Source organism: Mesocricetus auratus, unplaced genomic scaffold (assembly GCF_017639785.1).
Source record: "Mesocricetus auratus isolate SY011 unplaced genomic scaffold, BCM_Maur_2.0 Super-Scaffold_100015, whole genome shotgun sequence".
NCBI classification, from domain to species: Eukaryota; Metazoa; Chordata; class Mammalia; order Rodentia; family Cricetidae; genus Mesocricetus; species Mesocricetus auratus.
The window spans coordinates 14,844,619-14,988,797 of NW_024429198.1; the positions used below are offsets into that span (position 1 = coordinate 14,844,619).

At 35.8% G+C, this 144,179-nt stretch overlaps 2 long non-coding RNA genes across 3 annotated transcripts; one reads left to right on the plus strand and one right to left on the minus strand.

The window, feature by feature from the left end:
- Positions 1-15,746: 15,746 nt before the first annotated feature.
- LOC121144251 lies at positions 15,747-38,396 on the minus strand. The gene is made up of 2 exons (XR_005881567.1): positions 38,209-38,396; positions 15,747-15,963 (listed from the first exon to the last, which is right to left on the minus strand). It is a non-coding gene; the product is annotated as an uncharacterized LOC121144251 (long non-coding RNA).
- Positions 38,397-38,505: 109 nt separating this feature from the next.
- LOC121144249 lies at positions 38,506-68,845 on the plus strand. Of its 2 annotated transcripts, XR_005881564.1 has the most exons (4): positions 38,506-38,700; positions 39,696-39,906; positions 62,691-62,803; positions 68,498-68,845. It is a non-coding gene; the product is annotated as an uncharacterized LOC121144249 (long non-coding RNA). The 2 variants fall into 2 exon arrangements; XR_005881565.1 differs by lacking the exon at positions 62,691-62,803.
- The last annotated feature ends 75,334 nt before the right edge of the window (positions 68,846-144,179 follow it).

The window sequence follows — 144,179 nt, forward strand, 5'->3', positions numbered from 1 at the left end:
TATAGGGGGATTAGGCAGACACTCTTAGCAGGTTGCTGGTCAATCTGTCTTCAGGGGATAGTTGAGCTTGCTGCTGTTCACAGTCCAGGAGATACAGAAGAGCAGTAGATAGCTTTTATATTGCTTAACTAAAGCCTTAAAATCTTCAATTCATGTTTCAGATCTATGATGTTTTATATACAAACATTTATTTACTCAAGGTATATCATGTTATATGTATTTTCCTTGTGCCTCATGTTAGCTTTATTTATTTATTTATTCTTTTAGTAATAAATTCTCTTTGAGATTATTCTTTTAATTTTCTGCCTATTTTTCCAGCTCAAAAATCTTACTGAAAGTTCTGTGTTCTAATTTATTGACTTTTTGTTTCAAATATTTTTTAACAACTCAATATTGCTGGTATTTTCCTTGTCTCCTTGTTTTATTACATTTGGCTGTCTATTCTCCTGTCAAAATCGGTTTCTTGGATTCTGTAATAATATTTTGTACATTTTCCTGACAAAATTGGTTTCTTGGATTCTGTAATCGTATTTTGTACATGACTTGCTTTCTGTTGGTCAGTTCCTAATACAGCTTTTGTTCTCCTTGAGAAACCACTGAGAAAAATCCTTCATACCCACATTACTATTGACATTCTGATCTTCTAATCTTATACTAGACACTCCCACTGAATTCTCAATACAGCAGGCTTTTCCAAATTCTTTTCACAAGTCACCTCTAATATATCTAAATAGTGTGACCAGGCTGGATGATAGCAATAATTGCTACAGGGCTGGTTTGTGTCTGCTTTGTTATGTTTTTCCCTCATTTCCCATGATGAGATGCTGGAAAGAAACAAGTTAAGAAAGGAGATATTTGTTATCTGCACCTTTCAAGAACTCACCTATCCTGGTGGCACTGTGTGTAAGAGCAAAGCTTTCTATCAGTGGTACCCCAAAACCTAAAAATAGATAAAAAACCTCTAACAGTGTATCCATTCTTCTTACATCAAAAACACAAATGGAAGTCCAGATGAATTGGACTTCTGCCCCTAGTTAATTCTCCCTGGAATATCTTTGTAGCTATATCAAAACCATGCTACAATTTTCTCAGGAAATTTATTTTAAAAAACAATTTTTTAATTTTAATTTTAAATAGCTTGTTTTACATGTCAATCCCAGTTCCCTCTCCCTCCCCTCCTCCCGCACCCCCCATCCCCCCCCATCCTCCCACCCTATTGCCAATTCCTTCCACATAGGGGATATCTAGAGTCTATCATTTCACTCAGGGTAGGTAGGGTCCAGGCACTTCCCTAAAAGTCGGCAGAGAGAGCAACCCTCTTTGCGTTATGGACACACGATGTCTGTTAGTATTCGAGGGATAAACACTGATCCACTGCTCAGGACCCCATAAGGCAACCCAGGCCTCCTCGCTGACACTCACATTCAGGGGTTCTGGATCGGTCCCATGCTGGCCTCCCAGCTGTCGGTCTGGGGGCCAAGAGCTCTCCCCTGTTTGGATCAGTTGTCTCTGCTGGTTTTGCCAGCCCATTCTTTGCCAATTTGCTCATCGCTCCTTGGTTGCTGGGTTCCTAGGGTTCTGTTCAGTGTTTAACTGTGGGTGTTTGCCACTGCTTCCATCAGTCACTGGATGAAGGCTCCAGGATGGTTATAGACATCAAGTTCATTATCAGGAATGGATATTCAAGGTGGTCTCTACACTATTGTTTAGCTTGCCAATTGGTGTCATCCCTTTAGAAAACTAGAGGTCACAATGGTGCCTGATCTGTCTTCTAACCTATGATTCCCTCTTCCCCCATCCTACCCCCCAGTCAACCTGCCTGTTCCTCCACGACCTACTCTCTCTTCCACTTCTCCCCCTCTCTGTTTCCCAGGTCCCCCTCTCCCCCACCCCATCTGTTCAGAGGATCTTGCCTCATGTCTCTTCTCTTGGATACCATGCATATCTTTTAGGTTCTTTCCTGTTTATCAGACTCTGTCAGTGGAAGTGTAGACTGGCACCATCCTGATCCATGTCTAAAATCCATATATGAGTGAGTACATACCATGTTTGTCTTTTTGTGACTGGGTTACCTCACTCAGGATGGTTTCTTCCAGTGCTATCCATTTACCTGTGAATTTCAAGATTCCATTTTTTTTCTGCTGAGTAATACTCCATCGTGTAAATGTACCACATTTTCTCTATCCACTCTTCAGTTGAGGGGCATCTAGGTTGCTTTCAGATTCTGGCTATTACAAATAATGCTGCTATAAACATAGTGGAGCAGATGCCCTTGTAGTATGAATTTGCCTCCTTTGGATATATGCCTAAGAGTGGAATTGCTGGGTCTTGTGGTAGATTGATTCCTCTTTTCCTGCGGAATCTCCATACTGCTTTCCAAAGTGGCTGTAGGAGTTGGCACTCCCACCAGCAGTGGAGGAGTGTTCCCCTCTCTCACATCCTCTCCAGCATAAATTGTCTTTGGTGTTTTTGATTTTAGCCATTCTGACAGGAGTAAGATGGTAGCTCAAAGTTGTTTTGATTTGCATTTCCCTAGATTCCACCAGAATCTAGGAACCAATGCCAGCAAGACCTGAAAACCAATACATAGATGAAGCAGAGGAGACAGACCTTAAAAAACAATTTAACATAAAAAATCTTCTATAGTACACAAGATATGTCAGTGTGTTAGTACATATCGTGTCCTCCATAAGGAAAGTAAAGTGTACCCAGAAACAGATATTATTATGTAGTAGGGCAGATTCCTACAAAATTACAGAAGATTCAGGTTGTAGGTCAATGTTTTGTGTCTGGGTTACTGTTTTAAGTTTCCTTTTCCAAATCCTTCAGAGTATCCTCTGCACCAAAACGAGAACTTAGTAGCAAAGTCTCCATGTAGACACAAGCTGAAATTCTCTATGTTCATTGGGTTCTGAGAGTATTATCCATAGCAGTGGAGCCCTGCTGACAGTTTTTAAAAAGTAACTTCATTGTCTTATCAAAACTCGAGGTTGTTCCAGGGTTTTTATGTGACACCCTTGGTCAGCATACTCATTTTGAATGCAACCCAGTCCTGGTACTAGAAGCCTCAATGGGTAACAATAGATGGTCAGTCAGGACTCTAGGAGACCCAAGACCCTCATGCATAATACTTTCATTATTTTTGGAAGTCTCCACTGCACTAAGTCTTCTGGATTAATACTTTCTAACATGCTTTATCACTGTAGAAGTAGGTTAAAGAATAAAATCTAGGCTAGGAAATTTGATGCATAAACAGAGGAAGGAAATGAATCTGGGTTACAGTGTTAATTTTATCTTATGATGCTAGTTAAACAAATGTAAAATTAAACAAGCTCTTATGCATTTAATGTAGGCGAGGGGACTATATTCAGCTGTTTTCCACACTAAATAAAATGTTTGCTTTATATTGAGTTATCAATTCTGCTAAATAAAACTTTTGAGGAATCCAGTTGTCCAATAATAACAACAATTTGCATTTAAATAGTGTATCTGGCATTAACATTTATTTTCTGCATTTTAAAACATATAAAATCTCCTCTTCTTTAAAGAACAAGGGTTTTGTTTCACTAATTGAGATAGCCTTTGGTAGTCCATTCCCTATGGCTGATTGCCGTGCTCAGCCTCAATGCAGGGGGAGGGGATTGGTCCTGCCTCAACTTAATGATTCAGGCTTTGATGACTTCCCATCTGAGCCCTTACCCTTTGGGAGGAATGAATGTTGGGGCAAGGGTGTGTGAAGGGGGTCAGAAGGAGGGGTAGGAGTGAGAAATGTGATTACAATAAAATGAAATCAAAATGAAAAAATAAAAATAATTAATTTTACTGATTTGTCTTAGGGGAGCAAGCACACCAGGAGAACACAGCCCATATAATCAATTAAGTAGGGCTCACATGGGCTCACAGATACTGAAGAAGCACTTATTTAGAGTGGGGAGTGTGTCTCTCTTTGCCTGGTCATGGGACCCTTTTCTCTAATTGAGTTTACATTCCAATTCCTGATATGAGAGTTTCGGTCTAGTCTTATTGTAATCTTTTTTGTCTTGCTGGGTAGATAACGGAGGTCTGCTATTTTGTGAAGAGAATCTTAGGAGGTATAGATCTTGGGGAGTGGGAGATGGTGAGTAGGACTGCGAGTAGTGGAGGGAGGAGAGGCTGTAGTTGGAATGTATTGCCATAGATAAGAATAGATGAAAAAGTATTGATTTTACATTATCTACAATGTTAGGTCTATTTTGCAATAATACTCCCTAATAATTATAAGGCTGACATATAAGAAGAATTTTTTCAGAAAAACACCTGTTTCACAGTGATGTCCAAGGTGATTTGTACATGTTTTAATACATGTTGCCATTGATAATCTTTTCCAAATATATTCATATTCATAAAACAATTTCATCATATAAAAAGTATATTAATATCTAAAATATAGTAAACAAGTAGATATAAAGTAAATGTGATAGAATCTAAATGTATGTGAACATGTTATTTATAGAGAGAGGAATTGTTACATTAAATCTACAGCCACTGCAAACATGACCTCATATCATCTACAGTTGTCCTCATTGTGTCTACACAACACTGGGCTTCTCAACAGCTAAATAGGATTGAAATGGGACTCATGTGGCCCTACTTATTTCTATTGGTAGTTTATGGATTCTAAGAGTGGATTTCTCATTGCTTTTGTTTGAATAAAAGTAAGTAATGAATCCAAATGCCCACAGCTAAACACTGAACTGAACTCCTGGAACCCAGTGAGGAGCAAAGGGATCAAGACCAGGCTGGTGAAACCCACAGAGACTGCCGACCTAAACAAGGGGGAGCTCATGGAACCCAGATTGATGACTGAGAGGACAGCATGGGACTGACCCAGAACCCCTGAATGTGGGTGTCAGTGAGGAGAACTATGTAATCTATGGGATCTAGGGTAGTATTTATCCCTGCCATACAAATGGACTTTAGGTGCCTATCCGACATCGTGGGATGCTCTCTCAGCTTGGACACATGGAGTAAGGGCCTAGGCCCTGACATGGACAAAAAGAAAAACTCTGGAGATCCCTCATGGAGGCCCTCACCCTCCCTGGGGAACTTAGTTGGGATGGTGGCCTGAGATTGATAGGGGTGTGGGAGGAGGGGAGGCAGAGTGAGCTGGGATTGACATGTGAAGCAAGCTTGTTTCTAATTTAAATTTTAAAAACTGTCAGAAAATAAATAATCCTGTGAGCTGCAAAGTTGTATGTAGGGAGAGATCATAGATCTCTGTGCTGCTGACGACCCTGCTTTTGGTGTGGGTACAGGCACCTAGAGACATGGGAATAAAAGTCTGTGCAGGGAAGATGCACACTCCCTTTTGGTACAGTCTCTGAAGGCTGCTTAGTCATCTGGGTTGCCATTTTCTCATGTAAGTACCTTCCACAATAAACAATTACCTATACCCTCATCAAGGGTGTGATTTAGTTTACAGTGACAATTGTATATACTTCCAAAGTTTTGGCCACACTGGTGACCAAAATTAAAATAATAAGTAAACAAAATTTAATTAAAAGGCAGGAAAAGGACACAGAATGAGTAAGTAGTGATGACAGAGGTGGGAGAGTGTTAAAGGCAGTAGAGAATAAGAGAAACAAAATGTACTGTATAAATATATGAAATTGGAAAAGAAAAATTTTAATCATTTAAAAAATAAAACTAACAAAACATATTTTATCTTATGTATTAATGTAGAATTTAATAATCTATGTACACTATTATTATACTAGATAAAATAGTCACAAGTACATTAGCATCATACAGATTATATAGATATATTTTCTCTATAATAAGCATTAAACAAAGATAAACTACATGATGTTTATTGTGTTCAATAAAAACTTAAGACAGTCAACAAGTGACTAAGAACTAAGGAAGCAAATGTGACAGTTTTATTGTAATCTCATGTATTAAGAAAGTATGAAATGCCAAGGATGTTCACTTAGAGAATAGTTTAACGTGATTCTCAATGCACATTGAAACTGTTCACACAGTTGAAGTTGGACTGTGATTATGCATGATTTGTCCTGCTGTATATCTGATCAAACAATAATTAAAATAAAATACATAACTAGAATGTACCTGCATGGCTTCTACTAAGAACATATGGGAAGAATTATTTCATGTAAATGGGAAGACAGGCATCCTTCTGACTTTGAATTCTGTTTAATCTGTTAACCTAGTACTAAATAAGTGGACAGATACTCTTCTTTTTTTGCCTTTCAGAAATGAATGTAATGAATTATGATTGTTACCACCTCCTTCATTTCAACTGTTTACATGTCCATCCACTTTCCTAACCATCTAATTTGCTTGTACATATAAAAAAAACAAAAATAAAACAAAGCAAGCAAACATAATACATTAAGTTCAATTATTTCTCTTCATGTATCCTTAGATGTGTAGCTGTCCTCTGTATTGTGGTTTAACCACCAGGGTAAAAAGTAACCAGTCTTTTTGCCAGCAGCTGTTTATAGTCAGCAACTATTCAACTGATCTAGGGATTATTCCAAATGGTTTTCTCCATGTTGTGATTTTTTATGACTTATGCTTGCACATTTTGTGGGCTTGCTGTCACAATCACTGCTAATTCACATGGACAGTGTCTTTGTTGTGCCCTAAATATAGTTTTCTTTCAGTGATATACTGCCTCTGGCTCTTCCCATCTTTGTATACCTCTTTGTAATGTGTATTTTTTGCCACCAGCTGCCTGGGTCCTGCTGCTGTTTCTTCCCCCAAATAACACATGAGACACTGTAGGGGTGATCCCAACAAAACTCTTCACACCCATAAGGGTGGAGATAAGGAAATTAGCACAGGTGAAGATAAAAGGAAGCGAAAGAAGAAGGAAGCTCTCTTTTGGAAGTCTGCCATGTTTCTGATTCCCAGCTTGTGTGATTCTTTCTCTGGTAAATAAATATACTGTATTCCCTATGCATGTCCTTCATCTTTAGGACACTATATTAGTTATGAAGCTGTTGGCCATTTTACTAAATAGCTCTGACTTAATTATTAACCCATAATTACCAATATACATACATATATATATATATATATATATATATATATATATATATATATATATATATATCAAGGTCTTATCTTACCGAGGACGCAGCCTCATGTGTCCTCTCTTCCCGGGATCACATGGCAACTCTCTACTATATTTCCCAGAATCTTCCTCAACTCCTAATCCCACCTATCTTGCTTTCCTATTGGCCAACAGTGCTTTATTCATCAATTGATAGGACAATATATACACAGAAAGTCTTCCCCCATCACCTCTTCAATAATCACCTTGAGCTTTGGGAAAAGGACATGTGATATAGATGTGCAGAGTAGGGCAAAGCCTTGGGTTTATCATCTCTTTTTCCCCGCACTTTCCCTCTGTATACAACATCACATGAAAGAACCCTGTTTTGTGGAATGTAAATGCTTTAAACTCCAGTATGGTTCACACCAATCTAGTCCTGTTTGCCAGTTTCTGTTCTTTGTGTGATGTTTTAAAAGCTTTTAAGAAACACTAACAGAGTGACAACATATGACAAGTTAGGATTAAGCATAAACTATGAAAAAATTTGATCATATTTCTCCCAGACTGAAGGTTTTTCTATACTCCAATGCATTATTAAATCAAAGGGAACTTACCTGTTGCCCCATCCACCTGTGCAGTATAGCCACACACACACACACACACACACACACACACACACACACACACACACACACACATGTACACACCACACACACACACACCCATCATTGTGTATATAACTGATATTTTAATTAGCCTCTGCAAGATGTTTCATCACTAGTAATAACATTTTTGCTTATTACATTGTAGTTATAGATACATAAGTGCTACCTCAGATAGTTGACAGTAATGTTTCATGTGTCTCAATTTAAATTATAATTATTGGATTTGTTGCTTAGGCCAGGCACTATGCCAAATACTTCATAGATTATGGGATGGAATTAAATTTCTATTTCAATGAAATATTGCAATTGATATCTTAATTTTTATGTTAAATCTGAAACTTGGGAAGGTTACCCAGTATAAAAAGGCTTAAAGTAATACATATAGCTTCTAAATAATTCAAGTAGTAATGCTAGTAAACAGTGAAATATTGGAAAAACATTTTAGTTTTCTAGAATTCTCAGTTATTTTCTAGGAAAATGGTTTCTAAAGGAACAAAGTCAGCTATGGATTTTCAGTGCATATTTTGTAACAGTTAGGCATCAAAATGGGAATTTTAAATACAATGTATTCCTAGTGTATTAATCCTTTCAGTTTTGTTTCAGTTTCAATATGGAATAAAAATCACCAAATCAAAAATAATAATACATTAGCTATTACAATATCAACCAGAAAATTAATTTTGCATTCATAAAAATATTAATTTCTAAATAATTTTACTGTTAATCTATTTAATATATCTAGTAATTATGCAGTCAGATTCCTTGCTTTTCATGGTAGCATGAAATTTCTATTAGAATAGTTTGAAAGATGAATTATACTGAAATTATTTTTAGAAGTGTCAACAGTATTTTACTGGTAATGAATCTAACTCCACTCAAACTTTTAATCATTAAAAATGTTTAACTTTTCATTAATCTCCACCTGAGAAGGTGTGGTGTGTGTGTTTGTGTGTGTATGTGATTTATATGTGAGGGTGTACATTCATGTGTCACAGAAAATGTGTGGAGGTCAGAAGCCATCTTCAGTTTTTCTATTTCCCTGTCCATTTTAACATGAGTTTCAGAGGTTGAACACAGGTCATCAGGCCTCTTTACTTAATGAGTTGTCTCACTGGTCTTTTTCATTCAAATTCTAGGGTAGTTATTGTATAATGATATAATATCACAGCATACATTACATATGCATCCTTGTTTTTTTTTCTTTTGTTTCTTGGAACACGATCTTTTGTAATTCAAGTTGGAATCAAACTCACTACCTGACAATAACTTTAACTCCTCCTGCAACTGCCTGTTACAACACTGTGCCAAAATGTCCACATCTGAGGTAATTTCTAGCATTCATAGTATACAATATGTTCTTGCTAAATATTGTTTTTCAGTTTTATGACAAATTTATAAAATTCCCTTCACCTGGCTATTTGTATCTAGTGAGAGCTCATAGCAGGAGACAATAATGGACAATCTTCTGCTATATAGCAACAAATAAGTTCTAATAAAGTTTCAAATTAAATATTTCCAGGATTTTGGGATGCAAATTGGTATCATTTTCTAGGTTTTAATGTTTGAAGGGTTGTTTTCAGTCAGAGTACCTTGTCATGCTCTTGTCATTCTAACTCTCCAAGGCAGGTATCACCAACATCTTTTCATACCTTCTGTAACTGAAGCAAGGAATGAATGGCAAAGTACACAATGAAAAACAGGACAGTAAGGTAGCCCATGCACTTTCCTATAAATACATGTTCTTTTCTCTATTTTCCTTATCATAATTTATGACTCCAGGGAAAGGAATGAATATAAGTGATAGTGATTTAGGGAAAATGTTTAAATCATAAAAATCCTAAACAAAACCAAAAAGAAGGGACAAACAATATATTTCTTATAATAAATGTATTTAAAGGGGAAAATGCTGAGAATATTATAGGGATTCAGATATCACTGAGACAAGATTCCTATAAGAAACTGGACACAGTTCAGAGCATCAGACCATGAAGCTAGCAGTTGACAGATGCCTTCTGAATGAACATTCTCCTCCAATTCCATCACAATATAATGTTTTATCATATCTATGAAATGACAGAAAACTTTTCGTAGGCACAGTGGTTTGTGATTAAATGATGGCTTTATAAATAACCAGTTGTCCTACTTCCATAGGTATCCTAAAGTTCACAAAATCTCAACTTGTTCGTGTTAAAAATGATCACAAATAAAACTTAAGGAGTAGGTCTGCCCATGTTAAATGATGGAGAGGTGTTCCTGTCACCTAAATGAGCCATATGGATGTTAAATGAAGTAGAAGAGCTCCTGTCACATGAGTGCTCAATAAATACCTGCTATTCCTAATATATAACTTATTTTGTCTGTTTTACATTCTTACTCCTCATGTGAGTGATCTATCTAAATCAAACCCAAGCCTCTCTCTTTTCTGCTTCATCTATACTCCTAAATGACAAGAATGATTAGAAGCCCAAGTCCACTGACATGATGGATAGCCTCTTCAGGTTCGTCTGCTTAGTCACTTTCTACTAGAAAGTTTCCTGCAAATCTCACTCCTCTCCTACAGAATAAATCTTTTAAAAGCTCCACAACTTGATACCCATTCTATCAAGGCTACCCTCCTGCACTCTACAGGTCAGAGACCTTCCTGAATAAGCCACCGTTACTATTCCAAATGAATACAGCATGAAGCGAACTCCTAATGAATTCTCATTGTACCCATAGATCTATCAGTACCTCTTTCAACCCTCATTAGGCCAGTTTCTTTGCAATACAAGGTTATTAGTACAGAGGCCCACAGCTGGTCAAAGTTCATAGAATAATAGACTATGGAATGCAAAAGCCTAAATGGGACATTTATATTCCAAGCCCTCTTTGCAATGCTCAGGGATAACACTTACAGAAATGGGAGTGGAATAATTGCAACTGCCAGGGATCACGAGTAAGTTGGCATGAATTTCCTAGACACGGCAAAGAAGATGTACATATGAATTCATTGCAATTACAACAGTATAAATAAGACCTGCTTTGGCCTTGGCAAAATTAAGCACAAAGTGGGGAGATACTTAGGAGTTATTTGCAGTGTATCATTCCTGGGTGAGTGTGGAGATGCAATTTTATAAAAACATCTCTTATATCCTAAGAGACTGGGCCTTTGTATGGACCTCACAGTCATAGTATCACCATTTAAAGTCACTAAGGTCACTTGTCTCACTGTATACTCAGGCTATGTAATAAGCTTTTAAGAGTATAAAGTAAGAATCAACCTTACTTGAGTGAGATTTCCCAATTACCTTTATAATCTAAGAAAATCCATAGCTATAATCTTATGTACTTTTCTATGCACATGACACAAAAATAACTGTATAATTTAGTGAAAGCAGCAAATTATAAATGTTGAAATCACAGCTCTAAACTTCATTAGGAATGTCAAATGCATCACTTATTGATATTGTTTGGTTAGACAATAATGTATATAGTACTGCTTAGTGTCTGAGTCACTTGAAATCAGTTAGTGTTAATAACTTAATCTCTTGGCAAATGCAGTCAAATATTTCTAAATAGTGTCCCATTCCCTCCCCACAGGGTGCTTTTTCTGTTGTTCAGTGAAAATTCCTTTGTTAGGAACAGACACACAAAGGCTATCATAGACTGCTAAACACACACACACACACACATACATACACACTTATAGTAATATCACACACACACACACACACACACACACAGAGATACAGAAACTGATTCACAAAACTGTGTTGAGACAAGCACAGATTCAATCATGGAAAGAGACACGGGGAGAATGAAGTATAAAGCTCCAATCTAAACCTCTTGGCTATTAAAGGTTTCCTTAATTTAACACTGATGCTTTGTAATTGGCTCAGTGTTAGTCACTTATGTGTTTAATCCACACAGGTGAGGGTGTATGGACTTTAAATGGGTGGACCCTGGTGATAGGACCATACTCTGGTGAAGGTCATAAATCCAGTTGAAATCTGTACTTAATAGATGAAAAATAAAGTAGACAAAAAGTTGAATGGTTAAGCAAGGAAGATGTATCTAAAAGATGTCTGGAAAGCCATTGAGTATTATCAAAATACATTATTTTAAATTCTCAAAAAACTAGAAAATCATTATTTTAAAGAGTGCCTTTGCATCTCATTCCATTGTTTTAGCTATCCTGTGCACACAATTTTCTTTTCACTAGAAAACCCCTTTAGGGGTTTCTACCATTCAACACATCAATGTGTATGTATACTATATGAAAATCTCCATGTAAATTAGCTATTGAATTTCAAGAGACAATGAAATCTTTAAAAACTTGAAAACATTACAACATGTTTAATATCTTCCTAATTCGTGCTGTACTCTCTGTGGTTTTCTTTCTCTGTTTCACTCTTAAGATTAATTAGATGTCTTGGGTTTCATTCCTTACAATACTCAACTGAAAAAGATGTGTTTCTAAATTCAGAAAGGCATTTGTAAAATTGCATTTCTTTTGTTTGCTGGGTAGAAAGTCCTAGATGGCACTTATGCAGAGACCTCTTTTAGCTTCCTGCTGTGTAGTAAACATAAACACTGTTTTTTGCAAGTGTTTTCTTAGAATTCATATAACTAAAGACAAATTAACAAGAAAAGAGATGTAGAAGCATGTTTATTTATACATTTCTTGTAAACATTTAGCAGCTTATGGAATTAGTGAAGTAAAATAATGACTTTGAACTGTGAATTAAATAGTATATTCAACAAAGAAAAATACATGTGTTGACATATTATAGGTATCATACACATAAACTCACAATTTCTGTGGTTAAGTACACAGGTTCCACAGAAGATCATGACATACAAAAAAGCTAGCATGGGTTGGGAGATGGTCTACAGACCCTACTACTTACAGAACGGTTATGTTCAGTTGGTACTTGGGGAACAGAGAATCATTCTCTTTTGAGAATATTACAATCACTACACATCTCTTGCCCCAGTGAATGGTACCCCACACACGAACATACAGGCAGTATTAAATATACTTAAAGTAGGAAAGTGAGTATGAATTTGGCAGTGAAGATAGGTTGGGTGGAATACATTGGGTCCTGGAGGAAGGGAATAAGAGTGGATATGTTCATATTTTGTTGAATACTGGTAGAAAATCTCAAAAATAAACACAATTTATACTTAATACAAAAGAGTATGAAAACAAGTAAGATCAAAGAAGTTTAGAAAGTTGTAGAAATGCAGCTATAAAGACCTTTAAGTGTGATTTGTCATGTAGATTCCTGCAGGTTTTTTCCAGGCTGAAGAACTGTGAAAGCATTGTTTGATTAACAGAAGGAACACACAGTTGCATATTTCCTTCTAGGTTAGCTAATATTTAGTAAAAGTAAGCACTTTGTATATTTTGGTAATTTGATTTTATCCTTTAGACCTAAACCCTGTAGAAAAAATTGTAGGCAACTATGAAACACTGAGAGTAGAACTGAGGGAAATTGTGTCCATTGATACTAAAAGATGTTAATCACCAATGTTTGTTAATTCCTGTTATTTTGTTGTTGTTGTTGTTAGTGGTGTGTGTGTGTGTGTGTGTGGGTGTGTGTGTCTGTGTTTCTGTTCATTGAGATTTGTTGATAGGTTATTATTTATCGCCTGTGTCCTAGTGGGTGCAGTTAACTTCCGCTGGTTGGAATTTTCTTACTATTACCCTCTGAGGGGATTGAATTGTGGATAGATATTGTTTAAATTGAACTTTGTCACAAAATATTTCTCCATATTTGATGATTTAAATAATTGCTGTGCTGTCAACCATTATCTCTTAGAGATTGCGAGACCTCTTCCCAGACTCTTCTGGCTACTTCTCTAGTAATAAAGTATAGGAATGATCCCTGATATTATAGCCTTGATGGAATTATATTATAATCTTGAATATCAAAGTAAATAGTTTTTCAGAACTTGTATTTGCTAGATTGAATGATGCAATTAAATTATCTCAAAAATATGAGATAAATTATAAGCAGATTATTCAAAATATAAAATACAAAATCATCATTGCCTGACTTGATTTTAGTTATGAAGCTTATTTTTTTCAGAAAACTCACACCAATCAGTAAAACATACAACATCTGAAATAATTCTTCATCAACTGATACAGTATCACAGCCAGGACTATTCATCATCTCTGAAGGATTAAACAAACTGTGTGAATGTTGTCAGTATTTTTAGCATTGGGCTGAATGTCATATTGTATTTACTCAATACTACAAGCTACATACATATCATTCATAAATAACTAAGCCTCTAGTATAAGTAGTAAATTAATAGCTAAAGCCAGAAAAAATTAAAAGAGTGGAATACAAAAAGGAGTAGAAAGATAGCCACAATGGCTCTGTGCAAAATAATATATACTCAAAAGTTAAACACTAAATCTATTTCTGTTTAAATATATGGAAAAACAAAGACTGAAGTGCAAACACATTCCAGTGTAATTTTATGTGAGCATCAAGATTACCAGATACTCAAATATGGGAAAATGTTTAGAACTAAATTATTAATATAACAAATTATTATTGAAAATTTCTGCAATCATACATACTCCCTCCCTCATTCCCTCCTCTCTATCTCTCTTTCTCTCTCTTGATCTTTCTCTCTTTCTCTCTCTCACTCACTCACTCTCTGGGTGTGTATGAATATCTAGATGAATGTATGTGTCATGTAGGTATGTCATTGATGAAGGATAGGTTAGTTTACACTCTTCTGAAAGCTTTGTGGGCATGAACCCCATGCCAATCCTCATCTCCAGATTGAATATTTCACTATGTAGTCTTAAATTTATCACTTTTTAACAATCTTTGACAATAGGATATTTCTTTCCTATTTCTCTTTATTCATATTTATGGATATACATTTTTGACTCATTCCCTGTCTTCACTTTCCTTTCTTTCTCTCTGTCATACTTTCACAATCTTCCACACAGCATTTAATCAAATGTATCTTCTTTGTAACATTAAAATTATCTTAATATATTTTTAGTTATTATTTTAACTAACAGGCTATATATGTGACAATTTCCATGTATTGTAAATTAATCCCCTTTTAAAATGGGTTTGTTAATTATTCACTCCAAAATAATTTATTTTCTTATTCTGTTGCTTTTCAATTTTAGAACATTAAATCAGTCAATAAAAATATGTGTGTCCCTTCAGATTGCTATCGTAAATAGTTTTTTAATATGTAATTTAAGAATTTTGAAAAATAACAGCAGTCAAAAATAAAAATTAGAAAATGTATGATACAATGTCAAGGCATTTTGATTTATCACTAAATAATCTCTAGATCATCTACTTACTTTCAATGTTCTTTAAAATAGGCACAATACTTAGAAAATAATACGTAAAATTCAGAAATATGATGAGGTAAGAATTTCACAAATTATTTTAGATCTGGTAGTATTTGCATTGATTTTAAATTCCATAGTGTGGAAGACATTTTGTGATTAACATTTTCATGATGTGGTTCTTTGGAGTTGCCTAGTTGCAATTTTAACCTGAAATATGATACTGCTCCACACATCATTTAAAAGAGATTAACTATCCTGGTGTTTGATGAAGTGAACTCAGTTTTAAATTATGCACATTAAAATAATGAAAACAAAATAAAATGAGAACTCTATTTGTCAGAGGCCTGCTATCTGGTATGCAAATCAATCATAGCTCATGTCTTCTTTTCTTCATACTCAGTTCTTTTCATATTCACTTGAGAACACCACATTTAGCTCTTTCATAACCTCTGTTTAAATGCTTAGGGAAATGATATCAATTCAGAACTCAAATAAATAAAACTGTCACATTTTAGATTTTATTCTTATGAATGTTTGGTATGCTTCATCTAAATTCAAAGAGCAATTCAAGCAGTCAAAACTCACTATGATATCATAAGTTAGAGAAAGCCGCAACTTCTAAGTCTGCTTTTTATTTTATTTTTATTTCTTTTAAACCCTGTGGTGGTTTTAATAAAAATGACTTCCTTTGGCTCATATATTTGAATTTAAGTTATCAGGAAGTAGTTTTATTCAGAGTTTTCAGAGGTTCTGGCTTGTTGGTATAGGTGTGTCCTTGTTGGAGAAAATATATCAATGAGAGTATGCTTTAAGGTTGCAGAAGTCCAAGCCAGGTCCAGTGGCTCATCCTTCCAGGTGGATATAGAACACTCAACTTCTTCTCTGGTACCATGTCTGCCTTCACGCTGCCATGCTTCCTGCAATGATGACAATAGACTAAAACTCTGAACTTTAAACAAGCTCCAATTAGATGTTTTATTTTTAAATAATAGCAACTGTAACCATGGTGTCTCTTCACAGCAATAAAACACTGGCTAAGCTAGACCCTAACTTCTAGTGTAGTTTTTGTGAATTTTTCTACAAAGCAAGAATTCTCTTGTTCATGTAAGGTTGAACATCTTCAAAACTCTACATGGAAAATTTCCTAAGCAAATATAAGAATAAATATCATTGCCTAAATTAACACAATGCCTTATATTTACACGAATGACACTGTTCATGTGAGGTACTTAGAACAGATAAACTTAGTGCCATCTTCTGTCTCAGAAGATCAAAGTATGTTATACTCATTGATGTAAACATCTTAATGAAAAACTTTCTTCTGTGTAGTTAACACACACTACGAAAAGCAAAGTGTCCTGATAGAGTACTTCTAAAGAAAGCATGCCCCTTTTGTAATTATAAAATCATTACAAAATCTCAAATTGTTGTTGGTAGAGATTATTTCCTTCTTAAGAACTTCATGATGCCAATGGCAAAGGGATCATTGTTCTGTTTAATGAAGTCACTGTTTTAAGCCTACATTAGCTGGAGTGAATCATTTCCCTGACCAAATATTTTGTTCTTCTGTGCTTGGTTTCTTCCAATATAAAATACTGTGATAACTGTATTTCCCAGTATCTCTCTTGAGAACTTGGTACAGCAAGTTTCAGAAAATTCAATGAGTTTAAATAAGTACCACTTTTGCAAATATTTTCCAGAATCAAAAGCAGAAAAATCGAAGGAAAATTTAAAATGCCTTTTTGAGGACTAGGTTTATTTATAAGATATGTCTAAATAGGTAATATAATTGCTTATGTATGAGAAAATATATGCATCTATATACATGTCAGCATTTTTGAAAGAAAATGGATTAGTGATTTTCTGGTAAGTATGCTGTTTGCTCATGGAAACAGATTGGCTTCTAAGAAACCAGGAAATTCTGGTTTTCATGAAAATATGAATTAATGTCATCTTGCATTTCCAAAATACTGTTTCTTGGATAAAAAGATATGTCTGTGTTATCAAACACTAAATTTAAAGAATACAACATGGTCTTCTGGGATTTTATCACCAAATATCTGCAGTAGTTTATGAATAATCATAATTACACATTACACCACAAGTATACGAGCCATGACAGATGTCCATGTTCCTGGTGGGTGATCTCTCACTGGGATATTTGATAAGACAATACTGTACCACATTTCCAACTACTGAATAAAAACTTAAGATTTGAGTTTTATAGTCCTCTTACGTAGTCACACTGCTGAATAGAATATCACATTTCTTTATGAAGAGATAACAGATACACAAAGATGTGTTAATAACTGCTGCTTACCTATCTGACTATGTTCATCTAGCAATATAAAAGATTTCTAAAATTCTGCAAAATATGCATGCAACATGCTTTGAAAAAATTGTATGTATACCTTTTGCAAAAGCCAATTTTAGGATTTCAGTTGTTCTAAGTTTTACATGTATTTTTAAAAGAATTATTTCTACCAGTTAATTATGTGATATTATTTGCTTTATCTTAATCAGATTCAACTCTCACTCATGTAACATGATGTTTTTGGCCAGGCTAGGTGCCTCAGTCCTTCTCTGGCCCAAATAAACACACAAATGCTTTATTAATTATGGAACTGTTGGCCTTTAGCTACTGTTTTTTATTCTTATTCATTAACTCATTTCAATAAATCTAAGTATTTCCACATGGTCTTATCTTACTCGAGAAAGGTCCAGGGACCTCTTACTCCTCTGGCGTCTTACATCTCAACAGTTCATAGTCTTGGCAAAGAAGAGAAGACAGCAATTTCCTGTTTGTCATTGCTTATATACTGATTCTTCCCAGCTGTGTCACTTCCTACCTGTCTGTAGAGACCACTATAGTTAGCTAGTGGCAGTTTCTGTCCATATATGTCACTTCCTGGAATCTCATAATGACTAATCTTTGCCTACACTTCCCAGAATCCACCACATATCTTAGTACTACCTATCATCCTGCCTGGCCAATCAGTGTTTAATTCATCAACCAATAAGACAAACATGTACACAGAACATTCCCCATCACAATCACAGTATTTGTTACATATTTCCTTGAGAAATATCGACATTTGTGGATTTTGCTAACAACATAGAGTTATCAAGTACAAAAGATTTTTATCCTAAAGAAATTATTCCTTTTTTCTTCTTATGTGATCTAAGTTAAACAAATTCCAAGGAACACAATAAAGTGAGATGAAGTATGCATAGATTTTTATCCTGGAGTACTTTAAAGCACTTATGATTATGCTGAGGTAAAAAGTTTACTTTAGCTTGCAGGTAAGAATGTGCAGTCTTATATGACACACAATTGAGTGACAAATTAAAATCATGGAATTATTAAATGACATTCTGACAGCATTCATTTGCAATCCAAAGGAACCAAAGATTTAAAAGTATTTTCAATTTCACAATGAGAAAAGGTCTTGGAGACTCATCCTCTGTCTTCTCTTTGTAGTTTAAGATTGAAATGTTTAGATCGTTTATTACAAATCATAACAGCTAATTGCTTTCTAAGAATTAAAAATCATTTTCTAAATAACAGTATAAGTGAGCCGGGCGGTGGTGGTGCATGCCTTCAATCCCAGCACTCGGGAGGCAGAGGCAGGCTAATCTCTGTGAGTTCGAGGACAGGATGGACCGATAGTCTCCAAAACAATACAGAGAAACCCTGTCTCGTAAAACCAAAAATGAATAAATAATAAATAAATATAAAGTATAAGTACATGGAGGAGGGGAGGGAAAGGGAGAGGGACCTGGAATTGACATGTGACACAACATTGTTTCTAATTTAAATTTAAATGTAAAAATAAAGATTTTTTTAAAAAGTAACAAGTGTTCTGTGGGGACACCAGACCTTGAGCAGAAACCCACTTCCCCTTCAGCCTGGGAGCAGGCAGCTGTGAGATAATGTTTACTGAAAACAATTCAGTGCTATAAAGCTCTTGATAGGGCTCAGATAAGGGCTCCCTCACTGAAACACCATGACTTTGACACCCCCTATGGCTAGATGTTTCTTCCTGTTCCCCCTGCTGTTTCTCCTCGATTCTGGGGCCAGAGATTAAACCACCAGCCAGGAGGGTGAGAAGTCTGGGAGAGTTGTTGGAGAATTGTATGGATGGCAGAAGACCTTAAAATGGTAAGCGTTTTTTTTTCTTGGAGAGTCTTCTCCTAAGCCGACTTGGGGAGCATAAAGTTTTCTTGAAGCAACCAATCGGTCTCTGTGTCATCTATCCTGACCACCTCGCTACATTCTCAGATGCTGGCTGCACAGCAGGTGTGACAATTGGAGGATCCCACCGAGATTGTGAAAGCAAGGTAAGTGAGCGGGTTCGTCTCTTTTTCTGGCCTGGGACAGATTGGGGAAAAAAGGAAAAAAAAAACATGGGGAATAGTTCTGGGAAGCTTGAGTTACAGTATCAAGTTAAAAAGTTACTTGAAGGACATGGGACTACAGTAAAGTCTAAAACCTTGGAAGGCTTTTTAAAATGGATTGAACGTGCCAGTACATGGTTCATTACTGGGGAGGCTTAAATGTCCCAGATTGGCAGGATGTTCGCTATTATCTTTTGAGTTGGGTGTTGGTGGCATATGCCTTTAATCCCAACACTCGAGAGACAGAGGTAGGTAGGATGGAGGCCATCCTTGTATATAGAGCGAGTTCCAGGACAGCCTCCAAAAGGATAGAGAGAAACCCAGTTTAAAAAAAAAAAGAGGAGGGTAAAATAAGAAATAAAATAAAGAATCTCCAGTCTTTCACCTGATCCACTAAGGTCAGGAAAGTAAAGGAAAACTGAGAGATTTAAAAGACTGGCCAACAAGTAAGGGTATAAGGATGTATTAAAAAGGGGGTACCAAGATAGGGGTACCAGATTAAATGTCTAGGCCTTTGCCTGACAAAGGTCAAAAAAGAAAAGCAGAACCTAAGAAGTTGCCCTCAGTTGGAGGGTGGATTGGAGAATCATCCTCAATGGGAGGATGGATTAAAGATAGATAAATTAAAAAAAATGGTAAAGTTAATAAATAAGGCCAGTCTTTCACCTGATCCACTGAGGTCAGGAAAGTAAAGAGAAACTCAGATATCTAAAAGGATAGCCAACAAGTAAGGATATAAGTATGTATTAAAAAGGGGGTACCAAGCTAGGGTACCAGATTAAATGTCTAGGACCTTGCCTGACAAAGGTCAGGTAAGAAAGGGAACCTAAGAGATCACCCTCAATCGAAGGGTGGATTGGATTAAATGTCTAGGCCCTCACCTAACAAAGGTCAGAAAAGAAAGGGAACCAAAGATAAAAAGTTGCCCTCAGTTGGAGGGTGGATTGGAGGATCATCCTCAATGGGAGGATAGATTAAAGATGGGTAAATTTAAAAAAATTGGTAACAGTTAATAAATGAGGTATTAGTATTCAGTAAAGAAAAAGACAAAGGTATATAAAATAAAAATATTTGGTTACATTTATATGGGGTAGGTTATTGATACAAATTTAAGGTCAATTTTGTGAGTCATCTCTAAAAACTTTTGGCAAAAGCTTGGCCTTTCCACTTTGCATCTACAGAATTACAAGGAGTGGGTATGGCTGTAGCCCCTGAGTGTAGCTCAAAACTTCTCTAATGAAGAAATGATGAGGGACATACAGGACTTTTTCAACCTTTTGTTTTAATTCAAAGATTGACTGGAGTTGTTCTGTTAAAGAAGTTTCAGTTCAAAAAACTAATCATAACCTAGGCAAAAGGAGAGATATGTATGCATGGTCTTTGTGTATGGACGTGGCCACATCAGTATGTATAAAGTGTAAAATGTAAATGCGTGAATGTTTTGGATATGATTAAAGGGATACTTAAATCCCTTCAAACAGTTAAAAACTACCTAAATCGATTTAGATATAGCCAAAAGAAACATCCAGTCAGTCGGTTAATATTTTAACAAAAAATTCAAGTTAAGCCCTCAGAGCCAGTCAATTGAGAGAGAGAGAGAGAGAGAGAGAGAGAGAGAGAGAGAGAGAGAGAGAGAGAGAGAGAGAGAGAGAGAGGTTTTTTTCAGGGAACTGCCCTGCCGCTTTGGCAGGCCCCACCCCCAAAGGTGTCTGTGTAGATGCAAATTAGGCCTTGTCAGCTCAGATGCAAAGGAGGCCTTGTTAGCTAGTGAGAGCTACAGGTTAGGAAAAAAAAAGGGACTATTTGGGACATAGTATAGTTTACAATCCTTAAATGATTCTCAAAGGTACTTAATGGTTATGTCCCTTTTAAAGGACATCTACTAATAATTTAAATAGTGATCCCAATTCACCTAGATAGTTGACTAAGGAGGGTAGAGAAATCCTTCTATTGTTATGGTCCAACTTCAACAGTTCATACAAAATTTAAAAATAAAAAAGGGGGAGTAATGTCCCCAGTCCCCACATGATTCATTGAATAATCCACTCCTCATTTAAAATTTTTTAAAATGTAAATGCCAGTGAGCAATCTACTTCAGACAGATTCTGGCATAATGAAACTTAAACAACTATTACTCAGGTCAAATAGAGACATCCATACACTAGACAGTGGAAAAGACCCTAATTTGGGGTCGAGGGCATGTTTGTGTTTTCTTACAGGAAAAGAATAAAGCTTCAGTAGCTGTCACAACATTTGGTGAGATGCATGGAGCAGAGAAAACTGGACCTGAGACTGTGGGAGCCTGCCCAAGCCAGTTTGAGATCTCCTAAATCGGTGTTCCTGACCCTTGATGTCATCAAATTTACAGCCCGAGAAAGAAATAATACAGTCAGTTTGAGATTTCCAGTTTCTCATCAGGCCTGATACATCAACCTCCTGGACCCGTGAGTTTTCATCCCAAAGCCAACAAAACTGGAAGATTAGCAGTTTGCCGTTGACACACCTTAAAACAACAGAATTCATTTTGCCAGCTTTCCTCTTTGGGGGAAAAAGGACCCATTTAAAACATTTGGACATTGATATAGACTTTGATGAGTGGCAAAAGCCTCTTTTCAGTATTTGAACAGGACATGGTCACTTAAAATATCAGACTTGGTAGTTCCTGTTTCTGGAATCACACCTATGTCAGTGTATTTTTCTGGAGAAATGTAATTTGTCCTAATGTGACAAAAAGACTTTGACTCAAGTTACATATTCAGCTGATACTAATGACATTAAATCAACAAACTACATCAACACAGGAACAAATTGGTACTCTGTAAATAGTACAACAAGCCTCTTGCTCATATTTTTTATAATGCTACATGTGTAACATCAATGATTGTACCTAATGTATCTGTACAAGTGCACTCTCTAATGCTTTCCTAAGTAGATCTTAAAATGATTGTAAACTTTATCACTGTTTTGACCGTCAAATTGTAACTATAAATCACCCTTGTAGCAAAGAAAGGCTGGTGGTAGAATGCTACGGCCCAGATCTGGGGAAGGGCAGATGACAGAGAGGTGCTATGTCAGTGGGGGTCCTAGGAATGGTAACAGTGACAGTAGGCATTCTGGCTTCATGCTGAGTTCAAAGTGCCTTAGCCCATGGCAATCCCATAGCCATAAAGCCTTACTACAGATGATTCTAAGGTTGGGGTGCTCTGTTGACAGACAACCTGTGGGGAAGACCCCTCCCACCTAAGACAGGGGTTCAAGGTCCCCCGAGGACGGGAAAGGGAGGGTGACCCTACTTGACCTAAGCCAGGAGTGCCTCATTTAAAAATAAAAAGGGGTGAATTGTGGGGACACCAGACCTTGAGCAGAAACCCACTTCCCCTTCGGCCTGGGAGCAGGCAGCTGTGAGATAATGTTTACTGAAAACAATTCAGTGCTATAAAGCTCTTGATAGGGCTCAGATAAGGGCTCGCTCACTGAAACACCATGACTTTGGCACCCCCTATGGCTAGATGCTTCTTCCTGTTCCCCCTGCTGTTTCTCCCCGATTCTGGGGCCAGAGATTAAACCACCAGCCAGGAGGGTGAGAAGTCTGGGAGAGTTGTTGGAGAATTGTATGTAGATGGATGGCAGAAGTCCTTAAAAAGGGAAGTGCTTTTTCTTGGAAAGTCTTCTCCTAAGCCGACTTAGGGAGCATAAAGTTTTCTTGAAGCAACCGACCGGTCTCTGTGTCATCTATCCCGACCACCTCACTACATTCTCAGATGCAGGCTGCACAGCAGGTGTGACAGTGTTCTTGATTTTATTTAAAACAGATTGTCAAGATATTTTATAAGTTATAAGAGTTACTTCTTTATTACTATGAAAAAAATTTCTGGTAAAAGCAACTTAGAAGACATGGTGACTAAGTCACAACCACACTTGCTATACAAAGCAAGACCTCAGTTTTTCACCATCTCATAAAGAAAACAAAAACAAAAACAAACAAACAAACAAAAAAAACAACGGTATAGAAGCAAACACCTAAAATGGCAAAGAAAGAGAGGATGAGAAATTGTATCCTAAAGGATTCTGGCCATCTCATTCATGTGACTATGTGAGCTCCAGACTCACATATTTTTTATTACTATCACTTCCTTACCTTGAATCTTCCTTTTGCAATCACTATGTAATGTGTGCAATTGAAAGAAATTTGATATATAATTTCTTCTCTTCCTGAGATCTTTATTTATTCAAAAATATCTGTGTCATTATTTCCTAAAAAACAAATTTTCTGATCACAGAATTGTCATGTTAACATTTTCCATTGTTGTTATTAAACAAATTGTGCCCTGTCTCGCCTGGCGATGGTGGCACACGCCTTTAATCCCAGCACTCGGGAGGCAGAGGCAGGCAGATCTCTGTGAGTTCGAAACCAGGCTGGGCCAACAGCCTCCAAAACAATACAGAGAAACTCTGTCTCGTAAAAATGAAAAAAGAACAATAAAAATTTTTGCCCTGTCTCTAGATTGTTGTGTTTCTTCTGTTGTCAAGTGAATTGGGCATTTTTAAAGGTCATTTCTTTCTTGTAACTTAAGGCACTGAGAATCTTTGTTTTACATATCACTTGTAGCCATTAAGATGGATCTGATATTAGGGTTGTCTAGAGAATTCACACATAGGTAATCCTTAGAATGGAACTCACTGTGATCTCTACAATGTTAGATTTCATAAGCCCAGAATCAAATTCCAGAACAAAATCTTGTGCTTACACTATTTCTTACTTGCAGCTAATGATTTCATACACGCTGGCCTTAGGGTTCTGATAGGGTACACCCTCTACTGCAACCACTAAGAGAACCAACTGTGCACATTCACTGTTCCATTTTAAAAATGCCCTGCCACCTCCTGTCCTCCTCCTCTCTTCTCCTCTCTCTCTCTCTCTCTCTCTCTCTCTCTCTCTCTCTCTCTCTCTCTCTCAATCTCTGTGTCTCATGTTCCTTGCTCTTTCTTTCTCTTTCCCTCCCCATCTGTCCCTCTCTCTGTGTCTCTCTGTGTATCTCTATCTCTGTCTCTTTCTCTCTATCTGTCTGGCTCTCCCCCTCTTTCTTCTCTCCTGTTTCTCCTGCCTCCGGAGGCTGGTCTCCCAATCCCCTTTCCCCATTTTATGATCCCTTTTCCCAATTAAAATAAAACCCTCTGATTAAATCCTGTAGCATGGGATCTTTCTCTCACACTGCTTTTCTTGAATTACATCATTAGGTACATTCTGTTCTAAACTTACTCCTTAGTACTTCTATTGCTGCATGGTGTAGGTTGTATTCTCATTTCTACTTTTCAATAAATTTTAAAATTTTATTTAAAAATTGTTCCTACAGTGTGAATTTTGAAGTGTTAGTTAAACTTTCCAAATTCCACAATGATTTAGCTTATCATAAGAAAATTTACATAACATCTTACATAAATGAGCACTAAATGAGGGTTAATATGATTGTGGTGAAGATGATGTCAAATCAGATGAAGCAAAGAATATAAACAACTTCAGAAATAAAATGAATATTTTCATGGTTTGAGTTTAAGGGTTTTTAGTGTCTGTCTATATATCTCTCTATAGTCCTCTTTTTTGTGCATGTGTGTCATTTTTCTATGTGGTATGCATATGAATACCAGATATGTAATACATACACGACTATGTGCATATAAGCAACCAGAGTGCATACAGAGCCCATAGGATATCCTCTTTTATTTTCCTCTATTGTTCTCTTTCATTTTAGCTTGTCATTTTTTTCTGGCATATCAGGATGAGAACAAACTGGATCTGTCTTTTTATATGAGTTTAGCTTATGGGAATTGAACTTCATTACTTGTGATGGCATAGCAAGAACTTTAGCCACTGAACTATCTCCCCAAAGAGTGACTTCTTTGTTAAAAACAATGGGTTTAATGACCAAACTTTTTTTTCTTATGTATGAATAGAAAACAAATCCAGAATCTTAGAAACTATTGAACAAGCTATTTATATTTTGAAGACTTTCATTTTATTGAATTCTTAAATAAGTCAGTAAAATTGATCTTTTTATTTTCTTTTCACCCATGGGAATAAAAAGAGATTCAGTTATGTTATTCAATGTTTCAATACAAGAAGACTGAGGGTGTGGATGAAGACCAGAACTAAGTATCCCATTCTTAGTGTTTTACTCACTAGCAAAGGCAATTCCTTTTCATCCCTTAAACCCATAGCTTTCTTTTCATTAAAATATATGTGGCCTTATTTCAGCTATGTAAATAGACAAGATAGTCACCTAGACACACATTTGAATGTTTGTTTGTGCATGCCTTCAACGTTTTCAGAGTCTGGGAATCTGGCCATCATTTCAAGATGAGATTTGACATGGCCTACTAGCTAAGGGAATAAGAAGCTTTAACACTATGGAATAATCTCCCACCCTTTGCATGTGCCTGCGGGAGATGCATCTATAATTGACCACTCTAGTTCCAGATGTTCTCAGAATTGTGTCAGTGAAGTTATGAATTATTTGCAGAAACTAATAAGTGAGTTAAATCAACACAGTGAGTAAATTTATTCATCACTTGAATAACATGTTTTAGAAGTATACTGCTTCAAATTGAAGATATGTATTTATTATAGTATTTACTCTACTATTACTGGAAAATCTTGGTACAAAGTAAATGTGCCCAAACACTTTCAGCATGCAAATGATTTTGAAAAGTATTACAGCACTTCCTCATAAAGACTTAGAGACATCCTGTAGAAGGCTACTTTCTTAAGTTGTGTGTTTATGTTTTTATGAATCATTATTTTTATCCACCTTCTCGAATTTTATATGTAGGCCTCCTTCCTTTTAAGACTTAAGATTTGTTAGGTTTATCTGTTCTAATTCCCCTAAGAATTTGTTATAATCCTCTTTTATTAAATTTACTGTCTTTACTGAAGCATGATATTTTCCTATTTTTTCTCCACAAGATTTCACCTGGCCAGGGGTGGTGGTGACATACGCCTTTAATCCAGCATTCGGGAGGCAGAGGCAGGCAGATCTCTGTGAGTTTGTGGCCGGGCTGGACCGACTGCCTCCAAAAAATACAGAGAAACACTGTCTCGTAAAACAAAAAAAAGTTTTCACCTGATGTATTCTATATGTATCATGTCTAGTGGGAATGTGGAGCTGGCTCATTAGTAAAGTGCTTTAAGTGTAAATGGCCTCTGAAGCTGGATACCAAAGAGAGCACGCATGATATTAATGCTAGAGAAATGGAGAAAAATACAAGATACTTGAGACTTTCTATTCAGTCATCTATTTTCATAGATGGAGAATCATTTGTAGAAGATACATGAGGTCTATGCATGTGTGTGCACATATATGTATGCACAAACATATGCATAAAAATCACATGTGTGTATAAACGTACTCAATAAATTAAAGCATGTAGTGGATTTTGTAAGTTTACTATGTAAGCTGGAAGGTTAAATGTGTAATAATGACTGCATAAAAAATAAAATCATTTAGGTACTGAAATAAATAAAATCTATCATCAAAATTAGCATCACTTCTTTCTTTTAACAGCTGCCTAAATAGGAATTTTTCATTATTTTGACTTGAGTTGTATTTTCTGTGAAACAATATTGATCTTATTGAATGTGACAACTAGGATTGCTTTAGTGGCCAGGACTTAGGTCTTTCTAATTCTTTAATTTAGAACCTATGCAAATTAGTTGTACTAATATCACCATTTGCACATATTTACTTACTTCTTGGGTATACAGACCATTAAGCTTTGGATTCTCAGCAATAATGACTATCAAATTTGAGGCTTAATAGATATTTTTTTACTTCTTTCATTTTGATACTATATTTCTATCATTTTATCCCATCACATTATGCCCCCAAATACTCTCCTAAACATATTCTTGTTTTCTTTCAAATCCATGTCCCCCTCTCATTATTGTTAAATGCAGGTATATATATATATATATATATACATATACATATGCATATACATATACATACATACATACATACATTCCTGAATATAACTAACTCTCTCAGTCTACACATTACTCATTGCTATGCTTTTAAGACTGACCATTTGGGCCGGGCGGTGGTGGCACACACCTTTAATCCCAGCACTTGGGAAGCAGAGGCAGGCAGATCTCTGTGAGTTCGAGCCTCCAAAACAATACAGAGAAACCCTGTCTCATAAAACCAAAAAAAAAAAAAAAAGTAGACTGACCATTTGGTAACAAATGACCAGAGAGCATGCTCTTCTATAGAGAAAACTTTTTCTTCAGTTGACAGCATTCCTTACTTGTATGTAGTTTTGGGTAGGGTTGAAGTCATATGATCGCTCTTCTTACTACTTTTGTCATGTCTGTTATTGTTGTCCTTGTTCAGCTCATGTTTCAACAATTATGTTACTCCTTGTCTCTTTGTACAATAATTATGACCCTTTTACTCCAGTGTCTCCTGGAAGTTATCTTGCCGATGTATATCTTGGTACTGAGCTCAAAACTCTGCATTTTGAGATTGGTTTTGGTTTTCTGTATTGGATTTCTACCTGTTGCAAAGAGAACATTCCTCTTTATTTTTTATTTTTTGGTCAATAGAATTGAAGACCACAAGTCAACTTCATGTCTTGCCTGGATATGTCAAAATTAACTATAGGTTGCATTAGAATGTATCATTCTGAAATAAGAAGATATGTACAAGATATTCTTTGGTATAGTGCTAACCCTTACTTCTCATTGAAATAATTGTTCTTGCTGTTGGCCAATGATTCATATTAGGCTGAAGTAGAAAATTCAGTGTTGACCTTTGCTAAGAAACTTCAGCTGTGGTTAAAAAACATGGGACACATGTACACAAACTTGTACTCATGTTGTACTACTTACCTGAGACAAGTAATTGAATCACAATGAAGGCTAGATTTCACTTTATCTTTGATTCCTGCTTCATGTTATTATTTTAGATGTGCAGACATTCTACCATACTAGCTGCTGATACATTCGAAAATAAGGTAAGTCATGTCTGTGTCATCAAGTTCTCATTTGATGCAGACTTCTGGCTATACAGCATTTTGGAAATATAATCATCTTTCAATCATGTTGAAGTCAAAGTATAAGAAAACAATATTTGGGATATTAGAGATAAATGCTACATACAAAGTACTTTGCAAACACCTAACAGCAATCCTTTGTCCTGAATGTTACAGAGGTTGCATGAAATCATGTTATCACCTCTCTTCAAATTTGTGATTATCTTGCCTCAGCCATATAGATGGGTAAAATGAAACTAATGGGAGTTTGTGTAATAGAGTCTTGAAATTTATAAAAAGTTTTATGTGACTTGTGAAAATATGCACAGACACAATCAGTAGACTAATATTATTAAAATATTCTGGGATATTTAAACTTTGTAACTTGTTAATATAATATGTCATTATGATAATACACAAGACATAAATTATGTACTTATGTGAGCAAACATACTTAAAATATAGATTTATAGTAAAATATTAACAGTGCTCCTTTTGTGAGATAAACTGTACTCACATCTTACAAATATTGATCAGTAACATAACATGATTTTTCTAATATATAAAACATTAGAAAACAGAGATCTGTACAAATTTTACAGACACAAAATACCTTTAAAGATTTACTATTAGTATTCTCACTCTTCAGAAAATAATTACCTTTATCTCTCAGAATAAATATGTTGATGTCTCTATATTTTGTGAAACAGTTTATTAAAGTAAGTGTTTGATTTCTGCTATATCTGTTAAAATACGCAAATTTCCAAATAATATCCTTAACTATGGATTGAAGTACAATATTTAATAATCTCAATAAAATCTATACTTGCAAACATTTCAATAATTATGCCTCCATTATTTTTATTTTTTCCAGTGAATAAAAATTTAAGGACAACATATTGTATCATGCTTAAATAGTGACATAGTCATATTTTAGACATTCTTTAGAAATAATACTGTTATTTGAATTTTTTATTTAATTTAAAACAGAAACAAGTTTGCTTCACATGTCAATCCCAACTCCCTCTAATAATTTTGTTTTTAATGTGAAAAGAATTTACTTTTCTCACAGACCAAGACAGGGCACAGAATACCATTTTGCCTAATAAATTTAGAAAGGTCACTTTGCAGGTGAGATCTTTTTTATTAAAGTGTAAAACACAGTTGGAGTTTTGAGGGTTAATTATACATTTTAATGCTTGAGACTGAAGATGGTCATGCTTTATTCATGTGTTTGGTGATAACTCATTTTTTACTATAAAATATGCTCATTTTTATTCACATTTTAGAGCTGTAGAATACAATGCATTCTGATATTTTTTATTTGAATTTGATGAAAATTCCTTTCAGAAGAATGGAGACATGATACAATACTATAAAATATAATGGGTTTCTGAAAGAGGAAAAGATGATCAGATGAAATCTAAAGCATTTCTTGAAATATATTGGCTCTAATTAGTAACACTGAGTCAATATGGTTTCCTTAATTGTCATAAATGTGCATCAGTAATGTGTAACATATTCATTCCCAAAAGGAAAATCAAGGAATGGGATCAGTAAGAATGTTTTAAAAATATTAGAACTTTTATGTCACTCTCAAAGTAATATAAAGTTTATAAACTGCTAAAATATATTTTTTGAGATTTGTGAAATTTCTAATCCTAAAATTATCTTCTTCCTCCACTCTTACACTCAACCTCTTTGCTCTTAATTATCATTAATGAGTTTTTCCTAAGATATCAGAAATAAGAAATCATAGCAGAAAATTACCTTCTTCTTTATAATCTGAGTCTACAACTTTAAAATTAATGAATGATACCTTTTATGAATACACAACTATGTTTTAACTAAAACTCTTATTTGCTTATACACACTAGTATGAAATATTGATGACATTTTAAATATGAAGTACACAAACCCATGCATAAATTCTAAATATTTTGTGAATACTTCTAAGCAAATCCCAATGAAAGATGAATAATGGAGTTTAGATTTATAATAGAAAATAATATCCATTCAATAGTTTCCTTTGTCTTCATTTGTTGCGATCAGTACTCGTCTGAATAAGAATATATCAATGAAAAATTGGTTTCCTAAGTTTTGTGAAAGCTGAGTCATAAAAATTAAAGATTATTTTTATTTTGTTTCATAAATTCACATCATAAATATTGCAAATTTCTCCTGTTTTTCAATTTCTATTAAAACCTATTTATCTGAGATTGTGTGTTACCTGTTGAGTGTTGGATAGAGCAAATGTGTTTGATTGAGAATGAGACAGATCAATTTTGATAACTATATTGATAAATATAACTCTTTTCAAATACCTCAGTTATTTCACATTGTCATCAACATGGACCAAGTGTCTTTAAAGGACACAAGTAAGGAATATCTGAATTTTAAGTAATTTTTGCACTAAATACATGAGGTTCTTCACTCCTACCCCCTCAAACACATGATATCATGAAAATTAAGGTCAGAGTTCATGAATGACTGATCACCTGCTCTTGATTCTCCTGATATGATTGCCATATTTGTTGTTGAATTTCTTGAATATTTTATCCTTTCTAGGAATCATAAAATATAATTTTGGTCTATTAAATCCTAGAAATTCACGTCTCTTTCTTCAGATAGTAATTAATAATAGATAATAAAATAAACAAATAATATAGAAATTAAAGCACATCTATATTGCTGTAGGTATTATATGCCTGTCTACATATATAGAATTTTACTCTTTAAAAATATCTTACTCAGATATGCATGCCACAATAGTTGCACTGTTGCAACAAATTGTATTCTCAAAAAATAACCTAAGCATTTAATAGTAAATTAAATATACCTCACTCACATTGAAGATTTCAATATTTTACTATATTTTAAAAGTGACCTGGAATTGACATGTGAAGCAACCTTGTTTCTAATTTAAATTAAAATTTAAAAATAAAAAAGTGAGAACTATTTTACTTCAATGACTAGAGAGTAAATTACATACTTTAAAGTAGGAGACACTAAGCTCAATTTTCAAGTATCAGTATGTGATCAGATTTCAGAAATTAGTTATTATAAAATTTGAATGCATATTATTTTCACGAGCATGAGCCATGGAATATATATGTAACACAAAAGCATTATATTGTTTCAGTCCAGAGCTTCTGTAAATTTTATTGGCTGCTTCTCTAAGAAATGGAAATCAACATTGGCTTTTAGAAATTAATATTGTGTTCCTGTTACAAGGTATTGCAGACATGTGGCAGAATTTGTGGATGCGAAGGATAAAGAGGGGGATGCGGAGCTGTTATCAGAATACATATTGCATGAAAAGAATCTATTTTAAATAAAAATTTTGGCATTGTGATTTACGGCTTAGTTCACAACAGTCATTCAGTTTGGAGACATTCAGCTCTTCCTTTATTATTCACCCCTACATTGAGGACACTCTGAACATCAGAAGTGCTTGGCTTCCCCTGTGTGGGGACATTCAGCTCTTTTCCCTTTTATCCACTTGTAGAGTCAGAATACACCTAAAATTCAGCAGAGAAATAAGATCTTTGGCAGATTTACTAGAGATTTCTTGGTTTCTTTGTGTATTTATCTTCTGATGTTTTCATTTTGTACTAACTGCTGCAATCAATGTTAGCTGGGACTATTTCCAAAACAAAACCTTAATTCCCCTGTTAACATTTCATTTAAATATTTTTGAGTTAATATAAAGTTTAATGAATCATTAAGAGTATTACTTTATATGTTCCTTCTATTTTTAATTGAAAATAATTTTTCTGTTCTGTGTAGTCAGATCATGGTTTCCACTTCCTCATCACCTCATGGATCTTTACTATCTCTCAAATCATCCAACCTCATGACTTCTGTCTCTGGATCTTTAGACTACAAAAATATCAATTAGAAAAAAAAGAAAATCAGTGGAAACATGCACATACAAAACATATAAAACAAAAAATAAAAGTAGAAAATAAGAAATCGTAACATAAAACCCAAAACCTTTGCTCATCACTCCTCTGTCTCTGCAACTGAGTTCCAGGAGTTCAGATCAGTGTTTAGGTGTGGGTGTCTGCTTCTGCTTTCATCAGTCACTGGTTCTAGGATTGCATATAAGGTAGTCATCAATCTCATTATCAGAGAAGGGGATTTAAGGTAGTCTCTCGATTATTGCTTCAAAAAACCAGTAAGGTCTCTGAGTTATCTCTCTCTGGTTCAAACCACGAACAAATAGTATTCTCTTGAAATTGTATTTTACTGTAATGTTTCCATATGACCACTCAAATGTCCCTTATTAAGTGTCCCAGTTTTCTGTTTCTTACCCTTATCTGTGACTTCCCTTCCCTTCCCTTCTATGTTCAACTATCTCTTCATACATACATATTTCACCATCTTTAAGAAGTCTTCCCCATGTTCCCCCATGCATCTTTCAGTCTCCTTACTCTATATCTAACCTCTGGTTATACAGTTTTAGTATGTCTATTGAAGGCTTAAAGGCTAACATCCACATATGAAAGAATATACACCATATTCATTTGGTGGGGTGCTGGTTTACTAGCTAATTACAGGTTTTATAAAGAGCCACATAACATTCCATTTTGCAAATGTACCATATTTTCATCATCCACTCCTCTGTTGATATATATCTAGGTTGTTTCCATATTCTAGCTTTTATGAATAAAGCAGCAATAAACATGGATGAACAAGTGTGACTTTAGCATGATGTACAGTGCTTTAGGTAGCTGTATCTTCAGTTAGATCTGTTCCCAGCTTCCTGAGGAACTATCACATAATTTCTATATTAGCTGTAAAGGTTTCTACTCCCATTAGTTCTTCTTCCCTAACAGTCCTAGCCAGCATGATTTGCCACTTGCTTTATTGATCTTAGCCATTAGGTCTGGTATAAAATGAAAATTCAAAGTAGTTTTGTTTTTAATTTCAATCATGAATAATTATTTTGAACGTTTCTTTAAGTGACTGTCAGCCATTTATGGTTTATTGTTTTTTCATTATTTAGAGAATACTTTATTAGTTTTTGCAATCAAACCCATGTAGATAAGACCTGTCATACTACAGGGTGTTACCCCAGTACAAATGGAAAAAAATTAAGTTCAACATTTCTGCACCAATATAATTGATAATTTCTGTAGAATGCCAACTCAACGTGGTAAACTGGGACACTTTTCCCAAAGTTAGCAACAAAGCTAAAATTTCCAAAAATTCAGAATATATGTATATAAATATATATATGCATTTATATTTATGCAAAGACCAATAATAGCAGTATGTTGTGCATCAACAGCAGCAACAGCTTTTCCAGGTTCTGCACTCATTTGAACAAAGTTGGAAAGACATCCAGTACACTCCATTAAAAAAAAGGAAAAACCAAAATCCCAGAAAACAGTATAGTTATGTTACACTGGTGGTACCTGGAACCATTTGTTGTTGTTTTTTTTAAATTAGCTTATTGATCATCTTCTGGAAAGAAAACATTCTGAGAAACATCATTAAAAATAGTTCTGATAAAGCACGTTCACTGCTACGTATCATAAAGCAGGTACAAGCATGAGGATGGTCCATCAGGGCTTCTAGAAGTTTCTTTGAATCACTGTCCACTTTCTGGGCTTTGACTTCTCTCTGCTCTGTTTCTGCTCAGAGAAGAATCATTGTGTGGACTGAAAAATCTTTGCTCTCTGCTTTGCCTTCATATCTTGTTCAGCTTTCAACAAAGCCTGGGTCAGATTTTTATATGTTCTTGGCCCTATTTTAATTGGATTATTTGTTTTCATTATGTACAGATTTATTCCTTTGCTTTTTATATAGCTTAAATATTATCCCTCTCTTGGTTATTAAGTTGATGTTGAACATTTCCCATTCTGTATACGATCACTTTGTTTTAAAGAAAGTATCCTTTTCTATAAAGAAAATTTTCAGTTTCATGATGTGCCATTCATTAATATTTTTGTGTCTGTACAATCAGTGCACTCTTTAAAAATGCCTTTTCTTTTGCAAATGAGTCAAATACTACTTCTATTTCTATAAGATTTGGAATATTTGGTCTTATTTTAAGGTCTTTGATCCATTAAGAGTTAAGTTTTGTATGGGGTAATAAGTATGAATCTATGCTCATTCTTTTGCATGTAACCATAAAGTGTGACCAACACTGTTCAAGCCACTGTCTTTTTTTCACACGTGTATTTATGGCTTCTTTGCCTAAAATCATGTGTCCATGGATGTTGTCTGTGTCTTTAGTTAGATGCCATTGAGCAATGTATTTATTTTTCAGGTCAATACTATGCTCTTTCTATGAATTAGCTCTGCAGAACATCAAACTATGGATATTGGTAGCTCTAGTAGTTCTTTTATTATTAGGATTGTTTTAGCAATCCTAGGTCTTTTTGTTTTGGCATTTTCCGTTTAAAATTGTCCCCTGAATTTCAGTGAAATTTGTAGTTTTTTCAACAATAATATATAGTTAGATGTGCTGGGATTAATAGGACACAGTTACCTAATAGTCTTAAACTTGATTAAATATAAAATGAAAGCTGGGCAGTGGTGGCACACGCCTTAAATCCCAGCACTCTGGAGGCAGAGGCAGACAGATCTCTGTGAGTTCGAGGCCGGGCTGGTCTGATAGTTTACGAGAAACTCTGTCTCGTAAAACCAAAACAAAAATATATAAAATGAAAAGCTCAATGTCATTTAGTATGTTTAAATCCTAAATATAGCCTTAAGTATGGTTGTTAAACTTCAGCTACTGCAATGAACTAGAACATTGTTCATAGATAAAACAAATTTCATAGAGAAAACAAAAACAGAAAAAATACAACACTAAGGTGACTCAAGAAAATCAAGAGTATAAATGTGTTCAAAAACATTAAGATAACTAAAACTAAAATCTTGGGATGAACATTTCTGGGTGATTAGTGTGTTGTATAACTCCCATTGACACTCTGGCAATGTTTAGTATATTATCAGTGTTCAAAGTAAAGAGCTGAGTACAAGAAAATATGGGACAAAGTCTTCCTGAGGAACTTTAAATTTTTGGTAATATTATCACAACTAGATGATCCTAATGATAAAAGTTATTAATTTAATCATTGCTATAAGACTATGAATCATTTTGAAACATTCTATAAGAAGGGAGCTTACAATGGAATGATTGGGTTCTACTGGCTTGATTTAAGAGGTTTTATATGTACATTTCAGTGAAGGAAATTTTGCTACACGTTTAACAATGTGTGTGTAATATTAGTTTATGGTTAGGACACATAGTAAGGATAAAGAATAACGTTAGATTTTCTGGCATTTAGCTTCTGTATAAGCAAGCTCTTTTTTCCAGAGAGTATGCTTAGTACAGAGATTTCCAAAAGGGAAGAAAAGTGATTTATTTGATAATAGTCCTATCTTTCAGTACAAGAATTTCCTGGAACAAACACTTAAGTTATATTGTCATAAGAGGTAAAAGTTCTCAGTAGTGAGATACAATTCAAAGAGTAAAAAGCTATTTCACTGTAGGAAGTGCTCTGAGATTCAGCTCACATTAAATCATCCCCAGATACTTGTAGACCATTTGTTATGTGGTCCATACAGAACAAAATTCTGTTTTCTATATACACATTAAACAGGAAGTCTATATGTCCACTGTTCTTATAGTCTGGTATAAGCCACTGTCAGGTGACAAAGCATTTACTGTACCATTCCATTAGTGTTAGATACCTCAGGGCCAGAAGAAGAACAGTGACAGTTACTCAGGGCAAAAACACATAACCCAGATAAGTAGGATACTCAGAGGTAACTTGGGGAAAATAATGAAATGAATCAGAATTGGAATGAATGCAAAGTGACAACTAAGGCATAATTATAAAGACAGTCTGAGGACAGAGTTTTACATAAAGATAACTTGTAGAACAGCATGTTAGTTCAATTATTGTTTTAGAATTAAAAAGAAAAGATAGTTTCTCCTACCTAGAACATTAAAACGATATACTCCTGGGCACCATATATGTATGTTGCTCTAAATTCAAGTTTTGAAGTCCCAGCCTACCATGTGATGATATCAGGATGATGACTGACAGGAAGTGATTAAGTATTGGTAGTGAACCTTACATAATATAGTGCCTTTGTGTAAGCAAACAGTTGCGACAAACAACCCCTCAGACATTCGTATGGAGAAATCAAGAGAACCTAACATTATTTTTACTCTGATCTCCAACATCCTGTGTTCAAAATTGTAAGAAATAAATATTAGCCACTTAGGTAGCCTGTCTTACAGTGTTTTTCTTATCAAAGACTGAATGCATTGTAATTAAAGAGGCAATTTTGTTAGTTTCAATTTTTCAAAATTATTTGTAGTACTTACCTGTAACCAAATGTCTAACTTACCAAATGATTAATTTACCTGACACGAAAATAAATTTACATGGTGTATGTACATGGAAATAAGTTTTGTTTGTTCAAATTTAATATTGAAATAAAGGTTACTGTGTCTGCTTCTGAGTTGACATGGCAATGTTCATATCACTCTTCAGGCCAATTAATTCACCATTTTTGGTTAGATGCCAAAAGTACTACATTGAAAGAAGTATCTTTGTAATTTAATATACACTACTAAGATTTAAAAGTATAAGAATTCTCCAAGACATTTTTACTTGAGTTACTATTGAATATCATTTTTGTCTACTTCAATTTTATTTAAAATACATTTCATTCTCTCAGTCTTCCAACTCCTTTATCTCTACCCTACCCTCAAATTTGTGTCCCATATAAGTATATATGAATATATATGCATATATATAAGTCCATTTGATGTTCTTCACTTATATGCATACAGAGATGACCAATTAATATTGTCTAAGCTATCTTGGCCCAGCTCATGAGGACTTCTTCTTCCTTTCTCAATAGCTATTAGTTGCTTATTGCTCCTCATCTAGGATTAAGGTGTTGTGGAAGTTTCCCAACACATACCTGGCATGTCAAATTGCATTTGTTATAATCTCCCTTGAAATTCTATGGGTATAATTGCCCTGTCATGGTATAGAGTATGCTACATTGTAGTCAACTTTATAGTCTTCCTGCTTTTACAGTGTTTCTGCACACTTTAGCTCTAATTCTTACATAGACTCCAGCTCTTAGGTTTTCCCCAGTAGTTAAAAGCTTATACTATCGTATATTCTCATTCCCTTGTTCGTTTTTGTACCTGGCCCCATTATAGGATTTGGGATCCACCTCCTCTCTTCTATTTCCCTCTCTTACTCCTTCTATTTGCATTCAGCTGCTGAGGCAAGGATCATTTTTCCTGCACACACCTTGTGTGCACCACAGCAATTCTAATTTGAATAAAATTTGAAATACCTTTTCCTTCTCAAGAAACCCTTCCTTTCTCTACATCCAGTAGTTAAACATCTCAGCACGGGATGCAGATTTCTCCCAGACCCACGTTTAAGTTTCTCCCGTGAGGGGGCAGTAGAGACACATGTGTCATCTTTGAGAGTCCTCTTACAGACTCTAACCCTTGGTTAAGCATCTCCCTGCTTTCTCTTCTCCTGGGGATTATCTTGCTTTAAACCCATCTTAAGGCCAGGAGCCAGCAATCTTCTCACTGCTGGAAAACTTTTGAAAAGGAATTTTTATTTCTTTTCTTCAAGAACTTTAATGTTAGCTCCTTACTCCATCTCCTCCCATTACCTGCCTTCCCCGTATCCCTTCCTATCAAACTATGAAACTACTTCATTTATCGTCACCTGTTTTTGCTTTCTTCATCATCGATTCCAATTTTTGTTTCCCAGTGATCCTTAGGAGTGCGGCCTGCCATGGTTTGTGGTCAGATCGCCATGTTTCAGGTTGTTAAAGGAAACCGATTCCCTTTCTCCCAGCAGCTATCAAATACCTGCATCTCCTCACTTCTCACGCCTTCCAACTTCTGCACTGATAGTTGGTCTGGCATGAGCTTACACAGGTATTACTTATGATGTCATAATCACTGTGAGTTCATATGTGCCTCTGTCACGTAATGCCTGGAAACAGTTTCCTTGATGTTATCGACTACCACTAGCTCTTAAGGTCTTTCTGGTGCCTTTCCCCTAAAAATTCTGAGGTCCCTAGAGCTTGAATGTATCACAAATTCCACATTTAGTGCTGAGAATCCAACAACTTTTGCTCACTGTGCCACAGCCAACTGAGAGGTCGCTGTGTCGATTGCCAGCTACTGCAAGTAGGAGATTCTCTGTCTGTGGGTATGGCCATATCTCACTGTGAATCTTCTAATTCGTTTCCACGTAAAAGAATAACAATAGTTGATCCTTCCTTAAGACCCATGACCTATCTAATCGGAGGTTCTCAGCCCCTTTTACAGTAACAGATGCAGCATGATCTATTTCATGGAGTGGGATATATATATATATATATATATATATACACATACATATATATGAAAAGTAGATGCTTACAACCATAACATACAGAATATACAGGCAAATATTTCACCAATGGGCATATTTGGGTAGGCTTGGCCTTTCTGTAATTTACCAGGATTAGGATTACTTATTTCCTGCAGAAGGTTTCATAGTGATAGACTATATTGATAGTCTCCATAGTAGCAGAAGTCTTCATTTTCCCATATTCAGTGACTGCTATATGCCATTTCTTCAGCATTATATGGTCTGGTTCGACAGTTAAGGACAGTGAACAAAACACTTTTTGAAATGAGTTTTCGAAGTAAGTGTACTGCAGCACAGACTTGCCAAAGTGTCCCTGAGAAATGGATCATACTTTCTAAAGCATGACACATTTGACATCCATATGCAAATGGGCCTTATCTTAAAGCAATGTGATGCACCATGAGGTTTCTGGCATTTAAACCTTTATTTTTCTCTGCTTGTATCTTACTCTCTATAAAACAGACCTCTCTTCTAATCTTTCTCTATAAAAGTCTTCCTAAGTCTTATCCCCCTCATAATTTATTATGCTCTTTTTTATCATAAACACTACTTTTCTGCCAATTTCACAGTGCTTTGTAAAACCTATTACTAACAATCTTCTTAAATGGAAGTATCTCTTTATGCAGTTGACTAAAGAGTACTGTTGCCTTGTGCATGCCTTCTGTCTCATGAAAACCTGTTTGCTAATTAACCACCATGCTCTGACAGACAATTAGACACAGGCTCTCTTTTGTTGTTTAATGAATGTTTCTATGCAAAATAACTCCATTTCTATCTTCCTCCTAATTCAGTACCACCATTGGTCAGCCTTCCTGTTCCATGTAAGTTATTGTCCAGGTCTGTCTCCAGAGACCTCCTAGAAAGAGACCCATTTGCAGTCCCTCCAGCCAAAATTGGATGCTGACATTACAAGTGGAACGATCACAGTTGCAACAGATATAAGCCAATGAAAGGAACCCCATGCTACTCCTACACACAAACACAGCACTGTTGTATATATCTGTAAGTATGCTCATGTCTACTTTGTTTTATAAGGTCTATAAAAATCAGTCTAAGAATATAACAAGCATTACCATCCATCGTTGAAAGCTGGAAAAAATAGACCTTTCAATCTTTGCATTAAAATGCATTAAATTTAATCAAATTTTTTAGTGATTCTACTAATTTCTGGACCTTATTACTGAAATGCTCTTAGGTTCTCTTTTGTCATTTACAGTTGATATACACAGAATCTTTCAACAATGACACTACATATATCTCTATCCCTTTGAATGCCCAGTAATGCCTCAAAATCTGTAAATGTCAAGCCCCTTTGTTCGTTTTTGCTGAAACTAGTATGTGAGGACATTTTTCCACAAAGAGCTACCACTGTAATTCAAGATTTTGGCATAAGATTGTGGTTTGAAGTGCAGAGAGGTTAAGCCCTCAGACTAGTCCAAGGAGAAGGACCACTGTGATTTCTAAAAATGACAGAAAGTGGTTGAGATTTATAGGAAGTTAGACACTGTTTTGGAAATGTTTTTAAATATCAGTTCTCAGGCAGAGTCAGCTGTCCCTCTGATCGTCGTCTGTGTCTCCTCTTGGTAGTATCGTGAATTGATTTCATTTGGATTTCAAATCTGAACACAGACATCCCCAGTTGCTCTATTAGTGCCTGTCTAATCTTCAAGAGAGTCCTGCCAAATCAAATTTTGAGTAAAGCCAGCAAAGTGTCAAAGTCTTTCCACTAACTCAATCCCTACTGAAAGTTTCTTTCCAATAAGCAATGATCAGACACCCTGTCTAGGTGACCGGAGGCACATGTCCTTTTCTAGAGCATCGACCAGATTACAGATGATGGAAGGGCTTTCAAAGCGAGTAGGCAGTCCATTACAACACTCAGGTAACATCCCTTTAAATAGAAATATTGTCCTTACAAAAGTATCCCATGCTTTATGCTCAATTCACTTTCAATCCTTGTAAAACGGGTCTGATCTTATGTAAATTCACTGTATTTGAATTAAATCGATCTAAATGTTACAATGGAATGCTAGCAATTATATATTTGTTCTAGACATACTTATATTGGGCAAATTTTTACATTTCTCTTTCAAGTAGTAAGCGTTTATCATATGATTGAAATCCATATGATTTATTAACTAATTTAAGTAACTTTATATAATCATGTAATTCTTAAAGTCTCTGGATAATGTAGGAGTTATTTATATGCTCCATTGTAAAGACAATATAATGAAGTTAAAATGATTAGATGTAACATACAGCTAATATATTCCACTACTATATTAAGAAAACATGAATGAATCTACAAATCCATGATTTCAACTGTTTTGTTACTTTAAGAAAACATAAACTTTTATGATATTAATCTGTTAATGTGAATGGAAAATTTAAATATTACAACACTGAATGATTCAAAATTGTGTTTCCCTTACAAATTCCTTTATGACCTTTGCCTTGTTTTCCAAGTGGAAGCAATCTGTTCATACTAAAATCTCAATCGCTTACAAATTAATTTTAAATATCCATAAAGAGTACAACAATGCTTTCAGGCTATTGTTTTTACATAATTTTAATGTTTTAAGTTTAAGATATCACAATAAAAATTGTCATGCCAATAAGGCTGATTTTGCATAGTTAAAATGCCAGAAGTTGGTATAATCACATCTACTCTGGCAATATATTGATGTTTTAACAGTGTGTAGGTCTTTCAAAGTCCATTTTGGATTCATTCTATTACCATGTCTTAGTTGTTAATCAAAATATTTCAGAAAATATATGTAAAATCATCTATAATTGAACATTTTCTTCAACCTCGATATGTAAATATAGATTTAATCTACAATTCACTTTGTGGGGTTTAGATCTACCTTCTGTTAATACATGGATTCTATTATTTTTCTTTTACATCTATATGTACATGTTGTATGTTTGTATGTATGTTCCCATGTTTATGGATACACATATGCATTCAGGTTCATGTGACTATGCAGTATTAATGTAGACTTGTGAGCACCTTGATATCAGGAATCTTCCTTGATCACTTTCCATTTTATTCATCAATACAGTCTTTCAATGTAACATAGTATGGAACATAGTCACGCTGGTCAATTTACTCCAGAATTCCCTGTGTCTTTCTTCTTAGTGCTGGAATCACAATTGGGCTGTTCTATGTGGTGATTTTCTAGATTCTGTGGATGTGACTCTGATTTTTCTACTTGCATAGTATGCTGCTACCCACTGAGCCATGTACCAACGTCCACTGGATTCCACTTCTAATGTGTCTTTCCAGTGGTTAAACTTCTATTCACTAGGGGAAATTCAAATCTCTCTTTACATCAAGAAAATACAAAAAGATGTTTCCTCCTCAAGACTTCTTAAACATGTTCAGTGTCATTAATTTAATTGCGAAATTCTTCTACGAGAACACTAAAGTTATTTCCCAGAGAAAATATATTTCATCTCTATAATATTTTTCAGTTGATATTATGTGACTCGCCAGTAATTGATTTTAAACAAACAATATTTATTTTCTTATTGTTTGTACAATGAGATAAAATTAAGTGTCTGGATAGACATGGGTCTGATGGAATCTCTAGATACATATACTTTATGCTTTTTGCAGCTTCTACAGACTGTTTTACAGTCCTTAGCCTCTGATCATTTCACTTCATCTTCAAAACTCATTTTTCCTCATAATGCTATCTTTCTCATTCTCTTTCTTATGTATTTCTGCTTCTATTTTAGAGCACTGTCATTAGAATGGGTCCAGTCTGTTTATCAACCTGTCTTAAAACGCTATAGTAATGAGTAGACGGAATTTCTTTCTTTTTTTTTTTTTTTTGGTTTTTCAAGACAGGGTTTCTCTGTATTGTTTTGGAGGCTGTCCTGGAACTAGCTATGTAGACAAGGCTGGCCTCGAACTCACAGAGATCCGCCTGCCTCTGCCTCCCGAGTGCTGGCATTAAAGGCGTGTGCCACCATCGCACGGCCCGGAATTTCATATAAAATCATTTACTGGGTGAGTGAGAGAGTAGATGGATAAGACATTTTCCACACATAGTTAAGCATTAAAGGAAAACTACTGTTGACAAGTAAAGATTATGTATTGATGTATTGGTCATATCTCTTATAAAAGGCAAAAATGTTGCTGCGTGTTGATAACCTTAATGCTCAACAAATTGAAGAGGGGAGCTTGTAGTTGAGGTAGTCACCCTCAAAATTAATAAATAAATTGGTAAGAGAATGTATACTTAAACCCAATATGTGTACTCAGCCAAGAATGTAATAATCCCTTCAGGTGTTATCCTTTGCCATCTCTATGACTTGTCTGTATTGTTAGCATTTTTAACAGAACCCTGTGTAATACAAATGTAAACACGGATGTATTTTAATGGTGTTTAGAGAAGGGCTGTCATCTTGTACTAAAATCAGAACAAAAGTTTATGGAGAGTCAACTAATACATTGTTGACATTTCTCAAACATGAAAATAATGCCTCTGATATCCAGAAGAAGCCAGACAAGAGCAGGTTGTCACAAAAGACAGAAAACACAGAATTAAACAGAAAACAAAAAAATTCTGGCAAAAATGAGGATAAAAATTCATTTCCAGAAAACAGAAACATCATGTCAGATATGTGAAAGCTGTAATTAAGATCTGAATAAAATAGCAAAGTATACAATATAAGAAAATAAATATGTCACAGCATATCACAGTAAGTTAGTTTAACCAATGGGAGAGAAAAGGTTTTTTTCCCAAGATTCCTTGTCATTAACTATTTAGAGATAGAATCTTATGCACATAAACATCTTTTAAAACAAGGAAAGATAGGAAAGGCATCAGCTCTTCCAGACCCCATCCTCAGGTGACCCCAGCTTCAGGTGTGCCTGTGTCTCCAGGGAGCCACTGCCCATACCCTGCCCATCACCCATTCCCTGGGTCTTCTGGGGGCTGCTCCTTGCATCCAGAAAACCCGCCCACACAGGATAGGCATCAGCCCTTCCAGGCACCAAACTCTGGCAAGAATGTCAGGGGCATCACCATACCTAAATTCAAGCTCTATTATAGAGTTATAGTCCTGAAAACAGCTTGGTATTGGCACAAAAATAGACAGGTAGAACAATGTACCCAAATTGAAAACCATGATTTTAACCCACACACCTATGAACAATTGATTTTTGACAAAGAAGCTAAAACTATACAATGGAAAAAATAAAGCATCTTCAACAAATTGTGCTGGCATAACTGAATATTGTTTTGCAGGAGACTGCAGAAAGATCCATGACTATTGCCTTGTACAAAACTTAAGTCCAAATGGATTAAAGATCACAACATAAATCCAACCACATTGAAACTCTTAGAAGAGAAAGTGAGAGATACTCTTTAACAAGTTGGTACAGGAGACCACTTCCTGCAGATAATACCAGTGGCACAGTAACTGAGATCAACTATTAATAAATGGTACCTCCTGAAACTAAGATGCTTCTGTAAGGCAAAGGACACAGTCAACAACACAAAAAGGCAGTCCACAGAATGGGAAAAGATATTCACTAACCCCATATCTTACAGAGGGCTAATCTCCAAAATTTACAAAAACTCAAGAAGCAAGTCTCCAAAACACCAAAGAATCCAATTAAAAGGTGGGGTACAGAACTAAATAGAGAATTCTCAATAGAGGAGGCTAAAATGGCCAAGAGACACTTAAGAAAGTGCTCAACATCCTTAGCTATTAGGTAAATGCAAATCAAAATAGCTTTGAGACACCATCTTACTCCTGTTAGAATGGCTAAAATCAAAAATCACGAAGACAATTTATGCTGGAGAGGATGTGGAGAGAGGGGAACACTCCTCCACTGCTGGTGGGAATGCCAACTCATAAAGCCACTTTAGAAATAAGTATGGAGATTCCTTAGGAAAATGGGAATCAATCTACCACAAGACCCAGCAATTCCACTCTTACACATATATCCAAAAGAGGCAAATTCATACAACAAGGACATCTGTTTCACTATGTTCATAGCAGCATTATTTTTAATAGCCAGAACCTGGAAGCAACCTAGATGCTCCTCAACTGAAGAGTGGATAGAGAAAATGTGGTACATTTACACAATGGAGTATTACTCAGCAGAAAAAAAATGGAATCATGAAATACACAGGTAAATGGATGGCACTAGAACAAACCATCCTGAGCAAGGTAACCAAGTCACAAAAATACAAACATGTATGTACTCACTCATATATGGATTTTAGACATGGATCAGGATAGTGCCAGTCTGAACTTCCACTGACAGAGAGTCTGGGAAACATGAGATAGATATGAATGGTACCCCAGAGAAAATGAATGAGGCAAGATCTTCTGAACAGATTCGAAGAAGTCAAGGGGTGGAGGAGAGTGGGAGCTTGGAAGAAGAGATGAGGAGAAGAGGAAGAGAGAGTAGGTCATGGGGGAACAGGAAGGCTGAGTGGGGTTAGAATGGGGGAAGATGGAATCATAGGTTAGAAGACATATCTGGCATCAGTGAGAACTCTAGTGATATAAAGGGATGACACCAACTGGCAAGCTAGACAATAGTGGAGAGACCACCTCGAATACCCATTCCTGATAATGAACTTGATGTCTATAATCATCCTGGAGCCTTCATCAAGTGACTGATGGAAGCAGAGTCAAACACCCACAGTTAAACACTGAAATGAACCCAAAAACCCAGTGACAGAGAGAGAGGAGAGTTCAGCAAATTGGCAAAGAATGGGCTGGCAAAACCAGCAGAGACAGCTGATCTGAACAAGGGAGAGCTCTTGGACCCCAGAGTGACAGCTGGGAGGCCAGCATGGGACTGATGTAGACCCCTTGAATATGAGAGTCAGTGAGGAGCCCTGGGCAACCTATGGAGCCCTGGGCAGTGGATCAGTGTTTATCCCTTGCATACAAACAGACTTTTGTGTGTCCATAACACAAAGAGGGATGCTCTCTCATCCTGGACTCATAGGGGAGTTCCTGGACCCTACCCTGAGTGAAATGACAGACTCTAGATATCCCCTATGATTAAGGAAGTGGCAATAGGGTGGGAGACTGGGGGAGGGATTGTGGGGGGATGCGGGAGGAGGGGAGAGAGAGGGAACTGGTATTGACATGTGAAACAAGCTATTTAAAATTAAAATAACAAAATAAAAAACTAGAACAGAGATTGTACAGTGAAAAATTGAGTTATATTAACAATCATTTGAATTGGAATAATAGCACATGCACTGTGAAGGGAAGGTGTTGTTATTTTGGAAGCCACAAAGATGTTTCTGTTTTAGACTCCTTAGAAGGCCACAGTGAAGTCACAGTGCAGGAAACTTTAGAAAGTAAGTGTTTCATAACTGCAATTTCTAGAATGGTCGTTGTGGGTATGGTTGACCTGAAGCTATGGGAGTGGACTTAATCACAGATATACATTGTATTAATTTCGTGTGTTAAATGGCATTTGACCTCCTGAAAAGTCATGAATTTTATAATGAATCCAAATGTAGAGCAATTGTAACTATTGCTTTGGAATATTTATTCTAAAATATGTCCTTAGCTAAGAGAATAATTTGATTATGATTGGGTCCTTGTTTAAAAAAAAATCACAGAAATGAGGATCCTTGCCCATCAATGATCTCCCATATAAGCAACAGAGCTCATAAAAACTGAAACTCCAATGAGAGACTAATATATTGCTTGCCCACTATAACTCAAATTAGGATTTCTATAAATTCCTCTTTTTCTAGAACTACATTAGCTATGGATGGAATTTTTTTCTGCTGCTTTTATTCTGAGTAGGAGGGGGTCTCATTTCCCAGATTTTCTAATATTAATCAATCTGCAGTAAAGGATCTCAAAAATGGATTTTTTGAGAATTGGAAGACTGATTGATGAGATGTATCAGGTATTTTGTTTAATATTCTACTTGATTAAGAAACATCTTAAACATTTGATTGGCAATTAGGAAGGCCTAAATAAAAAGACCTATGATTCTTTATTTTTCAATGAAATTATTCAAAAATATTGGTGATATAATCCTTCCAGATTAATAGAGAAAATGGTAATTATCATTTTCAATCTATAAATATGAAGTATGTAAATGTCTGTAAATAAATAATTTAATAAAATATTTCATATATTATAATATGGTTGCTAAGGTTACAAAGATAGAATTCTATATACTGAATTATTTTAAGGCAAATTTTGCCTCCTGATAGCATTGGAGGCTGGAATATCAAGATAATACCAACAGGGTTGGTCCCTAGTAAGTCCTTTCTCAAGGTTTGGCTTTCAAGTACTGTATTATCTGTGTCCCCAAGTTCAATGATCAAGCTGTAGTACAATATATTAATACCTACTTTAGAAATGATCATGTTATATTTAAGTTTTGCTCACAAACTGCAGTTAGTTTTGGAAGGTTTAATTTTCATGCTTGTGAAATAAATCCCCTTGAAACATGGTAACACCACTTCTATTATGGTCACTGAAGGCACAGCTCAGAGCTACCGAGTTTCTGACTATAACCCACTGGCAACATGTCAGCAAAGTAGAAATTGTACATATTGGGTCTCTGGATCCCTAAGATATAGATATAAGAATGAAAAATACATGTGGAGAAATAACAGTAGGTACTTATTCAGAGAAAGAGTAGTAGGTACTTATAGGAAGGAGATGCAAGTCACAGATGTATAGGTGTTGGCAATTATTGAATACTACCCTTTAGTTTTATTATTTTAATGTACTATGGTACAAATTTAAAGACATGATGAGAAGCATAGGTGAATCCAGTTTCACGGAAAAGTGCAATTAACTTTTTTAAAATACTATCCACTGTTTTTTACAATGATATGGGAATAATCACCATTTTTATTGATATATTGCTGATTGCATCAAATGGTACTCATACCAGACACACTACAAAATTGGGTAAGGGCCTGAAATTAGATTGGTCATGGGCCCTATGGCAAATGTATTATTATTATTTTGCTGGAAGAAGATGGCATAAAGCAATGTATATTTTATGTGCAATGTAACTATGTTTAATTCAATATACTATAATAATATACAATATATAAAATATATATATACTGACAAGGTGGAAGAAGCAAAACCATTCTCACCAGTTGAATTATGTACTTATATATATGGATTTTATATGTTTGATTTATTTATATATTATACAATGCAAACTATATATAATGTTTTATATATATGTACATATATGTATGTAAGCATACATCATTCAAACCATGATGCATAGACTTAATTACATTTAAGAAAATAAAATAAATATGCCTTTTGAAATTTGTTTTGTGTATTAATTATCAATATTATCCTATAATTTACATGATTAAATTTCTAATGAATAATAGAATATTATTACACTTCAAATATATACCCATTGTCAACTGATTATGTTTATTTATATTGTCTTTCTCTATACATGGAAAAAGAATAATCAGTAGCATTTTCAATAATTTGTATGTTTCATAGAAGGTATAAGAAGTACATTGTTGAGGTTTCTCCTCTGTGAGAAATCCAGATTCTTATCCACTAGTTTTCATTAACAAACCCTGTTCTTTCGAGTTGACCTAATATTAAGCCCCCTAATTTTCTATCAATATCAGTAATTGTGTTTTCTTGTTGATCACTGAGAAGATTCTTATATTGGAAAGGACAGGGTTGTTATTAGAGAAACTTTCATTTCAACAAGAAATGGAATTGCAAAACATTTTACATTTATTTAAGTTAAATTAATTTACTTTAAAAATGTATATTTACTTTTTAAACATATTCTAATTTGTTTAAATGCATGAAAGTTTTACAACTTAATAAAGTCTTCTGTGTATACGTGCCTGAATGATTTTTTTTGTTAAGTCGCTAATCTTGTTTCTCTAATTTCACTTCTATCTATTTAAAATTTCTGAATCACAAGCAAAGAAATCACAGTAGAATTTCAGCATTTAAATTTGCTAGGCTTGACTTCTCATAGCTCTGTTCCCAGCACTCGGGAGACTGGGTCAGAAAGATTAGCAGGAGTTCATGACCAGCTCTGGCTACACAGCAAATACTACATTAGAACTGTAGAAGAAATACTGCCTTTCAAAACAAATCCAACAGAAAAAAGAATGTTCTGTGTTGTGTTTCTACTTCTTTTTTCTCCTTTTATTGAAAATAGATTCATTTCTCATACATGCATTCTGATTAGTTTCCCCTCTTTCTATTCCTCCCAGTTCCTCTCCATCTTCCCTCATTTCAGGATGCACAATCTTCCTGTTATTAGTAAATAACAGGCTTCTAAGTGATAATAAGAAAACATAACAAAGTAAAACACAATAAGATAAAACAAAATCATCAAGTCTAACTTGGACAAGGCAGAGAAACAAGGAAAAGAACACGAGAGAAGACACTATAATCAGAGACCCACATATTCACAGACTCAGGAGTCCCATAGAATTACTAAAATGAAAGTCATAAATCTCGATAGATGACCTGGTGCACAGCCTTGCAGGCCTGCACTTGCTGCCTAAATCTCTGTGAGTTCATGTGAGCCCTTTATAATTGATTCTGAAGGCCTTGTTCTCCGGATTTCCTCCATCCTACTCCCAGGATCTTACATTCTTTACTTCTTCTCTTCAGTGGGGTTATCTGATCTCTGAGGGCACAGTTTAATGGAGGCACCCCTATATGGCTGAGTGATTATACACCTATCTATCTCACTCCATAATGGCAGCAGGTCTCTATATTTTGTTCCCATCTTCTATAGTAGGAAGCTTCTCTAATGGTGGCTGAATAAGACTCTGATCTATGAGAGCAGAATATCACAACAAGTCATCTTATCACAACCTATTTTTAAAAGCGTTAAGTAATTTGGTTCTCTTATATAATATTTCTGCAGAGCAGAAATTTTTGGTTTATGAACCCAAACATTTCTGAATACAGATTACTGTAAAATGTGAAAGAAAATGGTGAATTTAACTCTGAACATTAAGATGTTATGGGAACAGTAAATATCTTGTTTACATATTTTTATAAATATGATTAAATCTAAGTTAAATTGTCTTAAGAATTTAATTAAATTAATTATAAAAATTGTTTGTCATAATCATAGGATTCAATAAAATAATTTTTCCATATATATTTACACCTTTTAAAGATAGAATGTAAATCTGTTTCAGAACTGGGTATGTGACTTTTCAAAGAATTTTTGACATGTATGCAACGGATTCTGTGTTCAATGTTTACACCAAGGATAAAACAATAACAATAGTAATAATAATAGCTGTAATTTTAATAACAGATAAGCCTGCTTTATCTTGCAATGATTAAGCTTTTATAATATTGATACCATCAATTTTATGAATTTCTGAGATTAACTGTTCAAAACAGTTTCTTCCCTGTCTTCAATATTCCCTCATCCATTCTAGAATCTACATGCATATAGTTGCACCAACACTACTCCATGAACACAACTGAACTTGGGTAATACCAGTAGACATAACTAAGTTGACACAGAAAAGCCCAGCCTCAACTCTAAACAAAATGCTACAGACAAATAAGAAATGGTGAAAGTGGAAGAAATGGTCTTCCTTATGGAAGAACACACAGACTACTTATGAGAAGAAAAAGGGCCATCTCTAAAAACATATATACAAGTAACGTTATACAGACTAGGCAGGTTATAGTTGGGAATACACATGCATATATGTGTACATATGTGTATGAAATAATAGTTACAAAAAGGCATGTAGAAAGAGAGCAAGGAGGAGTACATTGGAGTTTCAGAGATAGGAAAAGGAAGGGGTAAATGTAATTATATTAATCTCAAAAAATTTAAACGAGTAAAAATCAAAACCAAAAAGAGAATGTAAGGTATTTTTCCAAAGGGTGTAAATAGTCATGTCCCTTTTACATCCTTGGGATTTTTTTCTCTTCAACAACTATGTTTTAAAGTCAAGTACTTTATGTACCACCATAATTTCTGATGAATATAATTTTGTTATTCTTATGTAATTAATATTTTTTCTATAGAATATGAAATTGCATAAAGAATGCTGGTGATATGTTGCTGTCTGTTCTTAAATATGAATTTTATTTAAGGCAGTACCAATCTTTGAATAGCACTCATAGTTTTGTATATGCACAGTTGCCAATATTTGCAATTATAAAACAGAAAAGTGGATGGTATTTCTTTAGTGCATCTACCCAAATTTGTTACCTTGAAAGGTAGGCAAATACAATCTTAACTTTATTTTCACACTCTTTCAAATACATATTTCAAGTCAGAAGCCTTGACAGGTTTCTAAATACATAACATTTTTAATTCACTGAGATTGAAGGTATGGAGTATGTGTGACAGACTGCCAAAAATTTCCCTTCACAATCTGCTCTCACTTTTCTTTCCAGATGTCTAACTGCTTCTCACACTGATCCCACATTCCAACAGCACTGAATCAGGTGACAAATCTTCAAGTAGCTGCTCAGTCTTCTCTTTCATCTTTAAGATGGTTTTCAATTTAGGAAAATTTTTTACTATAGGTTGCTTACATTAGGAAGTAGTTCTTCTCGGGGATTTATAAAATATTAATATATACAGAATGGTCTTTAATGGCAAACACTTATAGCTGATACCAAACTGTGTATATTAGAAGATCCTAAAATCTGTTCTCTTACATTGGGTTTCAAAATCATTTGATACCATTTGCTAAAAGTCATTTTGAAAGAGGAATATTTTCACTGCGATAGGAATTAATTTATAGTCTATACATTAAAGAGATAAAGATTGTTGTAAATTCAGAGAAGTTGGTTTACAGGTGAAGCTAGACATAAAAATTCAGAGGAAACATAAGCAATGAATATGACATTCTTCCAAGTCTCTAAATGGGCCATATCTTCTTACAACCCCTTTTCTCCACTTGCTCATAGACTTGCTTTTTCCAGTGCCCTTTCCAGAAATAAAACATTCACATTTGGAAAAGTGCACATAATGTCATCTCTTCTGTAGAGGCTTTTCTAGGTCATTTTTCTTAGCAAGTTTAAGCGTTATTATTTCTGTGATTTCTTAAAATTATGTTTTTATAGCTTCTACCTCATTCCCTGATAGCAAATATCAGCCTTTACAATTTATAATTTAAAACTTAATGCAGGGGCTTGTTTAGATGAACCAGCAATTAAGAGCAGTAACTGCTCTTCCAGAGGACTTGGCCTCACTCCCCAATACCTGTATAGAAGCTCAGGTCATCTGTCATCTACTACCTGGGAATCTGTGCTCCTTCCTAGCCTAGCTAGGCACTTTATACTTGTGACCTACTTACATATATGTAGGCAGTAATCATGCACATGAAACTCACAATAAAGCTCAATATAAGTACTTCGATAAAGAATAATAACTGGTTTACAGGAGGCAGAACAGCCAGGCAAAGTTCTACAGTGACCAAATTCTACCAGAGTGTGAGCAATATGAATAGAGTATATAAAATAGTTTGTTTTGTTTAATTTGCATGTTCATATTAATGGGTTGTGACACCCGTTTTCCAGACAAAAAATATTGCAGTGAGTGAATGATATTTATATATCTGATCAGTGAGAGTCTGTTCTCAAAGCCTTGTTCAAGATGTGACTGTTTTCTCTTTTAGTCATACAGGCATTACTTTGATGAGTATGTTCCACAGAAAGAAAAAATGTCAGAAAGCAATAAAAATACTTGAACTATCACCTCCCATGTTCAACTGGTCAACCACAGAAGAGTAAAAAAATCATTGCATACCAGTTAATGATTGGGAAACATGAAATATAGCAAAGTTATATATGACTTCAGAACATTACCAAAATAAAAATTATTTTCAAGGTCAGAATAAAGACATTTGAGGGACCAGAAGAGGACTTGGAAGAGGATGATATCTGTGAAGTTCATGGAACATCACTTTTCCCCATCAGTAAATACATACAGGGCAAGTAACAATTGTGGGTTTTTTGAAAGTCAGTGTAACATGCTCTCTCTCTCTCTCTCTCTCTCTCTCTCTCTCTCTCTCTCTCTCTTTCTTTCTCTCTCTCTCTCTCTCTTTTTCTCTCTCTCTCTCACTTTCTCTCTTTCCATGTCTCTGTCTCTCAGTCTCTGTCTCTCTGTCTCTCTGTCTCTCTGTCTCTCTGTCTCTCTGTCTCTCTGTCTCTCTCTCTCTCACACACACACACACACAAACACACCATCTTCTCACCACCACATGGAACCTTCTCAAAAATCGACCACATACTTGGCAACATACAAAACTTCAGCAGCTACAAAACAATTGGAATAACTCCATGCATATTATCAGACCACCAAGTGTTAAAATTAGAATTCAAAAACAACACAAATTACAGAAACCATACAAACTCATGGAAATTGAGTAATGCACAACTGCACCATTCCTGGGTCAAAGAAGAAATAAAAAAAGGAATTAAAGACTTCCGAGTCATCCACTAGAATTAATGAGAATGAAGACACAACATACCGAAATCTATGGGACGCTTTGAAAGCAGTGCTACGGGGGATGTTCATAGCACTAAGTGTCCACATGAAGAAACTGGAAAATAGTTATACTAGAGAATTAACAGCACAGCTGAAAGCTCTAGCACACAAAGAAGCAAACTGCCTCCTAGGAGGAGTAGATACCAGGAAATAATCAAATTGAGGGCTGAAATCAATAAAGTAGAAACTAGGAAAACATTACAAAGAATCAATGCAACGAATAGGTGGTTCTTTGAGAAAATCAACAAGATAGACAAACCTTTGTCCAAACTTACCAAAAAACAGAGTGTGAATATGGAAATTAACAAAATCAGAAATGAAAAGTAGGACATAATAACGGACTCTGAGGAAATTCAGAGAATCATCAGGTCATACTTAGAAGCCCTGTACACCACAAAATTCAAAAATTTAAAGGAAATGGATGACTTCCGGGATAGCTATCACGTGCCAAAATTAAATCAAGAACAGATAAGCAATTTAAATAGACCTATAACCCCTATGGAAATAGAAGCAGTTGTCAAAAGTCTCCCAACCAAAAAAAGCCCAGGTCCAGATGGCCTCAGTGCAAAATTCTACCAGAAATTCAAAGAGCACCCTATACCAATTCTTCTCAAAGTATTCCATGCAATAGAAGCAGAAGGGTCTTTGCCAAACTCTTTCTATGAGGCTTCAATAACCTTGATCCCTAAACCGCACAAAGACACGACTAAAAAAGAGAACTTCAGACAAATATCCCTCATGAACATTGATACAAAAATACTCAATAAAATACTGGCAAATTGGATCCAAGAACACATCAAAACAATCATTCACCATGATCAAATAGGTTTCATCTCAGGGATGCAGGGATGGTTCAATAAATGAAAATCCATCAATGTAATCCACCATATAAACAAACTGAGAAACAAAAATCACAGGATCATCTCACTAGAATCTGAGAAAGCCTTTGACAAAATCCAACAACCCTTCATGATAAATGTGGAGAGGTCTGGGATAACAGGAACATATGTAAACATAATAAATGCTATATACAGCAAACCAACAGCCAACATCAAACTAAATGGACAGAAACTCAACGCAATTCAGCTAAAATCAGGAACAAGACAAGGCTGTCCACTCTCTCCATACCTTTTCAATATTGTACCTGAAGTTATAGTCAGAGCCATATGACAACAAAAGGAGATCAAGGGGATACAAATTGGAAAGGAAGAGGTCAAGCTTTCACTATTTGCTGATGATATGATAGTTTACATAAATGACACTAAGAACTCTACCAGGGAATGCTTATAGCTGTTAGGCACCTTCAGCAAAGTGGCAGGCTATAAGATCAACTCAAGAAAATCAGATGATAAAAGGGCTGAGAAAGAGATCAGAGAAACATCACTCTTTAAAATTGCCACAAACAACATAAAATACCTTGGGGTAATGCTAACCAAACAAGTGAAAGACATGTATCGCAAGAACTTTGAATCTTTAAAGATCTCTGTGAGTTCGAGGCCAGCCTGGTCTATAAAGTGAGTTCCAGGACAGCCTCCAAAGCTACAGAGAAACCCTGTTTCAAAAAAACCGAAAAAAAAAAAAAGAAATTAAAGAAGCCATCAGAAAATGGAAAGATCTCCCATGCTCATGGATAGGTTGGATTAACGTAGTAAAAATGACAATCCTGCCAAAAGCAATCTACAGATTCAATGCAATCCCAATTAAAATCCCAGTACAATTCTTCACAGACATTGAAAGAACAATAATCAATTTTTTATCGAAAAACAAAAGACCCAGGATAGCCAAAACAGCCCCATTCAACACGACAAAGTCCGGAGGCATCACCATCCATGTCTTCAAGCTCTATTATAGAGCTATAGTCCTGAAAACTGCTTGGTATTGGCACAAAATAGACAGGCAACCAACGGAATCTAGTTGAATACCCTCATATTAACCCACACATGTATGAACATCAGATCTTTGAGAAAGAAGCTAAAAATATACAATGGAAAAAAGAAAGAATCTTCAACAAATGTTGTAGGCATAACTGGATGCTGACATGTAGAAGAATGTGTATCGAACCATGTCTATTGCCATGCACAAAACTTAAGTCCAAATGGATCAAAAACCTCGACATAAATCCAGCCACACTGAACCTCTTAGAAGAGAAAGTGGGTGGTACCCTTGAATGAATTGGTACAGAGGGCAGCATACTGAACATAACACCAGTAGCACAGACAATGAGATCAACAATTAATAAATGGGACCTCCTGAAATTGAGAAGCTTCTGTAAGGCAAAGGACACAGTCAGCAAGACAAAAAGGCAATGCACAGAATGGGAAAAAATATTCACAAACCCCACATCTGACAGAGGGCTAATCTCCAAAATTTACAAAGAACACAAGAATGGAGTCTCCAGAACACCAAAGGATACAATTAAAAAGTGGGCTACAGAACTAAATAGAGAAATTTCAATAGAGAAGTCTAAAATGGCTGAGGGGCACTTGAGAAAGTGCTCAACATCGTTAGCCATCCAGGAAATGCAAATCAAGACAACACTGAGATACCATCTCACTCCAGTCAGAATGGCTAAAATCAAAAACACCAGCAACAATTTATGCTGGAGAGGATGTGGTGAAAGTGGAACACTCCTCCATTGATGATGGGAGTGCCAAATTTTTCTGCCACTTTGGAAATAACTATGGAGATTCTTTAGAAAAATGGGAATAAAACTACCTCAAGACCCACCAACTCCACTCTTAGGCATATATCCAAAAGATGCCCATTCATACAACAAAGATGTCTGTTCCACTATGTTCATAGTAGCATTATTTACAATAGCCAGAACTTGGAAGCAACCTAGATGGCCCTCAACCGAAGAGTGGATTCAGAAAATTTGGTACATTTACACAATGGAGTACTATTCAGCAGAAAAAAACAATGGAATCCTGAAATATGCAGGGAAATGGTTGGCACTAGAAGAAATCATTCTGATCAAGGTAACCCAGTCACAAAAAGAGAAACATGGCATGAACTCTCTCATATATGGATTTTAGACATAGATCTGAGGAGTGCCAGCCTACAATCCCATGGCCAGAGAGTCTGGGAAACAGACCCTTCATTCAGTGGCTGATGGAAGAAGAGGCAGGCTCCCACGGGCAGGCACTGAGCTGAACTCAAGAAATCCAGTGACAGAGAGGAAGGACTGATGACCAACGGGATTAAGACTGGGCTGGTTTAACCACCAGAAACAGCTGACCTGACAAGAGTTAGTTCTTGAATCCCAGGCTGATGCCTGGGAATCCAGCATGAGACTAATCAAGACCCCCTGAATATGGATGTGAGTGAGGATGCCTAGGTCATCTATTGAGTCTTGGTTAGTAGATCAGTATTCATCCCGGGTATACAAATGGACTTTTGACTCCCATCCAACAATGAGAGATGCACTCTCACCCTGTACTCTTGGGGGAGGGTCTAGGCCCTGCCCTGGATTTTGAAATGACAGACTCTGGCCACTCCCATGGAGGACCTCACACTCTTGGGGGAAATGAGGGTAAATTGGGGGAGTTGGTGGGAGGGAATGGGAGGAGGGAAGGGAAACGGTGTGGGACCTGGAATTTACATGTTTCTAATATAAATTTAACTTTAAAAATAAAAAAAATATCAAAAAAATTAATTTGAAGGTCAGAAGAGAATTGAGAGAACAGAAGTCTTGGAAGAGGATGATATCTGAGAAGTCCATGGCACATCAATTTTCCCCATCAATAAGTACATACAGTGCAAGTAACAATTGTGGGTTTTCTGAAAGTCAGTGTAACATGGACACACCCACCCACCCACCCACCCACCCACACACACATACACACATACACACCTACACACACGATCCTATTTGAGTAGTTAAAACTGTCAATACACTGTATCTTAATTTTCTGTAGTGATAATACTAGCATGTTCTCTGAAACAATCGATCCTTATCCTGATTTTTCATATGAGTAATTGTCATTTTAATGAATAATGAAGGGACAGGTGTATCTCTTGATTCTGAGGCTACCAATTGTCAACAAAGTGTATTTCAATATAGCTAGAGCTGTTATACCAGGAAACCCCATCTAAAAAATAAAATGAAATAATGAATAATGTACATTGTACAAATTAGAAAGAAAATTTTGCTTTTTGGATAAATGTGAACACACAAACATGACTATAAATGAAACCAATAGTGAAATAAAATTGTTATATCTAGGTGAATCCAGGCATGAACATACATGGTGCTTTGCAGAAAATATATGACTGAATGATTAAAGAATAGACTACTTTGATGAAAATGAATAAAGTGTCAGCATATGTCCTGATTTTACTTTCTGTACACATATATGCCTATTTAATTGTTTTTAAAAGTTTCAAATAAAGGTAGTAAGTCTAAATTCATAGTATATTAGCTAGATACCCATTAACTTAGCTTTTTAATAGATAAACTAATCACACATATAAGAGGTGGTATTGAAACTTTATGAACTATTACCCTTTTGGATACTGAATATCTATTTATGTATAACTGTCAAGCTAAACAATTATATTGTTTAAAGGTAAAACTACAATGTATAGCTTCTATGTCTTTTCAGAAGAGAAATAACTTACCAGTTATATTATGTATACATATATCCACACAAGTATTTATATACATGTATAATATTAATAATGAATCAATAGTATAAGTCCTAAGAAAATAATTATTTTAATTGTAAATTAGGACTAATCTTACAACAGTTGTGTTTGTCTAAGAAGTGAGTAGGAATATAAGTAATTAATGACAAAAACATACTCTTCAGTGTCTATGTTATAAAATTTGACAAATCATAAAATGTTTTATGATAATCAGCTTAAGATAGCAAACATCCACCATTGTGAGAAAAGCATCAACATGTCATATGTTTTTTCAGTCCATTAAAGTTCTTCTGTCATGCTCACAAGCATCAGATTCTCATAACTGAAGAAAGCATTGCTCAAGTCAACTTAATGATCACAAAGGAGAAAACAGTTTATATGTGAGATACTCAGAGGTCATGAAAACCTAAAGACACCACATCATGTACTAAGGCATTAGCAAAATGTAAGTCACTATTTTCTGTAAGAACAAGGCAGAGATGACCTCTCATCAAAGGAACTGACTTGAGACTTTTGAAAACCACAGACAATGCCTGTGACCCTGCTCTACCCTTAATAAACTCACAGGAGGACCTGAGATATAAACATCTGAGTTGGGACTGTGCTCTCAAATATTTATGGATCTCTGCATTTTTCCTCATTGTGATTTTCTGTAATGATCTCCATTTGCTGTAAAGTGACATTTCTTTTTGAGGAATGATAACTGCACTTATCTGTTGGTATAAGGATCTGATTTGTTGTGTATACTGATTAAAGTGAGAGTAGTGGGTTGTTTCCTAATGTCCATGCAAAGCCCCTGCATCTATGGCTCAGGAAATGCTGCAGGAGAGGAGAGAAACTGTAAGAGCCAGAGTGGCAGGAAGTCTACACTTAAGGTCTTTCCTGAAATGACTGCATTATTAAAGTCAGAACAATGCCAACATTAAAAGAAATTTAATGTGGGGTAGGGGAAGTTTCTAGGGTTCTGGTCACAGACAAAGAACTACAGGAAACTAATGATTACAGGAAGAAGGAGAATTAGCCTCTCAAAGGTTGAGTTGAGAGGCTACTAGTTGTCCAAGTCAGAGATGATGCTCCCGAAAGATCTCTGAGGAATTTTGAGATCGTTTTCCTCTGTGAGGTGCAAAAGCACATGTCACCAGGACACATGGAAATTTGTGTATGAGAAATTAGTTTAGGGTTTCCATGGATTGAGTGGAGATGACAGCTTGGTTATTTCAGTATCTGTTCAAGAAACACATCTGAAAAAATGATGCTGACTAAGCAAATTGGTGGTGCACCTGGATGAAGAGGTGGAGGAAGGAAGCATGTCAGCGTGAGCAGTTTTCATCCACAAAATGTCATCTACTAGAAATCATCATCAGTGTTAAAGATTCCTAGATTAAAAAAAAGGAAAGACAATGCTTCACAAAGCTGTATCTGCCTAGCATCTTCCATTGCATCACCTAAATTTCTGGAGGAAGCAAGTCTAGCAGCCCTCACTATTGATCTTTAACCATTACTATATACAAAGCTCATAAAACTGGCATTAAATACTTATTTTATTGTCCTTTATATAAGTCTTAAGACAAATGATGGGGTATGTTTAAAAGTGCTCCATAAATGTTAATTTTTAAGATACTCATATTTTATAATACCTTTGAAATGCTGTTTACAAAAATTTCAAACAAGCGCATGTTACATCTTTATATAAATACATACAATGTGACAAACACATATGAATGCATAATTCACTTAAAATTCAGATCCTAAGTGATAGATTTGCACAATCTGTATTTCTCTGTCATCAGTACTCAGCACATAGGCTACAATGATTGTTACAAAAACATTTGTTTAAGTTCTATTAGCCAAGATATGAGCTTTAGGACTGTGAATTAAAATAACACAATAAAAATATCCATATCTTGAAAGGCAATGGTGGATCATGCATTTAATCCCAGGACTAAGGAGGTAGAGGCAGGCAGATCCCTGCGGGTTTGAGGACAGCCTAGTCTATGGAAACAGTTCTAGGACAGGTTCCAAAGCTATAGAGAAGCTGTCTCAAGACACAAAAAATTATTCAGCACTTTTCTCATAATTCTATTAATTATTTTTGAAAAGCAAAAAAGCCATACAACATGAGAATTTGGAAAGGTGTCAGTAATTTCAGCTATTATTGTAGAAAAAAACCACAGGTATCATTTTTTGATGTAGGGAAGGCACAATCTGGATAAATAATCCAGGTTTGTATTGAATGCTTGATCAGTTTGATTCTATGTCCTAAAGCAAGATTCAAAAGTATATCACCAATCTCAGATGAAAAATCTGTTTTCATAATTATATGTTAAATTTTTCTAGAATTCAAATGAATCAAGTATTATACCATGGAAAGCAATGTGAAAAATCATAAGTACTGTGGACCAAAGTTCATAAATTACTGAATTAAATTATGATGGAATTATTAGTGACAGATTAGAGATTAAATATTTTCTCAATCCAAGAGTTTCATACATTGTAGACAATTTTTTACATTATTGACAGAGTATAACTTTGTGCTTTTTGTGCCTAGTGACTATTTGGATGTTGTCTCCATGGCTAGAAATAAACCACTAAGGCAACAACTACCAATTAGTAAGATAAAATTTCAGGACTCACCATTAGTAGCTGTTATGCAGTGAAGATTTTCAAACATTTAGAAAATATGTAAACAAATGAATTTATTCAGAAAAACAAGTACAGTATGTGAATGAATTAACAATGAGCTCTAAAAGACAGAGAACATGAGTGTGGTCCAGAAACCCAGGAATATTGACATAGAACTCTATGCTAAGGTTCACATTCATGATAAAAATTGTTTGTTTCAGCATGTACCTAAACTGAATAGCACAAAATGTTTGAGACTGTCAACTGTATTCATGTGCATTGACTGTCACATGAAAAGTCTACAATAATTTCCCCATATTGGTAAAGATTTATAGCAAAAGGTAAAATAAAAGGATATTAAACAGAATAAAGTTCAACTGATTTTTAGAATCATGTATTCAGCAATTTATAAACTTCCCTTCTTCTAAATTGGCTAAATATATACTTCATAAGAAATCTCAATGGTTACAATAAAATTTGATGGGCAATATTAGTGATTATTAGAGCAATTCAACAATTCTCACATATTTTGGTGGAATTTCTTTCACCTAACCACAGCATCTCACTACATAGACTATGCTGACCTATGACTCATTAGGAGGGAAGCCATCTTACTGCCTCTTCCTCCCAGGTATTAACTTTTTTGGTGTGAACCATGATGTCTAGCTAGAAATTTCTTAGGTAAATTTAATTTATCTTGAGACTATTACTTGAGTGATGGCATGGTCTTTATTTTATTTTATTTTATTTTATTTTCCAGTTTAAATTGAGGTAAGAAACAAGGTTGCTTCACAAGTCAGTTCCAGGTCCCTCTCCCATTCCCTCCCTTCCTCCCGTGCCCTCCCCCCAACCCCCCCTGTTACCCCCTCATTTCCCCAGGGAGGGTGAGGCTCTCCATGGGCGTGTGCATAGTCTGTCATTTCATATAGGGCAGGGCCTAGACCCTTCCCCAAGAGTTCAGGGTGAGAGTGCACCTCACATTGTTCTATGGGAGTCCAAAGTCCGTGTGTATACTTGGGATGGGTACTGATCTGCTGCCCAAGGCTCAATAGATTCCCTAGGCCTCTTCACTGACACCCAGATTCAGGGGGTTTTGATGGTCTTTATTTTTAACCCATACAATTTCCCCTTTCTTTTATGTGGCTTCCTGGCAAAATAGTATACCTTGATGCCTTATGTGGTTTGGAATTAAATGGAAATATTCTTTTTATGATCAAAAGTCACTACTATTTTGTTAGCAGTAATGGAGAAACTCCAGCCTATCCTTTTTATCTTCTTACAACAAGGAGAGTCTGATAAATTGATTGTAAATACAAAGGAATGAGTAGTGCACAGTGGGAATAATCCTTTGTAAGATGAATGAAAGCTGACAGCCTCAATTACAATTTGAACTGTATCTTTGTGTACGAATATGATTTAATGGAAATCTGATATTCAATAAACCTGACTTTCTTTATGATTTATAATAGCTAGCCTTAGGTTACACAGATCCATTTCATAACATAAAACTGCACAAGGCCCTCTCCTAGTGATATGAAAATTTTCTGTGAACCACATATCAGGGTCTTTATACATGATTACAAAATATGAAGTATATTAATGATACTTCTTAAGTGACATTTAACTACCAAGTCTGACCCCTTACCTTAATTCATTTTTTTGTTTCTTAAAGAAACATAGAAAAAATTTAGATCACATTATAGTAAGTAATTTATCACCATTCTATTTTTCTATTTCATATATGTTTGTGTTACATGATTGGAAAAGGAAATTGTCCCATAGGAAATTTTTCTGGATCCTGTTATCCATATATATTTTATAGCAAGGAATGGAGTTCTACAGTAAAAATGAATTTTGAGTAATTAATCTTGGGTGAAACTCAAACATCAAAGTCAGGCTCACTTTATTACAGTATTTGGCAGTACCATCAAAGCAGAAGTGGGTTTGACTCAGTTACACGGTGTTACAATGCTGGTCTTATTCATTTATATCTACTTCCATCCAGGAGTAAGAACAGAGATGTTGGAGTTGAAGTGAACAGACATCTGAACTAAATTACATGAACAAGTCTAGGCTTCCAACTGGATTTCTATGTTTGGACCAATTTTAATACTTAGAGTGAGTAAGTCTCTCTTGAGAGAATAATGTACTAAATAACCAAAACATGTTTTATTTCTTTGTTTTTGGTTTTTCAAGACAGGGTTTCTCTGTGGCTTTGGAGGCTATCCTGGAACTAGCTATAGTAGACCAGGCTGCTCTTGACTCACAGACCTGTCTCGGCCTCCCAAGTGCTGAGATTAAAGGCATGTACCACTTCCGCCCAGCCTTATGTTTTAAATTGTTTCCCAGCCTTTTATCAAGGCACCTGACATTGTATAAGAACAATTTTAGCTTTGAAAACCTGAATGATCACATCTACTATTTATGATTGGACAATGTCCCTAAGATGATGCTGATTCCAGATGGACCACGATGTCATTTCATCCTAATATGAACAGGATTCTGTGAAAATCTGATCACATGCCATACTGTATTTGATTGTTTGGTACTGAATGATTTGTTCTCAATCTTAACTTACATATATGTAACTCATAATATCAAGTTTATTACTAGATACTTGATAAATTATTAGTGTGATATTGGCCTAAGGATTTTCGATCACATATGACTCTACCATTTCATTGACAGTCTGATTAAGGTATATCGAAATTAAGACATATCATGTGCAGGATAATAGATGGAACTGCACATATTTGTGTTAAATGAAATAAGCTAGACTCAATTTATCATAAAAACAAATCAATTAAAAATGAAAAGAAGTAATTCCACCTGATTCTCAGACTTCTAAAGGTAGGACATTCTCATTCCTCCTTTCTTGATATCTCACATTAGAAAAGTATGGTAAAGTTTCACAGACTTCCACAGCTGCCTACTGTAGATAAGGAATTCCTCATATTCAAAGTACATGTTCCAGTTCCTTATAATATACATACATCAGACTTACTAGCTAGATTTAGTTTGTTTAATTTCTCTGAAAACCTCTGAGTATTATATATGTACAGGGCAAATTTTCTTATTTATTTATTTATTTATTTATTTTATTACTTTCATTTTAAATAGCTTGCTTCACATGTCAATCCCAGTTCCCTCTCCCTCACCTCCTCTGGCAAACCCCTACCATTCCCCCCTAGCCTCCCACCCTATCCCCACTTCCTTCCTTCCACATAGAGGATATCCAGAATCTGTCATTTCACTCAGGGCAGGGTCCAGGCACTCCCCTAAGAGTCCAGGCTGAGAGAGCATCCCTCTTTGTGTTATGGACACGCGAAGTCTGTTTGTATGCCAGGGATAAACACTGATCCACTGCCCAGGGCCCCATAAGTTGCCCAGGCCTCCTCACTGACTCTCAGATTTAGGGGGTCCGGATCAGTCCCATGCTGGCCTCCCAGCTGTCAATCTGGTGTTAAGGAGCTCCCCTTGTTCAGATCAGCTGCCTCTGCTGGTTTTGCCAGCCCATTCTTTGCCAATTTGCTCATTGCTCCTCTCTCTCTGTCACTGGGTTCCATGGGTTCAGTATCAGTGTTTAGCTGTGGGTGCTTGCCTCTGCTGCCATCAGTCACTGGATGAAGGTTCTAGGATGGCATATATTGTAGACATCAAGTTCATTATCAGGAATGGGCATTTAATGTGGTCTCTCCACTATTTCTTAGCTTGCCAGTTGGTTTTATTCCTTTAGATCACTAGAGGTATCACTGGTGCCAGATCTGTCTTGTAACCTATAGCTCCCTCTTTTATGGTATTTCTCATCCTACCTTCCCACTCAACCTTCCTTTTCCCCCAAGACCTACTCTCTCTTCCTCTTCTCCCCCTCTCTTCTTCCCAGCTCCCATTCCCCCCCCACCCCTCGCTGTGTTCCCAATCTGTTCAGAAGATCTTGCCTCATTCCTGCTCTCTGTGGTACCTTGCATATCTCTCTTAGGTTCTTTCCTGTTTCCCAGACTCTCTATCAGTGGGAATGCAGACTGGCACTATCCTGATCCATGTCTAAAATCCATATATGAGTGACTACATACCATGTTTGTCTTTCCATGACTGGGTTACCTCACTAAGGATGGTTTCTTCTAGTGCCATCCATTTACCTGCAAATTTCAAGATTCCATTGTTTTTTTTTCTGCTGAGTAATACTCCATTGTGTAAATGTACCACATTTTCTCTATCCACTCTTCAGTTGAGGGAATCTAGGTTGCTTCCAGGTACTGGCTATTACAAATAATGCTGCTATGAACATAGTGGAGCAGATGTCCTTGCTGTATAATTTGCATCTTTTGGATATATGCCTAAGAGTGAAATTGCTGGGTATTGTGGTAGATTGATCCCCATTTTCCTGAGGAATCTCCATACTGATTTCCAAAGTGGATACAAATTTTCACAACTCACTTTTGTCAAGTAAGTGGTTTCTAGGAAATTTATATACATACCAAGCATTTTATACTCAAATGTTAAAAGAAAATGTGGTTAAAATTTAAGTCTTTCCTTCAAAGAGTGATAAATCTATTCTGCCAAAAGGACTTAAATATTTAGAGAAAGATTAAAGCAGTATTTTGACATGGAGAGATTAGAAGAATACCATTCTGGGAATTTGAGAGATGAGACAAGCACAGAGAACAAACTGCATTTCATAGGACCCAGGTTAATTTCAGCAGCCATCCATATAATCACTCAAAAGCATGTGTAACTTCATTTCCAGGGGATAAAGTGCCCTCCACCATGCCTCTATGGGTAATGCACAATAGGCCGTGCACAAGCATACATGAAATTAAAATATCCATACACACCTGCTATTTTGTTGTTTATTTGCTTTAAAATTTAAGAAACAATCTTACTCTATGTCTGAATAAGAAAAAATTGTAACAATGTTGATTGAGACAAAATATTGCTATCTTTATTTGGCATTGGCTTACTATTAATAAACTAAATACCATGACAAGGGCAGACCTAGTCTGTTACTTAATGACCAAATAAGCAGGCAATAAGGAGCTATGGAAGGCACAACAGTGATGTGGATATGGTATTATTATAGGAAAGTAAATGTACACAGTGATAGTATAAAGTAATCTCATTGAATACCCAAGAAGCTACAGAATCCAGTAAACACACAGGCAGTCCAGTGCTCACTCTTAAGTAGATATTTGTTGTCTCCCTAACTCCCACTTCAACCTAAAATAAAAGCTATATGGAAAGAAATGTGAGGGAAAAGTAACCTTCCCTGCCCGTTCTCCCCATTTGCCTCTATTGGAGCCATCCCAATCACTTCTACTTCAGTGATATAATTCTTTATTCCATTAACTTTAATAGGCTTTATACCAATGTTAAGTAATGCAATCATTTTACACTGACTGAGTTGATGAGAAATACCTCCACTCAATTAGTTTCTCAATACTGGAATATTTTGGAAGAACGAAGAGATAGGCAATCTGAAAAATATTAACCTGAAAATTAAATCAAAGTTTCCCTGATTTTATACTTCACAAAGTTTAAAAACCTTGGAACCTTTTTCCTTGGAAAAATGTGGAAAATATAATCATTGATTTGCTGGAGTACAAAAGGATATATGTAGCAGCCATTATAAGTGGAATATCTATAAAAATCAGGATATAATTTTAGAATATTGTTTTGTTAGTACATTTTTATTGTGAAAATTGAAGAATTTCATATGACATGCACACACACACACACACACACACACACACACACATACCATGAATCATTTTCTTCTGTCCATTGTTTCCATGCTTCTTCTTGAAAATTATTATCCTTTTGTTTGTGTAATAGCTTTTTAAAAAATTGATGATAAAGGGCCAGGTGGTGGTGGCACAGGCCTTTAATCCCAGCACTAAGGAGGCAGAAGCAGGCAGATCTCCATGAGTTTGATGCCAGCCTTGTCTTCAAAGAGAGTTCCAGGACAGTCTTCAAACATATATAAAACCTTGTCCTAAAAAACTAAAAAGATTGATGGTAATTTCTTGTTATTATTATATTTGTTCCTTTTTAAAAAATAAATAATCAATTAACAAAAGCAAGGTTAGCCTATGACCTTGGATAAGTTGACCTTTGTGTTGTTATCCATATGCCTTACATTCTAAGTGATAAGATAATAATCTTATATAAAATGGAGATCAGCTTATTAGAGCACATTATTTTACATATTTGTGTCTGAAGGGTCAATATTTAATGCATTCAAACAATGATTTAATTTAAGAAAAAAGAAAATACATCAAAATGTAAGTGAAATTAAATAATTTTCTGAACTAATATATTTTCTCTGTGATGATGTCATGGTTTTCAAGAAGAAATTTAAAACTCTACACTGCAATAAGGAGATTCTAACACACACACACACACACACTCAGACACATACACACATACACACACACACACACCCCACAAAAATTCTTACAATGGATCATTTCAATGCATCTTCCACATTGTTTCCACTAATCATTTCTTGAAAATAGAAGTGGCATAATTATGGGAGTTATGAAATGAATAGTGTATATTTTATAAAATATATTTTTCCACTGGGTATATAAATGACACTTATGAGCAGGCACAATGACCATTAGTAGATGACTAACACACAAAAATTAAACTAAATAATACTGGGGGGGGGAGTTGTCTCCCAATTCTTTGTTTGGTAGTTTCTTTTAACCTTATAAACTTACAGCTCTTTTACTTAGATATTAGGTCTTTCATTGTAACACAATTGAGGATATTGAAATTCACCTTCTAGTTACAGAATGGGATGCTTCAGGATTACAGTATATGGATGACAATAGGGAAATTAAGATGAGATTTGCAATAGTTAGTGGAAGCAATTTTAAAGAAGTTTGAAATTATAGTGTACGACTTGATAATTAAGTCAGAATTCAGTGACTCAAGATTTCAGTTTCACTGCAGCAGAATATCCACTGCAGCCTCCCTTTAACCAGGTCTAGGATGCCTGCGGAACCCACAGAGAATCCCCTCCCAATCAGTGCCCCCCAGATTGGTCTTTGCATCCCAATTGTTATATTCATAAGGAAAGCTTGCTGATTTGGAGGAAGGGGAAACTGCACTCAGGATGTAAAAGAAATACAGGAATGAAGAAAAATGGAAGGGAATGAGGAAGGGAGGGAGAAATGAAGGAAGGAAAACAGAAGAAAGGAAGGAAGGATGAAAGGAAGGAAGGAAGAAAGGAAATAGATATTTTCCCACACAATGAATATCAACCAGTTTCTCCTCCTTTCACTATTCCCAGTTCCTCCCACTGCCTTTCCTCTCACCAAGATCTACTGCCCCTTCAGAAATGAATAGACCTCCAAGAGATCACAATGAACTAGTACAAAACAAGATACATTATAACAAGGCAAAACCCTGCATATTGAAGCTTCACAGGGTAACTCAACAAGAAGGAATGATTTTCAAGAGCACACAAAAGAGATAGGCCATGTTCTCCTTTTGTATTTTATCTCCTCTGACTCATACAATCTTTCCTTTCCTTTTATATGTGTTTCCCTGATCTGCAAGGTGTTGGCCCTAAATATGGTCTCCTACTTAGACTCTCTCTCTCTCTCTCTCTCTCTCTCTCTCTCTCTCTCTCTCTCTCTGTCTGTCTTTCCATAATGTGTGTCTCTCCACTTACTCCCATCTGGTTCTGGATGAAGTCTCTCTAATAACAAGTGGACAGGTACTGATCTATGACTATAGAAAAATATTATTAGAAATCGCTTTATTGATTTTCCATTTTTCTAGTCATGTTTGTTTCTGTCCTAGGTCTCTGGATTATCCTATCTGGTTCCTGGCCATCCCAGCAGAATAGCTCATGTAATACCTCTTTCATCATACACAAATTAAACCAAACATCACTTTGTTGTAACACAAATATATAAAATAACCAAAGACTAATGTTGGGGTTCAAGTTGAATATCAGAAAAGCAAAGCATCTGCCACTAGCTTCTTTCCTCTTCATCAGGATGAATCAGCTGATCCTGTTTCCACATGCTCTCACCAAGCCTCAGAGTTTAACCCCTCCTCAGCATGACTGAAGAAGAAATGCCACCTACTCAATATTGAAGAACCTGTCTGCTTCTATTTTTATACCCCTCTAGCACTGGAATTAAAGGTGTGTGATCTGTTATTCTTTTAGACTGATTCACTCTTTTATATACCATGGGTGACCTTGGACTCACAGAGATCTGTCTATCTCTTAATCCCAAATACTAGGATTAAAGGTGTGCAACACCAACTCTTAGCTTCTGGATACTGGGATTAAAGGTATGTGCCTGGCTTCTATGGCATGTGACTGACTTTGCTTCGTGAATCCTCAGGCAAGCTTTAATAAATCATAAATGATATATCACTATAATTTGTCACTCCTAACAGTTCACCATTTTGTGTTAAATAAGACTCATACTTGTAGCAAACACCAAAATTCTTAATATTCCAGTTGTGCTTTTTTGTGAATAGAAGTATCTGCACAGCATAAACAATGTTTTACTCTAATATTTTGTTTCATGTACCAATATCATTTCAGAATTCATTACAAATGCTGACCTTTGAATTGCACTATTGTTGACATAACATGCTCTTGGTAAGTAGGATCAAAGTAGTAAAAATGGCAATCCTTCCAAAAGCAATCTAAAGATTAAATGCAATCTCCATTAAAATACCAGCACAATTCTTCACAGACCTTGAAACAACAATAATCAATTTTAGTAGGCAAAACAACCTTACTCAACAAAGGATCATCTGGAGGCATCACCATCCCTGACCTCAAGCTCTATTATAGAGCTGTAGACCTGAAAACAGTTTGTATTGGCACCAAAAATAGACAGGTAGACCAATAGAATCGAATTGAATTCCCTGATATTAACCCATACATGTATGAACATCTGATCTTCGACAAAGAAGCTAAAAATAAACAATGGAAAAAAGAAAGCATCTTTAACAAATGGTGGTGGCATAATTGTATGCTGGCATGTAGAAGAATGTGGATAGATCCATGTTGATCGCCATGCACAAAACTTAAGTCCTAATGGATCAAAAACCACGACATAAATCCAGCCACACTGAACCTCTTAGAAGAGAAAGTGTGTGGTACCCTTAAACAAATTATTACAGGAGACAGGTTCCTGAACATAACACCAGTAGCATAGACATTGAAGTCAACAACTAATTAATGGGACCTCCTGAAACTGAGAATCTTCTGTAAGGCAAAGGACACAGTCAGCAAGACAAAAAGGCAGGCCACAAAATTAGAAAAGATATTCACTAACCCCACATCTGACAGAGGGCTGATCTCCAAAATTTACAAACAACTCAAGAAGCAACACTCCAAAATACCAAAGGATCCAATTAAAAGGTGGGCTACAGAACTAAATAGAGACTTTTCAATAGAGGAGTCTAAATTGCTGAGAGGCACTTGAAAGTGCTCAACATCCTTAGCCATCCGGGAAATGCAAATCAAAACAACTCTGAGATACCATTTTACTCCTGTGAGAATGGCTAAAATCAAAAACACCAATGACAACTTATGCTGGAGAGGTTGTGGTGAAGGGGAAACACTCCTCCACTGCTGGTGGGAATGCCAACTCATAAAGCCACTTTGGAAATCAATATGGAGATTCCTCAGAAAAATGGGAATAAACCTACCACAAGACCCAGCAGCTCTTAGGCATATATCCAAAAGATTCCCATTCACACAACAAAGACATCTGCTCTGCTATGTTCATAGCAGCATTATTTGTAATAGCCAGAACTTAGAAGCAACCAAGATGCCCCTGAACTGAAAAGTGGATAGAGAAAATATGTTACATTTACACAATGGAGTACTATTCAGCAGAAAAAAACAATGGAATCCTGAAATTTGCAGGCAAATGGATGGCACTAGAAGAAACCATCCTGAGTGAGGTAACCCAGTCACAAAAAGAGAAACATGGTATGTACTCTCTCTTATATATGGATTTTAGACATAGATCTGGGGAATGCCAGCCTATAATCCCATGGCCAGTGAGTCTGGGAAACAGAACCTTTATTCAATGACTGATGGAAGAAGACACAGACTCCCACAGCTAAACACTGAGCTGAACTCAAGGAATCTAGTGACAGAGAGTGAGAACTGATGAGCAAAGGGATTAAGAATGGGCTGGTTTACCCCCCAGAAACATCTAACCTGACAATTGTTAGCTCTTGAATCCCAGACTGATGTCTGGGATTCCAGCTTGGGACTGATCAAGAACCCCTGAACCTGGGTGTCAGTGAGGAGGCCTAGGTAATCTATTGGGCCTTACGTAGTAGATCAGAATTTATCCTGGGTAAACAAATGGACTTTGGGTGCCCATCCAACAATGAGAGATGCACTCTCACCCTGGACTCTTGGGGGAGGGTCTAGGCCCTGGCCTGGAAGAAATGACAGACTATGGACACATCCATGGAGGTCCTCACCCTCCCTGGACAAATGAGTGCATATTGGAGGGGCTGGTGGTAGGGCACAGGAGGAGAGGAGGGAAAGGGAGAGGGACCTGGAATTGACATGAGAAGCAACCTTGTTTCTAATTTAAATTTAAATTAAAAAAGAACCAAAAAAAGAAGACTTTTCTTATTGTGAGAGAAAAAATTTAAAGCTAATTAGTTATGCAAGTTTAGTAAAGAATAGGCAAATGTCCTATACTGTAAAAAAACACATGCAACATTAATTTGCTTAATCTTGCTTTTGAGGCTGATTTCATGTAATATATTTAATTTGAGAAAATTGAAAGTACTAATTTCCAAAGCTGAAATGATAATGAGTTATTCTAAAATAATGATTACTTTCACAATTTAAATATATGTCTTCACAGCTTCTAGTTAACTGACTATATTTTATATCATGTATATCTTTGACCTCATGAAAAAAGACAATAAAAAATTAAGCATTTGAAACAGTTACTGTACTCTATGGTTTCAGTACAATGTTCTAAACGTACATTCTTGTTTGAAGTAAACATTACTAAAAATCTAAGTGAATAATGTGATATTTTCTTCAAAAATAAAATATATGTAGTTCATAGTTTTAGAAATATCTATGTTAAATTTGTTGGCTAAGTATAGCTAAATAGAAAAATTGATCTTAACTAACAGAAAGTTTCAACTTATAAAAATTATTACAATTGCTAGGGTATTGACAAAGGTATCTGAAAACAGGTTCCCCAAAAGGAGCTCATTCCATGAAGTTTTCTAGATATAAGAATTATTTCATATCATAAGTTCTTCATGTGAAATCTCAAATGATAATCAAGATTATCAAATGTATTTTTTCAAAATCCTCAAATAATCTTTTACTGAAGAGTCTGTGAGTAGGGGATACACAATTTCCATTTTAGATATTTAGTGGAGAGTTTTTGCAAAGTAGCTTCTTTCCCCCTAGTTATAAGTGTTAAGTGTATTACATATTTGCTTCCTTATTTTATCTAGCTTCCTCCTGTAAATGATGCCAAAATTATTTATTTATTTATTTATTTGGTTTTTATGAGACAGGGTTTCTCTGAATTGTTTTGGAGGCTGTCGTCCCAGCCTGGCCTCAAACTCACAGAAATCTGCCTGCCTCTGACTCCCCAGTGCTGGGATTAAAGGCATGTGCAACCACTGCCCACCAATGCCAAAATTATTAATGTTCAGCTCTGATAACATCTATTCTATGGTAGAAAGGTATATATTGTCGTTATAATGATCATTCTTCATATGTAACTAAGAAATCTAAATTCATCAAAAACACTAAATTGAACATGAAAAGATCTGAATTATTTGGTCTGCCTTCAACAGAATGTGTTCTGTGTCATGAATCAATGCCTGTTGGAGATGTTAATGTACTTTAATGTAATACAATGGACCACTACAAATAAGAGGCAACTACAAATAAGAGATATTTGAATTTAGCTTTTGTTTTGTCATTGGTTTTTGGTACATGAGTTTGCCATACTTTTCAAATGTTATTTCATTGAGCTATTTCACTGAGCTCCATTTTTTTGAGTTAGGATGTAAATATATTATATATATGAACTCTCCTTAAACTCCTCCTTCCAGAGATCTGGGATTGTAGGTGTACAACATTATGTCTACTAGAATTAGATATTATGAAGGATTGAGTTCTTCATGTAAAGAGTTCTAATCTGAAACAATCCAATGTTCTCAAAGAAATAATTAGCATATTATAGTATGTTTATGCTGTTATAATAAAATTCCAGAAGGCAAAGTGCACAGTGTCATACATTAGCCTTCTACAATAAACTCAGTATCAATAATGGTATGGATATTTATTTGCATAAAGTTAAATTTGAATCCCAAGAGGTAAGGCAACCTTTGTAGCAACCCACTACACTATAACGATTTCATTTCTGTAAGAACAAGCATTATCTCTGCTTTTGAAGCTCACGTTATTCATTCAGGAAAACATAAAATTTCCAAAATTTAATCAGTATCGCTTTAAACCCTCTCACCTAAAACTTTGACCTTTATGATATCACAAGAACCTGAGTGATTCTGTAGAACATATTCTAGCATACATTTTACGATATTGTTTTACTTGGTACCTACAGTCATTTTTAATGTTATTTAACATATTTAAAATGTTTTACTTGGATATTCAGTGCTTTTGATCTCTTATTTACTGTGACATTTGCCATGCTATAAAATATTAGTTTTTATATTCAAAATGTGTGCAATTACAATATATAATAATCCCAAAATGAAAAGAAATGTCCAGAAAATTACAGGGTAATCCAAGTGGTTTCCTAATTCTTCAGAACCTAAAGAGACATAGAGGGATACAGTTCAGATAATGAAAACTAAATGTTGTTTATTTTTAGGGTTGTGTTTAGCCATTAAGACAAAGTTATGTGATTCATGGGTGGTTTTCTACAGTGAACTAATTTTTTGAAGAGGTACATAGATCCTTATCCTTGTGAGAACTTCCCCTAATAAGCCATTTCAGATTTTTTACATTCTCGTTTTATTTTCAAAATAAAAAATGTATAAATTTTTTTCACGTTACTCCTAGTTCCCTCTCCCTCCTCTCCTCCTCCTCCTTCCACCAAACCTCCCAAAACCCACCCTATTCCCCTTTTGCTCCCCAGGGAGCGTAAGAAATTCCATGGGGAATTTTTAAAGTCTTTCATATCGTCCTGAGCAGGTCCTAGGCCCTGCCCAATGTATCCATGCTGAGGAAGCATCCTTCCTTGTAAAATGGGCTCCCAAAGTCCATTTGTATGTCAGGGATAAATACTGATCTACTCTCCAAGGTCCCATAGACTCCTCACTAACACACAGGTTCAGGGGGTCTGGATCAGTCCCATGCTGGCCTCTCAGTCACCAGTCTGGGGTCCATGAGCTCCCCCTTGTTCAGGTAAGCTGCCTCTGTGAGTTTCACAAGCTGGTTCTTCACTCCTTTGCTCATCATTCCTCCATGCAAATGGGTTCCAGGATTTCACTTCAGTGTTTAGCTGTGGGTGTCTCCTCTGCTTATATCAGCCATTGAATGAAGGCTCTAGGATGGCACATAAGGTAATCATTAATCTCATTATCAGTGAGGGCATTTAAGATTGCCTGGATGCCAGTTGGTGTCATTCTTGTAGATCTCTGAAATTCTAACTAGTGCCAGATGTCCCCTCAAACCTACAATGGCTACCTCTGTTATGGTATCTCTCATCCTGCTCTCCTCTATTCTTACCCTGACTCAATCTTCCTGCTCCCTCCTACCCACCTCTCCTTCCTATTGTCTCCCTCTCTTTCTCCCATTCACCTCTAATCTTCCTTGCCCCCATGCTCCCAATCCACTCAGGAGATTCTGTTCCACTCCCCTTCTCCAGGTTAACATGCATGTCTCTGTTAGAGTCTATTTCCCAGACTCTCTGACAGTGGGATTCAAAGCTGGCATTTCCGTGTTCTATGTCTAAAATCCATATATCAGTGAGTGTGTACCATGTTTGTCTTTTTGTGAATGGGTTACCTCATCAGGATGGTTTCATCTAGTGCCATACATTTGCCTGCAAAATTTTAGATTCCATTTTTATTCCATTGATTATTACTACATTGTATAAATGTACCACATTTTCTGTATCCATTCTTCAGTTGAGGGGCATCTAGGTTGTTTCCAGGTTCTAGCTATTACAAATAATGCTGCTATGAACATAGTTGAACAGATGTCCTTATTGTATGAATGCACATCTTTTGGGTATATGCCTGAGTGGAATCTCTTGATCTTGTTGTGGACTGCTTTCCATTTTCTTGAGGAATTTACATACTGATCTCCAAAGTGGCTGTACACGCTGGCATTCCCACCAGCAGTGGAGGAGTGTTCCCTTTCTCCATATCCTCTCCAGCATAAATTGTCATTAGTGATTTTGACTTTTGCCATTGTGATGGGAGTGAGATGTTATCTGAAAGTTGTTTTGGTTTGCATTTCCCTGATGGCCAAGGATGTTGAACACTTTCCCATGTGTCTATCAGCCATTTTAGACTCCTATATTGAGAATTATCTATTTAGTTCTGTACCCCAATTTTTAATTGGATTATTTGGTGTTTTAGAGACTTGCTTCTTTAGTTCTTTGTAAATTTTCTAGAACAACCCTCCATCAGATGTGCGGTTTAATCAATATATTTTCCGATTCTGTGGGATGCCTTTGTGTCTTGTTTTTTTATCACTTTTTATTTTAATTTTAAATAGCTTGTTTTACATGTCAATCCCAGTTCCCTCTCCTCCCCTCCTCCCACACTCCCTATCCCCCCCACCCAGCCTCCCACCCTATTGCCAATTCCTTCCACATAGGGGATATCTAGAGTCTGACATTTCCCTCAGGGTAGGGTCCAGGCACTCCCCTAAGAGTCAAGGCTGAGAGAGCATCCCTCCTTGTGCTATGGGCACACGATGACTGTTTGTATTCCAGGCCTTCTCACTGACACTCACATTTGGGGGGGTCAAGATCAGTCCCATGCTGGCCTCCCCACTGTCGGTCTGGGGTCCAAGAGCTCTCCCCTGTTCAGATCAGCTGTCTCTGCTGGTTTTGCCAGTCCATTCTTTGCCAATTTGCTCATCACTCCTCTCTCTCTGTCACTGGGTTTCTTGGGTTCAGTTCAGTGCTTAATTGTGCATGTTTGACTCTGCTTCCATCAGTCACTGGATGAAGGCTCCCAGATGGTTATAAACATCAAGTTCATTATCAGGAATGGGCATTCGAGGTGGTCTTTCCACTATTGCTTTGCTTGTCAATTGGTGTTATCCCTTTAGATCACTAGAGGTCACTCTGGTGCCTGATCTCTCTTCTAACCTATGATTTCAGTCTTGTTGACTGTGTCCTTTGCCTTGCAGAAGCTTCTCGGTTTCAGGAGGTCACATTTATTAATTGTCGGTCTCAGTGTCTGTGCTACTGGTGATAATTTTCAGGAAGCAGTATCCTGTACCAATTCATTCCAGGGTACATCCCACTTTCTCTTCTAAGAGGTTAAGTGTGGCTAGATTTATGTTGAGGTCTTTGATCCATTTGGTCTTAAGTTTTGTGCTGGTAATAAATATGCCATTTCAGATGTAAGTCTTCTGATAGCTTATATTTCCTTTGTAACTCCTGCAAATGCCCTAATTATAAGTATGCTTAGCTATAATTTCTCCATCTTATTTCCTCCAGTGATAATGCTAAAAAACATATTTCCACTTCTAACCCATTTCAGAAAGCACTCATTCCCCAAGGATACAGATAGGAAATTGGTAACATGAGTGATGATTGAAACAATAGATGGCAGGATTTGAGTTGGATATTACCTTCTTAGGACACAAGTGATCCTGAGTATCCATTATATGGCTTGCATGTGCCCTGGGTACAAACTTGAGAACCACTGACCAACTTTAACAGTAGTGTTGAATTGAGAAAACAACCTAGCTGGAGGGAAATCCCTAATCAGTATGATAACATAGGTATTTCAAAGACACAGAAAACACATGCAAATACTAGTTCCAATATCAGAGGTCCAAGCATTTATCCCAAGTGCACAAATGGACTTTGGGATCCCATTTCCTGTGGAGGGATACTCTCTCAGGCCAGATACATGAAGGAGAGACTAGGCCTTTCCACAAATCCTGTGATAGACTTTGATGATCCCCTATGGAAGGCTTCACTCTCCCTGGGGAGTGGATCAGATAGAATGGGGGAGATAGGAGGGAATGGAAGAGAGAAGAAACTGGGATTGATATGCAAAATAAGATTGTTTCTAAATTAAATAAATTTCAAAAAGTAAACACATGCAAAAATGCGATAGACTGATAATTATTATTGTGATGCCACATTTTTAGAGACTACATAAAGGACAATTTCTCCATTTTAAGAACTTATAGCATTCCATGAAACATGGGGTCCTTATGAGAAGAAACTTCTCCCATGATGCCTGCATTTAATTTCCATCCCTGTGCTCTTGGTATTGGATGAGGATCATTTATAATGTTAACTCAGTATAGAATAGATGTTTTTTTCTTAAGCAAAATATATACATGAAAAATGCAATATTCTGATGGAAAGTTTCCACAGAACTGGTCAAGTACACTAAAATATAGAACTGATAATGCACTGAGTTTTATATACAAAAATAATTGATTTTACCTTAAAGATATTTTGAGTCATTTAGTTCTAATGGACCAAATAATGAGCATGTATTTCCTTTTATCTCTGGATACAGAATTTTCTAGCAATTTGCCATGAAGCACTGGATCAGTTTAGAGTCCATGGAAGTGAGGATTGAGCACATATCTTACCTCTGGCATAGGGATGTAAAGTATAACTCTTCATATCCATTCACACAGACTAGACAGTATGTGATTAAGGTACCCTAAGAACTCTACCTGGCAATATTATCTTACTTACAAAGCTCAATGAAAGGTTTACATATGAAACCCTCTCCAATGCTACCCTTCTCATCTTTTCATTTGGCTGGTCCTGATGTGTTTATATCTTTCCTGTTATAAACTTGTGAGTATAACAGCTCTCAGTTTGTCAGATGAGTCATTATAATAAATCATTGAAAGTGAAGGAGCCCATGGGGACCAGTAAATTTGTATCCAAGAAGTCTGATGTGGAGGGCGTCTTGGGAAGTTCCTGGAATCTGCAGTGAGAACAGCTTTGTAGGCAATATTCTCTCATTCTCTGTAGTTTGTCAAGCTCATTTGCAAAGTGATAATTTCAGGGTGTAGGATTTAATACCCAATGAAGTATTCTGGGGATGGCCGCATACTCACTGCCAGATTGCCTGAACAATGAAGAAAATCAGAAGTTGATTGGCTGAAGTAGAAATCTGAAGAAAATTCTAGACTGAGTAAATCAGAAATGCTTTGACTGTCAGAAAAGTTGGTAGAGCTTATGAAATAACAATGGCTATAGGCATGCTAGAGTGGTTATATTTTGGAAGGTCCCAAGACCCATTAAGTTTTTTTATTTTTATGGGAAGTTCATAAAGCATGCAATCCACAGGTGCCATTATGTGTATACTTTTAAATGTTTTGCCATGATGACTAAGTCCTTCAGTAGCATTACCACACAAATAGACAAACAAATAAACAAACAAAAAACCAAGTCATATTCACTATAGAAAGGATTGAATGTGATAACTGGGAGAATTCCAAAGTTCTGTAGGTAATGAATTCCATCCTTTGAAACATTTTGCTAAGCCAAAGAAAATGGGGTAAGTCTGTATCACAGAACTTGTGAAGTGAGGCCACCTAATGGTGAGTTGGGGTCATCATGGCCTTCATCACTAAACAAAAGAAAAAAACCTGAATATATGCAATAACAAATATGAAAAATAATTTTCCTTTGAATGAGATATATAGTAAGACAAAACTGTAGAATTTTCACTTTATTGGGCCTAAATCAATCCAGTGGTATGTATGACTGTTGGGTTAGTTACTGTGCTATTGTTGAGAAAAAATCCATGACCTAAGGCTACTTCTCAAAGAACGTACTTAATTGGGCTTATGCTTTCAGAGAGTTAAATTCTATGACAATAGAGTAAAGGCATGACAGTGCAGATAGCTGATCATTCAGCTCATATCTTGATGCACAATTAGAAGGCAAAGAGAAAACACTGGGAATAATACAAGTCTTTTGCTACCTAAAGGCTCTCCCTCAGGGGTACTCCTCCACTAAGCTACACATCCTAATCCTTTAAAGACAATTCCACCAACTGAGGACCAAGTATTCACGCACATGAACCTATGTGGGCCTCTCTCATCCAAGCAACCACAGTTTTGTAAGATAAAATTTGCACTATGCAATTCCTGTATAAGGTTCAAAATGTCTGCTCATTAGCATTCAGGTTTTATTTTTACATATCTTTAGAAATACACATTATGTGTATGCTGTTAATATCTTCTTCAAAGCTGAATGCTCACAATGAGGCAAACTAAATTCTTGTGTTGAACCCCATTCACCAGCAGCCGAGGCCTATTAGCTGAGACCTTTTAAATAATATTTTTTTCCAAGGAAAAATAATGAATTTTCAACTGAGCACAACTAGAGCAAAATGTGTAACTAAAGACTTACAAGCATTTCTGAAGGGCATGCTGCCATATAAAACATCTGCATTGCATACCTTAATCAGGCCACTTTGATGTCCAATGTCATGTGACTATACTGGGGAGACCTGATCAAATATCTACTTACCTTAGACTGAATATGGATGAAAGGATAGAACAATGTTTTACTCAAGAGCACCTTGCTATATCGAATATTGGAAAAACACCTATAGGGCAGGGTTCACTTATAATAGCATAAATGGCTCAAAAGCAGCTTCCCCAGTTCAAAAACCAGCTGAAGCTGACTGACAACTGGCAGAACATCCTAAGTGCCCCCTACCAAACTTGCAGACAGCATCATCAGACTTCTCTTTCCCACCAATTTTATGTCTCATATAACACTGATCAGTGCCTTACAAACCTAGTTATTTTCTGAGCATTTCGCTTCTTGTAAGTCTCTTGAACTTTCTTAAGAGTTGTAAAATTCATTACCTTTCTGAGTATCACTAGGTTCCCATATCTCTCATGAAGGGAATGATGAAACTTGAAAAATATATAATTATAAAATAACTATCTCAGAAATCCACTAAGGCTTGCTGAAATGACAATAAAATGATTCCTAATGACATACTCACCCATAGAGCAGAACACTACTACACCCTCATCAGAGAAGCTTCTCCCTCCAGTAGATGGTAATTTACAAACAGATCCACAGCTGGAAAATGTGCACAGAGTTAGACACTTGGGAGTACTCCATCCTCAATTAGGTATCTTTATAAAATTCTTCACCACAAAGACTTGGAAAACTCTGTGGAAGAGAAGGAAGAAAATTTTTCACTTGAGAACAGATTCCTCCCTCATAAAATATATCCCAACAACAGTTTCAACTCACTCTACTAATCCCAGAGGTTCCTCCAACTTCACTTTCCCAGTGATGTAGATAACATATATATTTATATGTATATATACATATATATGTATAACATATAATACTGTTTTCCTTTTTTAGGCTCCCATATTTTTTGATTTTCGTTTTATGAATTTTGTTTGTATATTTGTTGTTTTTTACAGTTTGTGAAGAGTGACACACACAAATAGAGAAAGAGAAACTGAGAGAGAATGAAGTTTAGCGGGTGAGAGGATGTGGAAAGAGTTGGGAGACGAGAAAGACCATGATCAAACATACCTTATTAATAAAAGTAATAGAATTAAAGACTAGAAACAATAAATAAAAATTTTAGCAAAATCATGTAAATGTAGAAGGACTGTCTAGATACATTTATCTAAACCCTTTCTACAATAGAACATATTCCTTGCCGTCTTAACCATTGATAATGAATCCATATGCTCACGAATTGGTTTTCTGGAGTACTTAAAGAAAAATAATGGGTGCTGACATATGAACGCCATTTTCAATGAGGCCTTATTTAGATACATCTATGCAAACATAAATGTGTTCAGTAAAATATATAAATATGGTCTAACACATTAATGTGGAAGAGCTAAACAGAAAGTAATAGCTTAGTCACTTGATGCTGGCCAGAATTTATGGCTCACATATTAGTGAGACTTCAATGAACACACATATTGTATAAGGTTGTAGAATATGTATACACATGTATTCATGTCTAATAATGTCTTACCTATTAAATTATAGCTATTATCGGGCGGTGGTGGCACACGCCTTTAATCCCAATACTCAGGAGGCAGAGGCAGGTGGATCTCTGTGAGTTCAAGGCCAGGCTGGACTGACAGCCTCCAAAATAATACAGAGAAACCCTGTCTCGTAAAAAACCAAAAAAAATTATAGCTCTTTTAGCTTTAAATGCATTACATTGAGCAATATAGTATCCATGGTTTGTGACAATGTCTCAAGGAAATAAAATGTTCCTTAATAACTTAGAAAGCTTATATTGTTGTCAAATATTTGGATATTTAATCTTTTTTACATTCTTCTTATACACTGCATAATAAGGAATTGATGAGACTGTATCACAAGACATATGATTCTACCCAAATAAGCATCAAAACAGAAGACCTATTCACAATGAAGTGTTGGGGACAGTTCATTATACAAGATTCATAATATATATATATATAAACACACACACACACACATATATATATATATATATATATATATATATATATATAAAGATGTACTACATAACACTTCAAAACTAGGATTATGGACAAATATTCTGAAGCTTAAGGTCCATACCTACTGGATTAGAAATTTTCATTCATCTCATAATCAATAATAAAACTGAAGAAATTTGGAATTCTGTCACCATTGACAAATTTATATTTTTCTGCCACAAAAATCAGGGTTTTATTAGGATACATTTCAAGTTCTTTATACATGATGCCAGTTTAAGGAGGAAGAAGCATAAGAAGGTGACCACAATGTGTAAGTTACCATGGTTACTTCGCAAATAAATGGCTGCATTTGTGACCTTAAGAGAACAAAAGTTGGTGAGCACCCCAGGTGATGTGTTTGCTCTCAATCAGTGTCTCATCTCAGTTATGACTGACAGGAGAACAGAACAGATTCCATTTCTTCAGAAGAATATTTTATTGATGCTTTCACACATGAAATGAAGGTTTGTGCCTCATGAACTTATACCACACAGAAATCCAGCAAGATTTTAGTAGAAAATATGTGCAGCTGAAGTTAGATAGCAACAGAAGAATAAAAGAACTTGAAATTTTCTTAATTATCCTGCTCTTATATGATTACGGCTGTGATGGTCAACTTCTTATAGACTACTAAAAACCAGACAGGTGCATCTTCATCCAGGGTGGGTGTTACATGGTGAAGCCATAGAAACCTACTCTCAGGACCGATGGTTAACTGTAGACAAGGAAAGCAGAAGAGACATTGGTGGAGGTACAAGTCTTTAATCCCAGAACTCCAGAGGCAGAGAGCCAGATCTCTGTGAGGCCAAAAAGAGGGTTCCAGAACAGACAGGGTTGTTACATAATGAAATCTTGCACTGAAAAAAAAGAAAAAAATGTATTTGAAGTTTTCAAAAGCATCATGTTGATTTTGATGTGTTCCTAAGTAATCTAGCTCTACTTTATTTGGCATAGGAAGTGATAACCACTGAATCTTCAGAGCAACTTTTATTCTAAAACTTAGAGAAATGCAACAACATGGAAATAACTGTTTGTAATGATTTATCTACTTCAGCAATGCTTGAATTTTCCCAATATATAACACTCTAAAGCAAAACATTAAATTTGTATGACAATTCATATTTCCTTACTATAGTTGTATATCCATATCCTTACTATTAAAAGTAAAAATTCTCTGATCGTCTATATTAATACTTGCATGTCTAAAAACGATATCATATTTATTAAAATCTAGTGTGAAAACTGCACTTTTACAATAAATGGACTCTGAGTTTTAGGTTATTATTTGGCCATCAAATTTCCCACTATGCATTATATAGTTTTGTTTAAAAAATCTAAGAACAAATTTACTTATTGTTGGTGCATTCAAAGAATTCTGTGAAAGTTTTAGTCAATGATAACACATATATATTTTAAATACATGCTAAGGTCAAGGTTTACCTTCTTCAATCCACATTTCTTCAGTTGTTTCCTTGAGAGTAAGACTAATACATTACTTTTACTCCAACACATTTCACTTAATTTGTTTTGGTTCATTGAACTCAACAATACTCACTCACACACTAACTCTGTCACCTAACCTACTTGCTAATGTATCCTAAATTAGATTCACCTTCAAAAACCCCTCATTACACAATGTGTATTTCAGGAATAAATGTAGAGAAAGACAGGCTCTGCTGGGTTGTATTCAAATACCTTCCTGTAGACTGATATCAATCCCTTCACCTAATTACATATATACATCATTATATCTGTATTATCTTCATAAATGCATACTTGATTGTACTTTACACATCATTGATAGAATTATTTCAAATATGTGTGTATACATATATATTTAATAACTTATCAAATGCATATTCAGTATAAATTTTTATTATTAAAATCCGTTATATCTTTCTTAGCAATGGAGAAAGGAAGTAACTGCAACGTAAGAATTTTTACAAGATGATAATCTATTGAATTAATTTCTTAACTAAAACTAATTTTGCTGTGGGAAATGAGGACAACAGATATCACAGCATTCAAATAATAAAGACACGCTGAGGTGGGAAGACTGTTCTAGAAATTATATTCCAGTCAACTAACTTGACAAGTTTCATTTCTATGCAGGCTAAAGTAGCATGAACACTCTCTGACCATTCTCTTCCAGTTCAATTCTCATCCCCTGCTTGCTATTGCACCTTCATTTCAGTAAAAGCATAATCATTACAACCAACAAGTTTAGAATACATTTGTGTTCAATCACAGGCTTTCTTGACATGAAGAAATGTCAGAAACTTGTTTTTACTTCCCATCATAAGCTTTATTCATGCCCCCCACACACTACTGGGTCTTAAAACACTGAAAGTCCAATTGGTTCAGTATACTTTATGATTGCTACTCCATATTTTGATTTACCAATTCCCTCAACATAGCTGTACTTAAACTAAAGTCAACATACCTTATGGATAAGAACTACCTATAAACATTCTTTAGCCATTTTAATTGCATCACAGATTAATATCATAGACAGGCATTTTCTTTCCATTTTTTTCTACTTCTGATTAGTTTTCCTGTATTGAGCATAGATTATACTCTCATACAGTATGTCCTGATTATTTTCTCCTACTTTTACTCCTTCCCGTTTCTTACAACCTTTCTTCACTTTCAGATGTACTGCCTTTCTGTCTCTCATTAGAAAAGAACAGGCTTCTAAGTTATAGCAAACAAACGAGGGGAAAAAGTATTAAAAGATCACACAAAGTCCATCACTTTTAACTTTGGAATGTATAAGAAACAGAAGGAAAAGAGTTCAAGAGAAGGTAATACTAGAAGTTGAGACCTACTCATTCACACAAAGGAATTCCACAAATTAACTATACTGAAAGCTATAATATGTATGCAGTCTACACAGTACAGACCCATATAGGCCTTGTGTTCCCTGCTTCCTTTTCCAAGTTCATATGAGCCTTGTTCACTTGATATTTGTGGTTTCTACATTAGGTCTCTGGACTATCTAGTCTCTAGTTCTTGGTGACACAAGTAGTGTCAGTGAGCCATAAGTCAAATCAGACATGGGTTAGTTACTCTCACAAGCTCTGTGCCACCATTACCTTATCATATCTTGCACAGAGGACAAATTGTGCCAAAGATTTTGTGGCTTGGTGGGTATTGTTCATATATTCTTTTTTTAAATTGATGTGTGTCCAAAATAGAAAATGGATTAATAACTTTCTCTTCTAATAAAAATCATTTCTTGTGATTATTTCTGATTATTTTTTTCTTGTAGAGATTGTTTTATTGGTATGCCAAAACTGTACTTTCTTTATTTTTATTTTCCAGTTTAAATTCAGATAAGAAACAAGGTTGCTTCACAAGTCAGTTCCAGGTCCCTCTCCCTTTCCCTCCTGTCCTCCCGTGCCCTCCCCCTCTATCCCTCCCCCCCTGTTATCCCCTCATTCCATCAGGGAGGGTGAGGTCCTCCATGGGGGTGTCCATAGTCTGTCATTTCATATAGGGCAGGGCCTGGAACCTTCCCCAAGAGTTCAGGGTGAGAATGCACCTCACATTGTTCTATGGGAGTCCAAAGTCCGTGTGTATACTTGGGATGGGTACTGTTCTGCTGCCCAAGGCTCAATAGATTACCTAGGCCTCCTCACTGACACCCAGATTCAGGGGGTCTTGATCAGTCCCATGCTGGATTCCCAGGCTGATGCCTGGGATTCAAGAGTTAACCTTTGTCTGGTCAGCTGTTTCTGGGGGTTAAACCAGCCCAGTCTTAATCTCTTTGATCATCAGTCCTCCCTCTCTGTTACTGGCTTTCTTGAGTTCAGCTCAGTGCTTGCCCGTGGGAGTCTGCCTCTTCTTCGATCAGCCACTAAATGAAGTTTCTCTTTCCCAGACTCTCTGGCCATAGGATTGTAGGCTGGCACTCCCCAGATCTATGTCTAGAATCCATATATGAGAGAGTACATGCCATGTTTCTCTTTTTGTGACTGGGTTACCTCACTCAGGATGGTTTCTTCTAGTGTCATCCATTTGCCTGCGAATCTCATGATTCCATTATTTTTTTCTGCTGAATAGTACTCCATTGTGTAGATGTACCACATTTTCTCTATCCACTCTTCAGTTGAGGGACATCTAGGTTGCTTCCAAGTTCTGGCTATTACAAATAAAGCTGCTATGAACATAGTGGAACAGACATCTTTGTTGTATGAATGGACATCTTTTGGATATATGCCTAAGAGTGGAGTTGCTGGGTCTTGTGGTAGGTTTATTCCCATTTTTCTGAGGAATCTCCATACTGATTTCCAAAGTGGCTGAACCAGTTGGCACTCCCACCAGCAATGGAGGAGTGTCCCCCTTTCGCCACATAAAAAGGCAGCCCACAGAATGGGAAAAAATATTCACTAATCCCACATCTGACAGAGGGTTGATCGCCAAAATTTACAAAGAACTCAAGAAGCAAGTCTCCAAAACATCAAAGGACCCAATTAAAAAGTGGGCTGCAGAACTAAATAGAGAGTTTTCAATAGAGGAGTCTAAAATGGCTGAGAGTCACTTGAGAAATCAACATCCTTAGCCATCCGGGAAATGCAAATCAAAACAACTCTGAGATAACATCTCACTCCTGTCAGAATGGCTAAAATCAAAAACACCAATGACAATTTCTGATTATTTTTATTTAAATGTTTTTCAAAAAGTATATTTTGATAATTTCCTTCCCCTCTTCCAACTCTTTCTAGATACTCTCCACTTTCCTGAATCAACTATATGTTCTCTCTCAAAACAAATAAAAGAAAAAAGATGAAAACTACAGTGGTACTACATTTTTGACACCCAATGTTATAGTTAGGACACTTTGGGTATAAATACTGGAATATTTACCTGAAAGTATCTTTAAAATGAAGGTATATAATGTGCATAAATATATATATATATATATAAACATAGTATGCCTCTCTCTCTCTCTCGTGTGTGTGTGTGTGTGTATGTGTGTGTAATGATAACAATTAAAGGAGAAGAGACCATGAATTTCAGAGAGTATGCGGGAGATAATATAGGAGCCATGAGAGGAAGAGTGAAAATGATAAAAATGTACTATTCAAGTCTAAAATATTCAAAATAAAAATACATTTTAAATAAAATAAGAAAATGTAGGTATATATACAATCATTAGTCATTCAGTATTTTTTCTAGAGTATAAAGTGATGTTTTATTCATCAAATTTTATTGGTTCAACTTGTATTTGCAAGCAAACATTACTATTCTACATTCACTTGAGGGTTCCTTGCAGTAGTTTTCAAGTCAGCCTCATGAGAAAGAGCAAATTAGGTGATATAAACTCTGTCATCACAAAAAGCCTCAGAGTAGGTTTTAAACTTTCGTTTTTCCAGAGTTTGTTCCTCAAATGAAACATATATAATAAGTGCAAATTTTTAAAATGTCTTCATTTTTAGAGTCTGCTCTGAGCCCTTGCACTAAATATCACTGCTTTATGAAAACAGAAGACATATAGATACGTGGCTTTTTATAATATATATATATATATATGTGTGTGCATGTATATATTGTATATTTATATATTATAATTTTGTTCTAGAAATAGGAAAGACTGGGATAGGTAGAGATTGATGAAACACAGTAAAACTCATGCTTGGAAAAGTTGGTCACAATAGTATTTCCAAAGCACTTAATTTAACATATTGCCATAAGAGACATGGTTGTATTAATATGAACATTAAATATGACTTTTAGCATTAGAAGAAAAAATGAATAAAGTCATGAAAAATATAGAAAGAAGTTGATAAAAGTTATAAGCAATAGTGAAAAATAAGCTGTTTTAAGGTTTAAATTAAAGAATGTTCATTATTCAGTGGTTAATTGTGTTTACTCTTGAAGTAGAATGCTCTAATTTCACATGCCATTCATCCACAAATTTTTTACTTTACTTGTGAGATGTAGGTAATTAAAATTTTCTGTATAGTATATTAAGTCTCCTAGTGTAATAGGATGATTTATTATTTATTTTGTTTATAATTTAAATTCCTGGTTACATTACTATCTATAAATTAATAAGAATGTATCATTTATCACACAAATTGGAAGTTAATAACATATTTTAATACTCATTCAAGAGTATAAACATTATATTAAAGATTAATTTTCAATCATAAATACTAGGAATAAAAATTAAACTTGAATGTAAGTGGTAATGTGTCATATATATGCATATATATATTCCAACAGATTTGTTAAATCAATGAAAAATGTGACCATTGAAGAATAATATATATTTTCAAAACATTTTACATATTGTTCATAATTTAAATTATTTTTTTTGGGAAGAGCGAGAAAACCAAGTAAGTATTATGTGGTAGTTTACTGAGGACTCTGTGTAGTAGTTGGAGAAACATAAAGTTACAAATTAGAAAAGTTATGGATCTTACCTCAACAGTCAAGATTTATAGTCTGGTGTATGAATGCTTCATTATGAGATGTAAATTCCCCTTCCCTTTCATCTTATTTCACACCTGAGAGTTGGAGACTTTCACAGGCCTTTAGGGGCTTCAGAAGATAGCTATGAATCTTTCCCAAGATATTTTCCTATCTATCTAAGCTCATGTGGTAAATTAGTCAGTTAAATATTAGTAGTATTACTGAATTTTATGCGGAAAAGGTAGCAATCCTTAGTACATAAAAAGAAATGTAATAAAGTATGATTTGAACAAAACCATGCAAACTAAAGCTGAAAAGGGTACACATTACTCAGTTTTCTGTAGGAAATTAAGAGACCATGCACTGCATCTCCAGACTGCACTGAGCCTCAGATTCATTCAGACTGCAATGAGTTCCTGTCTCTTGCCACCTTATATTTCTGTCTCTGCCCAGCCATATTACTCCTGTCTCTACCTCCATAGTGCTAGGACTCAAGGTGTAAGTTCTGTTTTTCTTGTTATTGATTCACTCTCTTAAAACCTTGAATTCACATAGATCCATATACCTCTGTCTACTGAGTTCTTAGATTAAAGTCATGGTTATCACTGCCTGTCCTCTAAGGCTGTGGCTAGCTTTGCACTCTGATTTCCAGGTAACCTTTATTACATCATAAACAAAATAATACCATAGAATTTCATCCCACTAATACATGCATTGTTATTATTACAAGCAATAATAAAAAATAATGAGGTATAAAGTGTATTCTTCCCCACCAGCTGCCAGGGTCCCACTGTTGTCTCTGTCCCCAAAATAACACGAGACACTATACCAATTATGAAGCTGTTAGGTTTTTGCTATGGCTTCTTAATGGCTAGTTCTGACTTAACTATTAACTCATAATTACTAATGGATATTTTTGTAAGTTTTTACCTTACCGAGAACACAGCCTGAAGCTTTGTCATGCATCCTCTCTTCCTGGGATCATCTTCTATCCTAGTCCCACCTATCTTGCTTCTCTATTGGCCAACAGTGCTTTATTTACCAACCAATAGTAAAACATATTCACAAAAGGACATCCTACATCAATGAAGTCTGGAAAATTCTTCCCAGATAGGATGTCATCGATGGCAAGATTCTGTGGATCTGAGTGACATAGATATTCACAATACAATAAGAGTTACATTTTATCTGAATACATGTCTGATCATGAGTCCAAGAATCTTGTACTGAAAGCCTAGTAATTTATAATGTGGCAGTGAGTGCAATGTGCTGTTTTCCACAAGAGCTGCTAGGAAACTAAGGACCTGTCACCTAAGTCTCCTTCACATCATTTGTTTGCTCCTGAGCATTAGCTGAAATATTGATGCAGTATGTTGTTTCATTACTTTCATGTTGGATATCTTACAGAGGCTTCCAAATACCAGTTTTCCATGATGACTACACATGTGATCCTTTAGATTTGACTTTATTACTTCTCACCTCCTTCCTTCCCTGCAAGGATACTCAGAGCTGTTCCCAACTTGACTCTGAACAAAAACTGCACAATCTCAGTATAATTTCACATTTCTAATTTTTACTATATGGGTCTGTTACCCTCACAATATGCCCAAGAAAACAGACCACAAGACATACAATGAAATTCACTTAAGAATTTTATTATTAAAGAGTGGGGAGACGAAAGAAGGGGCCTGTCTGGAGGAAACGTGGCAGAAAGAGGGAGTGGGATGGACATGTCTGCTCTTAAAGGTTTCTCAGTATATGCATATGGGGCCTAATATAGTCATGCCAAGCATGCATATAGATTACATAATGCCCTGGGATGACTAGGTATTTTGCCTTGTCTGCTCCCCAGAAGTCCCTTTCCAAGATCAGATATTTGGATAAGGGTGTACATTCCCTTGGGACCTTTAAGAGAGTACCTGCTTGATACAGCAGCCTTTCTTGTTTAGATCTAGCAAGAGGAACTGTGGCTCTTTCATTAACATATGATGGGTGCCTATTGCCAGGGTCAAGGCTAGATTCCTCCACTTCTGATCTGAAGTCACACTCCAGCACTTGTATCCTGTTTAATCATATATGCAACTATATAGTAAAAAAGATGTAATCTTTTCTCAATTAAAGGCTGCTGGTCCTGAATCCCTGGCCTGAGCACATCTCTAGCACAAAGTCCTGTGAGTAGCTCCGATATGTAATAGCTAGATCCTGGAAGCAACCTAGATGCTCCACAACAGAAGAGTCGTTAGAGAAAATGTGGTACATTTACACAATGGAGTACTACCCAGCGGGATAAAAAACAATGGAATCTTGAAATTTGCAGGCAAATAGATGGCACTAGAGGAAACCATCCTGAGTGAGGTAAGCAAGTCACAAAAAGACAAACATGGTATGTACTCACTCATATATGGATTTAGATATGGATCAGGGGAGTGTCAGTCTACAATCTCAGTGCCAGTGAGTCTGGGAAACTGGGAGGTTCCCAAGAGAGATGCATGATACCCAAGAGAAATGGAATGAGCTCAGGAGTGAGCAGATTGGGAACATTGGGTGAGGTGAGACAGAATCAGGGAAAAGAGAAGGAGATAAGAGGAGAGGAGAAGAAGGCATGGGGAGCAGGAAGTTTGAGTTAGCATAAGAATAGAGGAGAGCAGGATGAGAGATACCATAATAGATGGAGTCATTATAGGCTTGAGGAGAGAGCCGATGTTAGTGAGATCTCCAGGGGTCTACAAGGATAATACCAACTGGCAAATTAAGCAATAGTGAAGTGACTACATTAATAACCTCTCCTTGATGATAAGGTTGATGACTACCTTATATGCCATCTTAGAACCTTCATCCAGTGACTGATGGAAGCAGAGACAGACACCCACAACTAAACACTGAACAGAAATTCTGGAACCCAGTGACAGAGATGGAGGAGTGATGAGCAAAGGGGTCAATACCATGATGTTGAAACCCACAAAGGCAGCTGACTAGATAAGGGTGAGATCTTGAAACCCAGACTGATGGATGATGGGTGAACAGGGGACTGATCCATCCATGAATTTAGTGTCAGTGAGGAGGCCACAGAAATCACTGGGGCATTGGGTAGTAGGTCAGTGTTTACCATGGTGTATGAATGAAATTTGGGAGCCTATTCCAAATAGAGGGATGCTCTCTCAGCCTGGACACATTGTGAAGGGCCTAGGTCCTGCCCTGGATGAAATGACAGACTCTAGAGATCCCCCCAAGGAGGACTTCACCCTCCCTGGGGAATGATGTGTGGATTGGGTGGAGGGTTAGGAGGTTTGGTAGAGGGCCAAGGGAGGAGGGGTAGGAGAGGGAGCTGGGATTGACATGTGAAGCATTTATGTTTCTAATTTAAATAAAAATATATGTTGAGGAAATACAAAAAAAGGGAAATAATGCAGCTTCTTTATTCAAAATATTTTTTACTTGAACTTCTAGAAGGATTAGTCATTTTATTTATCTACTACAAATGTGTTTTTATTGTTTTAAATTCATTTTCATACCATGATGAGTAAATCTGTATAAAGATTTCCCAGAATGCCATGCACCCAATATAGATCCCTCTAATAGGAGCTAATAGCATGAAATTTAGAAGCTGGAAAACAATTAATTCATTGGTCTCCATTCACCATGTGAGACTCTAAAAAGGCTTGTGAGTATTAACAACAGCCAATTAGGCATACAAAAGCCACATGCTCTCCTCAGTAGTATCGTCCATAAGAAATGGCAGGCACCTAGACTCCACAAGGGCAGTCTTCATGTGTTTTCATGTTTAATCTGCATGAATAGAAACCATCTTTATCTATGGCTTCAGTCTAGGTGTTTCAGTGAGAGAGTAATGTATTATCAAACTGTGTCTATCCAGCTTGTACGAAAGATCCAGCATGTTTAGCTTTTTCCAGATAAAAATCTGAGTAGAGTGAAAAGTACTAAAAAAAGTGAGCCCATGCACGATGAGCAGTGTTATATCTAAAAAGAACAATTTCAAGTTTTCTGCTTTTAAAATTAAGTTCTTGTATCAATTCCACAAGCAGAGGGTCTGGGAAACAGGGAGAACCCTAAGAGAAATATGCATGGTACCACAGAAAAGTGGAATGGAAAAGGATCTACTGAGAGAATTGGGAGCATGGAGAGAGGTGATAGGTAGCAGGGAGAAAGAGAGGGAAAAGAGGAGGGGAGAGACAGACATGGGTGAGTAGGAAGGTTGAATTGGGGGAAGTATGGAGAGCAGGATGAAAGATACCATAATAGAGGGAATCATAAGTTTGAGGGGAGATCTGGTACTCGTGAGATTTCCAGAGATCTATAAGAATGACACCAACTCACAATATAAGCAATAGTGGAGAGGCTACCTTAAATGCTCTTCCCCAGTAATGAGATTGAGGAATACCTTGTATACCATCCTAGAACCTTCATCCAGTGGCTGATGGAAGGAGAGGTAGACACCTACAGCTTAACAATGAACTGAACTCCTGGAACCCAGTTGCAGACAGGGAGGAGTGATGAGCAAAGGGGTCTATAGCAGGCTGGGGAAACCCACAAAAACAGCTGACTTGAACAAGAGGGAGCTCATGGACCACAGACTGATGGTTGAGAGACCAGCATGGGACTGATCCAGACCCTCCAAATCTCTGTGTCAGTGAGGAGACCTCAGCAATCTATGGAGCCTTGAGTAATAGATCAGTATTTATTCCTGACACAAGAAGGGACGATGGGAGCCCATTCCATATGGAGGGAGCTCTCTCAGCCTGGACACATGGGGGAGGGCTTAGGTTCTGCCCTGGATGAGATTACAGACTTTGGAAGTCCCCCATGGTGGGCCTCCCCTCACTGGGGTGTAGTGAGGGGATTATGGGGGCTAGAGGGGTTGTAAGATGGCAGGGGAGGAGGGAAGGGAGAGGGAGCTGGGATTGACATATGAAGCAAGCTCGTTTCTATTTAAATAAAAAAGAGATAGGAAAAATCATAACACCATAAAATATATGATTAAAACAAATTATCACACTGAAGTGGGAAAAGGCAAATCAAGGAAGGAAAAGAATTCAAGAAAAGGCACTGTTAGGTCTCAATTAAATGGGAAAAATGGCTAACTGATGTGTCTATTAACATATTAAATGTTATGCTCACTATGTAAAAAATAATAATTTACTGTATCAATTGTGGTAAGACTTTAGGCAAAACTAAAGTTTCTATTGGACGTTTTAGTGCTCTGATCATCAGGGGGTTTGTCAAAACTCTCATATCTCCTCTCTGTATGCTAAGGACATATGAGGGTTTTTTTATTTAATTGGACAGTGAAAAACATGGAAGTTTCCAATTTTAATAGGGTGCCACCTGATATTCTACATGTGCATAATACATATAATATAGAAATTCAGCTCATCAAATAACTGGTTTACTGTTTAACAATCCTCTTTCGTAGTTTTTCCAATATAAAAACTTATTTTTTTTGTTTGTTGTCACATATTGCGCAACAACATATTGAGGCTTCCTGCTGCTAATTAATTATACTTTAGTATGCATTAATACTCACTCCTTCCCCACTCTAGCCTTACCACCTAAACCTGTTATTTCTTTTGTTCACATTTTCCAATAGAACTTAAGTTATTATTTGTATTAGAATAATAAAATGTAAGACAGGGTTTATTATTATCAAACTCATTAATGAAAAGAGTAGTTATATTAAAATACTTTTAAAAAGGTAAATCCTTGAGTGGGGGGCTGGGGACCTGGTGGGGGGAAGCAGGCATGGAGGGAAGGGAGACAGAGCTGGAATGACATGGGAAGCAAGCTTGTTTATAATTTAAATATATAATAAAAAGTGTTTCAAAAATGTAAATCCTATCTAAGTTTACTAAATGAATTTCAAGTAGGTTTTCTGTAATTTACAAGTTAGCCTAAAAAAATACATACACTACAAAACAACACCAAGAAATGGTAACTTAGGTCATTAATTTTCAAAGTAGAAATTTGATGTCAGTTCCCAAATTATCATAGAATAAGTATATATTTGCACACACTTATACCAACTAATGCCTATGATATTTGACAGGCAGTAATATATTCTGTCAAAAACAATTGAAAATTTAGAAAATTGAGAATAGCATATGCTGATTTTTATTTTAATTTTATATTTTTTGGCAGCAATATTCTCTAAAGTTGTAGCCATCTGTATAATGAGTCATTTCATATATTTTGAGTTTTGAAAAAATCCTTTTCTATAATTAACTCATGTATAATACATGAATTTTAAGCAGCTGCATTACTTTGAGTCCAATTTTAATATTCAATACTCTCAGTCTGATAAAGCCATGTTTCTCAACTGAGAAGTATTTATATTTTAGTATTTTGTCATCAGAATTATGCTGCTAAATTTGCTTGTCTGATACAACTCTAAAAATGATGGGAATGGACAAAGGTGCAATTACTGTTATAAAGTTGCTAATTGTCTATATCACTAATGCTGATTCCACACAACAAGTAAAAATAGGTCAGCAAACTTTTACAGTGCTTTCTACTGAAAAAAAAAACATGTGTTCAAGTTTGAGAGACAGAGAATAGTGATGGTGATATGGAAATAAGGAAGCAAATGAACAAGGAATCATACAGCTAAGAAGACTGAAGTGGTAAACATCGATTTATTCACATTTTACTATGGTAAAGACTACAACAGCCGGGCGGTGGTGGTACACACCTTTAATCCCAGCACTCGGGAGGCAAAGGCAGGTGGATCTCTGTGAGTTCGAGGCCAGGCTAGACCGACAGCCTCCAAAACAATACAGAGAAACCCTGTCTCGTAAAACCAAAAAAAAAAAAAAAAAAAAGACTACAACAATATTCTACAATTTATGGCTCAATAACTTTCAGGATTATTGGCAATGATCTCATTCAGTTTATCACTAGTGGACACTGAAATGGAAAAAGTAAATATGCTGACTTTGATTGTGGAGACTCTTAAAATTATATATACTAAACAGTAAAATATTTTACATTGCACAGATTTAATTGATTCATAGCATTCATTATTCATTAATACTGAAAGTGCTAACTTTAAATGTGAACTCCTAGAAAAATAGATTGGCTTGAGTATTTATAAGGGAAAACATGGAATTAACAAAGACGATTGTCTCCCATGGGCTGAATATTCTCCACAGAAAAAAAGGAAAAAGCAACAACTAAAAAAATACATAACAGTGTCTTTTGTGTCAAACTTGTCTGCCTAGACAGCAGTGAGGTTTAGCATCATTAAGGTACACTGCACCTTAAATTTTAGATCATATTATTAAACAATTAGTTATTGGACAAAAATAAAAAAAATGTAAAACAAGCAACCACACACAGATTCACAAGAATTCCATTTCTGCAACCAGGAATCCACCTACCCATTATGACAATGAGTAAATATTTGAAGAGTTACAAGAACATATAAAGAAAACGTATGTTACTTCTTCAAATGGAAATTTGGAAGAAAATGAAATGGAGTGTTTCTTCCTTACTCTGTTTGGAAACATTTAAATAACACTAAAAATATTTATATTTTGAAGATTTGATAGAATCACTTGTGAAAATTTTCAGGCTTGTTTTATTTTGGAAAGGAGCTGTTTGACAGCTTTCTCAAATCTTACCATGATAATTGGTTTGTTTACATTTATGCTTTCCTGGCAATTTATACTTTCTGAGAATCTGAAGTGAATTTTTAAATTTATTTAAACAGAGTTAAGCAAAATATTGTCCTATAATTAGTTTCCTCATATGCTTCTGTGATTCTTTCCTTATTTGATCAGATTAGCTACTCGATTATCTATTTAACTGGATCCTTTCAAAGCCCCAGCTACTAGATTTATTCATTTGTTGGGATTTAAGTCTACCATTATTAACACACATTTGTATTTATAATGAGTAGTCCATTTGATTCCCCAAAGAATAATTTACTCTATTAAAAAATTAGCCTGCTGTATTATTTATTCATGTATACTTGAATTTGTAGTTCACATGAATGCTGCACAATAGAAACTAAATTTTCAGATTATATTTGAGAGTGAAATAAGAAATAAAATAACCCAAAGTAAAAGTAATATAATATGTATATAGTTATGTTCAGCCATGAAGATGTTGTACATTTTGCTGGAGCAGTTTATTTATCTTTCACTCCATCACCAAATTCTGACTTTGGAGCACTTGTTTCCCTTCCTTCCTTTGTTCCCCTCTTCTACTTCTACTAATTCCTTCATCGTTCACAAATATGCAGATCTCTCATCTCAAAGGAAATAAAAAATATTTAAACCTATAGCAAAGTGAATGTTCATAGCTCAAAAATACTCATCCCGGAGTTTGGCTCAGTGCTTAGCTGTGGATTTCTGTTTCTGCTTTCATCAGCTACTGGATGAAGGCTCTACCTTTTTTGGCCATGTAGATTGTAGGATGAGAGAGTGCATACCATGTTTGTCTTTTTGTGACTGGGTTACCTTATTTAGCATGGTTTCTTCTAGTTCCATCCATTTTCCTGCAAATTCCAAGATTCCATTGTTTTTCTGCTGAGCAGTACTCCATTGTATAAGTGTACCACATTTTCCGTATCCATTCTTTGGAGGAGTGACCAACATAGGGGTCAAGACCATGCTGGGAAAACCCACAGAAACAGTTGACCTGAGCAAGTGGGAACTCATGGACCCAAATCTGATAGCTGGGGAATGAACATAGGACCAAACCAGGCCCCCTGAACATGGGTATCAACTAGAAGCACTGGGCTGTCTATGGGGTCTTCTGGAGCCCATTCCCCATGGAGAGATACTCTCTTAACCTAGATACACAGGGAAGAGCTTAGGCCCTTCCCCAAAATACTTGACAGATTTTGATGTTCACTCATAGAAGGCCTCACCCTCCCTGGGGAGAGGAATGAGGATGGGATGGGGGTGCAGTGGGGGGCATGGGAGGATGGGAGGGTGGCAGAATTCAGATTGATGACTAAAATAAGATTGTTTCTAATTTAAATAAAATTTATAAAATAACATACTCATCCCAGTAAGTTTTTGTAATGGTGAAAGCTAATGGTATTTTAGGATCATACATCATAATGTGTGTCATGTGACAGTCAAAAGGACATTAGGTCAGATAAGTGGACAAATATTATCAAAAACACTATAAGTTGCTATTTGCAGCATTCTAAACCTGCACCATACCAACCACAAATTTCTAATCAGTGATTCAGTTTGTAGAATCATTAAATAAATATAGAAGCTTACTACTTTGTCTCATCTGTGTGTGTGTGTGTGTCTGTGTGTGTGTGTGTGTGTGTGTCCTTCTCTTTCTCTCTGTCACTACAGCAAAGACTGAACGAAAACATCCAAACAGAATGAGCAAACACTGCATACAGTGTCTTTCTAAGTTGCTTAGACTGGTCATGATATTACTAAGCTTAATCTGTCCCCAACTTGATCTTAGTAATATTCCATTCTTAGATCATGAGCAGGTGGGATTCAAGGTTTGATTTGTTCTTTATGTATTATATAGAAAGTAGTCATAGCCTTTGTATCAGGTGGCATAGCTCATCTGATGACGTAAAAGTATGCATTGCTGATTAAAATAACATCTACTTTTGTAGATACAAAGATAAATATTATTCATCGTTTTAATTTTATTTCCCTGATAAAAAGTAAAATTTAATTCTATGTGATTATTTTTCCTCTACATATGTATATATATAATATTTAGAAACTTATTTTTAAAGTTCTGTATCTTCATGTGAATTGATTTAAGTTACTGAGTTTAATTACCTTAAGTATTTAAAAAATTCTTTGAAAATTGCAGAAAGCTATTTTACTATATCTGTTGTTTGTTTTATTACATTTTAATTTCATTAATTGAAGTAAAAAGCAATTTGGTAAAGTTTATTTTATTGCCTTTACTCTGTTATCTATGAATATTGCATGTTATAAATACCCTAGAATTTTATCCTTTTATTCAAATTAAATTATATTTTTATATAATGTATTCATATTACAATTAATCTTCCCTTTACTCCCATCACACTATTCCTACTTCCCTTCCTATCTGAACTTATTTCCTTTCTGTATATTCTATGGAAAATAAAACATGGTTCAAAGGGTTAATATTAAAATGAAATACAAGATAAATTAAAAATAAAACAGCAAACAAACAGGACAAAATAAATAGAAGTGAGAGAGCCAAAGAAAATACACAAGAAAGAAAACACACAAGAAGTCAGGTATTGGTGGCACACACTTTTAATCCCAGCAATTAGGAGTCATGGCCAGGTGTATCTCTTCAGTTCTAGGCCAATCTTGTCTATAGAATAACTTCCAGGACAGTCAGAAATTTTACACAAAGAAAACCTCTTTGGATTTTGGAAACACACCTCCTCCTCCAAGAAAGAGAGAAAGGAAAGAAATGGAGAGAGAGAGAGAGAGAGAGAGAGAGAGAGAGAGAGAGAGAGATAGAGATAGAGAGAGACAGAGACAGAGACAGAGACAGAGACAGAGACAGAGAGAGAGAGAGAGAGAGAGAGAGAGAGAGAGAGAGAGAGAGAGAGAGAGAGAGAGAGAGAGAGAGAACACAAGAAATAAGTACAGACATGAATCCACTGCTTCAAGCATTCAGGAAACCCATAAAAACACAAAACTTGAAGTAATAATATATGTGCACAGTACCTGTAGAGTACAAAAGAGAACACTATTGAGAATTAAAGCGTGATATAATTTAGAAGAAAGAAGCAAAGCAAGAATGCTACAAAGAACCTCCAAGATGTCTTCGAGTTCATTTTCTATTGACTATCTACATCTGGGCATGGAGCCTACCCTTAAAGAATGTTTTGTTTCCTGCATGAAACTCTCTTGGGGAAAAATAATTTCTCATTTATAAGTTGGATTATAGCTCATTTTTAAATTGGAGATAGCTTATAATTAGAGGGGGGACTATGTATATGTTTCTTCTTTTAGCTCTAAGTACCCATGTGGTCAAGATCTACCAAGGCCCTTTAAATGCTGCCTTAGTCTATGTGAATTTGTATGTTGGTGTATACTTTTTTTCATTAGAAATGGTGCAGAGTACCTCCCTTTACAAAAGCAGTAGCTGGTAATAGTTAAGGCTCCTGGTGGGCACCAGTTCAAATTCTTCATGTTTGTAAGTTGTGTAGATGTTGTCTTCAGGAATAGGACCTTCCTGTTAGTTGTTGGAGAGCAACCTGTATCCCTGATATAATTGTTTAGGAATTACACTGAGACTCATTTGGCCATGTTAGATGTAACCCACTCCTTGTCTAGAAACTTGATGAGGTAACAAGACATATATCATGGAATTCTGATTCTTCTATTATTTGGCACTTTAATGAGAATGTTTCCTCATGTGTATGTATTTAGGGAGATTCTACGTCATTAGTTTTTGAATGCTACTACTGAAGTGACTCTTATTTTAGCTCTTTCTCCCTATATTCCCTTCCTCTACCATTCTTTATTCCTCATCCCTGCTTGATCCTCTCATTTCAGTCCCATCTCTTCTTCCACTCAAAATTATCTATTCTATTTCCCTTTATTAATCAGATATTTCTGTCCATACTAGTTGTTTACTCTGTACATATTCTTGGAGTTATACAGGTTGTACCTGGCTTATCCAAGATTTAACAGCTAACATTCACATGTGTGAATTCCTCAACTTGGTCTCAAGTAGTTGTGAAATGCCACAGAAAGTGAATGAGCCCAAAGGAAAAATAAAGGCACTTTAATGAAATCCACAAATACTTAGATGTAGAATTATTAGGTATTTATTTGGGGGCACTTACACAATGATGGAAAATAATGGCCTCAGTCTTCCTGCTCTGGGAAATGCAGTCTGTGCCATTCAGGATGCTCTGACTATAACCCAAGAGAGCTCATGTCAGCTCATCCTCTTCCTTATAAGGTAGTCAAGTTTGCACACACCTAAAGCCACACCCTAAGATGTGGTCACCAACCAAGTCCAAGGGCAGAACACGATGCCACTACATTTCGTGACCCAATAATTATTCAGTTGTTTTATCTGGAAATAGGCAACTTGTACTAATTTGAGATCTAAGAGTCTCCATGACATAGTTCAAAAAGTAAAAAATAAAAGGCCAAGATGCTGGAGGACAGAAGAGAAACCTTTACATGGCACAATGGTGGTTACTTATTATGAATTAGAATAGTTAGCAAAAACGTGTCTGAATGTCCCACACTTACCTGATGAATTGTGAATCTGTAGTAGTTTGAAATTTGATGCTGCTCCAGGAAGATAACTTTGCAGAGATGATTCTAATGAAATTGACATTTATATTGAAACACTGACAAGTATGAATATATTTATTACTTGAGAAACGCAAATTTAATTAAATATTATTTATATAATATTTAATAAATATTTAATAAAATAAAAACAGCTACTGCTTTAGCTATTATTCATGCTGTTAAACTCTGTGTTCTCAGGAGATAGCTAATATTTTACAAATATGTGTAAAATTGTGGTACTTATAACCTGATTGCCTCCCTAATTCCCTTAGACTTCATACTAATTTTTTTCTGCCCTGAAGCAAAGATGTGTGTCAGTGATACTGCTGTATTGTAGTGTGATACTTTGGAGAATTATTCTGATCCATCTAAGGAATGATGGTCATAATTTTTGCACCATGGAGATTATTTTAAATTTTAAAGCAGTATTTTCTTTAAAGAGGTATTTTAATTCTATGTGGCATTTCTCCTTTCATTTGTAACTATTTTAAATTACTATGTGTAACATGAGTTCTAATAGGTCTTAATAATAAAAGCTCAGAGTCAGATACTGGGGGGGGTGGTGCTCAAAGCTGAAAGATCAGAAAAACAGAGCCAGTGACTCTTATATCTACGAAATACACTGACTGAAAAGAGAGTGAGTTCCTGTCTCCTCCCGCCTATCTTCCTCTTTGGATCCAGCCAGGTTACTTCCTGTCTGTCTGTACAGACCTCCAGACATCCATGGTGAGCTAGTGGCTTTCCCCGCCCTCTGGTCATCAGGAAACTTTATTTGTTAGAGTATAAACAGGTATCACCACAACATTTGAACTTTAATGTTATTGCATTGTTTTATATGGATAGGAAGGTTATTTTGTTGCCATGCATATATGATTATTTGATGTTATCTGTGCTATGAAAAGTCAAATAATTTCCAAGTTGAAGTAAATAAAATGAAGGAAATATGGAGCCTGTTAATGTGCTTGAGAAGGAATGAGAAAAAAAACTCAGAACAAGACTGTATCTGAAAAAAAAATTAGTACTGGCCTGTCCTTGGGGTTCTGACAGGATAAGCCTTCAGCTGCAGCTACTAAGATCACCACCTGTGCACATTCACTAGGGCCCTGCCCACCTCCCATCTCTCTCTCTCTCTCTCTCTCTCTCTCTCTCTCTCTCTCTCTCTCTCTCTCTCTTTCTCTCTCTCTCTTTCTCTCTCTCTCTCTCTCTCTCTCTCTCTCTCTCTCTCTCTCTCTCTCTCTCTCTCTCTCTCTCTCTCTCTCTGTGTTTGTCTCTGCTTATCTTCCAGACTCTCTGTCTCTTCTTCTCTCTCCCTTTTTCCCTCCACTCCTTCTCTTCTGAAGTTCTTGTTCACAGAGGCTAGTCTGCCTCCTCCTTTACCCCATTTTCCCATTCACTTTCCACTAATAAAAAACTCCTCCACCCAAGCTAAATCACATGGTGCCTTTCTCTGGAGTGCTGCTTTATAAAATTACAACATTTTTTCCCTGACTAGGGATCAAACCCAGGCCATGGTGGTGAGAATGCTGAATCCTAATCACTAGACCCCCACAATATTTGAGATCTTCTATATAATTTAATTAGACTGATTTAGCCAGTGTTAATGAAAACACTACAATCAGATGAGAGAAAGTGAGTGTGACATAAAAATAGAAATAAAAGAATAATTAACAATAGAAGTAAAAACAATAGCAAAAACAAGGAATGGATAAAAGCAAAATTTCCTGTGTTTATGGGAAAAATGTAATTGGACTACAAATAAATGGCAGTAAAATAAGATTGTTCTTGTTTTCCTAGCTCTTCATCAAGTAGTAAAATTGTGATTAGTTTTCCCTGGACATTATGTGCATCTTTGGCATGAAAAATGTCAGAACACCTCGTGCTGGGTGGCTTACTTGGAACCCTTCCTGGTTGTTGTCTTAAGACACCCCAAGGGTTAAGAAAATCCAAGAGCATAATCTTTCTTGAGAAACCACCAATTTTTTTATTTTTTGCTTGTCTGTTCTCAGAATGCCCAGGGGACACTGTTTACATTTTGTTACAAGACCAAACCTTGTTTCCTCTGAGTTCTAGACATGTTCTGCTTAGCTTGTGATACAGAAATATGTGACCTCTATGTTGCTGTCCCCAGGTAAACCTCATGACAATCTCTGTGTAATGTCACTGCTGGAAAAATCATGAAGACCTGGGATTAATTTCTGACACAGACATGGTCCCTAACTCTCTGTAACTCCATTTCCAGTGCCCTCTTCTCTCCTTCAAGGCACCAGGCATGTACTAGATGCTCAGACATACAAGCAGCCAGAGTACTCAGACACAAAAAAAATTAATTAAATTAAAAACAAAAGAAATTGGCTTTTTATCCATATGCAATATAAAATTAGTAATTAAAGCAGTAGCTAAATTGTTTACTGAATCATTTCTTTAACAAGGATAAGATACATCCATAAATAAATGTACTGGAAGCAATTTTCAGTATATCTCTTTATTTCTTTTTGTGATCCCTTTTCTTATCTTTAGAACTTTTATTAAGGCAAAGATTACCTTCCTCAATCTTTCCAGTTAATACTGCAATGCTCCGTGAACTCTTTACAATTAAGTTTTCATGTCTTTCTATCCTGAAAATTCCTCCATCAATGTCATGGAAGGCTCAAATATTCCAGCTACAAAATTACAAAAAGTTTGTTCTATTTTATCAAACATCAGACTATATTTAAATGGATGACTCAATCTTATGAAGTTTCAGTTAATTGCTGCAGACACTATGCTCACCTGTTTTCCTTGGCTACTGTCCCATTTTTAAATAGTTTCTGATCATCTCCATAACCACTGTTGAATCTGACAGCGACAGTCTTTGGCTTTCTATTTTAAGTCTGTACTCACTCATTTGATGCTTGCATTCTGTTCATGGCTCATGGCGCTAAATAAATGTCTAAACTCTAACCTGCATAATTTAGCTTAGTTCCAGACTCACTTTTAAATTCTTTCCATTCTTCTAATCTGGTAGGCAAGAGTGCTATTTCTAGAATGTGTTATTTAAATGCACCTTTAGCTGGTTTTATTTTCCCCTTATCTCTGTGTTTATTAAGTCTATCTTAAGCACGTATGCTAACATTAAGTTCATAAACTATTCCACATACAATTCCCCTCACACACTGTCAAGGATTTCCCATCCCTAACTAAAACCCAAACCTGACAATGACCTCTCTAGCATCAATGGTTCCTCATTGCCTCTTATATTTATTCCATTCCAGCCACAGTTTAGCCGGGTTAGCCTCATTGCTTCACCCAACCAAACACATGAAGAAAGCTTTTGTCTTAGATTTTCTTTCATGCTGAGTATCAGTACATCTATTTTTTAACTTATTAAAGCTATTTCAAAGTTTGACTTCCTGATTGTATTTTCTAGAGACTCTAACATTGCATGAAACCTGTCCAAAACATCCATTGCAGCTTTGCCGCAATTGTCTCCATATTCCAATACCATGCCCTCTCACCCCAATTTTTTGTTTGTTGTGCTTTGTTTTTCTGTTTTTATATAATGAGGATTCTATCACCAATACATTTTCTCCAGATGGACTTAATTTTGGTTTTTCAGTAAATCAAAACAATTATCTTGAGGAATTTGAAGACCTTTGGACAAATAAACATACAAAGAAAGAAGAACTACCCAGAAAAAAATCTACCAAGAAAAGAAATAATCTGCCTTAATGAGATCTCTGAGTCTCCAAAAAGAAGATTGAATCCAAGCTGGCTGGAGTTCTCACAGGCCTTTAATCCCACCACTTGGGCAGAGGCAAAGGCAGTGGCAGGTGGATCTTAATAAATGTGAGTTCCAGGATATCCAGGACTTAAAACAGAGAACACCTGTCTTGGAAAATAAAGAGCATGAAACCCCACAATGACAATTTCACCAGGACTATGACAATATCATTAAGCTGAGCAACTCCTACTAAAGATCAACTTTTTATCACAGACTCTGCTCAGATTAAATTCAAGGTGGCCAGCTGAGATGATCCAGTCTCACAAACTATGCTAGCTTGAGAAAAGCTCTGCACTTTACCATTATGCAGAGGCTGGACAAAATAATAACCCTGAAACTGATTGCTGAAGACCCTGCTGTATCTTTTATATGTACCTAGTACTGGGATTAAAGGAATGAACCCCACTACTCTTTTAGACTGATTAAATTTGTGTAGCCCTGGGTGGCCTTGAATTCAGAGAGATCCATCTGCCTTTGTCTCTTTGTCATGGGATTAAAGGTATATGCCTGGCTTCTATGACTATCATGGCTGCTTTGGAGTTTTTATCTCCAATGGCTTTAATAAATCATAAACAATATATTACCACAATGTAGTTAAGTGATAAGCTTGTTTAGTAAAGGGGTGATTATGGTTTTTCTCCAAGACCTTTGACTACACATGTTCTTGGTAGTTGGCATTTCTATCAACACTATTCCTCCCTCCCCGTTAAGGAAATCTCTGTTTGCATTCGACAGAATGTTACAGAAAACCACAACCAGTAAAAATGCACTTTTAAATCTTGGTCCCAAAAGATGCATCTGCAAAACAACTTCCAACTCTAATGTTCAGGCACCACTGCAGAAGAGGAAGTAGAATCATTATAAAAGGCAAAGGATCAGGGAGTTTGGTGTGAAATTGTATATTCTAGCAATCTCCCAAAATGATTGTCTAAATATGAAATAAATAAGGACAATGACAGGAAAACTAATATTCAAGTCGCTTATTACACTGATAAAACAAAATAGTCAAACTATCTCTTGAACTCAAATAATTCCTGTTTCCTCAAAGACTAAAATAAATTGTTTGGTCAACAAATAAATTATGCTTGTAACCTGCAGGTATTCTGAACAGAAAGTTATATTGAAAATAAATTGTAGAACAGTGAAAGGTTGTAATGCAAGTACTTATGTGGAGTACCCAGGTAACAAAGCTGAATATTCTCCCTATCAAAAAAGATTGTTTCTCAAGTCTTCACTAGTTGCTTCCCCTGAACTGTATCTCTATGTTTAGCCTGAGCTGGCCTTGAGCTTCTGGACTCAAGTGATCATCCTAGCAAGAAAGAGTCTTTAGATTAAATCACCACAAAAGCACAAAGAAGAACTGGAATGGCATTTCATACAACAGCACAAAAGAAGAATTTGATGACATTTTATACTTTTATCATTCCTTGGTTTTTGAAATTCATAGTCTTAGCCAATACAGTATAATCCATACTGAAGTCTTCTCAGAGTATGGTTTCTGTTGAAACTAGAATGTATCTGATCCCACAAGGTTAAGGGTTCTAGTATTTATGCTAAACAAAGCAGGATGGATATGAAACTAGTATATATGGGAGAATATGTCAAAGATAATGAAAATTTCATCAGGATGAAGGAATAATAAGCTCCCTACCAATATTTAATAACACTAGTCTAAGTAATCTTTAACAAAGCAATAGATTCATAAGTAATTGTGACATAGTAATTTCGATTAAATTTGAGGGCCAATTACTTTATCTAAGTAGTCCTCAGTGAAAAGCATCCCACAAGCCAAATTCAACTCACTGCATTTTGTGTAAAGTAGATTACCTATAATATCTCATAATGTATATATTTATATATTTGACATAGTTGTGTACATATTACAACCACAGATGAGAATTTTGACAGATAAAAATTTTCATAATTCTTGTTATATTACATGTATGATGTTTCACGGAATAAATTTATTAAGCTCTGTTACGAATGATATTTTAGATCCATTTCAGCTGTCACATTCCCTAAATGCTATGTGATAATGCAAACAGTTTGTAAAATCAAGCATATTTGTATGTCCTAAGAATTCATTCATTTATTCCTTTTGCATTGTCCTATCTATAGAATACTAGACTTTATGCAAATACTTTAGGCCACTATTTAAAATGCAATAATTATGTACATGAATGTACATAGTATTGTTCAATTATATTCAATAACAGAAAGATTAATTAAGTAATCCAATAAATCCATGATATGTATTCATGGCAGAGGCATGACAATTAGAGTTTTAGGTAGATGAAAGTATGTTTATAGGGAAAACATCAATATGCTTTAATTTAGTTGCACGTGGTACTTGTATTTCTTTATTTGGACCTAAAAAAGTTTGCTTTTGCAAATATTAAACCAGATACTAGAATCATAAATTGTTTGTGATGTACTATATGTTAACCAACATACTTACTTAAATATGCAGCAAGATTTAATCCAATATTTGTAATACATTTTAGGAAGTGCAGCAATGAGAATGGCTCTATAAATTACTTTCAGTGTGAGAATAAGAATTGTAACAAACACTATTTATTGACAAACTTAAATTTATAAAAGAATCATGATTTCCAAAAGTAAGATGCTAAGATTAAAGATTAGAAAGAGTAGAGATAATCTTACGCAGCTCACTGTCACTCAAACTGCTTTTATCTTTAGCTCATGTGGCTGACATTAGCTGATTCTCTAAGGTGTTACAGCTACCTTTTCTTTCCAGCTGATCTTTCAGTTCTGAACACCTGGATTTGATTCATTGCATTAATGTTCTACAATAATTGCATTATTGAATATATACCAAGCACACATCTACTCCTTCTCAACTGATGATTGGCTTATATAGAAATGGTAAGAGATGTTCATTTCATAGCTTAGTGGTGTCTTTAAATTTACCAAAGTGGGGCTGAGTGTAGCATAATTCTAGCAAGAAAGATGTGATGATAAGATAAAACCAAATTCTGCCTAAAATACATGGTGAGGTCAAGGGCAACCTGATCTATTTAAGAAATGTCTTAAAACAATAGTAGGAGTGAGGATATCGTGAAGTGCTTGTTGTGCAAGCTTGAGAAGCTAAATTTTTATTTACAGCATCCACACATCTCAACTTACCAGAAACTCTGCAACAACAGTATCAGTGATGCAGAAGCAGAGGGCCCCCTAAGGCCGTCTGCCATATCATCTAGGTGTATCTCAGAGTTTCAGGTTAGCTGAGAAACTCATCCTCAGAAGAAAGGATTAAAGTAAAGAGTGAAGAGTAATTAAGGAAAACCAATGTTATTGACATCAAGTCTCCATACACAAACGTTCAATTATACACACACAGGAATACATACACACATGCACCACCACACACATAACAAATAACTAAATAAAGTATGTTGATATTTGATTGGACCTCTTGCATTCATTACCTCAGTGATGAAAATTACCAACATTAAATGTTTATTTAACATCTTTAAGAGAGAAAGCAAAGCAAACCTTACATAACAATCTAGATAATCCAAGACATCAAGACAAGCTAATGTATTGTTTTTCCTAGCTGGTAGTATAACCGCCAAAATATTTAATGTGCTACATGAAGAAAAAATCATTGTATGCTTTTTTTCATTTTACAGCAAGTGTTTCAAGATTAGGTATTAAGTTTGGGAAGTCTCACAATATGTAAAAACATTCAAGATATTATTATTAGATGGAATCGAATTACATTCCTAGAAGTAAAATCGTAGTGTTGATTTATACAGTGAGTGGTTCTTTAAAATAAAGAGGTTATATTTCACTTTTGATTTTAAAGACTGGGCTGGAATTCCACTTTTGAAGTAAGAACATCCCTTTCCCAAAGGAGTATGATACATCATCCTCACTTGTATCCCTAATGATTAACTCTCCATGTCTGCTATGGACCATAAATATATTTACAGATACGTCATATTCTTGGCAAATGTTTACAGAAAACTCACCTAAAACTCAATTTGAAATATCTATCTCCAAATAAGTAAGGCTTCTCTCACTCTGTAGATTTTTGTATTAGGGGGAATAATTCTGAGCTATTTTAAAAATGTATTCCCTTTTTTAGCCATTATGCTCTGCAACATGTATAATTGTTTCTGAAAAGTATTGCCCCTCACTACAATTTTATTAGTTCATCTCTCTACTAATTGTTTTCATCCCACACACTGCCCTTCAATGTTTTCCATAATACAGTGACTGATTTTCTTCTATTACTAGATGTTTTGTTTTTATGTGCTAAGTATTTTATATGGTTTCTTCAATTTCCCAATTAGCAGAAATATTCAAATGGGCAATAAGAAAAATTGGGCATGTCTCTGGAGCAGAGTACTATAATATGTGAATTCAATCCCCATTGCAAGTGTAACTGAGTATTTAAATGGTAAAACACTAATAACAACACCAACTTTGAGAACCCACATTTAATCATATTACTTTGTATATAACTATGTGACTTAACAATCACAGAGATTTCCACTGAATGAAATCTTAACATGTAAAATGCATCATGATTATTATTAAATATTAATGGTGAGTTCAATTATAGAAAAATTAGTCAAATGTTAGGAGTTTCTATAGTAAGACAAATGTAACATGATGATAATTTATTTTCTACAATAAAATTCATCATGAAAAATGTCAAGGATTTGCTTTTTATGTATTTTTTATGTTGTGTATTCCAGATTTTAAGTCACAAATTTGAATATATCAGAAAAACATAGCTTTGCATGATTCCTAAATTTCTAATAATATTTGAAGAAGATGTTGCTTCTATATTTCATGAATTAAAAAGAGACAAATCCATTTTCCTGTATGTCAAACATCACATTTCTAAAATAATTTTCTATACTGCAATGGTACCTGATGTGAGAACTAATCGTAAGTGCTAAGTCAGAGTGTGAATATGATATACTTTATTAAAATACTTCATTAATAAAACCCCAAAATATATACATGTCTACGATTGCTATTATTTAGTCATTCATTCTCTTATTTATACCAGGATGGCTATGAACAGTCTGTATCACAAAGGATATCCTTGAATTCCTAATTCTCTTCCTTCCTTTACCTCTCAAGTACTGGAATTATATGTGAATACCACCATAGCTTGTGTGGTAGTACTGGAATTCAAACTCAAGACTACATGCACAATATGCAACTACTATAAAAACCTGAACTGTGTTCTCAGTTTCAAATTCCTATCTTTCCTATTCGTCCTTACGTGTTTGTGAATTTGCGTGTAATGGGGAAGTCCTGTGAATATGTCAATAAAGCACTGTTGCCCAATAGGGAAGCAAGATAGGTGGGACTAGGAGTTGAGGAGGATTCTGGGAAAGAGAGACACAGGCTGACATCATGTAGCTGCCATAGAATTAAGAGGTCTGGACCCATTCTCTGGTAAGAGACATACTTAGATTGACAATTGTGGATTAAATACTTAAGTCAGTGATAGCCAATAAGAAACATTCAAATGGCCAATAGCTTTATAATTAATATAGCATCCTGTGTGTTCATTTGGGACTGATGAGGCTCTGGAACCAAGCTGGCAGGAAGGCTACACTCTACATGTGTGTGTATATGTCTGTCTCTGTGTATGTTTGGGCAAGTACATGTTGGTGCATGCACATGTTTGTGTTTGTGCATGTGTGGTAAGAGTATACACATACATGTATATGCATGTGGAGGCTGAAGGTCCACTTATTCAAGTACAATGTTCAGCAATGTTGTCAAACTTTTATGAGACAACTGATTGGCCTTGACATATAATTTACATTAGAATGGCTTGTTAATGATCTCCTGGTATTCACTCTCTTTGTTCTCCTAGCTCTGAGATTACAAATATGGCACCATAATGCTGACATGATTTTTATATGGGTTCTGTAAATAGAGCACAGGTTTTTCTTCTTGCAAGGAGAGTAGCTTTCAAACTGAGCCGTGGCTGTAGTCTCATACACATTTCTAATTAAAGTGGAGTGGTTGCATATAAATCTGTAGATCTCACAAATACTTTGTTATCAACCTTTCCTAGAAAACACATACAGGTTCTGAAGAGGAGAGAGAGAGAGAGAGAGAGAGAGAGAGAGAGAGAGAGAGAGAGAGAGAGAGAGAGAAGTAAAAGAGGGATAGAAAGAGGGAGATGGAGGGGGCAAATGATTCTTAAAAATTTTAAAGCTTGTTGAAGTGGGTAAAGGCACTTTCTACCAAGTCTTAAGGCCTGAGTTTAATCATTGGTAAATACATGGTGGAAGATTAGCAACTCATTAAGTTGTCCTCTGTCTTCAGCACACACTGTGATTTATGCACACACACACAACAGATAGATGATAGATGGATAGATAGATGAACAGATGATAGATATATACTTAGATAGAGAGATAGTAGCTAAATAGATGATAGATAGACAGGTATATAGATTGATAGATAGTTTATAGAGACTTGAATGTAGATAGATGATAGATACATACATACATAAAAAGATCATAGAAAAATTATAGCTGTAATAAAAATTAACCTAAATTACAGTGTATAATATTTGTATAGAAATTCCAGAATATTATTTGATTACATTGTTTTCTCTTATGCCATCTATAATGCACATGCAATGTTTAAACTTAAGTCCAATCTTTTCCCTTTTTTATTTTACAAGTATGAATTTTTCCTATTTGTATATGTGTTCACTCTATTCATGCAGTGCTCATGAGGCCCAAAGAAAGGATTTGATCCACTTGATCTGGATACAGTTGCCTATGAATGGACATGTGGGTTCAGGGAACTAAATACAGGTTCTCTACAAGAGGTATCTAGAAATATAGAACCTCTTTATTCATATTAATATAAAATGGAGCAACTACAAATAGTCTTTTAAAAATAAAAAAGGTAAACAAAGGCAGGGAAATATTCATCTCAGAGAATTAAATGACAGTGATTAAATTTATGTATAATCATGCAGATCAGTGAGTTTGAGGCCAGCCTGGTCTACAGCTTGAGTTCTTGGATAGATGCCAGAGCTACACAGAGAAACCCTATCTCAAAGAAAAAATCCCAAATTTATGTGTAATCATTTACTTGTATCAGCTATGTTTGTTACTGTACTCTGCAATATAGAAACAAAACACCAAAAATTTTATGGTAAGCTGATAGTGGAAAATTAAAATTACTATTTTACAGTTAGCACCAATACTAGTTTACTCATTTTCTTCTATCAAATGAAACAAAAAATTTAGATGACATCTTTTTTGCTTCCACAGCAGCTGCAGATCTATCTTCTCATTTTTTTTATGTTCCCATATCTTTTTCCTCAGAAGTGAATCCTTGTTGTTCTTCCTTTTCCCAGAGAATGTTATTTTATTCATACAACTGCGGACTCCAACCATTCAAACCAGCAGCCATCATTGTCTCAACACATTGATATTATATTGACAATAGTGTCAGTCCAGATAGCGTATCTGAACATGGGTTATTTCTGGTGTAGCACATATTAAACACAATTCCAAAAGGACTGATTCCATTACAATCAGAGCAGATTTCAAACATGGTATGCCACAAATTAATTGGCTAATTACATAAGACAAAGATATGGAACTTAAGAAAAAACAGAATATAGAAGACCACTATAGCTTTGATTGATTTGCCTAATCACATTGTGGGAAGATAATGATTAGGTTAGTGAACTTAAAAAAGTAATTCACATTCATCTAAGTTACAGCTCAAGTGAGACAGAATACCAGAATGTTTTAAATATATGAGACTTAGATGATTATATATTTTTGCTTTTGTTTTAAATAGAAAAAACACCTGATGATTGCAAAATCTGCAATGTACAATTCTCAGATAAAGCAAACAAAATGTTTATAAGAAAAGCTAATGTAATAATTTCATTAGAAATTACATATTCCTACATTCATTAGCTTTTTACAGGATAATACTTATGAAATACATCACATCTAACTGAAGGGTAATTAGAGTGAAATCTTTCAATGATCCTGTTTCCTGTTTCATACGTGCAGGAACTGTGATATCAGCAGGTTATATTTATTTATCTTTGTTCTCCCTCTCTCCCTCTCTGTCTGTCTGTCTCTCTTGCAACAATAATCATCAGAATAAAAGAGGCTGTGCACTTGAAAATGGATAAGGTGTGGGGTGTTGAAAACTGGGAGCTTGGAGGATCAAGAAGGAAGAAAGGGAGGAAAAGTGATGAGCTTCCACTTCATTTAAAACAGTAAAGGTGAATTTAAAAAAATCGAAGTCTTGAAAGAGAAAGAAAAATTATACACAGACAGATGTATAGGTGACATAGCTGAGACAGAGATAAGTAGGAAATTCTATAACACAGATCCGTGCTCGTTATTATAGTACTGTGGCTGTAGTATAGAATCCTCTCTATGTGTGGTGTACATGCAGCAGTAAGAGATGACATTCACTGAGTGTCTTCCATTCTTTCTCCTTTACTCCTACACAATATAAAACCATCTGTGTTCATCTACATGCATTTTTTCCTGCCAGATTTGGAAGAGAACTTATTCTTCATTCGTTGATTTTTGTGCCATAATTCTCTGTTCCACTGTGAAGAACTGATAATTATTGCCTTTGTGTTTCTCTATAAAAACATAATTTTGCATAGTGCAATTACAAATATTAGAAGCAGCCAATTTGGAATGCCTACCTCTTCCATTTTAGTCATCCATTTTAGTCAGTTTGTTGGAAGGCTCTCAGTTTTTACATTATCTACAGGTCAGATGTTCTCATGGTTGATAGTACCTTTCCTTCAAAACGAATTACATTTTCTAAAGCCATACCTACAAATGACTGAAAGTAATGGTTATAAGGGAAAGCCAAACTTGACCTAATGGGCATAGAAAAGAGAGTCAACATCAATCTACCACAAAAGCTCATTCATATATAAGATGTATGCAGCTTCTTCAATCCTTATAACGCTTTACTTAGGTATATTGGACAACTGTAAATAGTTTGCTTCTGTATTTCCTATCATAATTAAAAATCAACATGAAAGTAATTATATCAACATTTTAAATACTCATTTGAACACCATGCAATGTGTGTAGTATACATTTTGATTCTAAATTTACTATTTACTAAATGCATTTAAACTTTCACTGCACATAAAGTCCAAATTCAAAGAAATATGTGATGAACATGTACAAAGATCACTTTCAAACCATATTCACCTAATTTTATTTAATTGTGTTTGATTTTTCCAGAATATTTTATATATTATAAATGTATGTCTCTGAATGTCTGCCATGGTATACATATATACAACACTCACATATACCCTCATTAAAAATATCCATCAGGCTTTAGGATCAGTGATGGTCTCCTCAATATTTTTCTAATGGCTATACATGTCAGAAAGCATGCCAATTGAACAATGCTTACAATAAATAATCAATCATGTTATTTGTTATGCTTCACAGTATCCTCAATGTATATATTTGAAATTTGTAAGTTGATGTAAATTATCACGTGGGATACACACATTTTATGTGAAAAAATTAGCATAGACTATGCCTTGTACTTGAACATCCAGGACACAATGTACCTCATGCTGAGCCATTTAGTCATTGTGCTTTTCATGTGGCACCTGCATCTTCATCTGCTTTATTCCATTTTTATTTTAGGGAACAAACTCTAGCCACAGGCACATTTGCAGCACTAGCTGCCACAATGCTGTAGAATTTTAAAGCTGGAAGGAACCTCAGAGATTAGCTCATTTAGCACATTAGGAATTTCTCGCTGAGCTTTTGGCAGGCAAAAAGTAATGTAGCTACAAAAGAAAAAAATATGTAACATACAAAGATTTGAGTTTTTCCCAGAAGTATGTTAGAATGGAACTTTTACTCCTAAAATGTATACCCTGAGCAAGAACAGTCATAGGGCCCTGAGGCACCTCTTTTGTTCCTGAGGTTCAAGCTATGACTCCTAATAGAGTCACGTCCATTGCCATTACAGCTAGTCATGAGTCCTCCCACAGCCCTTATGCAAACAATCCAGTGAAACTTACTGCTGGGTACTCTTCAATGGGAGCATAAATTTAAAGCTAACTCTGCTTTGCCCCAGAGGTGCTTTCTTCAATAGCAATGGTAGCTACAGCTGTGTTTAAATGGGAACTATGAAGCTTGCAACTCAGGTATTCAATTTAGGTAGACATTTAGAGGAAAAGTAATTGAGAATAATACATTTTAAATGGTTTAATCTGTAGAAAGGATATCAGTCAAGCCATTGCAACCATGCCACCATGGTGCTAAGTAGACACTTGGACCAAACTGTCAGCTCCAAGAAAAGCTAATGGGGTAGATCAGATAAGCAGTTTACAAGGAAACAGAAAAAGACCAGAGTCATTTTCCCTGTTTCTTCTCTAATTCTACACAAGGTAGTTGAAAAGCATTCTTTACATCGTGGAAAATGAAATATAGAGCTAACTTCTTTCAAATACATATGATTTTTGGCTCTAAATGACATTTTTATACTTTTATCTTAAATGTTGAGCTATTTTATTTAACATAGTATAATACAGTATTTAACACTGCTGAATAAAAATCATTAATTATATTTCTTTCTTGTGAATCAAGTGAATACTTTTGTAATAGCAACTGTAGTCATTCCTTTAGCCTTACATATATGTCTTTTGTTTATTAGCCCTTTAATTCCATAACCCAAGATTTCTCGGACATTAGAATGCATTGAGAAAATAGCAGAATTGCAACTGTGTATGTGCTGTGCTGATGAATAATATCCTTAGCGTTCAATCTTTGGCAAAATAATAAAAAGTAGATTGTGTTTTGACTGCAAGTATTTTCTTGTCTGCTTTACATTTTCCACCAATGAACAGTCAGATAATCTTATTTATTTTGAGAGTGGCAAACAGTAATTATATGAATTCAACCTCAGTTTTAACTAGAACATGCTACCATATACTCAGTGGATAAAAATATATTTCTCATGATATGGGAACTCAAACTCTGGGAACAGAATGCCTACAGAGTCAGATTATGGTCATGACCTTCTCACAGACTGTGAATCGATACCATTTTATTTTATCATCACAGAGAAGAAAGAATTAAGCATCACTGCGGCTTTGAAATAAAGTTCTCAACCCCACCTGACACATATATAAACATGACTATGGGAACACCACACACACACACACACACACAGAGGAAACAAGATACAAAGTCATCTTGTTGACTCTATATGAGTCCTTAGGGGTGTTTTCTGAAAAAATGTCAACTAAATATGTTTGTACATAAGATTTATTAGCTGGTTTACATTAAGCTCCCTTTAATAAGTTCTATAGGTAGTAAGTTGTAAAATATGAAATCTCAACATGTCTGTATAACAAAATCTAAAAGGATACATAAATAGCAATGACGGACTCATTTCAGCTTGTTACATTGCTTTGTCTGACCTTAAGGGACCATAATGCTTTATGTTACTTACTGACAATGCTAATTTATACTCTCACAACTGTTAGAGGAAATTTTTGGTTAAAAAGTCAATTTGGTCTTGAAGAACAGTGTTTAAATTTAATTTTCAAAGTAATATTTTAACTATTTATTTATTTATTTTTATTTAAATTAGAAACAAGCTTGCTTCACATGTCAATCCCAGCTCCCTCTGGCTTCCTCCTCCCCTGCCCCAACCCAGCCTTCCCAACTTTCCATCCATTCCCCACCTGACTCTCCAGAAAGTATGAGACCCTCTTTGGGGGGATCTCTAAAGTCTCTCATATCATCTGGGGCAGGGTCTAGGCCCTCCCTCATGTGTTCAGGATGAGAGAGCATCCCTCCATGTGGAATGGGTTCCCAAAGTCCATTCGGGTGCCAGGTATAAATACTGATTTAGTACCCGAGGCCTCAAAGACTGCTGAGGCATCCTCACTGACACCCACGTTCGGGGAGTCTAGATAAGTCCCATGCTGGCATCTCAGCAATCAGTCTGGGGTCCATGAGCTCCCCCTTGTTCAGATCAGCTTTTTCTGTGGATTTCAAAATCAAAGAGTGAAAGGTTTGAAATAAAAAAACACAGTCTGAAGGAATGCTGGAATTAGAAAAGGTGAGTAAACGATCAGGAATTACAGATGCAAGCATAACTGACAGAATACAAGAGTTAGAAGAGATAATCTCAGGTGTTGAAGATTTACTAGGAGAAATATATTCATTGGCCAAAGAAAATGTTAAGTCCAAGAAATCCCAACCAGAAAATATCCAAGAAATATGGGACAACATGAAAAGGGCAAATCTAACAATAATAGGTATAGAAGCAGGGGAAGAAACCCAACTCAAAGGTGCATATTCAACAAAATCATAGAAGGAAACCTAAAGAAAGACATGCCAATGAATGTACAAGAAGCCTACAGAACACAAATAGGGTGGACCACAAAAAAGTTCCTTCACCACATAATAATCAAAATGCCAAACTTACAGAATAAAGAAAGAATATCAAGAGCAGCATAGGAAACAGGCCAAGTAAAGTACTTACTTATTTTTTGAGATTGCAATATAATTACATCATTTATCCCTTCCAAATCTTTTTCTCCGTCTAAGGCATCACACATAGCTTTCCTTTCTCTTTTTCAAATTCATGATGTATTTTTCCATTAATTCTTGTCAACGGCATATATTTATATATCTATTTAGATAGATAGATAGAAAGAAAGAAAGAAATAGATATTCCTACATATATAACTACATCATGGTTTATCTGTATAATGTTACTTGTGTATATATTTTCAGGGCTGACCATTTCTATAGCATAATCAGTTGAAAGCTTTCTTGGGGGATATTACTTCTGCTAACTCTAGACCTTTGTGTATTTCTTTGAGGCCTTCTGGGTTTGCTTATGCCCACCAGCATACCTATTGTTGTTGTCTTTGTTCAGTTCATGATTAATCAGCAATTCTGGGGAGACTAGAAAGTCTCATCCCTAAGGTTGCAGCTTCTGAAACTCTCAGGAGACCTAATTTCTCAGTAAACTTTCTGTTCCTATGGATCTTACAATCTTTAGATTCCTCTTTTGCAATACTTTTTAAATGCTTTTGACTGGGTACTGCAACCATGCATTTTGATCTATCTCTTTTGTAATTGTCTCTGCTATAGAATTTTATTGCTGTAAGTATTGATCTGATTTTACATTATGTTAATTAATGCTTAGAGAGAAACTCTTTTTGTTATCAAGAATTTTTTTTCTTTTTCTCCTCAACAAAGCTTTTATTGTACTATACAGTTCAATGTGGTATCCATAGCTACATGTGAATATCATTTCTTTTACATTGTTTTAATTAAATGTCATGAATACCATTGGTTTTTATCACAGTAACAGTATTTGAAGTGTTCAGGATTTACAAGCAGCCTGTTGCAGTCATCTTGGACACAGAAAGTGGATTCATTAGTTCTGGAAAATTGTTATTGATGGAAGTCCTCCAGAGAGCACGGTTGACAAAGCACACTCAAATTTTAATTATCGTTTTTTAAATTTTTTTCTTGGAGAACATTATTTTACAATTAGGTAGAAAATAAAGCACTATAGGAATAATCTGTAAACTTAAGCCTTATTAGTTCTTCTATTAATTCATGTGATAGAGGAGGGAAGGGAAAATGAGCTGGGACTGACATGTGAAACAAGCTTGCTTCTAACTTAGATTAAAAATTTTAAAGTGGAAATAGATTTTGAATAATAAACTGTGAGAAATATGAAATTCCATATATCCTTTTAGCAAAATAAATGATATAAGTTTTAGTACCTCTTTCATTTGTTAATACCCAATTAAAGAAAAATAATGAACATTCACTTAAATATAGATCACACTATATCTATCAATCCTTTTTGAATTTTGCATCATATTTTCTTATAGAGGCCTACTAATCTTTTATGAAAATAAGCAATGGTTGAAGTTGATGTTATGCTACTAACATTGGTTTTTGATCAACTTCATTTCATTTAAATTTCACCTATTTCTATGTGGAAATATTGAGTAATTCATTTTTTTATCTTTTATTTATTTTTATTTTTTTATTTACTTTTCAGTTTAAATTTAGATAAGAAGCAAGGTTGCTACACAAGTCAGTTTTATAAAGATATTTATTGAAAGAATACAATAAGACAATGATGTCTAATAAAAAATAACAAAAGGAAGCATTCCTTATCATTTAAAGGAACACTCTAGGAAATGGAAACTTGGTGTAACACACAGACAAGGATTGAATGCAGTGAAGTGGAATAATAAAGGAACAAATACAAGACGGAGAAGGTAAGTAAGATAGTGTACCATTAGAAGGAACCTACAGTAAATACTAATAGAAACAAAACTGATGTAGTCAAGAGTGTGCCAACTGTTGCTGCTATAGGTTTTTCAAGGCACAATAGTGATAATTCAAGTTTTTATTATGAGAGTAATCTAAAATTTCAGAGATTTACTATATTAGAAGGACAATAAGGTACATTCCCATTTACTCTGAATCAGTCTAATTCGTGTTGGTTGGTGTGTGTACTCAGTAGAATTATCCAGAGGATTTACACTGTATCTTCCCATTTCTATATAAAAGTAATCAGATAACAGTACTGGATAGGTCTTAAGGAAAATATGTGGTATAAGAAGAATGAAAGAAGAAGGAAACAATCTTTGGTCCCCATGAAATAGAGACCTGATAGGCAGCTGTGTTCTTATGTGAGATTAATGAAAAAGATCTAAAAATAATACTAGGAACTATGGTTTCTTCACTTTCTTTCATTCAGTGAATTAGGCTTAAATGTTATCAATAATCAATTTAATAAGATATGGTATGTTATATATGTAGACAAAGTACATGATCTATATATGAAAGGATAAAATGAATCCTGAAGGCTTACTTAGAATTTGATTATAAACATGGAAGAAACAGACAGGAAAATGTACTTGACCAGTAGGATGAAAGACATGTAGAATCTGGTAGGGATTTATAATCTTTAAAGACAATGTTAAAGATGTAATTAAAAATGTGAAATGGGAGTGTTTATTAGAATTAGACTTGAAAGGATTTTTGTTGGAAGCATAATTTTTGAAAGCTTGGCCAATGGCAAATGAAAAAAACATAATATTGAAGCAAAGAGTTGATGCATTGAGAAACTCAAACAGAGGAGGTTGTTTTCACAGATAATGAAACTAACCAGTAATGAAGCTCTACTAACTTCTTAGACCATAATAGTGAGCCAGAGATGCCTACCTGAAGAATTTAACACCGTGTGATACTAAGAAATCTTCAGTGACACAGTGCTTAGAAATCAGGACAAAGAAGGCACAGCATTCAGAAATAGATGGATATTTTATCTTAAATATAGAGTGATTATGAGTATAAAATACCTGTTGTATTTAAAATTCTACAAAACAGAGTGTTTAGCATAATGAAAGTATTTGTTTTCAATATTTTTTCCACACTCTTTTCTTTTGTTTTAACTACTTTCAACTTTTGGTTCTCCATCTGCCTACAGTGTGAAAATGTCTAGGACTTTTATGCCCTCTGCAATCGCATACTTAATAGCTCGACCTTGGTCTCAGGCTACTTTGTGAACTGCCTATGTTGTGTCTCTGCTGCCCTTCTACCCCCTACACAGAAGTTAAAGACACATTTGATAGGGCTCAATATGAATGTCTTTTGCAAAGCTTCATGGTGTGAAAGTCCATTGCTCTTAATAGGTTTACTTCCCAGGGTAGCTCTACTTTTTTTCTGCGTCAAATACATTGACCCCCTAATCTTTTGAGCATGGAGTGCAAAAGATAATATGCCAGCTATAAATATATTTAGACAAACCAGGTTACTTATTTTCAGGGAAAACCTGCTGTTCTCTTCCTACTACCTCTATTTGGAAGACAAAAATGTGATTTAGGTCACTCTTCATTCACAACTAAATCACAAAGATTAAAAGTATTTCAAAGAAACCTTAGGGGTTATTTTTTAAAATCCAGTCTTAAAAATCCCAAATGGATTTTATGTCTTATAAGCATTTGAGCCTATTTATTAAAACCAAAGCAACTGATACTAATTGCCTGAGATTAAATCCACTGAGATTTTTCTTAATTTTATTAAGCTGTATAAATGTTCACAGAGATAACATTTATTGAATTACAGTGAATGGCCTTAGCTATCTTATGAAATACAATGCCTGCTTTTATCAGGGCATATTGAAGTGAATGTAATTATTAAACAATTTTGGAAATATTTGAAAGCTCATGTCCTATCATAATATTTTCTTTCTGTTAATGTGCTCTGTCTGGCACTTTCACTGTGGCCAGTTTTATGCAAGCATCAAACAACAACATTTTATTTTGTATTTTGTGTTTTACTGTATTGATATTGCTCTGATACTTAGCAGGCATGAGAAATGAAAACACTCCCTGGACATGCATTCACTGTCACATTTATGCTTAAGCAATACCTTCCACTGGGTGTTTCATGTAAACATACCAGAAGGATCTTCTTCCTACAACTTATAGAATGCCTCTGAGAGATTTAGATCATTAATCACCCTATGCTAATCTCCATTACAATCCTAAATGGTTTATTCTCTCTATTGCTTCCAGGGTTTAGTCCTGCATACTGGTCCAGTCGTTTTCCTAACTAACCTTTCCCTCTCTGCTCTTCCTTCCAATGAATCAGCTGTACATCTAATCACATCTTGATGCCTGCTTCAAAGGATAGCTGCATTTAAATATGATATTTTAAAAACAGACAAAAGTGGAAGATAATGAACATCCATTGAATTCTGATCACATTCCAAGCAGAAGCTGAGACTATCATTAACTATTAATACCTGCTACAGTGTAGTGTTCCCACATATGGTACAATGAAATATCCACATAGAAATGATAGAGGTAAATATTTTAGACATTTGAAATACAGAGAGGGAAACACACCTATGAAAACATACTGGGAAGCTGTTAATTACTAAGTCATTTTGGTGTTGTATGCTAGAGAATGTAAGTAAGAACAATGAAGTTCCTAATGGCTAAGTTAGCACCGGAAAGGATACACTGGCATCTTACAAATACATTTCAATACCTACTGTAAAAGTGTAGCCTTATCTGTACATTAAGGTGAGTAACATAAAAATTTATCATTAAGTGCATAGAAACCAGAAGTAAACATACTCAACCAATTCTGACCAGTTAAAGGATATCATATTTTATGACAAACGCTACACACATAAATGTGGTGTGTAGCTATCTAGAAGAACTCCCTCTTCATATTGGTTGTTCTGAAACCTATGAACTTTGAGAGGTTGCCCAGTTGGCCCGTATTTTTCTCTTTGGAAGACTATTCCTCTAGTTGGCAGAAAGACACTGTACTGAGTCTTTTCATACAAAAGGCAGTATAAGCCCACTCAGAAGCTTCTCATTTTCTGTTCCTGTCTAACTGTTACAGCAAAGTCATTTCACACAGACCCTACTGACATTTGGACATTTGTGTATTTGGAAATTGACTGCAATGTGAAGGACTCATTAAAGATGTCTTGCAAGGATAGATTAAAACAACAAGACAACAACACAGAATTATCTGTAATACTAGACTTTGAGGAGACATTGCTAAGTGAGCTACTGAAACACAGATCTGATCTGGGATTTCCCTTAAGGACATGGTGATAAATACATTTGGAAGGACCACAGGACATGGAAATAATTCACTTCTAGATTGATGTTTACAAGCATGGAAGATGTAATTGTTGGTATTAAATAAAGAAGATACACCTCACTTTGCCCTGGAAACTAATTTTAAAATGGGTAAAGTGCCTCAGAGGAGGAAGACAGTATTAAGAGGATATTTTATGTGGAAACAAGATACCAGAGGGGACTACTCCATGGGATGTGCTATAGAAACCTCATGAGGAATGTATTGAGAGCAGTAACTGATTGATCCAACAATTCAATTGTTTCTTCTCCCTTGAGCAGAGCTAAGAGTAGCAGAAGTAATCCCAGAATCCTAGACAAGTGTATATTAATATCCCTGAAAACACCATCTCCCATGGTACTAGAGGCTACATGGCAAAGCTTAGCTAAAAGAAACCCCTAATCACTAATTAGCATATTGTCTAGTGAGTTTGAAGTAGTAGTTGAGGATTGCAGTCTCTCACAATGATGAGAGAGATAGCAAGAAGAATATGAAGCCTCTATGTACACTACACACAACTTGCATGTTATTTAGCACATATAGTACAAAAGTAGATAAGATAGATATGTATGAGAAAGAAGATTGATATTCCCACAAAGACTTATATACTATGGCTCATTTCCCAGACTGGAGTTAATTTTTTTATTCCACAAACTTCTGCCTAAAGAGTCATTTCTGAGATAAATCCCCAAATCTTCATGGCAAATGCATGCCACCATCACTGCCCCAGACTTATTCCAGTGTCTTTTATCATACATATTTCTCATATGTATATGATTTTTAAGTTAAAATTGGTATCAGGATATCAAAAGCATATCTGATGTATGGTGTTCAAAGTGTTTTTCTTCACCGGACATGAAAAAGGTGTGGGCAAATTCATGATCATATATAGAATATGAGGGCAGAGATAAATAATAATGGAAAATAATCAAATTGCTGTTTTATCTTTTATGGAATCCTATTCCCATTGTGTAATTGTCATTTGTGCTACCTTTTAGTTCAGCCTAGTAATTAACTTCTATAACTGTTTCTTTTACCTAAACAGATACACAATACACACAACTGCACTTGTGCACATTAATGTATACACCTTGCATAAAATTAAAACACCATAGACTGCTTGAGAAAAGGAAAGGACATTTCAAGAACAAGACACAGCCTTGTCTTCAAATAGCTACTCACAGGGGTCCAAATGAGTCTCAATACAATATAGTTTGTAACTCCCCATCCCCTGCCCAATACCCATCCCCTTGATCTTCTGGGGCCACTCCTGGCATCCAGAAGACCTGCCCACACAGGAAAGACATCAGCCTTCCAGGCCCCAAACTCTGGAGATCCCAAATTCAGGTGGGCGTGGGTCTCCAGGGGGACACTACCCATCCCCTGCCCAACACACATCCCCTCGATCTTGCTCTTGGCATCCAGAAGAACCACACTCACAGGAAAGACATCAGCCTGTCCAGGCCCCAACCTCTGGTGACTGCAGCTTCAGCTTACTTCAGTGTCAGCATCCCCAGCTTCAGCTTCAGGAAAGAAGGAGACCAGTGGAGAGAGAAAGACCCCACCAGCACCCACTGGAAGAAGAGATGGGAAGAAGACACAATAAGAGCTCACTCAGCAATAGAAAGACCAACATGTGTCCATCAGAATCTAGAGAAACACCACCAGCAAAGCCTGAAAAGGACTACATAGACGAAGCAGAGGAGACAGACCTTAAAAATTATTTTATGAAGAAGATGGAGACACCCAAAGAAGAAACGAGGAAATCCCTTAAAGAAATAGAAGAAAATAACAAACAAAAAATCCATGAAATGGGTGAAAAATTCAAGAAACAAACAAATCTCTCAAAGAATCTAAAGAGTACCAAGAAAAAAAAACAAACAAATGAAGGAAACAACTCAAACAGTTGAAGGATTGAAAGCTGAAATAGAAACAATAAAGAAAACACAGAAATGAGGGGATGCTGGAAATAGAAAAGCTGGGTAAACGATCAGGAACTACAGATGCAAGTATCACCAATAGAATACAGGAGATAGAAGAGAGAATCTCAGGTGTTGAAGACTCATTAGAGGATATGGAGTCGTCAAGAAAAGAAAATCTCAAAACCAACAAACCCCTAACAAAAAAATATCCAGGAAATATGGGACACCATGAAGAAGCCAAACCTGAGAATATTAGGTATAGAAGAAGGCGAACAAATACAGCTCAAAGGTACAGAAAACATATTCAACAAAATCATAGAAGAAAACCTCCCTAACCAAAAGAAGGCTAGGCCTATGAAAATACAAAAATCTTACAGAACACCAAATAGGCTAAACTAGAAAAAGAAGTCACCTCACCATATAATAATCAAAACATCAAACCTACAGAGTAAAGAGAAAATATTAAGAGCAGCTAAAGAAAAAGGCCAAGTAACATACAAAGGCAGACCTATCCAAATTACACCTGACCTCTCAATGGAAACGATGAAAGCCAGAAGATACCGGACAGATGACCTACAAACGCTAAGGGAACGAGGATGCCAGCCCAGACTACTATATCCAGCAAAGTTTTTATTACTATAGATGGAGAAAACAAAATATTCCATGACAAAGCCAGATTTAAACAATACATATCCATGAATCCATCTCTACAGAAAGTACTAGAAGGAAAACCTAGATCCAAGGAAGATAACTACACTCACAAAGACACAGGCAATAGACATTCCCACTTTACAAAACACCAAAAGAAAAAGGGAGGAGAAAATACAGAAAATAAATTCACTACCAATAAATAAAGCACAAACAAGAATCATCAATCAATGGTCATTAATATCCCTCAATGTCAACGGCCTCAACTTGCCTATAAAAAGACACAGAGTAGCAGAATGGTTACGAAGACAGAACCCATCCTTCTGCTGCATACAAGAAACACATCTCAACATTAAAAACAGATGTTATCTCAGAGTATAGGGTTGGGAAAAGATTTTCCAATCAAAGGGACCTAAGAAACAAGCAGGTGTAGCAATCCTAATATCTAACAAACTAGACTTCAAATTAAAATCAATCAAAAGAGATAAAAAGGACAATTCATATTCATCAAAGGAAAAGCCCATCAAGATGAAGTCTCAATTTTGAACATCTATGCCCCAAATACAAAGGCAACATTCGTGAAAGAGACATTACTAAAGCTCAAATCGCACATAAAATCTCACACACTAATATTAGGAGACTTCAACACTCCACTATCACTGCTAGACAGGACCTCCAGACAGAAACTTAACAAAGAAACAAAAGAACTAATATAAGTTATGAACCAACTGGGTTTAACAGACATCTATAGAACATTCCACCCAAACACAAAAGGATATATGTTATTCTCGGTGCCACATGGAAGAAATAAAAAAGAAATTAAAGACTTCCTCGAATTCAATGAGAATGAAGACACAGCATACACAAACTTATGGGATAATTTGAAAGCAATGCTGAGAGGAAAGTTAATAGCACTAAGTGGCCACATGAAGAAACTGGAGAACTGTATACTAGAGAAGAAATAGCACAGCTGACTGTTCTAGAACAAAAAGAAGCAAACTCACCCAGGAGGTGCAGACACCAGGAAAAAATCAAATTTAGGGCTGAAACAAATCAAGTAGATACCAGGAAAACATTGAGAAGAAACAATGAAACAAAGAATTGGTTCTTTGAGAAATTCAACAAAATAGACAAACCCCTGTCCAAACTAACCAAAAGACAGAAAGAGAGCAGGCTAATTAACAACATCAGAAATGAAAGGGGCGACATAACAATGGACTCTGAGGAAATCCAGAGAATCATCAGGGAATACTTTGAAAATACATACTCCACAAAATTCGAAAATTTAAAGGAAATGGACAATTTCCTGGATAGATATCACTTGCCAAAACTAAATCTAGGCTGGGCATTGGTGGTGCCCGCCTTTAATCCCAGCACTCAGGAGGCAGAGGCAGGCAGATCTCTGTGAGTTCAAGGCCAGTCCGGTCTACAAAGTGATTTCCAGGAGGACAGCCTCCAAAGCCACAGGAAAACCCTGTCTCAAAAAAACAAAAACAAAAACAAAAAAAAAAAAAAAAGCAAAAAAAAAAAACAAAAACACCCAACTAAATCTAGAGCAGATAATCTAACAATCTAAACAGACCTATAATCCTTAATGAAATAGAAGCAGTCATCAAAAGTCTCCAAACAAAAAAGCCCAGGCCCAGATGGCTTCAGTGCAGAATTCTACCAGAAAGTCAAAGAAGAGCTAATTCCAATAATCCTCCTCAATGTATTCCACAAAGTAGAAGCAGGAGGCTCACTGCCAAACTCATTTTACAAGGCTACAGTTACCTTCATACACAAGCCACACAAAGACACAACTAAGAAAGAGAACTATAGATCAATTTCCCTCATGAACATAGATGAAAAATACTCAATAAAATACTAGCAAACCGTATTCAAGAACACATCAGAAAAATCATCCACCATGATCAAGTAGGCTTCATCCCAGGAATGCAGGAATGGTTCAACATTAGAAAATCTATCAATGTAATCCACCATATGAACAAACTTCGAAAGAAAAAACCACATGATCAACTCATTAGATGCTGGAAAAGCATTTGACAAAATCCAGCACCCCTTCATGATAAAGGTCCTAGAGTGATCAGGGATAACAGGAACATATGTGAATATAATAAAAGCAAATATACAGTAAACCTACAGCTAACATCAAACTAAATAGAGAGAAACTCAAAGCAATTCCTCTAAAATCAGGAACAAGACAAGGCTGTCCACTCTCTCCATATCTCTTCAATATTGTACTTGAAGTCCTAGCTGCAGCAAGAAGACAACAAAAGGAGATCAAGGGGATACAAATAGGAAAAGAAGTCAAGCTTTCACTATTTGCAGATGATATGATAGTTTACATAAGTGACCCAAAAAACTCTGCAAGGGAACTCCTAGAGCTGATAAACACCTATAGCAAAGTGACAGGATACAAGGTTAACTCAAAAAAATCAGTGGCCCTATTATATACAGATGATAAAGTGACTGAGAAAGAAATCAGAGAAACATCACCCTTTTCAATAGCCATAAACAGCATCAAATATCTGGGGATAATGTTAACCAAGGAAGTGAAAGACCTGTACATCAAGAACTTTGAGTATTTAAAGAAAGAAATCAAAGAGGATACCAGAAAATGGAAAGATCTCCCATGTTCCATCAACATAATAAAAATGGCAATTTGCCAAAAGCAGTCTACAGATTCAATTCAATCCCTATCAAAATTCCGGCACAATTCTTCACAGACCTGGAAAGAACAATAATCCACATTATATGGAAAAACAAAAGGCCCAGGATAGCCAAAACAACCCTATAAAATAAAGGAACTTCAGGAGGCATCACCATACCTGACTTTAAGCTCCATTATAGAGCTATAGTCCTGAAAACAGCTTGGTATTGGCATAAAAATAGGCAGGTAGACCAATGGAACGGAACTCAAAACCCTGATTTTAAACCACACACCTATGAACACTTGATTTTTGACAAAGAAGCTAAAAGTATACAATGGTGCTGGCATAACTTGGTATTGGTATGCAGAAGACTGCAGTAGATCCATGCTTATTGCCTTGTACAAAACTTAAGTCCAAATGGATCAAAGATCTCAACATAAATCCAACCACACTGAAACTCTTAGAAGAGAAAGTGGGAGATACTCTTCAATGAATTGTTACAGGAGACCACTTCCTGAACATAACACCAGTGGCACAGACACTGAGATCAACAATTAATAAACTGGACCTCCTGAAACTAAAACGCTTCTGGAAAGCAAAGCACACAGTCACCAAGACAAAAAGGCAGCCCACAGAATGGGAAAAATATTCACTAACCCCACATCTGACAGAGGGCTGATCTCCAAAATTTACAAAGACCTCAAGAAGCAAGTCTCCAAAACACCAAAAATCCAATTAAAGGGTGGGGTACAGAACTAAATAGAGAATTCTCAATAGAGGAGGCTAAAATGGCCAAGAGACACTTCAGAAAGTGCTCAACATCCTTAGCAATCAGGGACATGCAGATCAAACAAATCTGAGATACCAGCTTACTCCTGTCAGAATGGCTAAAATGAAGAACACCGAAGACAATTTATGCTGGAGAGGATGTGGAGAGAGGGAAACACTCCTCCACTGCTGATGGGAGGGCCAACTCATACAGCCACTTTGGAAAGCAGTATGGAGATTCCTCAGGAATATGGGAATCAATCTACCACAAGACCCAGCAATTCCACTCTTAGGTATATATCCAAATGAGACAAATTCATACAACAATGGCATCTGCTCCACTATGTTCATAGCAGCATTATTTGTAATAGCCAGAACCTGGAAGCAACCTAGATTCCCTCAACTGAAGAGTGGATAGAGAAAATGTGCTACATTTACACAATGGAGTGTTACTCAGCAGCAAAAAACAATGGAATCTTGAAATTCACAGCTAAATGGATAGCACTGGAAGAAACCATGCTGAGTGAGGTAAGCCAGGCACAAAAAGACAATTCATAGCCTCATGAAATAGACAAAAATATTCCTTCATAGCAAAATCTTAGAACTATATATCTCTGGTATTTTTCACAAGAAACTCCAAGGCTATTTGAACTGCATGCAAATCTTCAGAATATCGCATATTTCTATAATGTGTCTTATTCATATTTTACAATGAATGTTCCTAGTATACCTATGAGTTTGACATGACAAATGGGCTTCAGAGAATAGGAGCAAAGATCCCTTTAAGTTTAGGGGATTCCCTCTGTATTGAAAATTTTCCTGTGTAATAAGCATATGCTTTCCAGCATGTTTTCAAGTCATTCCTCCATAAGCTTCAAATGGTTTTGCATTTTCCACTTTCCAAGTAACTAAAATATCTTCCAATCTAATTTGCAGGGAAACCAACATTGAACTACAGAAAAAGTATTTTTCCACAAAAACACTGCCGGTTTGTACACTGCAAAGGATCCTTATTACAGTGGTTTCATGTGAGGAAAAGGCAAGCACTCTCACAGATTCTATAATCAATAACCTCAAAGGGTTTCACCTATTCACAAATTCATTTTGCTAATGAATGTGTAAGTTGTTTCCAGTCCACCCAGTTTTTATATGTTCTCTGTTGAAGGTAGGCTATATTTCTGCCATGAATAATTGAGTCTTTTGTATAGTATCCTAGTGTCTTGTGTCTTCGTCTAGTATCCTTGGCATCATGACAAGTTAATTCTGTACACTAAAAAGCTGAAAAAATATTACAAAACCTTACAAATGTTTTTTCAGGTTGAGTGAGAAGGAGGAGACCCTATTAGAATTACAGTTCTGAAGGAGAAATAATGAGAACATTGGTTATTTAAATGTGAGATACAATGTATTTAAGATGATGCCCTAATATTATGGAGTCTATTTCATGTTGATAAACTACCTCTGGCCAGAGTATTGGTCCTGAAGTGTTTTCAATGCCCAAAGCCATTCCTTTGAAGAAAATTAATTTTTCCCTATCTGCATTTGTCAGTGTTTTCTTGCTGTGAAAAGACACAATGGCCACAGAATTTCTTATAAAGAAAATCATTTTATTGGAGTTTGTTCACAAAGTATTAGTTTATTGTCATCATATAGTCATGGTACTGGGGAAGTAACTAAGATTACTACATCTGGATCTAAGGCAGCAGAATAGAGAGAGCCTCTGGCCTGGGCTTTGGCTTCTGAAACACCAAAGCCCTGTACTCACCCACACCCAATGGCACACTTCCTCCAACAGGCCACAAACACAACAAGGCCATACCTCCTAGTCCCTGTCAAGCAGTGCTGCTTCCTGATGAGCAAGTATTCAAATACAGGATTTTTGTGGAGCATTCTATTTCATTCACCACACTATTGAAGCAGACATCAATTGCAAAATGCTTCTTTCTAAGAGGTGGTACTTTGTGTCCATTTCCCCTTTTAAGTGATGGAATTTTTTCAGTTTTGAAGCATGCTGTTACAGAATATCTGGTAGTAAATGTTCTCACCCAAGTAAATGTGGCAGAACGGGCTGCCCAAAATTTTATAAATCATGAAGGATTGAAGCAGAAGAGCTAAAAATAGGTTTTGAAACAAAACACTCTCTTAATGTTTTGGCTGTTGCTCTCACACTTTTAGATAGGAAGACGAAATGCTTTTAAATGAGATGTGAATACCTTCTGTGGCCTGGTGAAAAGTAAATGTGTATTTATTTAAAGAGTTAATGTTTTTGGTACAGAAAATGTAGAGTTAACATGTCTACTATGCTTCATTTCCTTACATGGAGTACACATAAAAAATTACAATATTCAATGCAAACCTAAACTATGGACTGTGCTTCACCTGAAAGCCTTCCAGAGCCAAACATCTGTCATTCACCGAAAGAACTAAAATCAGTGGAACAGTTATATTACCTTCTTTTTTCAAGTTGAATGACTCTCAGCATGGATGAAATTGCCCAAAGGATGTAAGTTAGTCATGAGTCATTGAGGTGTCTAGAAACCTTTCAAGAGACTCAAGTATACCCTTGTTGGAAATACTTACACAGTCCATTCCATGGATGTTTAAGCTTCTTATAAAGAGTGATTAATGTCTGTCCCTTCTCTACTGTGTGCAATCAATCTATATCTGTGTCTATTAGACATCAATCTTCTATACATATTTTTGATAATGTGTGTCATTAAAAGTATTTTTTAATTCCTGAAGGACATCTTATTAATTAGGAATTAATGGGGTGGTAGTTTTGTGTAGTTGTATGGAAATAATTGTGTTCATAGATATTATTTGGATGAATAACAATGAAAAATGGCACAGTGCTATGTTTATCTTCTACAAGTCTATCATATTCTACATACAGTTTCAATGGTTGCTGTAAACCACAAGGCGTTATTGAGGATTTATTATATGTAATATCTTGACTGAATAGCCACAAACAGATAGATGGTGATGGTTGCAAAACATAAATGAGAAGAAAGAGTACCAGTACCTAAATTGGTGGAAGAAACCATTTAAAAATTACAGTGGAAATCAGTAGGGCAGAACAGATAGAAAGAAAAATTACCAGCAGGATATGCAGCACTGAAATTGAATAATTTCTTTTATTGGAAGCTCAGTAGAAAACCTGTCACCTTAAAATGATCCATGGTCATGAAGAAGAAGTTTTGAGAGTTTATGAAAACATCAGAGCACTTAGTAGTCATACACTGCCAGGAATTAAACTTGAAAATTTATGGTAGTGTTCTCATGTTTGTGGTGAACTACCTAATATGTACTACTTTAACTTACATCCTGGAGACATCTTACAAAGAAATTCTGTTTAACCTGGAAGACAACCTTATGCCACTCATCTGACAAGGCTGGAATTCAGGACATAAGATCTCTTCAACATCATGCAGAATACGAGCAATTGGGTTGACATTCACATGAAACGATGAATTCAAGTAACTTACTAGAAACCAGGGTGGAGCAATTTTATTCTAAATAATCTCAACAAAGGGCCAGTGAAATGATTCAGAATGCAGAGGTAACTATAATCCAACCTGATGATCTGACATTTAAAAATCAGAAGTCTGGGAGCTAACATTTTTCTAAAAGAGAATAATATGTGCTAACTTTATTTTTAAGGGAAATATTTGATTAGACCATTTTAAGTAAACTATCATGAAGCTGGAAGCTGAAGAGATTTTTATCTTTTGATACTCTCCTGTACTAATACTATAATGAAGTCCAGGGAACTGTGTTTACTGTGACAGAACTCTCCTCCCAGTATGATAAACACAATTGCATTAATAGCAGATGCCCAAAAAAATAAATTGTAAAACTTCATTATAGATGTTACAAATTTATTGATTATATAGGAAATATTTGTACTCGTGAATGTGAATATATTAACTGTTGTTACAAAATAAACATGTGTAGGCATATCTCTAATTTCTATCATTTTTATTTCTTTGATATAAGAGTATGGATAAGTGATTTGTTTTCTATTTTAACATAGTGTTTAAAGTACCTTTGGTATGGAAAGTGTGCATCATCCTAAAAACTATATTTATAAGTTAGTTTTACCTTATAAAATCAATTGAAATATTTTTAAAATAATATTTTATGTCTCATAACTTAGTTATCACAAAGATTGCACTGTTAAGTCACATAAAATAATTCCCATAAGGAAGAAATAAGTGCTTGATATAAAAGTTGAACATTAGAGAGAATACAGAAACCCAGAGACAGAGGGGGAGGACAGCAGGATAACACAGACAATAAAATAAACTAAACAGGTCACATAGGGGCTCACAAAGCCTAAAGGGACAATCAGAGACACTCTACGATCAAGGTTCCCTGTATATGTTATGGTTGTGTAGCTGGTTGTACTGTGGGATTGTGGATGCCTCTCACTATTTTGCCTGTACTTAAGACCCTTTTCCTCCTGGACTGCCTTGTCATTTTATTTCATATTATTTTTAGATGCCTGCTTTCTAATGAGGAAGAGAAAGGGTGTGGATTTGAAAAAGGATGTGATTTAAGTGGGAGGGGTTGTAGAGAGGATAGGGCAGGAGTTTGGGGAAACAAACTATATTCAGAATGCATTGTATGAAAAACAATCTATTTTCAGATAAGTAACAATAAAAGCTTCCCCTTTCAGTAGCCACTGGTTAGCTCTTCCTTCAAAGATGAGGCCTTGTCAGATTTCCTCTGGCCACTGCAACACATTAACTGATATTTCACTGCTCATATCTTCTTTGGGTGACTGTAAAGCTATGTTTTCATGGATGAAACTCATCTTGCTGCAGACATTATGAACCTACAGTTCCTAAAACCACTGGGATTTGAATTCAAACAGAAATTAATTTCTTCACATTCTTTTTGCAAACATTATACCTACAAATCTACAAATGTATTTAGGATATGTAATATTAGGTTTGAGTAGACAGTTTAATTTATGAAGTGACTGCTACGAAGATATGAGACTGAAAATTGATACCCAGAAACCATGTAAAGTAGATGGTTACAAATTTGTGTTTTTGTAATCTCAACACTGGTTAGGGTAGAGAGGCAAACTCCTGTTGAGCACTGAGTCAAATAAAACTAAAGATGCCTACTCAAAAAGACAATCACCAGCCATAGCAACTGAGGTGAACAACAAAAGAGTTGATTTAAATATGCACATGTGGATCCACAAACTACTTGTACACAAATGAACACTCATACACATGCACACACACACACACACACACACATATATATATATGAGAATGTATAACATATACATAGATTTATAAATTAGACATTTTCTCTTCATCAACCATACACTCACTATATGTTTCATGTGTGTGTGTGTTGGGTTTGTTTTATTTTGTAGATAACAAATTGTTATATAAATTTTTTTCAGGTACTCAATGTGATTTGCTCTGGGAGAATATATCTTATGCATGTACTTTATATTGCAATTCATCAGTTTAATATTTGTGATCCTTAAATTAAACAAATACATAAATAGCTTTTATATTGGAAGCACAAATAAATGATCCTCAAATTCATTGTAGATGTATGTACTTTGTGTTATTCTGTTTTTCTTTTTCTTTTTTAAAGATTTATCTTATTGGATAGGTACATATAGTACAAGTTTATATATTTTTGTTGAAGAGGCCAAAAGGGACTAAATCTTAGACTATTGCTTCAGTCTTTGCATAACAACTCTCTTTTATATGAGTGCTGAGATAGGATCCCAAGTCTTCATAATTGTTCATCACATGTTCTTAACTGCTGAGTCATCTAGCTAGGTTCATATCTTTGTTTCATCATTATATTTCATATGTAGATGACAGGATGATGGGGAAAGTCCTGTGTATATGTTAATAAAGCACTGTTGGCCAATAGGGAAGCAAGGTAGATGGGAGTAGGAGTCGTGGAGGACTTGGGGAGGAGAAAAACAGTAAGTCGAGATGTAACCACCATGGAGTAGGAAGACCGGAAATTTCTCCGGTAAGAGAAATACTTAGATTAACAATTATGGGGTAAATACTTAAGTCAGAGCTAGTCAGTAAGAAAAAGCAAGGCCAACAGCTTCATAATTAACATAGCCTCCTGTGTGTTCATTTGGGACTGATGCGGCTCTGGAACCAGGCTGGCAGGAAGGGTTCTCTTTACAACAGGACTTATGGATCTAGAGGCAATACACATGGAGGGATAACTATTGTATTATTATTTTGACAATTATTTAATGGCAGATAAGACTTAACTTCAATTTTTGACTTTGACTTAATTGTTCAATGACCTTACAAGTCATGTACAAATGTGCCTTTTCCCCACAACAAATTTAGTATGCTTTTCAAAGTCTGAAATTGTGCATAAACACTGCTTCATTGCCTAAGATGCCCTTGCCATATGGTAAGTGCAAATGTTTCCAAAGGAGCAAATGTTCTGTCAGGGAGTCTCACTGATGTTTTGATTGGATTGCTCTATTATCTGCACATATCTGCCAAAGGAAGGCACCTGCACGACAGTGTTCAAACGCAGCCAGGCTGCCACAGTGAAGGGAATCAGTTTCTTGCCAAGAAGGTTCATGCCATCCTCAGATCTGCTGAACAGAGTAGGAGAGATGTTTGCATAATCATTGCTTCAAAGTAGATCTGATGCACAGCGGATATACTGATGTCCTTGTGTAAATGAATCCAAATGAACGCATTTCAGGTGTGGAGCAACAAACTGTAAAGGCTTCTGCTAGAAGGCAAAGAATTGGAATACATGTAATTTTTATTTTCACTTTGACATTCTATATTCCACAAACTAGTGGAATATTAATATAATTTCTTCTTAGGAAATTCATTAGTTTGTATCTTAGCAAGAACAAAATAATTTAGTGAACTTTTAGTATCAAGTCTCGAGATATATATTAAACTGTTGTTCCTTAAAACTCCACAATTACAGTTTTTATCAGAATCATAGAAAAGTTTAGATTATGATGAATCTTAAGCAAAAAAGTATCCTCTTAAGTCATTTTAGGCATATTATTCCATTTTTTATCTATCAAGAATGAAAGCACAAGGTCAAGGAGATGTGTCTCTACAAATTTATGAGATTTTACTGATAAAATGTATACCTGCAGTTATTTTTCTTTACAGATCACTTATAGATTCTGGAAGAAAGATGACTTACCCACAATTTATACTTGTTTTGCTGTTTAACATATAAACTACTACTAAGAAATACAATTCTAGAATATAACCAAAAATCTTATTTAGTAACTGACAGGCTGATGGGCTTAGATATGAATTCTCCTTACTGCTCCCAAACTACACCATTAAAGAACATGTTAAACATTTTCTCCCTGATGCTGTGTCTGTCCTTCATATTATGAAAATTGTAATGAAGTATATTTTGCAGTATAACAACCAAGTAACCAGAGAAAGAAATGTCTTCAAACTCTCTAATTCAATTATATCATAAAAACTCATTGTGTACTTCAAAAATAAATTAACTCAAGATGTTACTCCAAATCCCATCTGCTATATTGCCTTAAATGCATTCCATGGAACCTGGATAACTTCAAATGATTTTCTATCAGAAGCCAAGGGCTGTTTTTTAATGTTCGACTTTGTTTCAGAAACGACCTCATAAACTCTTTGATGATTTTCTTTTCTTTTCCTCTTCTCTATTCCTTCCTTTATAAAAGGGGAAAATGCTACGAAATGCTCTTACCTGCTGTGTTTTGTGCAAATTACTTTGAATAGCAGTTTGAAATTTTTAGAGAAATGTAGCTTACCTCAAATCTTCACTATGCAAGCAGATATCTGTGCAAGAACAAGCAAAATGACCTGAAATATATTCCCTCTATTATTTCCTTCTACTTTGTATTATTGAAGGACATCCCCTATTTCACACAAAAGATACATTATTTGAAATATTTTAAACACATTTCCCAATATTAAATCAGCTAATAAAAAAGGAAAGGTTATTGGAGCTCAAACATGGAATTGTCTAAATTATGATAAAATTATTTCCTACAGGATTTGTGACTCTGTTTTTGAATACAGTGTGTTGTAAAGTTATTGTTCAAGTTTATCTATTTGAATTCAGACATGAACATCCCAATGGAAAGTAAGCATGTCCTCTGGGATAAGCCAGAAGTGCAGTGCATGGCATGAGATATAGAATCAGTACACTATCATACAAAACAATGAAAATGAGTGACAAGAATGGGACCAGAGAAAGAAAAGGATGGAATTGATGAATTAATTCTGTCTCTCTGTCTCTGTCTTTCTGTCTCTCTGTCTCTGTCTCTGTCTCTCTCTCTATCTTCATTCTTTCTCACATTCTTTCTTTCTCTATGCTTCCATAATAAACTCAGACTAAAGTGCACAGATTATTCTAATTTAAATAAATACTTTAATATATGCTTTGAAAGAACTTTACAGAAACATGTTTCATTGATATTTCAGTATCTACTACAAATGAAAATAGTGATTGGTATACAATGTCTTAATTAATATGTAAAATGAGATCTTAACATTTCACTCAGATAAAATATGGGACAATAGAGACAGAAAAAAAAGCACAGATATTTTAATTATATTTTCAAAAGTCAGGTGCGATAAGCTCCAGAGTGGACATTGAATATAATTTTCTTGTACTTTAGTGTGGATTTTTTTCTTGGTAAAAGATAAGCATATTTTTTCTGGCTTATAAACATTTTTCATCATGAAACATGTACCATCAAGTTATCAAAAGAGACTTCTAGAGGAACAATGATTTTTTTTATTTATTTTGTGAATATACTCTCATAAAAGGATATTAATGATAGTCTACTTACTTTATAACTATACTTAAATTAAGAAAACTAGCATTCATGAATGAGTAGTTTACTTGCAGGTTAAGACGGTTGACTGCTATTCCAAAGGACTCAGTTTTGATTCTGAGCAACCACATAATGACCCGCAACTATCTATAATCCTAGTCCCAAGGGATCCAATGACTTCTTCTAGTCTTTGTGTGGTCTGTACTCACATAGCATATAAATTGTCTGTATACATAAGATAAATATATTGGTTAAAAAGAGACAATGAGCATCAGAACCTCCACAAATTGATTTTCCTTTTTTATTGCCCCCATATTTAGTTTGAATCTCATACATTATTTTTATAATACTTGATTCACTACATGTATAATGAAATCATTTTATTATTGGTCAATGATTTGTTTAAATCTGCTCTGATTTCTGCTTCCACCCTCCTCTTATCCTCCCTACCATTCCTCCCTCCAAACTGCATATAGGTCTCTTTTTAAAATTCACTGGATCATCCAAATCTATACACATGATTTTCAACAAGATATGCATCCAAACATGAGCTAAACATGGATGATATCAACATGCATGATAAAGTGAATGAGTTTAAGCCTAGGAATCCTCTACCCCATGCAAAGAACTACAGGCAAGTAAGTAAAGCTGGATGGTTCTCTCCATTGAATACAACAATTATTGGCTGTTCAGTGGCAACAGGTTGGCCTTGAAAAACATATCAATATGTATTTTTATTACTGGGAATGTAACTCAGTGGTTGGGCATTTGCCTTGCATGTGCCAAGTCCCAGTTTTATTTATTTATTTATTTATTTATTTATTTATGTAAATTAGAAACACGGTTGATTCCCATGTCAATTCCAGGTCCCTCCCCTCCTCCTGTGCCCTCCCACCAACCCCCCATTATCCCCTCACTTACCCAGGGAGGGGGAGGCCATAGGGGTGTCCATAGTCTGTCATTTCATCCAGGGCCGGGCCCAGACCCTCCCTCAAGAGTTAAGGGTGGGAGTGCATCTCTCATTGTTGGATGGGAGTCCAAAGTCCATGTGTATACTCGGGATAAATACTGATTTGCTGCGCAAGGCTCAATAGATTACCTAGGCCTCCTCACTGACACCCCCATTCATGGGGTCTTGATCAGTCCCATGCTAGATTCCCAGGCATCAGTCTGGGATACAAGAGCTAACCCTCGTCTGGTCAGCTGTTTCTGGGGGTTAAAGCAACCCAGTCTTAACCCCTTTGCTCATCAGTCCTCCCTCTCTGTAAATGGATACCCCGAGTTCAGCTCAGTGCTTTGGCATGGGAGTCTGCCTCTTTTTCCATCAGCCACTGAATGAAGGTTCTGTTTCCCAGACTCTCTGGCCATGGTATTGTAGGCTGACACTCCCCAGATCTATGTCTAAAACCCATATATGAGAGAGTTCATGCCATGTTTCTCTTTTTGTGACTGGGTTACCTCTCTCAGGATGGTTTCATCTAGTGCCATCCATTTGCCTGCAAATTTCGGGATTCCATTGTTTATTTTCTGCTGAATAGTACTCCACTGTGTAAATGTACCACATTTTCTCTATCCACACTTCAGTTGAGGGGCATCTAGTTTGCTTCCAAGTTCTGGCTATTACAAATAATGCTGCTATTAACATGGTGGAACAGACATCCTTGTTGTATGAATGGGCATCTTTTGGATATATGCCTAAGAGTGGAGTTGCTGGGTCTTGTGGTAGGCTTATTCCCATTTTTTGAGGAATCTCCACACTGATTTTCAAAGTGGCATTAAAAGTTGGCACTCCCTCCAGCAGTGGAGATGGGTTCCCCTTTCACCACAACCTCTCCAGCATAAATTGTCCTTGGTGTTTTTGATTTTAACCATTCTGACAGGAGTGAGATGGTATCTTAGAGTTGTTTTGATTTGCATTTCCTGGAAGGCTAATGATGTTGAACACTTTCTCAAGTGCCTCACTAACCCCACATCTGACAGAGGGCTGATCTCCAAAATTTACAAAAAACTCAAGAAGCAAGTCTCCAAAACACCAAAGGATCCAACTAAAAAGTGGCCTACAGAACTAAATAGGGAATTTTCAAGTCCTAGTTATGATCTATGATTGTATCACAGCAACAAGAACAAAAGTTGCATCGGGAATCTATTCAGAAAAGGCAAAGGGTGTGACTCCACTTGCTGCCTTCTAAACCTGAAACAAAAGACCCAGGAGCTGATGCCCCAGGAGTTGTATGAGACACTGGGGGTAAAGGAAGGCTCTGCCAGTATGAATGTGTCCCTCAGCACAGGGCGCTCACTGTGTCCTCAGTTACTCGTTCCCATCCCCAGCAGAGTGCCACCACCTCTGTGTTTTGATTCATTTGACCCATTAACGTGGAAGCCCCTTTGGGCTTTACTGGAATATATTCCATAGTTCCATCTAACTCAGCCTGACCCTTTCTTTTTTATTAATTTTTTATTTTAATTTTAAATAACTTGTTTTACATGTCAATCCCAGTTCCCTCTCCCTCCCCTCCTCCCACATCCCCCATCTACCCCTCAGCCTCCCACCCTATTGCCAATTACTTCCACATAAGGGATATCTAGCATCTGTCATTTCACTCAGGGTAGGGTCCAGGCACTACCCTAAGAGTCCAGGCTGAGACCGCATCCCTCTTTGTGCTATGGGCACATGATGTCTGTTTGTATTCCAGGGATAAACACTGATCCACTGCTCAGGACCCCATAGGTTACCCAGGCCTCCTCACTGACACTCACATTCAGGGGGTCCGGATCAGTCCCATGTTGTCCTCCCCCCTGTTGGTCTGGGGTCCAAGAGCTCTCCCCTGTTCAGATCAATTGTCTCTGCTGGTTTTGCCATCCCATTCTTTGCCAATTTGCTCATCTCTCCTCTCTTCTGTGTCACTGGGTTCCTTGGGTTCAGTTCAGCGCTTAACTGTGGGTGTTTGCCTCTGCTTCTATACGTCACTGGATGAAGGCTCCCGGATGGTTATAGACATCAAGTTCATTATCAGGAATGGGCATTCGAGGTGGTCTCTCCACTATTGCTTAGCTTGACAATCGGTGTCATCCCTTTAGATCACTAGAGGTCACACTGATGCCTGATCTGTCTTCTAACCTATGACTCCCTCTTCCCCCTATTCTACCCTCCTACTCAACCTTCAGGTTCCCACATGACCTCTCTTCCTCTACTCCCCCTCTCTTCTTCCCAGCTCCCACTCCCTCCCACCCCTCGCTGTGTTCCCCATCTGTTCAGAGGATTTTGCCTCATTCCTCTTCTCTTGGGTACCATGCATATCTTTCAGGTTCTTTGCTGTTTCCCAGAATCTCTATAAGTGGAAGTGCAGACTGGTACTATCCTGATCTATGTCTAAAATACATATATGAGTTAGTACATGCCATGTTTGTCTTTTTGCGCCTGGGTTACCTCACTCGGATGGTTTCTTCCAGTGCTATCCATTTACCTGCGAATTTCAAGATTCCATTGTTTTTTTTTTTCTGCTGAGTAATACTGCATTGTGTAATACCACATTTTCTGTATCCACTCTTCAGTTGAGGGAATCTAGGTTGCTTCCAGGTTCTGGCTATTACAAATAATGCTGCTGTGAACACAGTGGAGCAGATGAATTTGTCTCATTTGGATATATACCTAAAAGTGGAATTGCTGGGTCTTGTGGTAGATTGATTCCCATATTCCTGAGGAATCTCCATACTGCTTTCCAAAGTGGCTGTATGAGTTGGCCCTCCCATCAGCAGTGGAGGAGTGTTTCCCTCTCTCCACATCCTCTCCAGCATAAATTGTCTTCGGTGTTCTTCATTTTAGCCATTCTGACAGGAGTAAGCTGGTATCTCAGATTTGTTTGATCTGCATGTCCCTGATTGCTAAGGATGTTGAGCACTTTCTGAAGTGTCTCTTGGCCATTTTAGCCTCCTCTATTGAGAATTCTCTATTTAGTTCTGTACCCCACCCTTTAATTGGATTTTTGGTGTTTTGGAGACTTGCTTCTTGAGGTCTTTGTAAATTTTGGAGATCAGCCCTCTGTCAGATGTGGGGTTAGTGAATATTTTTCCCATTCTGTGGGCTGCCTTTTTGTCTTGGTGACTGTGTGCTTTGCTTTCCAGAAGCTTTTTAGTTTCAGGAGGTCCAGTTTATTAATTGTCGATCTCAGTGTCTGTGCCACTGGTGTTATGTTCAGGAAGTAGTCTCCTGTAACAATTCATTGAAGAGTATCTCCTAATTTCTCTTCTAAAAGTTTCAGTGTGCCTGAATTTATGTTGAGATTTTTGATCCATTTCGACTTAGGTTTTGTACAAGGTGATGAACATGGATCTATCTGCAGTCTTCTGCATACCAGTACCCAATTATGCCAGCACAATTTTTGAAGATGCTTTCTTTTTTCCATTGTATAGTTTTAGCTTCCTTGTCAAAAATAAAGTGTTCATAGGTGTGTGGGTTAAAAGCAGGGTTTTCAATTCGGTTCTGTTGTTCTACCTGCCTATTTTTGTGCCAATACCAAGCTGATTTCAGGACTATAGCTCTATAATAAAGATTGAAGTCAGGCATGGTTATGCGTCCTAAAGTTCCTTTACTTTATAGGGTTGTTTTGGCTATCCTGGGCCTTTTGTTTTTCCATATAAAGTTGATTATTGTTCTTTCCAGGTCCTTGAAGAATTGTGATGGAATTTTGATAGGGATTGCATTGAATCTGTATACTACTTTTGGCAAGATTGCCAATTATATTATGTTGATCCTACCAATCCAAGAGCATGGGAGATCTTTTCATTTTCTGGTATTTGATTTCTTAATTTAAAGACTCAAAGTTCTTGATATACAAGTCTTTTGCTTCCTGGGTTAACAGGGTGATGTTTCTCTGATTTCTTTCTCAGTCACTTGATCATCTGTATATAATAGGTCCACTGATTTTTTTGGGTTTACCTTGTATCCTGCCACATTGCTGAAGGTGTTTATCAGCTCTAGGGGTTCCCTTGCAGAGATTTTCAGGTCACTTATGTAAAGTATCATATCATCTGCAAATAGTGAAGGTGTGCCTTCTTCTTTTCCTATTTGTATCCCCTTTATCTCCTTTTGTTGTCTTATTGCTGTAGCTAGGACTTCAAGTACAATATTGAAGAGATATGGAGAGAGTAGACAGCCTTGTCTTGTTCCTGATTTTATAGTAATTGCTTTGAGTTTATCTCCATTTAATTTGATTTTAGCTGTTGGTTTACTGTATATTTTGTGTTGTTATATTCAGGTATGTTCCTGCTATCCCTGATCTCTCTAGGACCTTTATCATGAAGGGGTGCTGGATTTTGTCAAAGATTTTTCAGCATCTAATGAGATGATCATGTGTTTTTTGTTTCTCAGTGTGTTTATATGTTGGATCACATTGATAGATTTTCTAATGCTGACCCATCGTTGCATTCCTGGGATGAAGCCTACTTGATCATGGTGGATGATTTTTCTGATGTGTTCTTGAATCCGGTTTGCGAGTATTTTATTGAGTATTTTTGTATCGATGTTCATGAGGGAAATTGGTCTATAGATTTCATTCTTAGTTGTGTATTTGTGTCGCTTGGGTATCAGGGTAATTGTAGCCTCGTAAAAAGAGTTTGGCAGTGAGCCTCCTGCTTCTATTGTGTGGAATACTTTGAGGAGTATTGGAATTATCTCTTCTTTGAATTTCTGGTAGAATTCTACACTGAATCCACCTGGGCCTGGGCTTTATTTTGTTTGGGAGACTTTTGATGACTGCTTCTATTTCATTAAGGGTTATAGGTCTGTTTTGATTGTTTATCTGCACTTGGTTTAGTTTTAGCAAGTGATATCTATCCAGGAAGTTGTCCATTTCCTTTAAATTTTCGAATTTTGTGGAGTACAGATTTTCAAAGTATGCCCTTTCCTCAGAGTCCATTGTTATGTCCCCTTTTTCATTTCTGATTTTGTTAATTAGCATGCTCTCTCTCTGTCTTTTGGTTAGTTTTGATAGAGGTTTGTCTATTTTGTTGATTTCCGCAAAGAACCAACCCTTTGTTTAATTGATTCTTCTCAGTGATTTCCTGGTTTCTACTTGGTTGATTTCAGCCCTCAATTTGATTATTTCCTGGTGTCTGTTCCTCCTGGGTGAGTTTGCTTCTTTTTGTTCTAGAACATTCAGCTGTGCTATTAATTCTCTTGTATGACTGTTATCCAGTTTTTTCATGTGGGCACTTAGTGCTATAAACTTTCCTCTCAGCACTGCTTTCAAAGTGTCCCATAAGTTTGGGCATGTTGTGTCTTCATTCACATTGAATTCCAGAAAGTCTTTAATTTCTTTTTTTATTTCTTCCTTTACCCAGGGATGGTGCAATTGTGCATTGTTCAATTTCCATGAGTTTCTAGGGTTTCTGCGATTTGTGTTATTGTTGAATTCTAATTTTAATGCATGGAGGTCTGATAAGATACAGGGGGTTATTCCAATTTTTTTTCCTGTGGATATTTGCTATGTTTCCTATTATGTGGTCAATTTTAGAGAAGTTTCCATGTGGCACCAAGAAGAAGGTATATCCCTTTGTGTTTGGGTGGAATGCTCTATAGATGTCTGTTCAACCCAGTTGGGTCATGACTTCTATTAGTTCTTTTGTTTCTTTGTTAAGTTTCTGTCTGGAGTTTCTGTCTAGCGGTGAGAGCGGAGTGTTGAAGTCTCCTACTATTAGTGTGTGAGATTTCATGTGCATTTTGAGTTTTAGTTATGTTTTTTTCATGAATGCAGGTGCCTTTGTATTTGGGGCATAGATGTTTAAAATTGAGACTTCATCTGATGTACTTTTCCTTTGATGAATATGTTGTGTCCTTCTTCATCTCTTTTGATTGATTTTAGTTTGAAGTCTAGTTTGTTAGATATTAGGATTGCTGCATCCACTTGTTTCTTAGGTCTGTTTGATTGGAAAATCATTTCCCAACCCTTTACTCTGAGATAATGTCGGTCTTTGATGTTGACATGTGTTTATTGTATGCAGCAGAAGGAAGGGTTCTGTCTTCGTATCCATTCTGCTAGTCTGTGTCTTTTTACAGGCAAGTTGAGGACATTGACATTGTGGGATATTAATGACCATTGATTGATGATTCTTTTTTGTGCTTGTTTTATTGTTAGTGAGGTTATTTTGTGTAGTTTCTCCTCCCTTTATCTTTTGGTGTTTTGTAAAAAGGGATTATATATTGCCTGTTTCTTTGTGAGTGTAGTTATCTTCCTTGGATCTAGGTTTTCCTTCTAGCACTTTCTGTAGATCTGGATTCATGGAGACATATTGTTTAAATCTGGGTTTGTCATTGAATATTTTGTTTTCTCCATTTATGGTAATTGAAAGTTTTGCTGGATATAGTTGTCTGGGCTGGCATCATCGTTCCCTTAGCATTTGTAGGACATCTATCCAGGATCTTCTGGCTTTCATCGTTTCCATTGAGAAGTCAGGTGTAATTTGAATACGTCGGCCTTTGAATGTTACTTGGCCTTTTTCTTTAGCTGCTCTTAATATTCTCTCTTTATTTTGAAGGTTTGATGTTTTGACTATTATATGGCGAGGTGACTTCTGTTTCTGGTCCAGCCTATTTGGTGTTCTGTAAGATCCTTGTATTTTCATAGGCATATGTTTCTTTAGGATAGGGAAGTTTTCTTCTATGATTTTTTTGAATATGTTTTCTGTACCTTTGAGTTGTATTTCTTCACTTTTTTCTATAACTATTATTCTCAGGTTTGGCTTCTTCATGATGTGCCATATTTCCTGGATATTTTTTTGTTAGGGATTTGTTGGTTTTGAGATTTTCTTTGGTTGACGACTCT